General features: G+C 47.7%; 2 protein-coding genes, 4 long non-coding RNA genes and 1 pseudogene across 11 annotated transcripts; 3 read left to right on the top strand and 4 right to left on the bottom strand.

The window, feature by feature from the left end:
• Positions 1 to 4595: 4595 nt before the first annotated feature.
• On the bottom strand, positions 4596 to 5190 carry LOC118662036 (annotated as a pseudogene).
• A 16306-nt stretch (positions 5191 to 21496) lies between these two features.
• On the bottom strand, positions 21497 to 67547 carry NAB1 (NGFI-A binding protein 1). 6 transcript variants are annotated; one of them, XM_036319133.1, is made up of 8 exons: positions 67280 to 67547; positions 57519 to 58353; positions 45072 to 45205; positions 41057 to 41108; positions 32115 to 32204; positions 28394 to 28556; positions 25468 to 25584; positions 21497 to 21685 (listed from the first exon to the last, which is right to left on the bottom strand). In XM_036319133.1, the coding sequence occupies exons 2-8, from the start codon at positions 58332 to 58334 to the stop codon at positions 21549 to 21551; spliced, it is 1509 nt and encodes a 502-aa protein (XP_036175026.1). In that variant the 5' UTR covers positions 58335 to 58353; positions 67280 to 67547; the 3' UTR covers positions 21497 to 21548. The 6 variants fall into 6 exon arrangements, with proteins under 6 accessions (XP_036175026.1, XP_036175027.1, XP_036175032.1 ...); XM_036319134.1 differs by having other exon boundaries at positions 28394 to 28553; positions 67280 to 67546; XM_036319139.1 differs by having other exon boundaries at positions 21609 to 23948; positions 67280 to 67546.
• A 3616-nt stretch (positions 67548 to 71163) lies between these two features.
• On the top strand, positions 71164 to 82179 carry LOC118661606. Its single transcript, XR_004969380.1, has 3 exons — positions 71164 to 71658; positions 79140 to 79231; positions 81779 to 82179. It is a non-coding gene; the product is annotated as an uncharacterized LOC118661606 (long non-coding RNA).
• Positions 82180 to 94210: 12031 nt separating this feature from the next.
• LOC118661610 lies at positions 94211 to 98589 on the bottom strand. The gene is made up of 3 exons (XR_004969383.1): positions 97990 to 98589; positions 96548 to 96823; positions 94211 to 95123 (listed from the first exon to the last, which is right to left on the bottom strand). It is a non-coding gene; the product is annotated as an uncharacterized LOC118661610 (long non-coding RNA).
• Positions 98590 to 99369: 780 nt separating this feature from the next.
• On the top strand, positions 99370 to 120988 carry LOC118661609. The gene is made up of 4 exons (XR_004969382.1): positions 99370 to 99492; positions 108135 to 108209; positions 116879 to 117031; positions 119577 to 120988. It is a non-coding gene; the product is annotated as an uncharacterized LOC118661609 (long non-coding RNA).
• LOC118661608 lies at positions 101961 to 119119 on the bottom strand. Its single transcript, XR_004969381.1, has 4 exons — positions 118680 to 119119; positions 116086 to 116168; positions 113647 to 113830; positions 101961 to 102196 (listed from the first exon to the last, which is right to left on the bottom strand). It is a non-coding gene; the product is annotated as an uncharacterized LOC118661608 (long non-coding RNA).
• Positions 120989 to 125596: 4608 nt separating the features above from the next.
• NEMP2 (nuclear envelope integral membrane protein 2) lies at positions 125597 to 141041 on the top strand. The gene is made up of 8 exons (XM_036319815.1): positions 125597 to 125698; positions 131007 to 131122; positions 132655 to 132877; positions 133004 to 133076; positions 134068 to 134161; positions 135057 to 135171; positions 136884 to 137097; positions 140861 to 141041. The coding sequence occupies exons 1-8, from the start codon at positions 125602 to 125604 to the stop codon at positions 141039 to 141041; spliced, it is 1113 nt and encodes a 370-aa protein (XP_036175708.1). The 5' UTR covers positions 125597 to 125601.
• The last annotated feature ends 1937 nt before the right edge of the window (positions 141042 to 142978 follow it).

Genomic DNA, 142978 nt, shown 5'->3' with positions numbered 1-142978 from the left:
GGCACATGCCTGGTCGGGGCTTGTGCAAGAGGCAACCAATCGATGTGTCTCTCTCACATCAATATTTCTCTCTGCCTTTCCCTCTCTCTTCAACTCTAAAAATGGAAAAATATCCTCAGCTGAAGAAACTATCCTTGCCCCACCCAAATAGTCACCTTATCTATCTATATAAAATCCTAATATGCAAATAGACTGAATGGCAGAACAACCAAGCAACCAAGCAACTGAGCAACTGGTCACTATGATGTGCGCTGACCACCAGGGGGTGCGCACAGAACATGGCGGATGTCGGCAGCAGGTGGCAGAGTGCAGAACATGGCAGGCATCGGCTGTGGCAGGATGGTGGAGCAGATGAATGGGCACGCCAGACCAAGGCACGGCACTGGTTGCTGTCATCGGGGCGAGCCTCTGGTGGTTACTGAAAATTCTTTGCTCCCACGCGCCGTGGTCCTGCCGGGTACTTGCACCTGCTACTGGTGCCAGCCCTGCTCACACCTGCTGCTGGCACCAGAGCCGCTGCTTGCACCTGCTGCCAGCACCCAGCACAGGCCCTGATCACTCGGTGCGAGCGGTGGCTGACAGCCCCAATCACCCCTCAGGGCTTCTCCACCTCCCCCTGCTCCTCAGGGGTGATCTGGGCAGCAGCCACCACTCGTACCTGCTGACAGTGCCGGCCCCACTCACACCACTGGTGGTGCTGGACCCAATTGCTCTGCACTGTCAGTGGGTGCGAGCGGGGCCAGCGTCGTCAGCGTGTGGGAGTGGCGGTGGCAGGAGTGGGGCTGCTGGCAGATAGGGGACCGGGGGCCATGGCAGGAGGGGTCAGGTGGGGATGCGAAGGATGGGCCAAGACCCGCCCCTCTGCCCACCACAGCCTCACGGCCCACAGTTCCTTTCAAGGTGCATGAATTCGTGCACTGGGCCCCTAGTTTATATATAAGAGGCTAAGCTACCAAATGACTGAAAGACCAGAATGACCGGTCGCTATGATGCTCACTGACCACCAAGGGGCAGATGCTGAATGTAGGGGCTGCCCCCTGGTGGTCAGTGCACTCCCACAGTGGGAATGCTGCTCAGCTGACCTACCCATCCCAGCAGCCCACCAGCCTGGTGGCAGTCATTCACTTCCTCAGTAGTCCTGCAGGTCCAATCTCCGGAGAACAGGCCAGGCACAAATGGACCAGCACTGCCAGCATGATCCTGACAGTGCTGCTGGCCTCCTGGAAGTCAGCCTCGGGCACCATGGCCACTTCCCCTCCCTAGACACTCCGCAAGGAAGAAACAATATAAAAGCAGCTGCCAGGTGGCTCCCAACAACCAGTGAGAATGTCAGCGGGATGGATACAGATCCCAGGCCTCCAAGGGTGTTCCACCGCCCTCCCGGAGGGCCGATCGCATCCCGCACCCCCCACTTGGGACCCCATCTGTGCACGAATTCGTACATCAGGCCTCTAGTCTATATATATAAAAGCCTAAGTGACTGAACGACTGGTCGCTATGACGCGCACTGACCACCAGGGGATAGACACTCAATGCACAGGATCGGGCTCCCTGCTGTCTGGATCGGGCCTGCAGGGATCAGGCTGAAACCAGCTAGCCGACATCCCCCAAGAGGTCCGTCCCGGATTGCGAGAGGGCACAGGCCAGGCCAAGGGACCCCACTGGTGCATGAATCCATGCACCAGGCCTTTAGTGCTTATATAACTTTCTGTGCCTCCTAAATGTACCCTTGGAGTAGAAACATACCTGGACAGTCTGGCTCACCCAGTGGCTGGGTCAGGTGATTACAGTTGGATTAACCTGGCAAACTCAGGGATCTAAGCCCATAGTTAAGGAGCTCAAGGATGGATAGGCCCATAGTGAGGAAACCCCTCTCCCTCCCTCCTGTCTTTCACCACCCAACCCACATAAGCACACATACTACATAAAATGCAAAAAAAAAAAAGTCCTTAACTCATAGGTCCACCATGAAAATTACCATTGGCCTTTGGGAATTTTTAATCCTTTTAAAGAAGTCTTTGGTCATGTAGGTATCCAGTAGTAACTGCTGGCTTTCTGAGGTGGTGTCAGATAGATTAGGACTGATAGAAATACAGAGAGGGTATATAATATGCACATTTGACGTGTGCAAACTTAGCTACACATGAGAGAGGAAAAGAAAGAACAATCTACACAGTGAGAATGGTTCTGCTCTCCATTCTGTTCCACGTACCTCGGCACTGGGGTGATCGTGACACTGGAAATGGCTTTCATGCCATCGTTAAACGGAGATCCTCACCTTCGCGCTCTGGAGATGGCTGCAGAGCTCTAACCATCAGGTCTGCATACTCTTCAGCCAGGAACAAGGGAAAAAAGCTTCTCCAAACTGACTTTGCCCTTGTCCCCAAAAAAGTGCCCTCTTGTATGCTCCTCCCGACCACTCTGCTGACTTCTCATTGCTTAGAACTGGATCACATCACCCTAGTTATATGGGAAATCAAGGGGGTTTGATGTTTTTCTTAAAAAGCTGGGAACATTGCTACCCCAATAAAATCAATGTTCTGGCAGTGATAATGAGTAAAAAGCAGTCTCTACTGTCACCACTTTTGTTTATTCTCACAGCTAAGTCATCCCTATATCTGCTTTTGACTCATGAGTAATAACAAGAAAAGAACTATGCATTTTCTCTCTCACTTTCATAATATATAAAAATCAATAGAATGAACGTAATAAACAGTAGCAGCAGCTAAATACGTAAAGCATAGTTCATCTATAGAATGGAATATTATGTAGCCATAAAAATTTGAAAATTAGATTTAATGACGTATAAAATATTCATCTTATATTAAGTGAAAAATGAGCTTCCAAATATTATCTTATTTTCAAAAAATGTTATAAATGTATAGTATGTGTGTTAAATGTGCTTTATACACACACACAGACACACAGGAAACAAGTGGCTGGAAATGTACACCATGATGCACTGGAGTGATTGTTCAAGAGTCTGCCAGGCTTTCCCCACTTCCTTGCTGCCTACCCTGCAGCCATGTGAGAATGGAGTGGTGTACAAGGCAAAGGCTTATGTCGTGAGAACCCCAGTAGACATAGGATACACCAGCACAGTTGAGAAGAAAGCAATTTATTATATGCCCTTTCTGCCCCATTTATTTTGACCTTCGTTGAAATGAAATTTCCCCAGGTAAATGTGCATTTTTCTTTAAACCCAAACTGTCCCCTCTTAGTAGAGGGCTGGTGATCGGATTTGACACATTATACTCAGAGCCAGAGTGTGAACTGCAGCCATCGTTCTACCTCTGTGTGTGGGGTGTGGGGTGTGTGTGAAGTGGCAATTGGTGATGCTCAGCTTGCCTTGGGAGTCATTGTGGTATCTATACGTTTCAATGAGTTTCCATACAGTGGTTTCCAGGAAGCCTTGTTTGCCGAAGTGGGAAGAGAGTCCACTCGTAAACACAAAGGTTTCAACTCATGTTAATCTTAATGCAATCACATGACCGTTATGTGGGGAAAGTGTTCCAGAATACTAGCCCCAAATTCACTGCACAACAGCCATGTTCTGTCTCTGGGTTCTCTCTCCTTAATAATTCAAATCCAAAGGTCTCATTATTGAATCCAAGGTTTTATAAATGTTCTTTTGAAATATGCTTTCTTTCTGAGCCTCACTGTCATCAAGTTTATGCCTGATGCTAAAATGCATTTGACTGTATTTCTGGAAACCTTTCTATAGTTATTTTTATGCACGCCTCCTCCCTTTACATATTTCCTGTGCCCCTGTTTTTTCTGCTCGGATTGCCTAAGAGTCTGTAGTGACAGCAGAAGTGAGCTTAGACCTTTACATAGTCACTGCTATTGAGACGTTGCTCTATCAGTTTGGATTTGTCATTACTGGGGGTGGGGGTGGGGGGTGGGGGGAGATGTTTGCCTCCACATGCCTTCAGTGCAGCACAGACTCTGAAAAGTGTTCCTAATCATAGAGCCTATCAGAAGGTGTGGTTTGAACAAACCCCAGAGCAACAACAACAAGAACAGAAATCCTCAGGGCCTGTCTGAATACACTGCCTGCTTTAATGAAAATAAGACTGATTCCCTTCAGACAGCCTCTGGCTACACAGAGGCAGCCACGCCACCAGCACCTGCACTGTCCATTAAAGTCACCTTTCCTTTGAGAAAGTCAACCTTTTTGCTCTCTGGCCACACAAAGAAGTTAGTGTTTCCCAGCTTCGCTCATGGCACAACTTTGACTCAAGGAAGGGCAGTCACAAGGGAAAGCTAAGCACATCATCCTGGGGTGGGACCCAGGGCTCTCTGCATGGGAGCGCACACACCTCAGTGTGAGCGGATTCACTGGGGCATGGCATGAAAATATCAGAATGTTCTGTATCTGTTTTTTATCTCATCCTTTGAATATTACTATTTATGTGTGTGATCTGTCATGTACAGAAAATGTCAGTATAATGTACATGTATATACCATATAAACAAGTACGTATCAAGTTGAAGTTACATAATCCAGAATATTTAGAGACCACTGGTCTGGATTACAGTTTATAAATTATGGATGGTTTTTACCTCATAAGGAATAAAAACTCCTTTTTTTTTTTTCACTGAAAACATTTTATTGGCCTTTTGGATAGAAATGGGAATTTATTTGCCAGGGAGGATGATGCCATCATACTTCTGCTGGAACCAGTGCACGGCCTCCTCTGCTGATTCTGTGTTTGGCCCCAATGCAGCCTGTCCTGCGTTTCTTGTCTGCGATGCGGAAACCTGGCCTACCAGCACCACATAGAAGTCCAGGCCGTAGATACCAGTGCTTGGGTCATATTTGATCCCCAGATCGATGTGTTCCTGGATCCCAAAACCAAAGTTTCCAGTATCTGAGAAGTTATTTTTTCGTAATTCATACTCTGGCACTTTTAGACCTTTCTCCAAGATTTCTTCTGCCTTGGCTCCACGGACTGTGCAGTGGACAGCAATCTTTTCATTTCTCCTGATGCCAGAGGACCTGACGGTGTATCTGGCTTTGGAGAAGACCGGGGTCTGGCCCGTGAGCTGCTCCAGGACCTTGGCTCCCACGTCAGTTGGTCCCCGCTCTCCCCCACACAGATGCTGAGGCAGAGCTTGCGGATGCGCAGCTCCCGCATGGGGTTCTCCTTTTCCCCTTGATCCGCCATGATGAGAGACAGGAAGAGAGCAGGAATAAAAACTCTTGCTCAAGAATTTCCTCTTGCTCTTGTCTAGCCAAATCATAATAAGGGGAAGCTTTGTTATTACTTTCAGAGGCACACATCACAGGGGGTAGGAGACATAGTAATCTGTTTTTGCTGTAGACGAGCAGTGGACAAGACGAATTTTACCTTGAGAAGGCAGACTGGAAAGGTTTTAGGGAAGAGGCTTCTCAAAAGAAGACTGGCATTGAAAAATGGTGAAAGAATTTTGATGAGAGAAGATGGGTAAAGGGCCCTTTGCGAGCTCTGGAAATGGATGCTCTTCACAGATGTTCTACATCAAGTCCAGGGGCCAGACCCTCCTGCCCACACAGACCAGGCATTGTGAGCTCCCTCCAGCTGGAGCAATCCTAAGAGAAGGAAGGAATCGAGCCCTGCGTAGGCAGCCTCCCAGGAAGCGGGCCAATGTGTGTTTCAGTCCTGCGATTGGCATGCCCAAGCACCCACCTCAGGGGCATGATGAACTGAGTGCTGTTAGTTGTATAAAAGGCACCATTGCTTCTTTGCTATTGGGATCCAACCACTTTGAAGATGTTGGAATGATAGCAGAAATTTGATTTCCAGAGGACCTAAATTCAAGCATTGAGGGTGTATCCTATATAATTAAAGGCTAATATGCAAATTGTCCCCTCGACTGGGAATTCAACGGGGAGTTTGACCAGGGGGCGGGGCTGGCTGGCCAACTGCCCTCGGCCCCTCCCTCGGCTGGCCCCACCACCGATAGGTGCCCCCCCACCCCAACCAGGGGCAGGGCTGCTGGCCAAATGCCTGCAGCCACTCCCCTTGACCAGCCTGGCCCGACCCCACCCGTGCATGAATTTGTGCACCGGGCCTCTAGTAGGTATATAAGACAAGCTATGAGGGTATATAGGATATATAGGACAGGATATTTCTAAAATATCTTGGCACCTAAAGGCCCTCAGAACAGCCCTAACTCTTCTCAAGAAGACCATATGGCGAACTTTATTGATCAGCCACTCACCCTGACTAAACCCTATTACCAACCCCACCAGGCACTTAGAGAAATTCTGCATTGAAATGCTTTGTCCAGGAGCAAGGAATCTGACCGAGTAGCAGACAAAAGCATCCTGTCCATTAAATACAAGTGTCCAGTTTCCAAATTAGTCCACTCAATGGTTTTCAGACATTCTTTTGCTTGACGTCTTTCAAATCTCTCTACAATTATTAGGTCTTCTGATCTCATGGAAACTTTGGCAGGCCAAGTTACAGTTCTTATAACTGAGGAAATTGGGGCTTCGGGGTTACGGGATGAGCCAGAGTTCTACTGCCAGTAAGTAGCAGATGGGGGCCTGAGTGCTGATGAGCCTGATTTCCGGGATTCTTTCCACTTCCCCACATGTCTCCTCTGCATCACTGTCAGATCCCTCTCTTAGAAGACAGAACCAAAGCCTGAGATTGGAAAAGTTTCAGTCTTAAAAAATTAACATTGAAACATTCCATTTTGTTTTATTTGGGGCCAAAGTTCCAGAATCACTAGCAAATTAGAGACTAAATAGACACAAACGTAATGAGCCAGGAGATGGTGAAGGTCTGCCAGGACCCATTCCTGCTTTGGGAATTCACATTTCCTGCTGATTGAGAGAGATGCTGTTGGTTTTGGAAATGCCGTGAGGAAGCACAATTGTGGGAGTTTTTCATCTCAAGTTTCTGGAAAGTATAGTCTGAAGGCAGAAGAGACTAGAGGACGCCCAGCCATGCATAGAGGCCTTTGCTGTGCCTGGTCAGGGTTGGACCCTTCCTCTTGAACACCGACAAGCATAGACCTGCTCACTGACGGCAGCCTCTTCCTCCGGGCAAGCATGTGGCTAAGGGAGAAGACTCGTTTCTCTCGCTCTCGTGGGCTTCACCGGTCAGAAAGCCCTACTTTGATGGTCGGTGAGTTACCAGAGCCCGGAGACCCAAAACGTTAGGAAGTGTCCTTTCACCAGGGAATTTCCAGTGAGGTCAGCACATCTGCTGTCTCCTCATCGATAAGCCCACAGAAACTCAGAAGTGCAAGGTTCGTGTTTGCATCTGTGAGATGTGAGTGAGCAGATGCTTGTCAGCATTTCCACTCCCAGCCTCTCAGGTCCCCTCGGTCTCCAGCCCTTTGTAAGTCAACCATGAACACTCACCACAAGGAGCAATTTGAGGCCATTTCTTTAAAGGCTGAGAACATGTATTTTTTCAAATGATAGAGTTCAGACCAGCGTGACCTTTCCCAGTGAGCAGCAGAGAAGGGGTGTGGCTCTGAGATACACGACACAATAAAGGGTTCTGTTTCCAAGACTGAAATTGGGTAGGGATGGTGTCCCTTACACACCATCTTTTTGAGTTTCACCCAGAAGATACAGAAAATTATGGGGATTCTGTAGAGCCCAGAACATTTTTCCCCTGAGGGCCTGGAACGGGGTAGAAGCAGGTAGCAGGCACAACAGTCCTGGATTTTAGTTGTCAGAGACTCCCCGATTTCTGTCACACGGCCTTTGCGGATGATCAACGTTGGCTTTCTCAGTGTGACTCATTACTATCTGTGTTTCTACACTATCTTCTTTTTTGGGAGAAGGCAAAAGTTCAAGCTATAATGATTACATGTGGCAGTGAACCCTTTTGAACAGTTTCTTAGACATAGTTGGGATCTTGGCGTTTTTTTTTTAACAGAACAGCAATCTGTAACAGGGGTTAATGTGGCAAGAAGTCACAGCCTCCACAAGGCCGGCTGTTCAAAGGTGAAAAGGTAACTGCAGTGCTCTGGTGTGCTTTGTCTGCATAACCTTATTCAGGTGACTTGTGGTGGGAGTTGTTACCTGGACCTCATGCACCAGGAAGGTGTCTAGGAGAGGATGCATAGAACGGGGGGAAGCTTCTCAAGGTTTCTGCAGACACCAAAGATGCCTCTCGTGCTGGTGGGGCTTTCAGAGTCCTCCAGCTAAGCTGCTTGCCAGCATCCTGAAAGCCAAGTAGACCATCCGTTTCCTATGGTGACACATATGTGAGCTGGATCAGTTGCATGCAGACCAGTGAACTGGATCTGCATGTTTTCATTGCACCAATTTCTGGGGTGTTAGGGTCACAAACAAACACTGTCCACACAGCACAAAACCGAAATGCTTAATTGCAAAAATAGAGGCTTTGATGGTAAGCCCCTGGCCGTGCATTTGTGAAAGCTGAGTGAAATAGCAACTTTTAATGAGGCAACCAGCTTTGCTATAATAATACTAGAGCATTTCACAAACTCATTCATTTCAAGAAAGGCCAAGTAATTACGAGAATTAGAGGTGCTTAGGGTTGTGGGGAATCTGCTTGGCCTCAGGTGTTGGGACATTCTTTGAACTCCAGTGATCTTCACCACCTGCTCGTTCAGCCAACCTCCTCTGTGACCCCATTCCTTTTCTCATCATCTGGAAGTGCTCACCGCAGAACTCCCAGCTTCCAAGTCTACTGTTGGAAAACAACCTCCAAACAGTTCCTCTCTCTCCACAGCTGCTGCGGCTTTTTATTTGTATTTTTTTAACCATTTGGCTCATAACCTTCCGTGATATCTGCAGCCTCACTGGCACACCTTACCTTTCCTTTTGCATCCCATGCTGGCGTGCCTGTAGTCTCCCTCCTAGTGTGTCTTTGGGGACTTCGTCCATGCTGTCATTCAACTACTAAACAAATATTGACATGCCCTGCTGTGAGCGTCGCTTCTTGGCCCCTCTGTCTGGAAGGTCAGCCTCCTCTCAGCCACCTGTCTCCTGATCGTCCCCTCCATTTCACTCTTCTCCTTCCATTATGCTAAGTCATGTGCCCATAACAGTCTGTGCGTATCTGCATCAGTGAATTATTCTGTAATTTCTCAGCCTTCCCCACTGGATTAGTGTGCTCTACCTAGTCTGCTCGCCTTTGGAGGAGTACAGGTAGTGTTTAGAGTTAGACAATCTATCTCTACTGCTTAGTACCTGTTAAGCTATTAATGTAGATTGTAAAGCACTTGGCGTAATTCTCTCTATGCAGTAAATGCAAAATAAATACATGTTGAATAAATAAATGTCACAGGAACACCCTTAGAAGACTTCCTAAATGGAAAATATTTATCCTTTAAGCACTTGTAGTGACAAGGAGCTCCTTCCATTGTTGAGTAACTCTAATTATAGTTTAACGCTAACTATATGGTGCGACTCCCACTAGTTTTATTGACATAAATTACACGCCGCCCCCCTCAATGCCCTCTGCTATGCTGGGGAATCTTGGGGATCTCTCGGGGTCCCCTGTCATGTGTATCAGAGGCCAGTCCCTCGAGTATACGGTTGTTGTGGGAGGGTCACTCCTGGGCAAAGCTCATTTCACTAGAGCTGCTGCCCCCACCACTGCGGCCTTAGGACAGGAATCATACCCCCCTCTGTACTGCTTTGCCGGATTGTGGTTGAGGACTTTTTCCCACAATCCCTCAGGGCACTAGGAGTCAAAATTTGTGAGACGTTGATCAAATCTTAGTGAAAGCAGAGGGACAGTGAATGGGAAAGAGCACAGCATGAGTCAGTGCCTGGGACAGGCTCCCTCCCCTGCAGCAGGAAGCCTGCTATTCCTGGCAGCTCACAGCCCCAGGGCACCTCGGGGCCTAAGGGTGCCCCCTTCCTGGGAGATCTATGAAGTCGGACTCCAGGTCCCAGAATGCTCATTTCCTGCCCCAGCACTGACCTCTGCTGAGGACAGCAGGCAGGGAGCCTTCCCGTTCTTCAGGGGAAACCCCACCCGCATAATCACAGTGATTCATGACCAGTGCATTCCCCCAAAGCTCCATCATTCAGTCTTGCCTCTTGCTACTTGGTTGTTAATGAAAACAGTAGCTACCGCATCTGGTTTATCAAACAAGCCCAGTTCAGAGAAGGGTCAACTACGGAGTGCTTTTCTTTTCCTACAGTCACTGCCCGCAACTCTGCAGTGTGCATAGTCTCCCTGTGTGTCCTCTGACAACATCTTGGGCAGATCTCTAAAGTCACCGTCACGCTGGGGGGTAAAAAAAACCTAATCCAGTCTAGTCTAATTTAAAACTTCAATCGTGCCCAGCCAGCGTGGCTTAGAGGCTGAGCATCGACCTGTGAACCAGGAGGTCATGGTTTGATTCTGGTCAGGGCACTTGCCCGGGTTGTGGGCTCAATCCCCAATGTGGGGTGTACAGGAGGCAGCCAGTCAATGATTCTCTCTCATCATTGATGTTTCAATCTCTCTCTGCCTCTCCTTTAAAATAGATAAATAATCAATCTTCAGTCTTACTGTAATACACGGAGTATGTCCCCCATCCGAGGCCTGGCCGGTTCCCCCACGGAGGGGCTTGGGGTGCCTCGGGGCTTCCCTGCTCCATGGGCACCCTCCTTTCCTACCTGCTAGCTTCCTCTCTGTGTAGAGCTAGGATCGACAGACAGGAGAGACAGACCTGTTACGCACCTGGGGTGGTAAAGGCCCCGTGGCCAGTGCTGGCTGGCTGTTGGCTCCCTCTTTGTGGCAGGCATCCAAGTCTGGCTCCCTCATTTGGTCAATTTCCCAAAGCCCCCATGGGGGCCTCCCACATCACCACTTCCACCATCTGCTCCTACTCTTGATGATTCACGTCAGAATTCCTGTTCCTGGCAGCAAGTTCTCTTGGGTGGGATACCGGTGAGAGCCTGAGGCTTGGCCGCCTTCCACCATGTCCCTCTGATCCCAGGGAGAAAAATCACGTGGCCATGACCCAACACTAACTGCTGGGATGGAAGCTGCACTCTCCTACTTCTCTTTGCTCTGCTTCCTCCTCCTGCTTGTCCTCCCCTATCAGATGGGGCAGAGGGAGCCGGCCTCTCTGTGGGATCAGGAAACACCCAATTCCTGAGAGAGCAGCGGCAGGAAAAGCATCCTTCGCAATGCGGGACCCCAAGGGGACAGGCGACTCCCCGGGATTCTTCCCTCCTGGCTCTTGTCTGCTTCTAGGGACTGGGAGCCGGTGACAGAGATGAAGGTTGGGGAGGCAGAGCCAGTTCAAGCCACTTCTTGATAAGTCCCGAGAGGGTTGTCTGATCCCTGCTCATGTATCATTTATTGTTTGGTCCTTGACACTTTGTCCTCCGCATTGGATTCCCAGAAAACTTCCCTAGAACGTTGTGTTGTCGTTACCCAATACCAGACATTGTATTCGCACCGTCATATATATGATCTCATGTGAGCCTTAAAGCCCTATATATTATTACCTATATTTTATTGGTGAGGGAAGGAGGGTAGAGGGGTAGATTAATTAAAAACACACACCTCATAGTCACAGAAAAAAAATTCTTTTGAAGAGACCCAACCCATCCACCCAGGTACTTCCGGATCCTTGGTTTTTGTTTCTGTTCTATTTTGGTTCCATACCTTCACCCTTGGTCTCCCCACAGACTGGCATCCCAGTTTCAGGTTTAACATCTCAGAAGCCTCTTCAGAACAAGTTCTCTGGTAGTGCCATCTGGCCTCCACTATCCCAGCCACAGGGAAGAAGACATACTTTGCCCTGAGCACAGCCACAGCCTGTGGGACCTGCCAGCCTTCGCCCATTTCTCACCTCCTAGGGAAGGGACACTGCACAGGTGTGACCAGTAGGGAAGGGACACTGCACAGGTGTGACCAGTAGGGAAGGGACACTGCACAGGTGTGACCAGTAGGGAAGGGACACTGCACAGTGTGATCAGTAGGGAAGGGACACTGCACAGGTGTGACCAGTAGGGAAGGGACACTGCACAGGTGTGACCAGTAGGGAAGGGACACTGCACAGGTGTGACCAGTAGGGAAGGGACACCCACAAACACTCCCAGTTCTTTCTCAGTCTATTCCAGCGAGACCCCTTGACATGGCTGATGAACGCAAGACAGATTCTTGTCCCTCTGGAAGGCTGGATCCAATCGAGTTTGGAAAAAAAAATTTGCACTAGACCAACATTTATTCCCATCTGGTGATTCTCTAACCTTTTCTTATCAGTTTTTGCAACGACAGAACAAAGTTATTTGGGGCAAGGGTTTGTCGTTTACAGCTCAGTTCCTTCAGTTTGAACCAGCACTGCTATTTATAGTTATCTAATCTCATTGGCTTAATTTCTGTATCTGAAAGGATCTGCACTAATTGCAGGCGATTATCAGGAGGGAAGTGCGCGCTCATGCCCCTCAGGAGATCTGTTTGTGGGCCGATGGTTCTAAAAAGCCCACTTTTTACCCAGTGGGTAGAAAATCAATTTTATGGATCTTCAAACATGCATAGTAACCATCATGAATAATACAGTTAAATATTAAAGTGGTAGTAGCACATTTTACATTTTTCTAGCTAAACACAGTTACCTGTGTTTCTACTGTATATTCCCAAGGGTATTTCTTTTTTTTTTTTTTTTAAATATATTTTATTGATTTTTTACAGAGAGGAAGGGAGAGAGATAGAGAGTTAGAAACATCGATGGGAGAGAAACATCGATCAGGTGCCTCCTGCACACCTCCCATTGGGGATGTGCCTGCAACCCAGGTACATGCCCTTGACCGGAATCGAACCCAGGACCCTTGAGTCCGCAGGCCGACGCTCTATCCACTGAGCCACACCGGTTTCGGCTCCAAGGGTATTTCTAGTGTTACACAATGCCAAGCGGGGCTTCGACCCTCTGCATAGGTTACTGGGAGTAATCAAGAGTGGCCAGTGGCACAGCTGGGAGACGCAGGCCTTGGCCACAGGAAGACCTTGTGAGGCGTGAGGAATGATAGGACTGGGTTCACTGGGACGCAGATGGAATGAAAAAGCATGGTCTGTCCACGCACAGCTCACCCTCCTCTCAGGGGCTTGATCTGTATCTGTCTAATCCAGCCTCTCGTTGGAATAGAGTTCTATTTCTTTATCAAAAGTTAGATGAGGGTACTCTTCTCAAAACGGTAAAGCATTTTTTTTCTTTTTTAAAATATATTTTTATTGATTTCAGAGAGGAAGGGAGAGGAAGAGAGAGAAACATCAGTGATGAGAGGGAATCATTGATTGGCTGCCTTCTGCACGCCCCCTACTGGGGATCGAGCTTGCAACCTGGGCATGTGCCCTGACCGGGAATCGAACCCGGGACCCTTGAGTCTGCAGACCGATGCTCTATCCACTGAGCCAAACCAGCTAGGTCGGGAAACCATTTCTGTTGCTTATAGAATACAGTTAGAAATTACTAGCTGCATTCCTTACCCACAATATTCCCCCCATGATGTCATTTTCTCTAAAACTGGGGCCGGGGTTCCTTTTGAGATTTGAGCAGGTGATCTCAACATCCTACACTCTGTCAGTAGAAAAGGTTCTTCCGATTCTTCCATCAGTATGTGTACCACAGCCCAGGTGGTGACATTCCCTCATGGGATTCTGGTACCCCGTCTGCAGACAGACAGGCATGAAATGGGCATCTTGTGCGAGCCTTGGAGAGAATGAAGTTAATTTTGAAAGCTACTTTTACTAAGTTAAAAACAGCACATTACAAAGAATAAGGCTAATTAGCCTAATTTCTTTTACTGAAGTTTTTAAAAATAAGTTAATTACCTTGTACTTTATTTAGCTCAGGAATTATCGGCTACTAGAATTTTAATTTTTGTACCTCTTTACTTCTGATTCCTATGTTCTTTGAGTTTGGGCAGATCCTATCCTCCCAAACTGTACATATTCCTTTTAGACACTCTTTTGGGGGCAGAAGCAAAGAATAGATGTATCAAGTTTACTTTCATGGAATTAAAGTCATCAAAGTTCATCATTTCTGTGAGATGAGGGAGAATATGTTTAGGCTGAACTACAGCTGCTAGGTAGGGTGTTCTAATCATACCTCAAAGGCACCCTTAACACAGCACGAAGGAAACAGATACATTTTAGAGGTTAAAACATACTTCAAATCTTTTAAAAATATATTCATTGGTAAATTCTTATTGTTTTCTTTTAAACACTCTTTTCATTCTTGATTTTTGCTACCTATTTTTGAAGCCATAAAAACTGTAAATTAGCAATGATCAAGTAAATGTAGTGTTTGAAAACAAAGTTATAAACAGCCAGATGTTTATCATGGTGGTCGGCGGCATGGGTTAAGAATCATCAGTATTTTCTAACTGAAATGTGTAGAGAAACAAAGAAAAGAAAAGAAAAACCCCACAAATGTTTTGTTTTACACAGATCTGCTCTGCTGTGGTCCGTTATGGATTCTACTCCAGCCTTTGGAGACACAGATGTGAGAGGGATGGGAGGAGGCACTGAAGGTTTCTAGGGGCATTGAATTCTGCTTTCCTAGTGAGTGTGGGTGTGCCAACCAGCTCTCAGCAAATCTGACTAACCTTCTGTGATGAACAGGGATGTGGTATTTAGCAAGGAACAGGCACTCCTATGATCTGAATATGAGATGCAGATCCATTACTAATTTCATACTCTTTCTGTTTACTTTTATCAGCAAATTGCATTTAAAAAGCGCATGAACTATTCTTCCCAATTAATGTGTTTGGTAGCACTCTCTTAAAGGTTAACAATGACCTCCTTAGTGTCACAGCCCAACAGCCAGCTCCCATCCTACTGGACTCTTACTGACATTCTGACGACCTCTACTCAGTGCTTTCAGGATCTCTCTCTCTCTCCCCCCCCTCTAATTTTCCTTTCTCGGTATCTTTGGCAGCACTTGTCATTGTGCCTGGTCCATGAGTTAATATTTCCCAGGAGGTCGTCTTTAACTGTCTTCTATTTTTTACCCTTCTCATTCACTCCCATGGCTTCAACTACAAGTTATGAGGCACCCATAATTCGAAAATCTGTGACCCCGCTTGACCTGAGCTCCCGGCTTTCCTAAGCTCCAGACTTTTGTTTCAAGTAAATCCTGCCCAGCCCCCCTGAGATAACCTCAACAAGCCAGCAGAGCGCGTGGTCCCCACTCCGCGTGGAGCACAGCCTCCAGGATGGCTGCTAAGGTACCATGTCCCGCATGCACGCCCGTGAGAGAGCAGAGGCGGGGTCTGGGGGCGGCACAGGTGGTAGCTCCTTCTCTGGCTGTTGGCATTTGTTCGGAAAATCATGCTGTTTTATATCACAAATGCCCCAAGGGCAGGAATCAGCCCTTAATTTGTCCTTATGATCACCTAGTTTTTAGGTGAGCCTAAACATGTTAGTGATGATCATTTTTGTTGTATCAGAAAACCCTTGATTAAAAACATGTTTTAACGAAACAACACATGATTTCTCTATCTTAAAAAAGGCCCGCAATTTAAGAACCAGATAAAGTACACTAATTACATTTGTTTTTGAATGTATCTGCAGCGATCAGTGCTGCTGCTGCTTCTTCCTCAACCTTCCACAATCGTCTCACACAGCCCTCACAATGGCCCACACAAAGGAGCTGGCAGCAACCTGTATTTTTAAATGTACAGTCTGGTTTTTCCTTCCACAGTCAGGACAGAAACCAAAGCTGAGACCATTATCACCTGCAAACTGATTCCTTCTCTGGGTTCCTATATCAGTGCTGTTTTTCTCTTGCCTAAAATGAGAAAAATAAAGCCAAATTTGCTGGTTTGTGAAAAGGATTAATTAGGTCGCAACTGTAACAGTGAAGATAGCCTTGAGAGCTTTAAGGACAGGTGCTTTTCCTAGAAATTTTCTACTCAGTTCGGGCAAGGAGAACAGACTAGATTGTAAAATTAGGCTTTTCCCTCTGTAATTAATAAATAATTTGTGGGTAAAATTTGAAGATGTAAATGAAGGTAAATGACCCATGGTTTGAAATCGAGCTAATTTGTTTCCTTCACTGAATCCCTTCTTCCTCTAAACACACACAAAACTCACCTCGCCCTTTATTCATGGATTATCAATTTATTTACAACTAACTTTGCTGGTGGAGTCTCCTCTAGGGAGATGATTTCAAATTCGCAAGAACCCCAATTCCAGCTTAGACCTCCTACACTGTCACTGGTTCAGTCTTCCTTGCCGGGCAGCTCTGCTCACACCAGCCAGCCCCCAAACCGAACTTTTCTGGAACAGCATTGTTGAATACCAAGCTCGCTCCTCCCTACGTTCTCTTTCGGGAAGTGGTGCTAGTATTCCCTCCTTTTCCCACAGGTCACAGCACGGGCGATGTTTACCTCATTGGTCAGTCTGTTCCTTTCCCACGAGCCAGACACGTACTTTACCTGTTACCAACTCCTGCCGCTTCATCCTCAACGATCGCTGTCTAGACAGTGTCCCTTGAGGACAGGGGCGATATCTTTGTATCTCCAGTTCGTTGTGCCTGGATATTTTTAAGCAGGTGGTTTAGCAAATGTTTGATGAATGAATGAATGAATGAATGGCCTTCATTCTTGTTCCCCGGGTCCTTATTCTCACAGCTCAAGTTCAGGTTGACCACCTGAAGACTGGGCACTGCAACAGTCGCTTCTCACTTTTAAATCTTCCCGTTGCTTCTTCCTCCTTCAGAGCCAGAATCAAGCCCTTCCGGAGCTGCTGAGAACCCCTTATGTTAAGGATCCAACTTGTATTACTTGGTCCTCACATTCCAAACATTTTTGGACTGTTTCACTCCTCTCCTCAAATGCTTCTAATTGCTCCCCAAATTAAATGAGAACTTTGCATTTCAAAGGATTTCATCTAGTGGGCATTCTCTTTTCTGGATGTTTCATCTCCAATTCATTGACCTGAATTCTCTGCTCTAGTCCATTAAACTTCCCAGTGGTACCTACATGTGACCTTGCTGTTCTCTTGCCGGGGCCTTTCCCACACGCTCATCCCCAAGCAGCGCTGATCCTTGCACTGCCCTGCGTACAGACCTGCCTGACAGTGGCGTGGCACTCACTTCCTTGAGGGAGCGTGGGCTGGAATCTAGACACACTAACAACTAACCGGCTGGTCAAGGCTCACAGAGAGCCTCTGGTGTCTGTGGGAATCTAGTTAGGCTTTGTCTGCTGTTAACGTGTCCACTGTGTTCGAGTGGAAAATGTTCACACAGCGCAGGCCACTCGTTCAAAGGAACTTTTATAGGATGGGGTGCACATGGGCCTTGGCATCAAACAAGTGGACTGGCCCATCACTACCTATTAGCGGTGTGATGACTCACTGCCCAGCCGGAGACCTGTCTTCTCCTCTGCAAAACGGGGGAGAATTACCCCCTGGAGGAGGGGGAGAATTACCCTCTGGAGGGGGGGAGGATTACCCTCTGGAGGGGGGAGAATTACCCCCTGGAGGGGGAGAATTACCCCCTGGAGGGGGGAGGATTACCCCCTGGAGAGGGGAGGATTACCCCCTGGAGGGGGAGAATTACCCTCTGGAGGGGGGGAGGATTACTCCCTGGAGGGGGGAGAATTACCCTCTGGAGGGGGGAGAATTACCCCCTGGAGTTGCAGAGGAGGAAGTGTCAGCAGTTGGGTCAGGCAAGGAAGGAGAGGGTGGATGGTTAGCCCCACTACATTCATTCCCAGAGTAAGAGGATAAGCCTCCATTTGAGGTCATTTGCTTTACAAAGAACTAGTTCTCACCTTTTTAACAAGGGAGCATAGAAGAAAGGGACTTATTTCTCCTACAAACTATCATTCTTAAAATCTTGGGAAGTGAGATCCTTATTTCTTCTCACTTTTAAATATGTTTTTTCTTATCTTTGAATAAATTAGGTAACCACAAAATTATTTCACTTTGAAATGCTAATTTAAAAAAAACTTGCTTTTTAAGTACCCGAGTTAAGTGCTATCTGTCTATCCATTATGTGAGCTGTCTTATCTTCTCATCAGTACAAGTCAGAAAGATGTGGTCTAATTTGAGAGTTAGCCATTGCATGCAAGAGAAAGTCACACCATCACTATATGGGCATGTTCTTTCTGATAGGAAAACGGCTGAATTCAGAAAGGAAAAGGATATCCAATCCAATTTAACTGTTGATGGAAAACATCCCTCCATTATGTTGTCAGGGACCTCAGGGTAGAAAGTGTGTACAGTTGGCCCTTGAACAAAATGGGGGTTAGGGCTGCTGACCCCCATAATCAGAAACCCACATAGAACTTTTGACTCCTCAGAAACTTAACTAATAATAGCCTACTGTTAACTGGAAATCTTATTGATAACATAGTCTATCAACATATTTTGTGTTGCATGCATTACATACTGAATTCTTACAATAAAGGCAGGGAGAAGAAAATGTTAAGAAAATCATAATACATTTAGTGTTTATTGAAAAAAAAATCAGTGTATAAGTGGACCCACATAGTTCAAACTAGTGTTGTTCAGGGTCAGTTGTATTTTTTGGAAACAACTAAATGAGGAGGAGATCCAGAGGGCCTCCAGGACAAGAATATGGTACCAAACAAATCACTTTGTCTTCTGGGAAGGATAATAGATAGCAGGGTATGGGCTGGACCACAGATGCTTGGTTTAACAGTTCACAGCCGAGGGCGGCAGGCAGTCTCAGAAAATTATAAATCGCCTCTGCTGAGCCAGTTACTGGTAAGATTCCACCCACGTATGTGCTACTTACATGCCTTCCTACAGACGACAGCCCGAGTGACCTGGCAGCAGGGGTGTCTGTGACAGTTAGGAGAGAGCGTGTGCTTGCTTAGCGCTGCGTGTGGGCGGTGAGCCTGGTACTTCACCGTCAATGTGTGAGGTGCAAACTTTCAATGCAAAGATGACTCACAAGGTTTCAGAATGTGTAAATACGAAGCGCAGTCTAACTTCTACCGTCACTGGTGCTCACCCACAGCAACACCAGCCTGGGTCGCTGCCAAATTGTTTGGACTACCAGGAAACTCACAAAACCTGTTGATGAGAGCAATTCGGGGGCAATTTTAACAGTTGTGTGCACACTACCATCTTGAAGCGGTGTTATATGTCCTTAACCTGCATTCTGCGACGTTGTTTGATGGCGGCATTCAATTCACTGTTTCCCCCAGATTGTGAAGTCAATTCTTTTAAGACGTAACACTGAAAAATTTATAGACAGCAATTGTATACTAAAAAAACTAGACAGAGGCACTTTCTCACTCAAGTGTCTTGAATCAGGCAATGAAACAAAAAAGGATCCTAACGAACATTTTATATGAAGGTTGAAGTAAAACCTGGATGAGGACTGTATGCGATTCATTTCCAGAGCTCCTTGTTGGAGAGTTTCCTTTGAGATGAACTGTAAAGGTGAAACCTTCGGCATTGCTGAGTGACCCCTTGGGAGGGCATTGTTTAGCTATCAGAGGAATAACCTGGGGAATGTGACCAAACAGACACAACCAGGAGACCCAGAATTCAACAGGATATTATTTTCATAATAAAAAACTTTGTGGCCCCTGAAACACAGGAAGAATATGAAAGAATAAAGGAGCTTAATCAACCAATTTTGTAAATGGAACAAATCATTATTCATTGTTCCCATAAAAGTGGTGGATAAAATCTGCTAAACTTATAGGTTTGTAAGTTGAACTTGAAGAATAAATTCTGACTTTTTTCTAAACAAAAAAATAAAACATCTTTGAGGTGTTTTTTATTTTTTTGTTTTCATAGGTCAGCAGAAACAGATGCCAGAAAAGAGGTTTTAAAGCTGCAACTGTTGCATATTCAAAATAATGAATTAAAAAATTCTTAGCCCTCCCATTCAGCTTTTGATTTCTGGGTAAAATAAGGGTCATACCACAGAGTCCTACATTTAACAGCAAGGTTTTTGAGATTAAACATATTTGCAATAAAAATAAATTTCTGGACATTAGATCATTCTTTTATTAATTTTGCAGGCCCACTTGAGAATTTCATTTACAAAGACACCCAAAGATAATAACAAATAAATAAACTTGGATTCCCTGAACCACCCACCACCCATGCACACAGCTGGACCATTAGGTGGTTTCTTTAGTTAAATAGCTGCCATATTTGGTCATATGCTTCAAACTGTTAACACAGAACATTTGTGCAATTCTAACTTCAGCTATTTACTAACGGCATTCATTTCCCATAAGAGATAGACCTCCTAGTTTCACTAGGTTAGTACCCGGGTTCATTTTCTCTTGAAGACAGTCATAAGCAAAATAGGCATTGTGTCAGGCATGCTTAAACATTTGAGCAGCCAACCAGCAAGCCATATGCTAGGAAATTCCATGCACGCTTATTTAGGTTTTAAATCTTTAGTACCATCCTATCCTATATAATAAAAGGCTAATATGCAAATTGTTCCCTTAACTGGGAGTTTGACCAGGGGGTGGGGCCGGCCAGCCAACCACCCATGGCCCCTCCCTCCGGCCAGATCGGCTCTGATCAGGGCTGGCCAGCAGGCCCCCACCCATGCACAAATTTGTGCACCAGGCCTCTAGTCAACTATAATTGTAAAGGTCTTCTAGGTGCTAGCATTCTAAAGCTTTTACCCAAGTGGTTTCACTAACTAAGGACAGGAAAAAGCCAATTTTTCTCCTGTCATGTGACAGGCTCAGTGAGACTATCAGAAGAACTACTATCCTGGTAAGAAGATCTAACCGGCATTCAGCTTCAAAATAAAACAGCAATGATTTTCCTCTAAGTGGCATCAAGGCGAAATGCACAACCACTCTGGCTTTACATCAGACCCCACAGCCTTCGGTTAACTGTTTCCATCCTGGTCCATCTATTGCAAGTCTCACTCACTAAACGTGCCCAGAAACATCGAATGCACTCACATGTCAGCTCCTTATCCATCCCAAGTCTACGCCACACACACATATTGGTAGTTTCATCTGAGTGGTGTTAGTTACAATCCTACCAGGTACGGAGTTGCCGAAGGGCAAGCATCATGTCTTAGGTTCCTCCGGTGGCCCCCCTCACCACAGCGCCTAGCACAGTGCTTGACACACTGCAGCTCTTCTTTAATCTATGAAGCATCAGTTAAAACTTCATTGCAAAGCTTTTGCTAATTTTCTACCACAGGTTAGCTCAATTTCATAGAGGCAGCCTGTAATACTGAAGCCAAGCCACAGTAACTTTCAACAGTAGTATATTATAAATGTTAAATCCTGATGGTCCTCTCATTTATTAAACATTTAGTTGGTTAAATACAGTATTGTTTTTTTATAGTTTTTTTAATGGCTTTGTAAACTTCTTGTGAGAACAAACCAAATTCTCTCTGCTAGGCCAGAGTCGACTGAGCACCTGTTGGCCACAATCTCTCTGGCAGTGACGGGCAGTGGAGAAGGACCTTTAGTCTTGACTGAAGACACAGCCCCTGGGCCCTGAGTCCCAAGCCCAGCCCAAGTACCCAGAGAGGGAGGCAGAGGAGCCAGTACGCCTGCTGGGGACAGTGCAGTGCAGAAAGTTCTATAAACACACACGTGTGAGGCACAAAACCTTTATTGCCACGGGATGCGGGGGCACTCACCCCGCCTCACCAACAGCTGAGAGTCACAGAAACGCAGACTTCACATGATAAAATACCACGCCGACGGAGGGAGAAACGGCCCCTTGGGCTGTATTGGCGGTAATACCGAGGTAACCAATTGACCTTGTTCAGTGAAAATACCTCTAACACAATGAAAAAACAACACAAACTGGTATAACATCCAATTCATATATACAATTCAAATAAAAATATATATTATTTGCTTCAATGTATAGCAAATTTAATACATTAGTGTTTATAAAATAAAAACTGTATTCTACTGAAATTTTTCTTGTGCTTCCCTCTTATCACTAAACTTGAAAAGACCAGAAAAGTCTAATACTTAAGGAAACTTATTTATGGATTTAAAGATGCAGTTTGTTTGGCCATGAAAGACGGATAAATATTAGTTGGAAGATTACAGCATCTTTAAAAATTGTTGCTTATTAAAATGTACAAACTTCAACTGTAAGACACAATTTTAAAAAAACCTACAGAATTTCTCAAAATAGATTAGAATACAGGAAACGTTTCATGAAACTACTGAGATACTAACCAGTTCTATGGCTAATATTAAAAATCGAATAACCTATTTAAATCATATTCATACTATTTCTACACACAGTGAACAAGAGAACCACAGTACTCAACCTCAAGCTAGCAACAGAGTTGCAAGGTCCAAAAAGCTGCTTCAGTGGGGAAATGCTCTGGTGCAGTTAAAACATGTAAGAGGGGAAGCTTTTGATCGATAGAAGCTGCTTTCTGGTGTTTCTGCGTAAAGCTAGTCTACAAATCAGAATGAAAAAGCAGTTGTATCTGCGACAGTGAACACAACTCCAGCACAGACGCTTCATCTAACATGGGGCTGAGGAGTTGCAGTAGAACAGGTTATGACTTAATACGCTTATGCAGTTGTGACCCAGAGCAGACTGAAACAAAAACCACACATATTCCAAGTCAGTACGCTCCTCTTAGCAACATCGTGTTCCGACGAATCTGGAGGAAGTAGGTAAAGCTGTCTAATATCTTCTCCTCTTAAACCAACAGAAAAAAATATAAATTTCTAATAGGATTTGTTTTCTTAGTATGAATTCCAATGTGAAATTCTCGTAAGTGTGCAAGTACATTATGAACATTGAAGCACAGCCCCCCACGTATATGCACACAGCCCATTAATTAAATAGGGGGAATTAAAACAGACTTTCAAGTGAAAATGAGTTTAAAAGAAAAAAAAAACCTGCATTCACAAATCTGAAAGTTGTACAAAAATGAAATTATAAAATAAATAATGAGTATATGTCAACTAAACCGCCACAGAAACATGCCTGCACGTGTGATGTAGTGACTGTCCCCTCCTGGGAAGGGCTGGGTGGGAAGACCCCCGGGGAGACTCTAGTTTCTCCGACTCCAGTGCGTAGAGAAGAGTTTCTGGACATAAAACGGTACTTCCTTTATTATGGTACAGCCTTTGTTAACAGTCACCATCCTTGTCACAGTTAGGGTTAACTTACTATGTCTCAATCTATCTCACACGTTCAGGAACAGCGATGTTTGAGTCCAGGCTTGTCCACATCGGTCCCCTTGTTTCAAGGTCTCTGTCCCAGCAACGGCTCCCTATGTCTGCCGTAGCTTAAGTAGCGACCATAGGATGCAATCTGGCAAGTAGGTTAAGAAAGATTGCCTTCTGTGCTTCTCATCTTTTTAACTTTACTCCAGTATTGGTTAATTGTGTACATGTGCCTGATTAAGTCAGCAAAAATGACACTTTACGACTATAAATGACACAGTTCCTACTAAACAAAATCAGTTTCATCAGATATTAAATCCACAATATTTTCCTTGGTTTAAACCGGGTATTTGCTAACTTCCATTTCTCCAAAGTCACTGCTACCCTGCCAATAACTACATTACTTAAACTTTCTGTATGACTGCAAAGATTCTAAATTCTGACATATAATATTTACGCTAAATACGCTTAAAGTAGACAATGAAATTTCAAGTAAAATAAACTGTATCCATATCTACTGGACCGAACAGGTCTCAACATCTACATTTCACTTCTATAAATTACACAAATACATTGTACATTCTTAAATAAATGCTTACAGTATTACTTTGTAAGCCTTTCCACATAAACCGACTCACACAGGAATGTGAATGGATCAATATTTCTATTACAACATTCTATTTTCTCTCTTGTGGCTTTGTCTTCCTGGCTTCCAGACCACTGTGTCAGTCCTTATGCTTTGGCTATGAAATCTGTTGGAGCTGAATGAGGCAACATTGGTTATTAAGGCTTATTTCTATGATGGAGCATTATCCTTAAAACTGATGCCATTTCCAGAGAACAGTGGGAAAATCACAGCTATCTTGAATCTTCAGGCTCTGTTTTGATGACGTTCTTCTCTAGAGTAAAAGCGGAGTGAGGGTAGTCTTTTAAAATCCCCAGGTTCTCTGCATAAAGAGCGAAACACCAAGTGTACGATACTTTACATCAGTGGATCACAAAACAAACGCAAACAAACTTGCAAAACAAGCCCCCAAAGTCCACAGCAAACAGTAGCAATTATTCATAATGCTGCAATTCCATATAAAGCTTTAATGTTAATGGGGAGTTGTGAAGAGGTTGGATTCTATATTTAAATTCCATCTCTGCCAATTACTAAGCTGTATCCATTTCAGGGCATTACATCTCTCTCTAAGGCCCTACTGTCCTCATCTATAAACTGGGGATAATATCTCTATTGGGTGATGTGAGAGTGAAGTCATCAAATGCACGTGAAGCATTTATCATACAGAACATACTGACTTTCCTTTAATGCTTGGCCCAATGTGGTAAGTGAAATATATAAAATAAAACCAGCCACTCATACACAACCAAGTTACTAGCCAAAATATTTACTATCAATGAAAAAAATGAAACAGAAAAACATCTTTTGTGTTTAAACATGGCACTATTTTTAAAAGTTTCTCTAACCATGAGACATTTAAGTGGGAGAAACAGGAGTAAAAGAATGAGAACTCATTCATAAGGAATAATTCCTTGGAGTTAAGTGTGTATAGTTATTTGAATCTCACAAAAACACTACAGAATGATGGAAAGGTAACCAATACTCACAGCTTATCTGAAATTAGGTGGTTCCATTTATGAACTTACCCTCCCTATACAGAAGTGGATTTTAAATTCAGCAAAGAAGAGTAATAAAAATAGTAGCTACCATTTGTTGAATTCCTATCAGCCAGGCAGTTCAGGTACACTGTCTTGTCTATCCTCATAACCACTCTATGAGGGGTAAGAATTTCTGTTTTACAGATGAAGCACCTGACTTCAAGTGACTCCTAATGTTACTTTAACTCAGAGACTGAATGATTCCTTTGCATGGTGTCGTTTCTAGCAATTTAACTCTGCCTAACTCACTTTACTTGGGCAAAAATATGTAAACATCTAACTATAATAAGGAACAGCGCATCCTTTTATGGAGTTCAGTTTACATCTGAACTACGAATGTCATCTCCACGACGTATCTGCATGGCAAGTTTAGCTTCTGATACACAGGGTTTTCTCAGCAGACAGCAAACATGGAGTCCATCCATTTCATATTGTGAAAGGCCACAAAAAAGACAGTTACATAACTCAAACCAGCCATTTATAATTTGGTATAAAATTTTATATTAAAGTCACCACTCATGTAATAGCTAATCAAAATCATCTCAACCTTCCTGAGTTCCCTGTCAACTCTTTGGAAGACCATGGTCTCAAGAAGACTGGCCATTATTATGGTCATCTCTCACTTCCAAGGGGAGAAAAACCTGACTAGTCACGTTGTTAGGAATGACCTTTTCAGGGGAGGGACAGTGGGAGGTGAAGAATAGAATGTAAAGATGCTTTATTCAGTGTTTCTCTCTGATGATCTCCCGTTCTCACCTGATGAGTGGGACTTGGCCTCACTGGGGTAAAGTCTACTCAGCTCCCCGTCCACCACAAAATGATGGGGCTGTCTGTTCTGTAGGTTAGGTATTCGGAGATTCAAGGGTCTTTCTCCTAATGGAAAGAAAAAAAAGCAGTGTGAGTAATATTAAAAACACACCATGGTTTTTCTTAAAAATAATTTCCACAAACCGCCTCAACACTCCTTCGGAAAGGAGTAAGGAAAAGTCCACAGGTACAGAAGAATCTAGTAACAGTCGGAGATATAGTTTGTGGAAGAATAGAGGAGGAAAATGGTAATTCTTGCTAGTCCCAAGGTTTACAATTCTGCCAGATATTTTTAAGAGCTAATCACGAACTAAACAAAAGTCTGAGATTCTGAGTAAGTGCTCACCTCTGGTATATAATACATCCCCTCTGTCAGGCATTTTCTTACTAGTGCGACCATTTGCCAAGGCCTATCGTGAACTACATAATAAATACTAGAGGGACAGAGATGGCTCAAGCCAACTGCTTATTATTAAAAACAATGACAGCAAAACTTCAAATCTGTGAAAAAACAGAATTATCACAGATATGGTGAAAATGCCTTATATACCAAAGCATACCCTATATAATAAAACCGTAATATGCAAATCGACCAAAGAGTGGAATGACCAGTCATTGTGACATGCAATGACCACCAGGGGGCAGACGCTCAAAGCAGGAGCTGTCCCCTGGTGGTCAGTGTGCTCCTACAGGGGGAGCACTGCTCAGCCAGAAGCTGGGTTCATGGCTGGTGAGCACAGTGATGGTGGCAGGAGCCTCTCCCGCCTCCACGGCAGTGCTAAGGACCCCTCAGAGGATTGTCCAACTGCCAGCTTAGGCCTGCTCCCCATGGGAGTCGGGCAGTCCCCCTTGGGGTCACAGGGAGCGGGCCTAAGCCAGCAGTCGGACATCCCCCGAGGGGTCCTGGACTGCAACAGGGTGCAGGCCAGGCTGAGAGGACCCCACCCCCCAGTGCATGAATGTCGTGCACCGGGCCTCTAGTCCTGTCATAAACCTAAATCTATCACACTTAACAAACTGCCACCCCCACTGATTTACCCTGGCATGACAAATTAGTCATCAAAATCTTTCACGAATGCTTTTGCTTCTTAACTCTGAAGTCTTCACTGTCAAGGATGACTGGAGAGGTTAAACAAGACCTCAACTAGAAAGTTTCCCTAACATTTAAAAGAGGAAGAGCGTTCTCCTCCACCACTCTGACCTGCTGACACAGTAGTATTTTATTCAACAGTTAGATGATGCTTCACATGGCTTTCCCACTTAGAAAGAAATCTTATCTTTTTGACAATAGTAACCATTCTCTAGAAAAGCATAATAGTAACATAAAAAAGAAGGTCCTCGCCCTAGCCAGTTTGGCTCAGTGGATAGAGCGCCGGCCTGAAAACCGAAGGGTCCCGGGTTTGATTCCGGTCAAGGGCACGTACCTCCGTTGCAGGCTCCTCCCCGGCCCAGACCCTGGTTGGGGCTCCTGCAGGAGGCAACAAATCGATGTGTTTCTCTCACATAGATATTTCTCTCTGTCTTTCCCTCTCTTTTCCACTCTCTCTGGAAAAATATGGAAAATGGAAAAATATCCTCACATGAGGATTAAAAAAAAAAAAGGCCCTAGAAAATTACTGTTTCTGCTCAAGCACTTATCGCCATTGAAAGTAGGGGCCCGATTCCCGCACTTGCTTCCTGTGATCTCCCTCCACTGGTGTGAGCTCCAAGCAACAGGCCCTCCTTGCTCGCTGCTGCAGCTTGGTGCCTAGGAGCGTGCCTGGCGCAGAGGAGGCACTGACACACATCTGTTGAATGAGTGGACGACAATGACCTATTTTCTTCATGTGCCCATAAGAAAAAAAATGAAGTGGTTTTTACAATGGTAAAAATACTCATAAACCACAGCTTTCTAAACTTAAAGCGTTTAAGAGGCCACTTCCCAACGGCCACACCACACAGAAGGTTCCAGAGGGCCTGCGGGAGTGTCAGGCTGAGAGTGGACAGAACATCTTCAGGTCTCTCCATTCTTAGCCCATGTCCTCAACGCTCTGTGCTGTCACACTTTAGGAAGCATTCAGCATATTCTCTTAGGAACCAAATGTCACACATTCCACAGACAAATCTGTTCTTAACCCATAAAAAATAGGAAGCTGTCATCTATTAAAAAGTGATAAAGATCTCCCAGGGAATCCACTTCTTTGAGAACAATGGTCAATACAGTCAGCCCTCTGTATCCAGGGGTTCCGCATCTGCGGACCAATGGCACATCGCAAATATTTGGGGGGGGGGGGGGAAGGTGATGCTGTTGCTGACATGTAGTATGTAGTTCGGCTTACATGGATGCATCTGTACTGGGCATGTGGAGCCTTTTTATCTTGTCATCATTCCCTAAACAGTAGAGTGTGACAACTATTTATATAGCATTTCCATTATGTTAGGTATTATAAGTAACCTAGAGATGATCTGAAGTAGACAGGAGGGAGGGTGCACATAGGTTATCTGCAAATACCACGCTGTTTTATCTAAGGGACTAGAGCATCCAGACTTGGGTATCTGCAGGGGGACCTGAAACCAATCCCCCTGTGGGTACCCTGAACACGGCACTATTTACATCTCCCATCCCACCACCCTTTACAAAATACAGATCCACTGTATGTGCAGCTGTTATTTAGGGATGATAAGGTTAAAAAAACCCACACAACTTTAAAAATTAAATTTGCAGAGTGAATTCCTTCCCTTTTTGAAAAAGGGACAATTTGTAATTGGACAATTAATTTTGGTAGAGAATCTGTAAGATAATCTCTTAAAAATATTCAGATTTAAAACCCAGCAAGGTTTTGTCTCTCTGAAGTGCACCAACAGCAGGGTCTGCAGGGGCGGGCGGTCTAGGCACCTTGTCCGTCCGAGCTGTCGGAGGCCAGGCCGTTGGGGCTGTGCTCCTCGGAGCTCTGCCTGTAGAGCCCCGCGGACAGCCGCCTCTCGGCCTGCTGCAGCCGCTCACAGCCCGCCTGGGTGCACAGGAACTCCATCTGCTTCGTCACTCCCTTCTCAGGCTGCTAGGAAGAAAGCAAAAATAAAATCAGTAACCACAACATTCCAGATTTTTTTAATGGTCTAAAGATGCCAATTTCAGACTCGCGCAGATATATTTAGAATTCATTAAAATTAGTTCACACTTCACGTGGCATACGCGTCCCATAAGTATGCAAAGGAGAAAATCTTGCTCAGTCCAACGAGAGAATTCCAGTTCAGCTCAACAGCAAAATAGCCTCAGTTCTGGCTTCTAAGGTGCCGAGTCCTTCGGAAGGTTTTTGAAAAAGGAACCTCAGTGCAGCAGCAGCATCTGCTGTAAGCTGCTTCTAACGGTGACATCTCGGCGTTTTTATTTAGGATCTGGCACTACACGGACTCTGGTATGACGACAGTGTTTGGGGAGAAAGTGTAACATGGTTGTCTAGAGAAAGAAGACACACTTCCCCTAAAATTAAACAACACAGATTATGCAGAAAACATCAGTGCCAGCTAGGGTCTTCACTTTCGTCACGGAACGAAATGGCAGTGTTTCCCAACCAATCATGAAAAGCCATGTTTTACTGATTTTTTTAAAAATATATTTCATTGATTTTTTTACAGAGAGGAAGAGAGAGAGAGATAGAGAGTTAGAAACATCGATGAGAGAGAAACATCGATCAGCTGCCTCCTGCACACCACCTACTGGGGATGTGCCCACAACCAAAGTACATGCCCTTGACTGGAATCAAACCTGGGACCCTTCAGTCTGCAGACCGATGCTCTATCCACTGAGCCAAACCGGTTAGGTCGAAAAGCCATGTTTTAAAAGACACAGTTAGCTGGCTAAAATATAAGTTTATCTCTGTGTGTTTTATAAGTTCCTTCTCTACGTACTGCTCTAAATTATATATACATATATATATATATATACTAGAGGCCCGGTGCACAAAAATTTGTGCACTCGGGCGGGGGGGGAGGGTCCCTCAGCCCGGCCTGTGCCCTCTCGCAGTCTGGGACCCCTCGGGAGATAACGACCTGCTGGCTTAGGCCTGCTCCTGGGTGGCAGAGGGCAGGCCCAATCCCTAGGTGCAGCCCCTGGTCAGACTCAGAGCAGGGCCGATTGGGGAGTTGGGGCGCCGCCCCGTCATGCACAGAGCAGGGCGGATCGGGAGGTTGCGATGCCACCCTCAGTCACACTCAGGGTAGGGCTGATTGGGGGGTTGGGGCACCGCCCCCTGTCATACTGAAGGCAGGGTCGATGGGGAGGTTGCGGCACCACCCCGTCACGCACAGAGCAGGGCCAATCAGGGGGTTGGGGCGCTGCCCTCTGTCACTCACAGAGCAGGGCCCATCAGGGGGGTTGGGGCTCCATACCCTGTCACGCACAGAGCAGGGCAGATCAAGGGGTTGAGGAGCTCCCCCCTGTCACTCACAGAGTAGGGCCGATAGGGGTGTTGGGGCACTGCCCCCTGTCACACACAGAGCAGGGTGGATCAGGGGGTTGGGGCGCCGCACCCTGTCACACTCAGGGCAGGGCCGATGGGGAGGTTATGGCTCTACCCCATCACACACAGAGCAGGGCCCGTGGGGTGGGGGTGGGGGGGTGCTGCACCCTGTCACACACAGAGCCGCAGGGTGATCAGGGGGTTGGGGAGCCTTCCCCTGTCAGGAACAGAGCAGGGCAGATAGGGAGGTTGTGGCCCCTCCCCCTGTCACACACAGAGCTGCAGGGCAATCAGGGGGTTTGGGTGCTGCCCCCTGTCATGCTGATCCCGGTGCTGGGAGGCCTCGCAGCTCCGCTGATCCTGGTGCTGGGAGGCATATTACCCTTTTACTATATAGGATAGAGGCCTGGTGCACGGGTTGGGGCCGGCTGGTTTGCCCTGAAGGGTGTCCTGGATCAGGGTGGCGGTCCCCACTGGGGTACCTGGCCAGTCTGGGTGAGGGGCTGAGGGCTGTTTTCAGGCTGGCGGGTGACTGAAGCTCCCAATCGCTCCTTTTTTTTTTTTTTTTTTTTTTTTTTTTTTAATTCAGCCAGTTTTAGCTCTGAGGCTTGGCTCCAGCTCTTAGGCCTCCGCTGCTGAAAGCAGGTATCTGGTTTGTTTGGGTTCTATAATCGAAACACTGTTTCAACTCCAGCTCTGAGATCCCGGCTGGCTGAAAGCAGGTTTCTGGGGTTTTGTTTAGCATCTATATTTGTAACAATGTTTCAAACTGCAAGCTCAGAGGCCGGCAGCGGCAGGCAGGGAACGTTGGAGTCCTCCGTCACTGAAGCAAGCAAGCCTCATGTTCGCTTCAAGCTGCCTGGCTGCCGGCCGCCATCTTGGCTGGCAGTTAATTTGCATATCGCCCTGATTAGCTAATGGGAAGGGTAGCGAACGTACGGCTAATTACCATGTTTCTCTTTTATTAGATAGGATATATATATATATGATATTCAGGACAGTGTATTGGTGACATTTTGCTAAAGAGTAATAGTCAAAATGTAGACATGAGCCAGGCCAGTGTTGCTCAGTGGTTGAGCATCAACCCATGAACCAGGAAGTCACGGTTCAATTCCCAATCAGGGCACATGCCCGGGTTTTGGGCTTGATCCCCAGTAGGGGGCCTGCAGGAGGCAGCTGATCAATGATTCTCTCTCATCATTGATGTCTCTCTCTCTCTCTCTCTCTCTCTCTCTCCCTCTCTCTCTCTCTCACTTCCTCTCTGAAATCAATAAAAAGATGTTAAAAATTATAGACATGAATCATTACCATTCTATATAAAAGAGTAATATAAGGAAACTGCTATATAAAATCATTTACAAACAATCCTGATTCACAACGGTAAAAATCAATAGGAAACATATTTATTCAATGAATAGGATACAAGTTTTTTACTATTTTTCTGAATGCTCATAAACCAGATCAAAAGAAATTGTAACTTCAATTCATTTGAATTAACTGATAAAATTTCAGTAAGAATTCTGAGTGGGAAATGTATTTTTCATCCTTTTAACATGAAAAACAAAACTTGGCACTACTAATCCACTAGGGAGAAGATCAGCAGGAATAAAACTTACAGTACTTTCCAAAAGGTGCTGTTTGCAGAAATGACTTTTTAAAATGTTAATTTCAGTGTACATAATGAAATAATAGCAAAAGTACCTGAAGCTGCGTATTAATTTAACACTTGTTATTACACATTAACTGAAATAATTAACAAAAGCTATAAAGTCGGCTATTAATATTTTATTGAAAACTAGTACTATTTTATCTCAGAATTGTATTTCACACAGACATAGTCAGCATGGCTGATTTACTGGTATCAAATTATTTCTTTTGGGTTTTCTTAGGGAGAGAATCTATTTTACTTCCTACAAAACTACAAAGAATAAATAAGTATCACCGTATCACGTTCTGCTCAAAAAGATTCTGCTCAAAAACCAAAGCAAACCAAGTTGTTATTGCTATCTTGTTGACACAGCTGTGATCAGATGACATTTTAAGAACCAGAAATTAATTCAGTCCTTGGATGCTTAAAACTGGAACCAGCTGAAACAGCCATTTACTTTTCAACCTACAGATATTCTTATGAGCTATGAACTGGTGGTTTTACGTTACCTGGGAACTGAGAGCAGCGAGTTCTTCGCTCTTAGCTTTAGCCTGCTGGAAGAGGGTTTGCACAGAGTCCTGGAAATCTGGAAACCCATCCTGTAGATCGAAGAATAAGTCCTTTTTTACTTAGAATTTCTAAATAAATAAACTTATGATCTAAAGCTCAGAAAATAAAGCAAAGACAACCATCTTAAGTAAGATTTCAATGTACAATGTTTCATTTCTGTCTTTTATGGTACAACTACCTTATTCTAGAGTTGTAACCTCAATAAAAACATAAATGAAAAAGATGAAAAGATTTATACATCCATACTATTTTACACTGGAAGGCAGAATTCATGATCAATGATAATAATGGTTATATAACATTTCATATAACTTTTCATCTAGTGATTTGCTTACTTAACCACTATCCCCATATTGGACATTTATATTATTTTCCTCATTTTTGGTTTGAAAAACACTGCAAAAATATTTCCATGGAAATAGCATTTCACATAGTTCAGAGATTCCCAGAAGTAGAATTACTGCAGAGAGATGAGCATTTTTATGTTTTCCACATACTTTCTACAAGGGCCTTTCACTGTTTTGCCATATCATCTATACTAATAAAAGCCTAGGTGGTCCTAGTGCCCTTGCGTGTGATCCCGCCACAAGATGGCTGCATGCACAGCGGAGATGGGGCCCAGTGGCCGCTCTGCGCGGTGAGGCCTGGGGCTCCCGCGGCTCCATGTGGCATGGAGGAGGTGGGTCACGGCAGGGGAGGGCAGTTGTGGGCAATCAGGCCAGCAGGGGAGCAGTTAGGCGTCAATCAGGCCAACAGGGGAGTGGTTAGGGGGCGATCAGGCTGGCAGGCAGAAACAGTTAGGGGCAATCAGGCAGGCAGGTAAGTGGTTAGGAGCCAGCAGTCCCAGATTGTGAGAGGGATGTCCGACTGCTGGTTTAGGCCCGATCCTACAGGGACCGGCAGTCAGACGTTCCCCGAGCGGTCCCAGATTGGAGAGGGTGCAGGCCAGGCTGAGGAACACGCCCCCCCCACCCCACCCCCCGCACAAATTTTGTGCACCAGGCCTCTAGTCTATAATAAAAGTGTAATATGCTAATTAGACCGGACAGCTGAACGACCTTCTGGACGAAGCCGGGACTGTGAGGGTAGAGGCAAGCTGCCGTGGCTGCTACTGATTGGCGGGCTGTGGTGGGTGGGCGGGGCCTCCCTCTGTGAGGGAAGCCTGGGTCCCGGGTGTTGGAGGGAAGCCGGTGCCAGCAGCCGGGGGAAGGAAGGCCTACTCTTGCACAAATTCCATGCATCGGGCCTCTAGTAAGCAATATCTGACAGTTCTGTCCAGCACTGGTTGGTGTTGCTTTCTCAGTTTTTGCCAATTTATTTTTGTTTTGATATTCAAAAATTTAAATTTTATATACTGTAGTTGCATATAATTGTGTTTTATTTTGTGATTTCTTCTGTTGCTATAAAGTTTAGAAAAGGATTCTGCTTTAGAGATTTGATAAGTATTCAAATCTACCCTCTAGTTTTTCTAAGCCGTGTGTGTGTGTGTGTGTGTGTGTGTGTGTGTGTGTATGTGTGTGTGTGTGTGTGTTTATTTAATCTCTAACCCACCAGGAATTTATTTTGTTAAATGTAATGTGGTAAAGATCCAAAGTAAACTTTCTTTAAGGTGTTACCCAATAGTCTCCATCTGAATTTCTGAGGGACTCTTCCACATCGCGTGTGATTTCCCTGGACCTTCACTGCCAGGCAGTGGAGCTTTGGATTAGAAAGACCTGGTCCATGTTCCAGGCCCACCACTTAGGTTCCTGAGCCCAGCAGCCGGGCCTTCTGATGGTGTCCCACAGCCTCTGGCAGTCAGTTCACTATGGTGGGAAAACTACAGGGTGGAGGAGCTGTCACTCATGACATGTAAAGGCGGTCCCAGGGACCCAAAAGGACCCAAGAGGAATGACTCAGAAGTAAAAGGGAGACCGTTCCCAAGAAGCTGGGCTCTTCGCATTATGTGTGGGGCAGGACTTTTGTTCTGTCTCTCCAGCTTTTTCCCAGGAAGCCAGAGGTACCATGCTACGAGCCATTTATCTTCATGTCCTATTCCTGGCTGCTGCCATTAATCACAGCGCGCCCTCAGTGGCGAGGCTCTGCGTCTGAGCACTGAGAAAACAGGAGTGCAGGGTGGGGTGCTGTTTGTGACCTCATTACCCTCACCCCCACCCCTCAACCTTCCCACTGAACACGAGCAAGCTGCCTTCATGTACTGCTGAGCCGTCTTTAACTGACTCACCCAGCAGATGTTCTCAGCCTCACACGTGCATTTTCCTTTTTTCTACTCACACTTTCTATATGAATAGCAGATTGTAAGGCTTCTGTTTTCTGATCCAGAGGGGAAGAATCGACATCAAATTAGACCAGCTTCCTCTTCAACAAGCTTCGTGACAGCGTAGGTGGGTTCTGATCCTCTCCCCCGCCCGCGGCTCCCTCCCCCGCCCACGGGAGCTGTGGCAGATGTTTCCTGAGGCTTTCTTCTTTAAGCCCCAATTCTCTGACTTTCTGGCCTCGATTAACAAACTTCACTTCTCTCATCCACTCATCTCTGATTGCTCTGCACTCCCAGCCCACACAGGATCAAGAATGCGGTACCTCCCAGCTCTCTGCCCCGTCTCCAGCAATTTCAGTGAAACAAGAAAACTCACAGCTGAGATCTGAACAGTAACAGCCCATGTAGTCAGCTACCACGCCAGTCGAGACCGGCTTTTACATCTTCTTCCCTCCTCCTGAAATACCACTTGTAACACTGGAGGCATGACAGGGTTCGTTCATGGAGTGCAACACGTTCTGTATGAAAAAGGTTAGCAACCGAGTCCACTTTTAACTAATGTTTCAAAAAAATGAGGTGGAGGCAAGAGTGCCAGGGCCTTGGCCTCTTGATGGTTCATCCTCTTTGCTAGTTGTCAAGTTGTCTTAAATCCTTTCTGTCACAGGTACAATATAAACAAAGCGAGCTAATTTTTTATTTAGTATTTATCTTCCCAACACAGTTTTTCCTCACTCAAAACAATTAGTGTGCCAAATGGTAATGCCTTATATTTATATTAAGTGTTTATAATTTAGGCTAAGTTTATATTATTTGTGTTGTAATTTACATTAAGTTTTCTCCTCAAACCCTATCACTGTTTCCCAGAGAAGCTTCCTTGGATAAGAAAATGGCAGCTGCCGCTCTTCTCTGTGCACTCTGCCCTCCATGGCGCACTAGTGGGAAGTGTAATTCCAGTACGTAGTGTTCTTCACACCGAAGGCGCTTTGTGAATGGCCACTGCTCTGAAGTTTAGGAGTCAGACCTAGACTGGAAGGCCTGGCTCTGCCACCAGGCAGCAATGTGGCAACTTGGGCAAGTTCCCGAGCCTTTCTGGGCCTCTCCTTGCTGTAAAGTGGAAATCACAAAGCCTCCTAGAGGGTAGACATGAAGGCTTGTGACAATGAATTTCAAATGCCTAGAGCAGTGATGGCGAACCTATGACGCGTGTCAGAGGTGACACGCGAACTCATTTTTTTGGTTGATGTTTCTTTGTTAAACGGCATTTAAATATATAAAATAAATATCAAAAATATAAATCTTTGTCTTACTATGGTTGCAAAGATCAAAAAATTTCTATATGTGACACGGCACCAGAGTTAAGTTAGGGTTTTTCAAAATGCTGACCCGCCGATCTCAGAAGGTTCACCATCACTGGCCTAGAGGGACAGGCACATAACAGATTCAGTAACAAAGTAGCTATGTTACCATGGCCCCAGAGCTAGATTTGGGGTCTCTGACCCATGTTCATGTCAGCTGAAAGAGGACTCGCACACAGGGCGGCCACCCCGGGTGGGCAGCTGTTCCGCAGCCTGGGCAGGAGAAGCATGGCCAGACCTCGCTCGCTGACAGAGGGAGGAGGAGGAGGAGGAGCCTCCCGTAGAGGCCTCACTCCAAGTCAGGGTTCCCCTCAGGTTCCCCATGAGCAGGCGTCTTCCTCGGCGTCTCCTCATGCCTTCTAGCAATTACACTTTCACACAACATGCACACCGATCACCACCACCACCAACAGTAACACCAAACAGCTAACTATCCTCAAGGGGAACCACTAGAACATAATGGGAAAAATCAGACAAGGATTTAAAACCTTCATCCCACTCAGCCCTTCACGAAGAGATCAGGAACAGAAAGCAGTCAGCAACAAGAAGGCATCTGACTGAGCCTGAACACGGCACTGGCGTAGTTCACTGGTGTATCGTAATGTGCTGGTAACGGCACGGAAGAAAATGTTTTTCTTTCCCTTACGTGTCTATTATGATGTCGTTTCTATTTTATCCACTGGCATTACATTTCTTTTTGTTCGCTGTAAAAATTATAATTTTAAAATGAAAATAAGTCAGCAACTTGGCATGTATGCTCATTCGTCATTGTCAAGGACTTTGGAAAAATAAAGATGAAAAGACAAAAAAATTCTCATTAATTTGGGCCCAATAATTAGGACTCTGTTGTATTTTACAACAAACTAAGCTTATCTTTTTATTACTTTTGTTAAATAGAGAATCAGGAAGCTAAGAATCCCAAAAGAAATATTCAAATGAAATAAGATGAACAAGTATGTTAAAAGAATTCTAAAATCTAGTTTTACTTACGAAGTCCTTTGTGTCAGTCATATATTCTGGACAAACTGGTCTCAATGTTCTCTAAACACTCACAGTATTTTCTTATCGCTCTGTTTTTGTAATGCCCCTCCACCTCCAACCCACATTCCTACACTCTGAAATCCTATCCTTCTTTTTCAACCCAGCTCAAATGATATCTCCTCAACAGAACTTTCCCTAATCTCTTCTCATGCCAGAAGTTCTCCCCCTCCTCAGCAGCCACACCAAAGGGAGACACAAACAAAGCACTAATACGTGGAAAAGTCTTAGGGGAGTAGTAGTGACCCTATACAGCCAATACTACTACCTCAGCCTCAGCTTCCCAAACCAAACGAACAGTTCTAGCACCTCTAATTTGACTTAGAGTACACAGAAAAATGTAGGCAACAACTTATGCCAACATTGTATATTTCAAAAAGAATCCTATATAATAAAAGCCTAATATGCTAAGGGTCTGGTCATCTGTTCAACCAATCAAAGCATAATCTATAATAATAAAAGCATAATATGCTAATTGGACCAGACAGCCGAACAACCTTCTGGACAAAGCTGGGGCTGCGAGGGCTGAGCCCCTTGCATGAATTTTGTGCATCGGGCCTCTAGTGTGCTAATGATATAAGGCCGCTCGACTGCTCACTATGATGTGCACTGACCACCGGGAGGCAAACAGTTGACCGGTCCTTGGCCTGGACCCTCTCACAATCCGGGACCCCTTGGGGGATATCGGAGAGCTGGTTTCGGCCCAATCCCACAGGCCAGACCGAGGGACCCACTGGTGCACAGATTCGTGCACCAGGCCTTTAGTTACACTATATGTGCGTGTAGGTATACACACATATATACAACACACACGCACAATGAAGAGATACTCATATCTACCGTACATGAGTACTTTTTAAAAAACTAAGTAAAAATAAAATTAAAAACAAACCAATAGCCCTAGTCAGTTTGGCTCAGTGGATAGAGCATCACCATGCCTGCAGACTGAAGGGTCCTCGATTCAATTCTGGTCAAGGGCACATGGCCGAGTTGGGGGCTCGATCCCCAGTTGGGGGCGTGCAGGAGGCAGCCAATCAATGATTCTCTCTCTTCATTGATGTTTTTCTCTCTCTTCCCTCTCCCTTCCTCTCTGAAATCAATAAAAATATATTTAATAATAAAAAGCAACAACAAAAAAGTAAACTACTGTCCTAAATTCAAAGCTAAGTCCATATTTATTTCTGGGAAACAAAATTAAGAGTTTAGTGTCTGTAAGAGCATTTAAAGAAGCTTGGGACTGGTTAGTCACATGTTTTATTTAGAAAAGGATAGGACTATTATTCACAGTAAAGGAAACACTGATTATCTTTATTCTAAAATATATTTTTATTGATTTCAGAGAGGAAGAGAGAGGGAGAGAAAGATAGAAAAATCAATGATGAGAGAGAATCACTGATCAGCTGCCTCCTACACACCCCATACTGGGGATGGAGCCCACAACCCGGGCATGTGCCCTGGCTGGAATCGAACCATAACCTCCTGGTTCATGGGTTGACACTCAACCACTAAGTCACGCTGGCTGGGCTGATTATCTTAATTCTAAATTCAGAACTATTCAAAGAGCTTTGTGATCTGCAGTAAATCAACCAACCAACCATACGGAACTCTAATTCCATCATCTCTAGTGGAATATTTCTAAAGGAATAAAAGGGCCACATCTAATGCTATAACCTAATACTCCAAGCTACTAAAGGAAGCTCAGCCCTGGCAGGTGTGGCTCAGGGGGTTGAGCATCGTCCCGTGCACCAAAGAGTGCCGGGGGGCTCCTGGTCAGGGCACAGGAGCACATCCTCAGCAGAGGCAGCAGATGGGTGTTGGTTTAGGCTAAAGATTTTAGAAGTCAAAGATGCTTATCCATAGCTACTCATCATTTCATCTAACAGATTTTATTAAATGCCTATCAAGTGTAAGTCACTCTTCTAAATTCAGTATTAAGATATGCTGGATAGACAGATAAAAGCTCTATTCACATTTAATGGTGCAGACTGATAATAAATTTAAAACAAATATATACTAGTTCCAGGTACTGGGGAGTGGAAGGAAAACAAACTAAGCAAACCATGAGAACGAGCCTAAATGATTTGGGGGTAAGGGTGTTCCTTTTAGAAAGGGAGGCAGTGGAGTCAGAGGAAACCAAGTGACTATCGTGAGATCTGGGTAGAGATAACTGATGCGGAGGCACAAGTGAGTCTGGCGTGTTCCAGGAACAGAAAATTGGTCCATGTGGATGGGACACAACAAGAGTTGTGGTAGCAGATGAGGTCAGAGATGCCACCCAGAGTCAGATCATGAAGGGTTTTAGATGCCTAAAGGAAAAGTGTAGATTTTATTCGCAGTATAGTAGACAGCCATTGGAGAGATGTAAGCAAAAAAGGGATTTATGGTTTTAAAGGGTAACTGTGGCTTTGGTATAAATGACGGGCTGTTCCAATACAAACAGATCTTACTTGATGATAGATATTTAGGGTAGTCAAACATAGCTTATTTGCTTTACCTTGAAATCCAATAATGGATGGCTCCGAGCACCGAGCCCTATCTCCTACCCAAGAAAACAAGGAAGGTGCCACCAGACTTCAAAATATCTCCTCTGCTACTGACTGGACCCTAAGAAAGTACAGCAGCCCCACCCTGTTCACAGGGAACACACATCCCAAGACCCCCAGCGGGTGCCTGAAACCAGATAGCACTGAATCCTGTACGTGCTGTGCTTTTCCTACACATACATACCTATTATAAAGTCTAATTTATAAATCAGGCACAGTAAGATATTAACAACAAGTACTATTTAAAAAGAACAAGTATAACAACACACTGTAATAACGGTTATGTGAATGTGGTCTCTTCCTCCTCCCTCCTTCCCTCCCTTCCCAGTAATTTGTATGTTTTTCAGCCTAAACCTAGTCCTCAATCTGTATGACCATCTCTTACTTGCAGTAAGTGGCTGGTGTCAGTCATTTCAGAAGATCCCTTACTGAAGTCTGCATGTTGGCTCAGCGCTTTCTGGTGCAACACACTGCCATCAATTGAAACACACTTTCTGCTCATGTCTTCCACCCACAAGTTTAATGTCTTTTCCATCATATCTAAGCACTTACCTCGCACTGTGGCCATAACGTTTGCAGCTTAAGGTACAACAGCAAAATTAACACAAATTCTTTTTTTCTACCCACAATTTCACAGGTAAAAAAATTGGTTCTTACTGTAGATCTTAGAAACATCAGCATATGATTTTTTTCTCTTTCCTATTAGGTTGAGAACTTTCACCTTTTCACTTAAGGGACGCCTTTTACTGCTTCTCTTTGGCGTATCTGAACTGCCAACATCACTGCTCTTGCACTCAGCATTCATTATTAAGTCAAATCAGGGCTCCTTGCACAGAAGCACCGCGATGCTGTCAGTCGCTCGATAACCGAGGCGGCCAAGGGACTCCTGGGCAGAGAGTATACACAGCCTGCGTACTCCGGACAAAGGCACGCTTCACCTCCCAGACGGGAAAGAGCGAGATCTCATCACGCTACTCAGAATGGTGCAGAATTTAAAACTTGTGAATTGTTTATTTCTGGAATTTCCCATTTAATATTTCTGGACTGCAGCTGACTGTGGGAAACTGAGACCACAGGTAACTGAAACCATGGAAAGTGAAACCATGGCTGCTGGCGGGGAACTACTGTATCAGTCCAAATTAAGGAACGCGTTCTGAAACCTGAGCTGAGAGCCCTGAGAGAAGCACATTGTTCTTGCTTAACTCCCACCTTCCCGCTGGCAGGTCTAAAATCAGAAGGACAGCCTCAAACATGTCCCCTAAAAGAGGCTTCAATTACACTGAAGTCTCTATAATTTGCACCTACTAAATTGTCATTTCCCTCAGATAGTTAATGTAAAGAAATTAAATCTTAGCTCCTTTAAAAATACTTAATAAGGTGACTTATGTTGTAAATAAGATTTAAAAATAGTTTAACCTGTAGAGTTTAAAATCTGTAAAAAACACCTATTTACAAATGAACCTTTGATAAACCGACTGGACATCAATCTTATTGTTGTTTCCTTCTAAGAACTTCCTTAGAATCCTAGTTCAAATGACCATAGATATATCAAAGCAAAAAAATTATATATTGCTTTTAAGATACTGCATTTCACATTTTTCACTAGTTTATGGGACCATCCTTTTTCTTACTTTAAACTACTAAAGCAAACATTATTAACATAAAAAAAGAAAATAACATAATCATACCTCCACTTTAATTCTCTTCGGGGACAATTCATCTCTTTCTCCACATTTTGACCTGAGGGGAATGGGAGAGAGAGACAAACTTGAGAAGGTAAGAAATTTTATTCTAGAGACATCTTAATCTATAAACTTCCACCGAAACATGTAACCCTGAAACCTGACACCAAAAGTAAGACATGCATAACGAACACTGAAGTGAGGAAAACTAGATTTTTCATTTTTAAATCAACACTGAAAGATGCAGATGCAATTATTATCCATTTTTAAAGATGTATACTATTTAGAATTCCCCACACAAAGTACTCAATAAGTATGTAATGATTATTACATAATGAAAAAGGAAAAAAAAATTGAGGATTGTATTTCATAATATCCCTTTATGGGTCAATAGAAACAATTTAGGACAAAATGACAACAATGGCCATTTAAGATGAATACCTGAAGCGACATGAGATTAAAATGCTTTTTATCTACCTACCGAGACAACAACACACTCCCCCTTCACCTAGAGATCCCTCTGCTGGGAACCTAGCCCACAGAGGTCCTACATATATGTGAACTGCTACTGCCGACTGAACTATGGCAAGCCATCAATTCTGCTACACTTTCATGTAAAACGGGTGGGGAACATCTGGCCCGCGAGCCATATGAGGTACGAGAAATCATTTGGTCTGGTCCTGCCAAGGCATTGGGGTGAGTTAATTAAATGTCTGGCCAAATTTAGCAGGCTAATTTTTAAGTTGATAATTCTGTATGGCCCGAAAATGATGTTATAAATATCCAAATGGCCCTTGGCAGAAAAAAGGTTCCCCACCCCTGATATAAAAGATGTTAGAGCAGGGGTCCTCAAACTTTTTAAACAGGGGGCCAGTTCACTGTCCCTCAGACCGTTGGAGGGCCGGACTATAGTTTAAAAAAAAACTATGAACAAATTCCTATGCACACAGCGGCGGCAAAAACACCCAGCGGGCTGGATAAATGTTTTCGGCGGGCCGCATGTGGCCCGCGGGCCGTAGTTTGAGAACCCCTGTGTTAGAGTGTCAAAAACGTGAACTTCAGAATAAATAAGATACGCATAATGTTATTTACTATGGTATTATTTATAATGAAAAAGACTAGAAACAACTCAGGTATCCATCAATAGGGTACTGGGTAAATGAATCATGATACATCAATGTAAAAAACAATGAGGAAGATGTATATGTACTAGTATGTATAGAGTGAGATCTCCAAGACTTCCTATATAATAAAAGCCTAATATGCTAAGGGTCCGGTCGTCCGTTCAACCAATCAAAGCGTAATATGCTAATAATATGCTAAGGTTGCTCAACCGCTCGCTGTGACGGGTACTGACCACCAGGGGGCAGATGCTCCAACCGGTAGATTAGCTTGCTGCTGGGGTCCGGCAGATTTGGATTGAGCGAGATGGGCCAGACATGCCCTGGAGCCCTGCCGCCGTCCCTCCCTGGCCGGCCTGATCGTGCACCTCAGCCTGGCCTGCACCCTTTCGCAATCCGGGACCCCTTGGGGGATGTCGGAGAGCCAGTTTCAGCCCAATCCTGCAGGCCAGAGAGAGGGACCCCACGGGCCTCTAGTGTTTAAATAAGAGCGAAACATATAATAATATAGACACATGCTACCTATTGTGTTTTTTTAAAAAGGTGAAAATGAGAAACTATATTTTTTTGCATGTACATAAACACTGCAAAGATACAAAAAACACTTAAAAAGCTATCTACATTGAGGAGAAAAACAAGGTAAATGAGACAGGAATGGGAGTGCAACTTTTTTGTATTACCTATTTACATAGTTTTGTGTTCTAAATTATATAGAAGTGTTATGTATTTTGAAATATATTTAACTTAAAAAAGAAATACAAATACTACAAAAAACAGCTAAAAATTGTTGAAAGTAGTTGCCTCTAGAGGCCATATTAAGAAGGGGAAAGAGAGACAGGGGTGAGCAGGAGAACTGCTGAGTTCCATTGTAAACCTTGTGCACTATATGACTTCTTAAATCATGGTCATGTATTACTTTGATTCAAGAAAATTATTTAAATAAAGCAATCAGAAGGAAAATTTTGTATAATACAGTAAAGAAAATTTAAAAAATCACTAAATCAGCTCTTGATTAGCTAACTCCAAAAAAAAAAAAAATCTTGTAAGTGACCCTATAATATTGCTGTATATTGTTACCCTGCTCATTTAGTCTGCATAATTTCAGTTGTTGTCACTTTGTAAATATGTGAGCTCCAGTGGCGAGAAGCGCTCTGAGTTAGGAAAAACAATGGCGATGACAACCAGGAGGGGCTTTTCAAACTTGGACGTGCACAGGATCGTCTGGATGCGTGTCATTTAAATTCCAAGGCTCCGTCCCCCGAGACTGTGATTTATTAGGGCCGGGCAGGGTGCAGAGGATGTGGCTCAGCCCAGGCTCCGTCACTGTCACGTGGGTGGCCACCTGCAAGCGCTCAGAGCCGCAGGGGCATGCACCAAGGATGGGCACTGGGAGCCAGGGACCATGTGGAACCGAGGGGGCAAAGTCGAGGGGCACTACAACCACAGACAGTGCTTGGAGTTCAAGTGAGGAGTGTTTACATTTGAGAACCATCATTGTTTTAACATTAGTTTTTTCCCCCTTCAAACACATGTTCCATATTCCACTTATATCTTCCAATTTCCCTTAAATACTGGTCAATGGATTCTTTTTACTTATTCAGCTAATCTCAAAACACCTCGCAAGAGGGACTAACCTGCTTCTTCCTCTGAGTTCAGTTGCATATAGTGAGTGGTGTACAGATCAGTCTATAATGCTGACTAACTAAACCCCATCATCACACTCACAGCCCAAGCATCTGCATGAGGGACTGTCTGAAACCCACCAGAACAATGTCATAGTGCCAGGGAACTGCTTTTTTAAAAGACAAACAGAATTAAACAAAACAACAAAAAACACTGGCAATATTTTTTGTTTTGTTTTGTTTTAATATTTTTATTGATTTCAGAGAGGAAGGGAGAGGGAGAGAGAGAGAGAAACATCAATGATGAGAGAAAATCACTGATCGGCTGCCTCCTGCAGCCCCACGCTGGGGATTGAGCCCGCAATCTAGGCATGTGCCCTGATGGGGAATCGAACCATGACCTTCTGGTTCACAGGTTGACACTCAACCACTGAGCCATGCCAGCCGGGCTGGCAATGCCAAGCAAGTGGTTAGGGGCAATCAGGCAGGCAGACAGAGTGGTTAGGGGTGATGAGGTAGGCAGGCAGGTGGTTAGGGGTGATCAGGTAGGCAGGCCAGCGGTTAAGGGTGATCAGGAAGGCAGATGGCCCCTCACTGGGCTAGCCCTGCCCCCAAGCAAGTGGTTAGGGGCAATCAGGCAGGCAAGTGGTTAGGGGCAATCAGGTAGGCGGACAAGTGGTTAGAGGAGACCAGGTAGGCAGACAGCCCCTCACTGGGCTAGCCCTGCCCCCAAGCAAGCGGTTAGGGGCGATGAGGTAGGCAGGCAGAGTGGTTAGGGGTGATCAGGTAGGCAGGCAAGGGGTTAGGGGCAATCAGGTAGGTAGGCCAGCAGTTAGGGGCGATCAGGTAGGCAGATGGCCCCTCGCAGGGCTGGCCCCGCCTCCCAGCAAAGAAAGAGGGAGGCCCAGGCCAGCCAAGCCATTGCACCCCAGCTTGTCACCTGCAGAGGGAGGCCTCCGGTGGCAGGGGAGGGGGCACAGCGCTGCACAGATGGCAAGCAGTGGGGCCAGCTGCCTACAGCCGGGGGAAGGAAAGCCCCGATAGGCCCTGATCTCAGGCCAGGCCTAGGGACCTACCCGAGGGTCCCGGATTGTGAGAGGGTGCAGGCTGGGCTGAGGAACCCTCCCCGAGTGCATGAATTTTTGTGCACCAGGCCTCTAGTTGAACTATAATCATACTGTTTTCAGAAATGCTCATTTATATACTATCAAATGGTTGGTATTTCAAGCTCTACTTCTCTCAAAAAATGCAAAAGTGCTGCCAATGAGTTAAACTTACTTGGTGGTTCTGTAAGTGTATTTATAGGTGACTTCTCGAGAAATCTGCCTCGCCAGCGCGAAAAGTTCATCCCTTCTTGTCAGGAGGGCATTATCCTTCACACAGAGCTGAGCAGCTGCTTCGTTAACAGTGAGCTGCGTATCAAAATAGGGTTTTTAAAACCAGAAACATCTGTATTTCAACTTATCGACATATAAAACATTTCACTTAAGAATAGACTATAAACATGTCATATCAGTATATAATGAAATCAGAATTTATAAAAAATCATGAAGGTCTTTATTCCTAATTAGTCCTAATGCCTAATTTCCAAAGAAAATCAAGTACCTAACATCTCTCAGAACTCAAAGTAATCAAAATAGTCACCGTAGGCTTATTTGTTTATACGCTTTATTTTTGTTCAGGTATGAGAGTTTATGGAAAATAAGCAAAATCAAAATAAAAAGTAAAAATATCTGCATCTCATTTTTCTTATGAAAAACCACGGGATTTCACTGTGTGATAAGATGATAATATTTCCCTAACTAAAAGTGAGTGAGTATACATGATCTAGAAGGTTTTTTTTCAATGCGAACTGACATAAAAATTCTTGGAGGAATAAAAATTAAATGATTTTAGTTAAATATTTACCAAATCATTTCGAATAGTTATCACAAATTAGGACTACAATGGAAAAGCAAGGTCTTAGAGTCGTTGAGACTCACCTAATTCTATTCTTTCACCCAAGAGTTAAACATTGCCAATACAGAGTTACTAGTGACCAAACACCCTATAGTAAAATTTAAAATAGCAAATGTTATCCAAAACTCAAAACCTGTAATAGTTTTATAAGCTAGAACATTTTTTCACTTAATTTGTCAATTTAAATAGGTGTAGGGAATTGCCAAGGGTTAATATTAGACTTATTTTAAAAGCAAGAAACATACTCATTCAAGGCATGATTGGGGGCAAGAAGAGAATAGGGTTTGGGGCAGACAGGTCTGGGATAGGTTCTGCTCCGTCACTCACCAGCTGTGGGATGCTGGACATGTAACAACTCAGAGCCTCAGTTTTCTCAGGGCCCCACGGGGATGTATCGCCACCGCAAGGGTGGTGATACAACAGGAGGTACTGAGAGACACACCCGGCACAAAGCTGTTCTTAGTGTTAGTTCGGGCGTTTACTCCCCAAACTGGCATCCCACTTTATTAACAACTGTTTTTCTTAAATTTTTAAAAAATACAGAGAAGCAAAAGAAGACAATAAATACAGCATGCAACCATCCAGAATGACTTAATATTTTAATGTATGGTTCCAATATTTCTCTGTGTACATATAAGCATATAAATGTGAATGCACTCTTGTAATCGTTGTTCACGTACGTATGCTGTATTTTTTACTTTTATCATGTATTAAGACAGAGACTTGGCTTGTTTACATCAGCATTTGGCATGGATTAGATGCTCAGTAAAGATTTGTAGCCCTGACCGGTTTGGCTCAGTGGATAGAGCGTCGGCCTGCGGACTGAAAGGTCCCAGGTTCGATTCTGGTCAAGGGCATGTACCTGGGTTGTGGGCACATCTCCAGTAGCAGGTGTGCAGTAGGCAGCTGATCGATGTTTCTCTCTCATCGATGTTTCTCTCTCTCCCTCTCCCTTCCTCTCTGTAAAAAATCAATAAAATATATTAAAAAAAAATTTGTAAAAAAAAACTTGGGGTAGTATAAATGTCCAGAATGAGGTTGATTTAAATACTAATTGATAACATTTCAGAAGTACCAGCTTATGCACAACCAAAGAAAATAACTTTTCAATATAAACCGAAAACAATGTTCTAGCATTCCTCCCATCATCCTACCAGAAACTAAGAAAAACAAACATAACATTCTTTGTTATTAAATTCAGGCTCCAATCAACCAAAAAGGTAGACTGAACTTTCTAGGCCCTCAGGGAGTTTTCTGGTAAAAAAACTGAGGCTAGAGAAATAACTATAACCCAGTCCAAGTTGTAGTAAGAAGAGGATCATCAAACTTCCCCTCAAAAATGTATTTTCTGTCAGTGTTTTATAGATTACATGCTCCTAGGACTAATAATTAAATCAACGACAATTCTACTTTTAAAAAACGATACAAATACTCCAAAACAGTAGTCGCAGACTGGATCACAATGCTAATTTTTTTAAATTCTAAGTTCCTAATTTTGTTGAAGTATGAAATAAGATCTTCTCCCTGATTGTTTTACTTACTCCTCCGCTTCCTCTTTTTGTGGATAAAAATACCAAAATTCCATTCATAACTTGATGTAAAAATTTTCTTAAACTTAGCTTCTATCATAACCAGACTTAAAAAATTCTCTTTGCTGGTAGTTAAAATTATAACCTTTAGCAATCAAATGATTGTGACTCTGGGTTCAATGTTGTTGGCATAAAATGCTAGGTGAATGCTGGGTGACAGGGAGGCTCAACTTTCGTCTCCAGCACAGGGACAGCTAGGTACCATGAACAGCTGGCCCCTCTCCCAGATAACTAAAATTTCTGAATAAAATAGAGGGAAGAACATGACCTTAAATACATCAATGGGCCAGTAAAACAGGTCAAAATGAATGAAGACAGTATCTCAAAGGAGTACATTAGGGACAGTTACTAAACCAGGTGAACTTGAGCTTCAACCTTCACAGCCTCGTGGGGCTGGTGAGAGTGGAGGGAGAGTGGTGAGAGGAAAAGTGAGTGTGGAGGGAACACCCAGGACCCATCCAAGGCGAGGAGCCTCAGACCTCTCCTCCAGAAGGCTGAGATCACTAAGCACTACACACCCACTGCAAGGCTGACTTGGAAATACACCTGCACCCCCAGGGACAGAGCAGGGAATTACTGTCTTGAACCTTGTTACTGAGTGGGAGAGAACAGAGATGCTCTCTTGAGGTTTCCTAACCCCAAATCAGCCCTCAGACTTCAGCCCTAATTGACACTACGGAGGCTGTGATTGTGTTTGCACAGGGTCCCAGAGTTGTAGTGTGCAGAGTACAGATGCCTGGTAAAATCAAAAGCAAATAACCTCTAGGAGAGTCCATTTTCTTCCCAGGCCTCAAAACATTCCCACACTTCCCAGAAAAATGAGTTCACAGACAGAAATCATAAAACACCCCAAAAATCCCCCAAAGCATCAAAAGTAAAAATCAGGAGAAACAACAGATAACAGGATCAGACCCTTAAAGACTTCATTTAAAGAAATAAAAGTTGAAAATGTGACTGAAGAGTACTATAGTAAACCAAACAAACAAAACAGGAAAACTGAGAAATGAGGAGAGAAGAAATTGGGGCAGAGGCAAACAGAAGAGTTCAAAAGCAGACGACAGTCAGATAACCATTAACTTCTAAACACAAAAATGAAAACCAAAAGCCAAGGAAATGGTATCTTCAATTACTAGGGAAAATAACTGACAATATAGAATACCCAGAATAAATGTCAATTAAGAATCAGGGCAGCCCTGGCCAGTGTGGCTCGGTTGGAGCGTCGTCCCTTCCCGGAGAGGTTGGGGGTTCAATTCCCAGTCAGGACACATACCTAAGTTGAGGATTTAGGAAAGCAATCAATCTATGTTGCTCTTTGACATTGATGTTTCTATCTTTCTCCCCTCTCCTCTCACTCTAAAGAATCAATAAGCATGTCCTGGGGTGAGGATTAAAAAAAAAAGAATCAGGGCAAAATAAAAATAATTTCTAGTGAGGTGGGGAAGGACATAGTTTGCCATCAGCAGACCTTTATTAAGGAAATTCTACATGATGCACTTCAGGCTAAAATTAACTTATTCCAGATGGTCAATCTGAGATATAAAGAGTTGGGAAGGGGAAGAGATACAAAACAATTCAATGGAAATAAATTCAATATATTAGTCACTAAATAAATGTAAATGAAGCAAATGTTCTAGTTAAAAGATAAAGAATATAAGACTGGATTTAAAAAAAAAATCCAACTATTGATATTTATAAGAGATGTCTCTAAAACATGGATTAGGAACGACTGAAAAGTAAAAGGATAGAAAAAAGATCTAACAGCAATTACTAACAAAAAGAAAGCACATGTATCTATATTAATATCAAGGAAAATAAATTTTTAAAGAAAAATGCATTATTAAAGATTAATAAGGTTACTGCATAATACAAAGAGAAATAATCACAGTAGGTGACTTTAACACACAACTCTCAGTTATTGTCAGAGCAAGTAAAAAAAAATAAGTAAGACTAGAAAGTTTGAATAACAGAGTTTAATAAGCTTGTTAAAACAGACAAACACAAAACACTCTATCACAACTGCAGAAATATATAAAAAACACTCACTACATATGGGCCATAACTGAAATCTCAACAAAAGTTAAAGGGTTGGCAGCATTCAAACCATGTTCTCTGACTACAATGTAATTCCGTTAGAAATCATTAGGAAAAATAGTAACCTCATATCACAATTTTGAATAATGCTAATACAATATATAGTAAGAATTTATAGCCTTAATTGCTTCCTTAGAAAAGAAGAAGAGCTGGACATTAATGAACTAAGCACACAACTTAAATTAGAAAAGAATAAAATAAACTGTGAAACAGAACACACACACACACACACACACACACACACACACACACACACACGGCACAACTAAGCCAAAAGCTGCTCCTTCAAAAAGATTGAGTCGGAAACCTTTTTTTTTTTTTTTTACAAAAGGTCATATAGAAAATATTTTGACTTTATAGGCCAAATAGTCTGTTACAATTACTGAACTCTGGCATCACCGCTCAAAAGCAGCCGCAGATATACACTAGAGGCCTGGTGCATGGATTCATGCACTGGTGGGGTCCCTCGGCGTGGCCTGCAGAGATAAGGCAGAAATTGGCAGTCCAACGCTGCCTGCCGCTCCTGCTCATCCTGGCCCCGCTGCGCCTGCTGGGGGCTCACGCCCAGTCAGTCCCGATCGGGAGAGGCTCGCGCCACCGCCATAGCGGCACTCGCCAGCTGTGAGCCCCGCCTCTGGTGCCCATTGGTCAGCTGAGTGGTGCTCTTGCTGTGGGAGTGCACTGACCACCAGGGGGCACCTCCTGCATTGAGCGTCTATCCCTTGGTGGTCAGTGCGTGTCATAGCAATGGTCGTTTGGTTGCTTAGGCTTTTATATATATAGGCTAGAACAGCCGTGGGCAAACTACGGCCTGCGGGCCGGATCCGGCCCATTTGAAATGAATAAAACTAAAAAAAAAAAGACCATACCCTTTTATGTAATGATGTTTACTTTGAATTTATATTAGTTCACACAAACACTCCATCCATGCTTTTGTTCCGGCCCTCCGGTCCAGTTTAAGAACCCATTGTGGCCCTCGAGTCAAAAAGTTTGCCCACCCCTGGGCTAGAGGCCCGGTGCATGAAATTCATGCTCTGGGTGGGGGGGGGGTGTCCCTCAGCCCAGCCTGCACCCTCTCCAATCTGGGACATCTCTCTCACAATCTGGGACTGCTGGCTCCCAACCACTCACCTGCCTGCCTACCTGATTGCCCCTAACCGCTTCTGCCTGCCAGCCTGATCACCCCCTAACTGCTCCCCTATCAGCCTGATCAACGCCTAACTGCTCCCCTGCTGGCCCGATTGCCCCCAACTGCCCTCTCCTGCCGTCCCAGTCGCCCCCAACTGCCCTCCCCTGTGGGCCTGGTCGCCCCCAACTGCCCTCCCCTGTGGGCCTGGTCACCCCCAACTTCCCCCCCCGCCAGCCTGGTCCCCCCCAACTGCCAACCTGGTTGCCCCTAACTGCACTCCCCTGCCTGCCTGGTCACCCCTAACTGCCCTCCCCTGCTGGCCTGATCACCCACAACTGCCCTCCCCTGCTAGCCCACATGGGGGTGGCCATCTTGTGCCCACATGGGGGTGGCTATCTTGTATGAGGGTGTGATGGTCAATTTGCATATCACCTCTTTATTATATAGGTTAGGTATGGCTATGTTCCAATAAAAGTTTATCTGCAAAATCAGGAGGTGGGCCAGATTTGGCCCACAGGCTCTAGTTTGCAGCTGCCTGGAAAGATTAATAAAATTGACAAATCTCTGGCATGATTGGTCAGAGGGAAAATACTTAAATGTACAAATAATATTAGGTCTTAAAAATTATAAGCAGCTTTATGCTAGTGAGTTTGAAAACTTAGATAAAATGAACATATTCTTAGAAAAATGTGACTCACTAAAAGTGACTTAAAAAGAGACTACCCTAAAAGTTCTGTACTCCATTTTTATAAACTATCAAAAGGAAATGGCTAACATTTCTTGTTTTGTTTTTTAATCCTCACTCAAAGAGTGAGGATATTTTTTCCTTTGATTTTTAGATAGAGTGGAAGGGAGCGGGGAGGGGTATAAGGGAGAGAGAGAGAAACATTGATGTGAAAGAAACACATGGACTGATTGTCTCCCACATGCTCCCTGACCAGGGGGCAGGGATCAAACCCCAAACCCAGGTACATGCCCTTGACCGGGAATCAAACCCACGACCCTCTGGTGCATGGGCTGACAACTCTAACCTCTGAGCCATGCCGGCCAGAGCTGTTTTTAAGAATTAGATGCTGATATCTATCCATTCTGAGCTAAGAGTTCAGAATAAAGCATAATATCTTACTAATAAATGTGGACCGGTCTGTGGGGTTCCCAGATTCAGCATTCTTCCTCTCTCAAAACTAAGATTATTGAACTGCTCTGGAACACTCAGCCTTGACTTCTCAACACTACAGTGGAAACGGACCTAAACTTGGCATCCTCATCCTTGTCTTAATAATGTGCTTAGCAACTCCAATTCCTGTAAAAGTCCCACTAGATCTACAACTTACCCATTGCTCCTATCTCCATGCCCCTCTCCCCCTTCCTATCTCTGAGTTCCAGAGCCCTTTGGCTGGAAGCTGCTATCTGCTGACAACTATTCTATCATGCCAAGTTGTCTACCGACTTATATTTCTGAATATTACAAGCTCCTGCATTCTCTGCTGCCTTGCTGTTCTCAGCCTACCGTTTGCTCCTCTTCCTCCACCTCTGACTTAAGATCGGACACACACTGATCATGTAGTTGACCACATACCCTCCTTACACGTTTCTGGATGGATGGAACACTGCCTGCCTGGACTTCTTTCTAGTACTGCTCCTGGGTTCATGCCATCCACCAATAATTAGTGTGGTTCTAAGCCTCAGTCCCTCACACTATCTTCATGGTCCGACTCCTATAAACCAGGTCATACCTAGCCAGTTCCTAAGACAGCACTGATTATTTAGCTCATAAAAAAAGTATTTATAACAATGACTCATTCCATAATTGTGAGAGTCGAAAAAAATCTTTTCACATGTAGATAACCTCCTCATTTTCATCCACTTGAAGGATGAAAAGAACATTGTCCATAGGGTTTATATTTAAAACCCTCTCAGAAATACTACCAACAGTGAATTAACAATAAATCATATGTTTCCTTATTTGGAAATTGAGGATAAACTAGTAATATTCATCTATCTTAGAAATTTAGAAAAACTCAAAAATTTTATCTTATTTTATTGTTAATCTTCACCCAAAGATATTTTTCCATTGATTTTTAGAGAGAGTGGAAGAGAGGAAGAGAGACAAAGAGAAACATTGATGTGAGAGAGACACATCAATTGGTTGCCTCCTGAATGTGCCCCTAACTCGGGCCGGAATCGAGCCTACACCTGAGATACGTGCCCTTGACCGGAATTGAACCTAGGACCCTTCAGTCCACAGGACGATGCTCTATCCACTGAGCAAAACTGGCTAGGGCAAAATCGTTCTTATTTTAAATAGTCAAGTGAAAAAAAAAGTGAAATTATCATAATATCTAAAAGGTACACTTTTAATTCCCTCAGGATTTCATAACTTCCACCAAGCTTTTGAATGGTTACTACTTTGAAAAAAAAAATCTGATTTATAAATGTCTATCCTGAACTATAATACTGGACCAGGCTCACATACTAGAGTTGCAAATAACCAGTAGTGTAAGTTTCAAAAACACAAGTCACATTTTCCAAAGCCCCCACCCCCACATCTCAGCCTACTAGCATTCATTTTAAGTGTCCCCTTATTTTGGGAAAGCCACCACGGTTTCATTACTTAAATACCATCTTTACCTCTTTATCCAAAGAAGCAAAGAGCCCCTTAGCAAAGCCAAATGTGAAATTATTCATTTTGGATATTTTCAAAATAGGTTATAGTGGGTTGTTTTTTAAAAATGTGAGGTTGATTTGGTTTATTAAAGTCATCTCCTTAACATACTTCTGCTCTGATAAAAAATACGGGTCTTTTAACGAAACTTTGCGTTTCATCTGCTATGTTTTAAAAACTATATGAAAACTGGATTAAAGCATGAAATAAAATTGCCAACAAGTTATGCTCTTTGTTTTCTAATACTGACAACCACAATAGCCTTTTAGTAGGTTCTTTTATTGGTTCACAGGTAGTGAAAGTGCCCAGGTGTGTCCGAATTATAACACTAAGTGTACTTTCTAGCTCTACTTACAAGTTCTCGAGAGTCAGTTATTGTATGGCAACAATAAGGCATAACATCTGCAAAAGGATAGGCCCAAAACAGATCAAGTCACAGGTTCACTGTGATTAAGTACTTTTTGCTAATCACTTCTCTGATCTTAAGCTCCCACATACACTCATATCTAACCTGGAGAGTATTATGCTAAGCAAAATAAGCCAGCCAAAGAAAGACAAGCATCACACGATCTTACTCATATGTGGAACCTAATGAATAAAATAGATCCAGAGACTTAGAAGCAGGGAACAGACGGAAGAATCTCAGAGGGGAGGCAGAGAGGGGAGTGGGTGGGAAGAGATCCACCAAAGAACTTATATTCACATATGCATAAACCACGGACATAGACAATAGTGTGGTGAAGGCCTGGGGAACAGTAGGGGTGGGGACAGGGGTTAATGGGTGAAAAAAGGGAGACATCTATAATACTTTCAACAATAAAGATAAATTTTAAAAAATAAAGTCACTTATTTTAAAAAAGATTAGATAGTACAATTGCTGCAAACATGATTAATATACAAAAATCAGCCAATGAGAGCAATTTTTTTTAAGTGGAAAAATTCATTTAATAATAGAGGCCTGGTGCATGAAATCCATGCACTGGAGGAGGGGAGGAGTCACTCAGCCCGGCCTGCATCCTCTCGCAGTCTGGGATCCCTCTTGCAGTCCAGGACCCCTTGCTCCTTACCGCCTGTCTGCTCGCTGCTCCTTACTGCTCTGCTCACTGTTCCTTAGTGCTGCTACCACCACTGCGCTCACCAGCCGTGAGCCCAGCTTCTGGCTGAGCAGCACTCCCCCTGTGGGAGCACACTGACCACGAGGGGGAAGCTCCTGCGTTGAGCGTCTGCCCCCTAGTTGTCAGTGCACATCATAGCGACCAGTCATTCTGCCATTTGGTCGATTTGCATATTAGGGTTTTATTATATAGGATATTTGTATATTCTACATAAACGAATTAAATTTTCATATATATAATATAGACATTAACATACATATATAATGCACAGTATATGACCTAAAAAGAAATATGCAAAACCTATGTGAATTAAAAACTTTAAAAATTACCAAGGAATATAAAAGATCTAAATAAGTAAATACATATACTATATGGGAGTGTTGTAAATATGTCATTTTTTCTTTACAAATTAATCTGTACTTTTAAGGCATCTATAATGTGACAAATGCATTAAAAAGTTTTATTTGGAAGGAGAAATGGATAAGATTACCTAAAAAAATACAAAGCTGAAATACAAGACTATTGAAGGGGCACTTGCCTTTCCAGACATCAAACTGTATTATTTAGCTAAGCTAATTAGAATAACTCTACACTGGTGAAGGGTTAGAGAATTAGACTGTGCACTCACACAAGACAATAGGTATTCTTACATAAAATTAAACTTCCACAGGGCAAATGGTCTGAAAGGTCAAAGGACAAATGAGAATCTGGGAGAACATTTACAAAGACAAAAATTTAATACCTTTTTAAAAAATATATATTTTATTGATTTTTTACAGAGAGGAAGGGAGAAGGATAGAGAGTTAAGAAACATCGATGGGAGAGAAACATCGATCAGCTGCCTCCTGCACACCTCCCACTGGGGATGTGCCCGCAACCAAGGCACATGCCCCCGACCAGAATCGAACCTGGGATCCTTGAGTCCGCAGGCCGACGCTCTATCCACTGAGCCAAACCGGTCAGGGCAAAAATTTAATATCTTTAAAATAAAAATGTTCTTACCAATCAATTTTTTACTGGTAAGACAAACAATCTCAATATTAGAACAAAAATATAAACATAAAATTGAATGTCTGTAAAACATATTAAAAGATATTATTTATCCTTACTAAGCAAAGTAAATTTGAGCAATGAAAAATTTTCCTCTACTAACTAGACTGGCAAAGATTAAAAAGGATAATAGTCAATAATATTGCAGTAACTATGTTAGGTGCCACGTGGGCACTGGAAATATTGGGGGGAACACTTTGTAACGTATACGATTGTCTAACCATGATGCTCCACACCTGAAACTAATCCTATATAATAAAAGCATAATATGCAACTCGGCCCAACGGCGGAACAACCAGTCGGTGGGGGAGCGGGGCCGGCAAGCAGGCATGCCAGGCCAGCCAAGGTGCGTGCCAGCGGGCAGAGGGAGGAAACAGCGATGTGGGGGGAGGTGGCAGCAACCAGGGTAGGTGGAGGGGCGATGGGGGGGACACGCCCACCGGTGCTGTCCCCTGATTGGCTGCCCGGTCGCCTCCCACAGAGGGAGGTCAGTGGCAGCGGCAGCGGCGGGGTGATGGGGGTGGGAGCTGTCCCCTGATTGCCCGCCCGATCGCCTCCCGTAGAGGGCCTAAGCTGTCAATAGGACATCCCCTGAGGGCTCCTGGACTGTGAGAGGGCGCAGGCTGGGCTGAGCAACGCCCCCTGAGTGCATGAATTTTCATGCACCAGGCCTCTAGTACAAAATAATATTGAATGCAAACTGTAATTGAAAACAATTTTTAAAATTTAAAATAGAATGATAAACACAATATTAGCAAAAGCGTAGAGAAATGGACACGTGCATATAATGATAGTGAAGATGTAAATTATTGCAGCTTTTAGAAGGTAATTTAGCAGTATCTACTAAAATATTAAATTTATATTTCCTTTGACCCCATAATTTTACATGTTGGCATATATTCTATAGAAAAACATGCAACCCATAAATAATGTAGCTCTGTGTGTACTGACTTAAAAAATATCTAATAGCATATTGTACTGTGTATGCATGTTAACTTTTAAAAAGAAAGGAATTTGGAGAACAGTGTGCAAAATATGATCTCATTTGTATATGTAAAGAAAGTATCTCAAAGTTTACAGAGTCAATCACTTGACATCCTTTGCAATAACTGAGTACTTTGCCTAAGTATAAATTCTTTTTTATTGTTACATACAAGTCTGGGGGAAAGATCTCATGTTTCTAACATGAAATTCTGCATCCAACGGAACATTTTTTTCAAACAGGGCTTATTTCTTTCTTGTAAAGGATAAATGGCTATAAAAAATTTAACTATAGAATATCTTTTTAAAGTTTTGAAAATGCATTTATTTTCCAAGCATTTGTTGGGTGTGTTAGGTTCTGAGGACATAAAATGAATGAGACATTATCTCAGCCTTCGCAAAACCCAAATAGACTGAGAGGGACAGACCAGTGTACAAATAAGTACCATAAAGAGTTGAAGTGACTGCGACAGCAGTGTCTGTGGGGATAAACATGGGAAGGAGAGGTCATTGGAACTGGAGGCAACCATATCAGAGTTAAGCTTATGCTTGAGCCAAATCCTAAGATGATGTGTTGGCCAGATGGACAAGAGAAAGGGAGTAAATGCAGATGAGATATGCGTTACACATAAGCGGAATATTTCTAGATAGAGTGCCAGGAAGATAAAACGAGGAATTTTAATGCCAAGTATCAAACCAAAACAATATAAGTCCAAATAAATGAAACCAAAGTTAAAATAATTCCTACAACATTCATCTAATTTTGCTTTCTATGCTAGTTGAAAACTGCTTTAAGTTCTGGTTATTTCTCCAATTTCTTTTTGTCTACAAAAATGTCTTTTAAATGAATGGTTACATTTAAATCCTATTTAATGAAAAAAACAAACTGCTTTGTAAATGCAAAGACTTGGTGCTTTCACTGTTTAAATTTTGACATTTTTCTGAGTTACCCTACACTAGCTCCGAAGCTCAACATGTTTGAGCTCAACATAAAAATACCAGCACAGGAAACATGGTCTCTTTCGCAAAGGCTGCATTTCGCGGAGACCTCCATGTTCTATCGCTGCTTTGGGGGAGGGGGCACCCCTGGGCGCTGTCCCCAAGCTCTTCTCTCAGCAGCACAAGCCCCAGGGACACGGCTCTTACCTCGTGAAGAGTCAGGTGCTTGCCGTCCTTCCTCTTGGAGTCGAACCTGCCGTAGATGGCGCTGTACTTGCGAATCTCCTCCTCTTTGTGGGGGTCCTCGTCGCTCATCTCGAAGATGTGGCCGATCATTTTGGCCAGCTTCTTGTTGCTTTTCAGCAGCTCTTTCACCTCGTTCGGGTCGCTTTTGGGCAGCGTGGAGGCCATGCGCTCCACACACTCGGCCACCGAGAGCGCGGCCGCGGCGTCCAGGGCCTCGCTGCTCTCCTTGGGGGACGCGGGGGAGCCCAGGTCTGCGGGGGAGAGGCTGTGCTCGCTCTCGGTGCCGTGGTGGCCCTGCCAGAGTCTGGACTCCCCGACACTGGGCAGCGCCAGGCTCCCCACGTCCGGCTTCCCCTGCCCGGGGCTCTGCACGCACGTGATGGCCGCGCACTTGGGGACTTTGACGTGCGGTTCCCGGGCGCCGCTGCTCCTGTCGTAGCTGGCACAGGGCACTCCTAGCCACGTGGGCGACCCCTCGGGCAGCTTGTAGATGGGTATGCTGCTCACGGGCAGGGAGGTGAGCGGCTGGTTGAAGAGGCCGGGGTTGGTGACCCAGTCCCGCAAAGCCTTCTGCAGCCTCCTCACATGCAGCGGCTTGCTGGCCATGCCCACGAGGGCCATGATTTCCAGGAATTCCTCCTCGCCAGCTTCGCACAGCTGCTGGACGTCATCGCCACCTTGCTGGATGAAGGCATCGAAGTAGGACAGCAGGTTGGCTTTCTGTAATATTCTGTACAGCTGCAGCTCCCCCAGCGTCCGGGGCAAGGCCGCGGCCATTACTGTGGAGGTGCTTAGCCTGCAAAGGGAAGAGGGAGACTCAGCACAAGGGCTCCGAACTCCCCACCCAGGACTGGCAGACACTCCCGGACTGAGCATGCGGGTGGGAGGTGCAACACAAGACGCATCAGCAGAGCACCGGACTGAAGGAACCATGCCCTGTCCAGAAGTCATCTCCTTCTACTTCCTGACAATCCCACTGACCAGTGTAACTGTTTCCGTTTAAAGAGAAAACTCGGAAGGCTCAGACTTGCCTGTGATCTCACTACCTGTTGAGCAGAAGTCTAGGGACTCCAGCCAAGGTTCGCAGGGCTCTGTAGCCCGGATTTTTGACAACCACTCACTCTACCGCTCCCATGGTGTGGACACAGAGGGGAGCGAGGGATACTCAGATTCAGGAGGAGGTAAGAAGCCTATTATTCCACCATTCGCTGAATATTTATTTTCTGCCAGATAATATGATAAACGCTGTACATTACATTATGTCTAACCTGCAAGATAGGTTTAGTTATTCCCATTTTATAAAGAAAAAACAGCCACATCAGTCTGGTAGGCAGAGGAAGAGAGAGCTTTCAGTATGAACTGCAGGTGAGAAGCTAGAAGATGGTATATTAGGAACAAGAAAAGAAGACAGGAAGACTTCAAACAAACAAATGACAAGACCTGGTGATCATTTAGGCCTAAGAGTTCATGGTTCCTGGAAGAAAGGGGAGAGTCGACTGTGACAGGCCTTGGGGACACAGACCAATCGGGACGATGGGATCTCCTTCAAACACATGCACTTCATGGCCAGCGCCGGGGTCTCAGTGTGGATAAGGTTAGAGATACAGGATGAAACCAGGGAGGGCAAGAGAGCCCAGGACAGAGCCACGGAAGAAACAGAAAGGGCAGAGCCAAGCAAGACAGGGAAGCCGCCTTTAAAGAGAAAGAACAAGACCCAGCAAAGCACTTCTTGACCTCTTAGCAGCCTTTACAAGTTATTCACAGTTGCCTGGAGACCTCCCACATACAAAGGTGTGGGCCAAGTACTTCCATTTAAGAGAAACAAACTTGTAATAACGCACCCTCTTAGGATTAAAAGGACCCTGCAGCCCTCTGTGGAGAAAATTACAGAAGGCGAAAAGAATGCAGAGGGAAATGGAAGCTCCACTCTCAAGTGAGAATTGTATGGAGCCCTCACTCACTGGGAGATGAGGCCAGCAGAGGAATGCCAGGCACATCCCTGAAGGCCAGACCAAATCCGGGACTTCCGCTCTGGGCCACCGGTCAGAATGCTCCCAGGATGCGCGTCTCGGCCACCCCATCCCAGGGGAGCGCCTCTCCCTGCCATGCTGAGGCTGACTCCTGGGAAGCCCCACTCCTGGAACCCCTGCTCATCCACAATCTGCTCCCATCAGCTAGCGACTCCTCAGCTTCTCAGGCTTTTCCCTGACGAGGGTACTGCCATGTGAACTGATGCCTTTCCGAGAGATTTCTCCGGCAAACCGCACTAGACGATCCCTGTTTAGTATCCCTCTGGGCACCACAGACTCCTCTGCGTTGTGATCATCCAGGCTCTTAAGCCCCGCCTTCACGTCCACGTCACCTCAGTCCACTGGACAAAGACACTCTTGCCTCCTCCAGTCCCCACGGGATGGTCTGCTGGTCCTCCCCTCCCATCACCCAGCTGGAAACTGGCCCACAAAAACGCAGCTCTCAGGAGGGACAGGCACGAGCTCAATTCTGTTTCCCACCGTCACACCAAACAGAAAGGCTTCTAGAAACGGCCTAAGGTGGAAGGAAAGGAACTTACTTTCCCGTCACACACCTGACGCAACAGCTCCACAGGCTATCAACTCAACAGCGTACAAATACGCCTACACACCTGTGTGCGCGCACCCCCCAAGTCCTTTTCATAAGAGGGCTGTAACTTCCCAAGGTCTCTATCGTCAATTACCTCATCCTATGTACTCCCCCAAGTTATGGAATAGAGGAAAGAGTATTTGAGAAAATCTAGAATACAGTTTTTGAATCTTTTTATGAGCAATAAGAAAAAATATGTTAGGCAAATAAAACTTAAAAAGAAACTTAAAAGGAGAACTAAAGACCCAAACTTAGGTTTTATTCTTCTGAGAAAAGGCCACGATTTTAGAATAAATTCATTTTCAACTGTTTATCCTTTCTCATCTTTACCCAGAAGTAAAGGAAACCCCCTAGTTCCCAGGAGAAAACTCCGGTCCTGGTGAGGAAGTAGTTATGATTATAAAGCTCTGTAAGGACTTATATGTCCAAAGTCAAGATACCAGCTGAAAGCGAAGGAGGCGAGCTCTGAGAGCCCCAGGCGGCCCACACTACCTGCTGGGAAAGGAGTTTTCTCCCGAAGCCACTGCAGTGGGAGAAGGCTTCAGTTCCTACCGAAGCGTGTTGTGATCATTTAAACACCCACCACTTCATATATTAGATTTAATGTACAATTTTTATATGATGAGATTTTCTGTTTTTACAAACTCTTCATGCTTCGACATGAAGGTCAAATACATCAAGAGAAAGCCTCTCCTGCATCTCTCCTCACACGCTCCGCACAGGGAGCCAGCAGTACAGCAGGGCCACTCAGCAGTGCGTGGCTCCTCCCGAGTGCCACTCAGCACAGCATTCATCACAGCGGGGAGGTTGGTTCCGTGTCTCCTTCCTCTTAAATGGCTCTCCGGGCGAGCCCACTGTCCTCTGTCTCCCCAGGACGGGCTCAGTCGCTGGCAGACTTAAGTAAGAGAGAACACACCGTGGGTTCAGAGGAGAGCGGTGCACAGCCGCGGCGTGGGAGGCTTTGGGAAAGGCCTTGAGGTGTGAGGGAGCAGGAGGCACATGTGAGGAATGTCAGCGGATCTGTTTGGTAGGAGCACAGGGGCATCGGGGAGCAGAGAGAGAGCTGGGGAGGAGGTGTGGGTCTGGGGCGCCTCTATGAGGAGACAGTGGCCCAGGCGAGCGAGGAGCCACACCTGTGCTTTAGGAAATGGAAGTTGGCGCTGCAGCGAGGAGGTGAGGCAGCTGTTGGGACAAGACGCTTGAGAACTAGAACCCGGTGCTTTGGAGGCAGAGAAAGAAAAAGGGTGATGCTGTGGCTTCAGGACATGCAGATGTGAGGAAGGAAGAGGAAACACAAAGATGCAATCCCACTCCTGTCAATTCAGGAAACTGGGAGAGTAGTGGTGCAAGTAAAGAAAGAAGAACATTGGAAAGAGCAAATCTGGGAGTCTGGAAGAAGGGAGGGAGGTAAGATAAACATACTTGCTTTTGGACGTATCCATTTTGAGATTTTGATAATCCCCAAGTAGTAGTTGAAATGCTGAATTATCAGAAAAATGATTTGAGCTAATGGTTCTCAAACTTTTCAGGTATGAAAATCACTTTAAATACACAGTGGCAAATATTCATTGATAGTTTTACTGTTAGTATTTGTTGAGAATGCATATGACTACTACTATGAATTTGGTTATACTTTTAATTAAGTGACTATATTTTAGTAAGTCATAACGTGCTTGCTTACTTTTCATTTGCAAACTGGACATGTGTGAGAGGCATCTCACTCCGCAGCCAGTGCTGGTGTGCACTTGGACTTGAGAGCACTTGCAATAACCTTGGCCCCTGGCCCGTGAACCACTCCTCCAGCTACAGTTAGCAATCTGGAGGGTAGTCTCCGAGAGGCGGTGACTGAAGCTTGGGAGTGGATGTGCTCATCGAGGGAGAATAGCAAAAGGCAGTAGAAAAGAGATTGAATTTAAAACTTTGGAATTAATGTTTTGCAAAGAACTGCAAAGGGAAGGTAGGGAAGACAACGTGTAAGTCTAGGTGAAAAGCATTTCAAGGGTTGGTGTCAAGCTGCAGAGAGAAGCCAGTAGTTATTCGTGAGTTTTGAGAGTGAGTTGTGGGGCCATACTGCAGGCTGAAGCCTGGAATAGACTGAGGCAGGAATGAAGGAATAGTTCTCTTCCCTGGTGAGCGGGAAAGGCCTCTGTCCTACCCTAATCCCCACATCCGGCGTGGAGGGAGGGTGTCAAGGAGGGTGTTCCCACAGCCCTATGGAGTGCTTCCTTGTGGTTCAAGGACTCAGCAGGAGTTGTTATAAGCTCCCTGAGGGCAGGAACTTGGTCTCATTCATCTTTTACCCCCTCTATTCCCCCCGCACAGTGTTCAATCACATCTCTGTTACATGAAACCCAATGTCTGAGTTAGAATCTGATCAGCAGCCGCCTTTCATATCCAAAAGGGATGCCTTCGGATCGGTGTCCCAGTGAATTCGCAATCTAGTAACAGCACCTCCTGCTACTTGACCAACTGCAGTCCTCTCTGTTCTCTCATCCTCATACTTCCTCTTTCTTTCTTTTTTAAAATATATTTTATTGATTTTTCACAGAGAGGAAGGGAGAGGGATAGAGAGCTAGAAACATCGATGAGAGAGAAACATCAATCAGCTGCCTCTGCACACCCCCTACTGGGGATGTGCCTGCAACCAAGGTACATGCTCTTGACCGGAATCGAACCTGGGACCCTTCAGTCCCCAGGCCGACGCTCTATCCATTGAGCCACACCGGTCAGGGCACTTCCTCTTTCTTATGGGGCTATGTGCTGAGTTCCCATAACACAGATATTTTCCCCAAGAGATCCAAGGATCCCCTCCCAAATGTAAGAACTACACCTGGTTCATGTTGTAATATACATCATATGATAGTCCAGCCCCAGTCGTATTTTAAGAAGCCAATTTTAGTCATGAGAGATCCTAGGTCTTTTTCTTTATGGTTCCTATAAATTAAAACACAGTATCAACTATCCCCAAACAACAAATATCTTATAAATGACCATTATATTCAAATGGTTTCATAATCACCACTCTTAACTTCTCCTCGTCATGATGTAGGAAACGTATATAGATATAGGTATTTCTTACATCTATAGGACACGCACACACACACATACGTACGTAGCGGGTATATACGCACACTTTTATGAAATCTGTGGCATTCCAGAGAGCCGCTCATCCAGGAGCAGAGAGGAACCTGGGCTATCTCCCAGTGAGATGTGGCTTACTCATGCAGAGACTCAATTCCTTCCTCCCGACGCTGCCTGGATTTTACTTTAAAATTATCTAAGTTAACAGCAACCTCTTACAGACTTACAAAACACGTGGAGAAACCTGGGGAGAGTTAGCTTATGAGTCATCTACAGGTTAAGGTGAATTAGTTCCACCGTTTGTTTTCCTCTTCACACCTAGATGCGATCCAGTGCACACCAGCGGAATGAGACAGGAGGGCAAGGGTGAGGAAGGGATGGGAGCGCTAGGGCACAGACTACACTGGAAGCCCCTGAAGTGCCACCTCGCTGGGAAGAGGGTGGCCTGGAGGCCTGGGAAAGGGCACCATGGGAACACTGGGAGGCGGCAACTGAAAAGGTTTATAAGAAGAATCTGGCTTGGGGAAGGATGAGCCTTAACCCTAGGAAATGGAGTCTTCTCACTTCTTTCTAGGCCCAGAGCTCAGCTAACATAATAAACGTAGCTCAGTTCCATCACGATTGAGGGGTTGGCCTGGCTATTAGACTCCTGTGTCTGTGTTTCAAGTACCAAATGATTTACCGAGGCACTGATTAGTAAGCATGCAGTGATAGATCTTAAATCAAGATATTTTTGGATTTTAATACTGTCATCGCTATGAATTAAACATTAGCTTCTAATAAAATTAATGGTAATTTGGGAAACTTAAAATATTTTTCTCTATTGATTCTTTTCTGAATTCTGAAATGACGCTGCAGAAAAAAACTCAGACCCCTTAAAGTTCTAATGAAAGTGTAAGTTTAAAATTATCAAAATGAGAAAGAAGTAAATCAGATTTATTTTGCAATTAAACCATAACTATATATTAACCTAACTGTAATACCAATAAGTAAATCAGTATCATACAATTCGGCTGGAAATTCTTCAAACAACCAACAGCCACGTCATTCATCACACAATATGTGCCCTCTGATCATGTAGTATACACACAGTATATCTACATTTTATCTTTTTCAGAAAGTTCTCTTTAAAAATTATAAAATTAACATACTATTTATATTCATGTGCAGCCTCCTAAATACAACATATTGAGAAATGACAAACTATCTGAAAGCTTAATGGTATGTTTAGCTGCGAGAATTCTGACAAGACGAGGATTACTGTTTCCCCCCAGCATCAACTTCTCTAATTTCCCACTTGCTCCATCATTAAGTTTAAGAGAGTATATTCTATTGTACTAGTTTTTGAACATGTCAGTTCAGAAAGGAAATTTGCATTTAATATAACTGTACAATTCTTCATTCTACTAAAAAGCATAAAAGTAGGCAAGATAAATCCAAAACAAAGAGGCTAGCAGACACGTGGTGCTTGAGTGGGTACTACTTATTCCTTAAACTATTTTAAAAACTCCACAATGAAATGTATGTACACAAGTTAATGATACATCAGCAAGATCTTAAGCTGTTCCAAACATACTATACAATGGTCATGTCCATGAAAATAAAACAGGTCATGTGTCTGTGGAATCCAGAATACAGCTTCACGTGTCAGGGTGTTTTTACAGAGCTCTCATTTCCAATAATGCCCATGAGTAGCACAAACAAAAACAACTGGATTTATTACAATGGAAGAGATGAGGCCTCAGTCTTAGGACAGCGTCTACGTCAACAGACACAAAAACCTGACATACTTCTATTCCCATTCAACCACCTTTTGCTTTAAATATTTAAAGTTTATGCAATAAATTCTTCAAAAGTTTCAAACCCCCATTTTGTAAGACATGTAATTTCTTATTTCAAAGGATCCACAGTGCACAGCCCCAGAATCCTTAATAACAAATCTTAAAGTGGTATTACAAGAAAATATCTGCCTGGCCTGCGTGGCTCAGTGGTTGAGTGCAGACCAATGGAACCATGAGGTCAAGTTAGATCCCAGTCAGGGCACATGCCCAGGCTGTGGGCTCATCAAGCTCATCAATGATTCTCTCTCATCATTGATGTTTCTATCTCTCTCTCCCTCCCTCTCTGAAATCAATAAAAATATTTTGTAAAAAAGAAAAAATATTTAACGCCTTAACTTATTCTCTAAACAAGGAGAATGAAGACCTATTAACTTTCCTATAGAACAGTGGGTGTTATTTACTAGTCACAAAAAGGAAATTTTAAAATTAATTTAGCCGAGATTACTCAATTTTATCAGTAATTCTGAAATAAGACAAGATGTAAAGTATTTATTAAACATAGCAAATTACTTACTAGACATATAAGCTGACTACATTTCCTTATATCAGCTATAGTATTCCTAAGGATTTTTGTCATTTTAATCAGAGACAGAATGAAATAAACTAAAATCTTACAATGCCTCAATGTTTTTATTACTCCTATTCTTATTGATATTCACATATAACAGGAAATCACCATAGCCAAGGAAAACATTTTTCTAATATCAAGATGGCAGGTTAACTTTTGTGCAAGATGCTAAAAATAAAATTAAAATAAGAAACCTTTCAATGGTTCCTTGAAATTTCTTTTCCCAGACCCAATTTTCCAATATCTTACACTCAAACAAGAATAAAGAAGGCTGCCCTTGTCAAACATCTGTAAGGACCCTTCCTTCTATGCAGGATTTACACCTGTAAGAACAACATAATTTTTAAAGCTTAACGAGAGGACAGTATTTAATGTCTTACTACCGAAAAACGAAAAACGGGGGGAAAAGGGTATCCTTGAACCCAAGGGCCACTGGACTGGCACTTAGGTTAGAAGCAGCTCATTTAAGTCCTCAGGAGGACATCAGCCGCCACCCGAAAGAAAGGAAATGCTGTGCGTCCTCTCTTCCAGTTTCTCCCAAACCCACCGTACGGTATGGCACGCCATCATTTGCTGCTTCCCGGGAGGAACTTCCAGAAAGTGAAAACCTGAGAAGGCAACTCACTGCGAGCACTTTCCTAACAACACAGCCTAGCGCTGCCTACGTGACTAATCCATTTTAAATTCCGCTCCTCTGTTCCTTTGCAATCTAATATTTCCTATTAAAACTGCCAAAATATTTTTAAACAAGACCTGAGCGTTTCCCTTGCAGCTTCTGATCTTTGCACTCCGTGAGTTTGCAAGTTTGCAGACACATCACTGGCAAACCGGCTGGTAGTGACAGGTGAACGCGGATGAGATTTTAAAATGACAGCTATCCCCAAATTGTGAATGCTTCCAAGACCTGCTGGTGTGAGAGAGTGCAGTCTATGCGCGTCAAGGAATCCTCCAGGCCCCCAGCTGCAGAGCACGGCCAGCGACCCCGGTCAGGGCGGATTCCTACCCCAGCACCTTCCGCCGACCTCCGCGGGCTTCCTGCGCGTCCTTTCTCCTCGCCGGCGCTGGGAGCCCCGGGGCTGCCGGCCAGAACCCTCTGACAGCACTCGCGGCGCTTCTACACGCGCCAGGCCACGCACCTCTGCGTCCCAGCCTCGTGTCCCACGTGTGTGTGCAGATTCCACACTCGTTCCCCCGCGCCCGGCGCCAAGTTCGCCAGCCACTTCCCAGCAAACCCGCCTTCCGCTTTCCAAGCGCGCGACGCTCGGGCGAGGATGCCCGGGACGAGGCCGGGCACTGGGAGCGCCGGACTCCCACCCGGGAAGCCAGCCAACCGGGACGCGGCCCGGGGAGGCCCCCACCCCGCGCCCCGCGCGCCCACCCCGCCGGGGGGCAGGGATCGGCACCCCGGCTTCCCCCGAGCGGAGCCTCCCGAGTCAGGCCCGCCGCCCGGCTCGTCCTCGTCCCGCGGCCCCCGCGGCCGCATTTCTCCGGGAATCGCCCACACCAGCCGGATGCCGCCCTCTCCCCGCGGCGGCGGCGCGGGGCCGGCTCCCTCGGCCCCCCCACCCCCGTGCCCGCGCGTCCCGCACCCGCGGACGCCGGTCGGTACGTACTCGGCCAGCGGTCCGGGCGCGCGCTCCCCCGAAGGCTGCTCAGCCCCGACTCCGTGCCGGCCCCCGGCTCTCCCTGCACAGACTGCGGCGGCGGCCGGGACGCCCCCGCTCCCATCGAGGGGGGAAGGGACGGCGGCGGGCGCGCGCTCAGCTCCCCGCCAGTCCGATCGCCCGCCTCCCGCCCGCAGCCCCGACGGCTCTCGCCCAGCCGCGCGGGCGGCAGCTCCTCCGCTTCGGGGCGCGCGGGCTGCGGCCGTGGCGCCTCCCCCGCCCGGCCCTCCCTCCTCCTCCCCCTCCTCCCTCCTTCCTCCCTCCCTTCCACCTCCTCCCGCTCCCTCCCCTCCGCCCCCGGCTCCCCGCGGCACTGCGCGCGGCGCCCGCCCTCCCCGCCGCCGCCCCCGCCGCCGCCCCCGCGCTGTCACGTCGGGAGATTCCGCTCTTGCCACCAGCGCCGCTCCGGCTGCCGCCCACGCGCGGCCGAGTGACGCAGAGCCCGGCGTGGGCCGCCGCGGGAGGGGGGTGGCGGCCGCGGGGCCGGGCACGGCCTCTCCCCGCCGCCCCCGCCGCGGCCCCGGAGGGCGGCCCATTCACACGGCAGCTGGAGGCTCCGCGTGGGCGGCGGGGGGCGGCTCCCGCGCTCGGGCTCCCGGCTCCGGCTCCGGCTCCGGGCGGGGGCGGCGGGGAGGGGACGCCGCCGCGGGCCTGCTCTCCAGCTGCCGAGGGAACCGGGAAGGTTTGCAATAAAAAGAAAAAGTCTTTTTTTTTAACGTGTGAGGTTCCCGATATAGTATTGCGAGGAGCACACCCCGCCAAGTCCGACTCCCCCCGAGACCGGCTTGAACGTAAAAATACAGAGCGCGCTGGGCCCGGGGATCCGAGCGCCGGTGCGCCCACGCCCTCGCCCCTGGAGGCGGGGGGGCCCGGGCGCCCCTATGGCCAGGGGCCCCGGGAAGGTGGCTGCGACCGCGTGGGTGAGGGCGGCAGGTGCAGGCGCTGGTGGAAAACCGGGGTTCACAGAGGACCTGCCTCGCCTATGGTGCCCCCTCCCCACCGCAACCCCGGCTCTGCGAGGGGGGCGGGGGGGATGGGAGCCGACCAACCCAAAGTGCAGCTTTGACAAGGGTCTTGCTTGCTGGTAACTTAATTCCAACCTCATCAACCCTCCTCAAAACCTGCCTGCTATTTGCTGGTTAACATTTTCCCTTTCCATGGTGTGGAAGCCCGGCCGCGGTAACAGTCCTGGGTGTTTGTTAAAGGAGGGTGCCCACGGCACGATGTAGAATTGTTGAGTTTAGCCTGCATGAACTTTTCTAACCAAAGAAAGTATTAAAACGCCTCCCAAAATACACTTAGACAACTGCCCGAAATCTATTCTTCCTTCCTGTGCAAAGATGGGAAAATGAAAGACCCCGTGTGTTGAGCGTTGTGTTCCTGAAGGGTGGAGAGCGCTTAGTGAAGGTGGAACCAGCCAAATGCGGGCAGAGTCCCTTTGGCGGCCACGCCCACATCCTGGTCGGCCTGCGAGCATGCCCACTGCCTGGGGACACAAGGCATTCTTTGCGATGGGAAATGCTTCACACCACATCCTGATGTTGGAGCAATGGGGGGTATGATAGCAGTGAAAGAAAGAGATCTTATTCCAGTACCGAAGCTTTCTTCTTTTCTTTCTGGGAAAATGTTGTAGGAGTAATGCCACAATGGAACATATAGGATGTCCCCCCAAAATGTATACACGCTTTCATAGCTGATAGCTGTTAAATGCAAATGAAGTGTATTTTAATAAGCACCGCCTTTATAATTACATTCAAAGTGTGTATACATTTTGGGGGGACAGCCTGTGTACATACTTAAGCCTTTCTCCAGTGTCCGTAAAAGGCTCTGTGCGAGGTAGTTGTGTTGATATTTCAAATGAGTAAGCATGTTTGCTTCGCCCAATTCTTCTCCTGCAGAAATCACCCCCGGAAGTTTGTCTCAGCCTAATTGTCCTGGTTTTGCATCTGTGCACCTTGTTCTGTTAAAGAGAACGTTGCTATAAAATACAGTTTCTGGGAAAGATAAAAGTTAAGTTGTCAGGCAATGAAGTCTGAAATGTCTTCTCTTCGGGTTATTCTCTGGATTCCTGATGTTGTGCAAACATTGCTGGCGATGAGCAGTTAGAGGGAAATAGCTTTCTTCCGCGAAGATGAACCATCAGTGATTCACAAGTCACAAAATGAGCAGCTGTAACTGGACTGAGCCTCCTGGGAGACTTGTCCCCAGCCTGGGGAGAAATAAGGTTCAATCCTGTTCGCGAGTTGTATGTGTCTTTCCACCACTGACCATGAGGCGAAGGGAAAGGTGTCAGGGCAGACACTGTTTCTTCTGCCTTGCAACTGGTTATTTCTGCAGGGAAACGCTGACATCTCTCCTTGTTTGTTTGTTTGTTTGTTTGTTTGTTTGTTTGTTTTCTAAGCATGTTTAGATGGTATGTTTTCCACATTAAGAATGGCATTTTTGCCCCTGGTTGGTGGGGTTCAGTGGTTAGAGCCTTGGCCCATGCATGCAAGGGTTGAAGGTTTGAAGGTTCCATTGCTAGGTTGCAGGTTTGATCCCTGGTTGTCCACCCCTCCCCCAATCAGGAAGATAAACAATCTATGTCTCCCTCCCTCCCTTTTAATCTCAAAAATCAATGAAAAAAATATCCTTGGGTGAGGATTAACACACAAAAAAAAAGAATGGCATTTTTGGCCCACTTTGTGGTGTCTTCAGTGTCCTTTGGTGCTGGGGCAGGTGTTGGGAGGAAGGAAAGTGAAGAAAAGATAAAATTTTTAGCTTGTAGGCATCCAATTCTGTATGTCTATATGACAACAATTCAACTGCTCAAAAAGAGGCATTCACCTGTATCTGAGACAACTCGGATTCTTATTATCTCCTTACCACTTTTGTCACCCATCCCACCCTTAAAAACACCATCTCCATCTCTCACGCACACACGGGCGCGCACACACACCCACACACACACACACACACAGCCTTCTCCCACTGCTAGGCCTCGTGGTTTGCAGAGAGAAAGCATTCCATCCTGTAAGAACAGTTATGGTGTCTATTCCATATTCTGTTCCATCCTGTAAGTGTATCTTATTCTTTTAAATTCAGAAAAACATATGTTTAACAGGATTAAAAGGAATAATATTGTTAAAAATACTTCAATTATTAGTGCTTTTGCAAAAATAAGGAATTATTTAGATTTAAAAAAACATTTCCACATTGTGGAACTAAAAAAGTTTTTTAGTAAAACTAATAATGTAGAAAGTTGGTAGTGGTTCTGACATCTGAGTGAAAATTTCACTGAGGGAACATTAATTTACTACTTTCAGAAAGACATATTACTTTAAAATGCTTCAGTGATTCAAAACAAAAGAACTCTTAATTGACTTAAAATGTTCTCAGGAGAGAGAAAGAATAGCATGGCTTATGACCTACAAGATCTAAGATACAGTACAATTCTGTTCTCTGTTCTGTTATTCCCTCAGAACAATGCTACACTTAACGGATTTTTCTGCTCTGTGTGGTGGAGGCCCTGCAATTAACTGAATTATATTCAGTATTCATATTTCCAGAAATATAATTTAAAATTCTCACATTTTGTGATTTGAAATTTAAAGCTTTGGATGTACGTTGTAGATTTAAAATATTCAAATGTAGATGGTTGAGTGTCGACCTATGAATCAGGAGGTCATGGTTTGATTCCTGGTCAGGACACATGTCTGGGGTGCAGGCTCGATCTCCCGTGTGGGGCGTGCAGGAGGCAGCCAATCAATGTTTCTCTCTCATCATTGGTGTTTCTATCTCCTTCTCCCTTCCTCCCTCTGGAATATAGATATTTAAAAGGGAGCAAGGCCAGAGGAAGAGAGCATGGAAAGAGGAGAGTCTTAGAATAAATGGGCAAGAGTTGGAAGAAAATGAGGAGAGATCAAAGGATGGAAAGAAGACAACTGCACTTGTGAGAAGCTGACTATAATGGACATGACTATTCAGGGAGAAGTAATAAACCAAAGAAAAAGGACCCAAGTACAGGACTGTCCTGAGGAGGGAAAAAGAAGAGGCAGAGAAGAATTACCTTCACATAAATGCCTCTGGGCCATGAAAGTGTGCTCTGGACCTGGGGCAGGTGGCAGTGCTGGGATGGAGTGGCTGGGACAGATGCACAGGAAGAACGGAGGAGAGCCGCAGTCGGCCAGCCTGTCCTCACCGCGGAGAGCCTGCGCGTATCCTTCAGGTAGACAGGAAGAAGTGGTGCATGCATCAGGTGCAGGTGTACAACAGGAAAAGGAAAGACAAGTAGAATGGGCTCAAAAAACACCAAGTGCTTTCACCATGCCAGCTAAGATATAAAGAAAGTGAGTATGTTAATAATGAGTTGAGCTAATTGTCACCACAAATTACTCAACGCTGACTGCCTTCTAAGCGACACTTTGAAAGGACAGTGTCTGTGTTGTACAATAAGAGATTTAAAACTATTGAAACAAAGGTAAATCAAACATGATTCTGTTCACATATAACTGCCAAGTAACATGTTTACAGTTTTAATTATATTTTTGAGCTTACCCAGATTTAGACATCATGACTCAGCTGGCCCAGGATTGGCAATAATATGTAGTAGTCAAAAATTTTAAGGATCTTTCAATCTATTGCTATATTTTTTACCTCCTACTCTAAGAACAGTCTCTATTAGTGAGAGTGAGAGTTCTTTCCAACTATAAAATATGTTCCTTAAATAAAAGTTCCCAGATTTCCCTGTTGTTAGGGGCTGTTATGCAAATTGCTGGTAACAACCTTTAGAAGGGCAGGTTGGTAAATTGAACCATGAGTTTCAAAATGTTCATGTGATTTGATCCAACAGATTCACTTCTAGAATATTATCCAAAGTTTACTAACATCTAAGAAGAGAATATTTATCACAACTTGATTTATAAATTGAAAAACCAAAACACTCAAAATTATGATTGTTGATTTATATTTCATCTTTTTGATGGGATATGTTCAATTAATATTTAATAGTGTTGGGAAATGCTCATGGTAAAATATTACTGGTCAAAACAGAGCAGAACATTCTGTAATCTCTCCACCTAAGCAAATATGGCAGGAAATTGACCAAATGCTACCAGTAGTTATCTCTGGCTGATGATACTATAGGTAATTTTTATTTTCTTTATGGTTTTCTAATTTTCAAAAATTTCAACCACAAACATGCATTAGTTTGAAAATCGGGAAATTTTTAAATGTTATTTTAAACAAAGATCTTACTTTAAAAGTGGTTTACAATGAAATGAAAATTAAGGCAAAATTGTACTATATTTACCTACTTGTTTGAAGAGGACAACAAAAATCAGGAACTCACCCAGCAATAAATTGAGCCCTCATAGGTAACAGTGTTGTAGAACCCGCGTGTACTGAGAGTCGACCACCTGTCAGACAGGTGCAGATAAAGTTTGCCTGAACTGCTTTAATGTGTCGTTGCGAATACAGTCATTTATTTTTCTGATTAATTGTTCAAGCAGGCATCCACTTCTATCTTCTTGCAGGTTCCCCGACTCCAGGGACTTGCCCATCCCAAGGCTTTGTCATTCAGAGTGGCTTTAGTTCCTTGGGCTCCCACATCCAAACAGTGACAGAACTGGTGTCAGGCCAGCCTCTGATGTCACTGTTTCTCACTGGTCCTGTGTTGCCACCAAACTGACCGCAGTGCTGGTCGGTGCTGCTGGAGACCCTTTTGTAGGCCACTGTGGTCTTTAGGGGAAGACAGAGGAGTCACTGTCTCCAAGACCGCACTTGCGGGTCTCAGCTCTCCTCATTTCACAAGCACAGCTGTCACCCAAGAGCGTGGGCTCCATGCTGGCCTTGCACACCCCCAGGTCACCTCCCAAGAGCGTGGGCTCCATGCTGGCTTTGCGCACCCCCAGGTCACCTCCCAAGAGCGTGGGCTCCATGCTGGCTTTGCGCACCTCCAGGTCACCTCCCAAGAGCGTGGGCTCCATGCTGTCCTTGCGCACCCCCAGGTCACCACCCAAGAGCGTGGGCTCCATGCTGGCCTTGCACACCCCCAGATCACCTCCCAAGAGCGTGGGCTCCATGCTGTCCTTGTGCACCCCCAGGTCACCTCCCAAGAGTGTGGGCTCCATGCTGGCCTTGCACACCCCCAGGTCACCTCCCAAGAGCGTGGGCTCCATGCTGGCCTTGTGCACCTCCAGACTCAAACCACCCCTCTCTGCCGCCCTGGGATTCAACCACCAGCAAGGGCTCTCTTTCAGAGCACGTTTGGTAGACGCTAATCTTGTTTTACAGTATCTTTTCTGGCCTATATCCATTTTGAGTCATTCCCATTCCTGTTCTTCCAACCTCTCCATTTGCCTCACAGTCGAGTTTCATTTGTGCCAGGACGGCTTGCCTTGCTGCGAAGGTCCCAGGGCAGGCTGCCCAGATGCTGCTGATCCACATCCTCTGAGCACCAGGGCAGCCACACAAGGCCTCTGTGTCCCGCTGCTGCCCTGCACTCCCACGCACATACTGTGGATGGGTAGGAGTCGAAGAACTGAACATGCCACCTTCCTTGTGTGCTAAGGTCAAGAAATAGGCAGGTTTCTTATAAGGTGGCATTTCTCAAGCAAGAATGAGCACTCATAAGCACATGGGCAATCTGAGGATAAGTAGAGGCAGGGAAGGATGTAAAGAAGTCAGAACAGTCTAGGCTCCCACACAGCTCAGTGGCCTGCTTCCTAGGGGTGCTATCTGAGAAAGAAGGGAGGACCAGGAGAGGCAGGTCCCCCAAGGCTGCCTGGAGCAGTCCGCACGCTCCTTTCTCTGCAGGGCCCCCGGGGATCTGGGCAGCGTCACCAGATCCCCACTGCCCTTTTATTTCCACCCCACTTCCTTCAGCTGCTGTCACCTCCCTTTCAGGCCCAGCGTTCTCCTAATGTCTGCGCTTGTTTCCCGACAAGGAAGGGCATGACCTGACCCAAACGGACCCGGACGTGTTCAGGTTGCACATGCCACTTCTCTGAAGATGTGCACGCTTGGGGATGATTTGTTTGTTCAACTATTAAGCACCTACTGAGGGACACAGACTAAGTCTATGTACTCAAGAGAATTTTAAAGGTAGACTCTCATCCTGATTTCTGGTCTGGAAAGGGGAATGGACTGTGAAAGAACAGCTGCTCCACGTCATAAGATGTTCCTGGTCACACAGTGCAGAGAGCGAGGGTTCTGCCTTGGCTGGGACACAGGTGAAAGTCATGAGGCTTATAAGAAAGTGGCAAGTGGGCCTGGCTGGTGTGGCTCAGTGGTTGATCATCGACCTACGAACCAGAAGGTCACAGTTTGATTCCTGGTTGGGCGGGGCACATGCCCTGGTTGCATGCTCAGTCCCCAGTGTGGGGGTGCAGGAGGCAGCCCATCAATGATTCTCTCTCATCATTGATGTTTCTCTCTCTCTCTCCCTTTCCCTTCCTCTCTGAAAAATAAAAGTATATTTTTTAAAGGAAGTGACAAGTGGACAGGTCTTGAGGGATGACCTTAATAGAAAGACTCAGGAACGAGGAACATCTCTAGCAAGTACAGGGCCAATGAAACAGCATGGGGTATGAATAATGAATTAGGGCAATATCTATATTATAAAAACTCCGTGACCCTAATGCCATAACAACCAAAGACAGGTCACCAGGAGGCTGCATGCGCGGTGAGGGGAGCGCAGGTGGGCAGGGACTTGACTCTGGGTCTCATGGCACAGCAGGACTTGGGGGAGTCCCACGGCACAGCGGGGTATGGGGTCCCAGGTCTCATGCAATTTCCCACAGGTCTGGGTCTCGTGCAATTTCACGCGCTGGGTCACTAGTTGTAAAATGACACAACTGGTTCCAAAGGACTTGAGAATGAAATGTGAAGGCCAGAGGTAGGAGGCGACGTTGCAAAGAACAAGTTAGGCAATGGCCTCATATGACACTCTAAGCAGCGTGGATTTCACCCTGTCACCGTGGTTCCCACCTCCAGAGAATGTAAGAATCAAGCAGGTAGTGTTAGACCTCAGAATAGTAAAGATGAGGGAGGAGGGAGGGAATTGGAAAGATTTCTGAAGTGCCGACAGGGCTCTCTTTCTTGTTCTTGGCATGGTTATATGGACGCTCACTTTGTAAGAACTTCCTGTACTGCATATTTATGTTTCCACTACTTTTTTTCATGTGTGTTATTCTTCTCATTGTTAAAAAAAAAAGTTTTTTAAAAAAATCAAGCTGGGTAATTTCTTGAAAACACAGATTCCAGACCCTCTCACAGTCATTAGGGTTGAGGGAGCCGGGTCTAGGATAAGGAATCTGCCTTTTAAACAATTATGTTAGAGGATCTGAAGCCACAGGGACCCCAGGACCACACTTTGAGAACACTGCTGGGGCTGGTGGGGAGTTACCCAGAAGGTTTAAGCGAGAAATTAAGAACAAAAGCTTTGCCTGTCCGTCTGCGCTGGATGAGGGAGCGGAAGCTGAGGATGGCCACCTTCTTAGGCCTGATCGCATCTGTGTGCCCTGGGTCCCCTCCCCTTTGTGCTCTTGAAGGAGTCGTGACAAGTAGGTGCCAATGATTTATAAGAACTAATGTATTGTTTGAGATGTGTTTTCATTTGGAGATTCCTTAAATAGGAAAAAAATCGACCTGAGCGCATTCATTTCTAATAGTTGAATTTAAGGTACAGAGCAAAGCCCTGGAGTAGATATTCTTGGGCAAGGAACAACTTTCTAGAATGTTTAAATGAGGGCATTCTCAGCCTGTGAGTAATGGCTGTTCAGCTCCTGACCCGCCATCATTATGCCATGTGCTCAGTGATGACAGATTTGCATAGATGTGGCTAAATTCTTTTTCTTGTGCCCTTTACCATCAGAGGGATATTTTTGTGACATAAAGCAACTAGCATGGTATTCTTCCAAACCCTCATCCCTAGGGGGCGCGGGGGATGACAAATTTTGTCGCAAAGTTGTTTTTTCTTCAGTGTTCACAGAGTTGGAAAGAGAAAGAGGAAACGACTTGGCGTTAAACAGGGAATGGGAAAGTCCAAAAATCTGACACAGTTAGCACAGACTTTTCCCTCATAATTGAAGGTACTGAGGAAATGCCATGAGGCTTTTTAGTTGCCATGGTTATTAACTTCTTTATAACCAGAGTGCATCCATTCATCAGATCAGCAAAACTTTCAAAGGCTGACAACACAGTGTCGGCTAGGATTAAGAACACAGGGACTCATGTACTTTTAAAAAAAAACCTCTTTATTATTGAGATTATTACAGATGTCCCTCTTTTCCCCCACATAGCTCTCTTCCACCCAGTTCCCACCCCGCCCAGGCCCTTGCCACCCTATTGTCTGTGTCCATAGGTAATGCATCCATGCATATAAGGTTATTGTCTAATCTCTTCCTGCACCCCTAAGACACCCCATTCTCTTTGAGAATCATCAGTCTGCTACATTTCCATGCCCCTGATTCTATTCTACTCACCAGTTTATTCTGTTCATCAGACTTTTTATTCGTTTGATTTTTAGATTCAATTGTTGATAGACACGGATTTGTTGCCACTTTGGTGTTCATATTTTTTATCTTTACCTTTTTCTTCTTCTTCCTCTTCTAAAAGAATACCCTTCAGCATTTCATATAATCCTGGTTTGGTGGTGATGAACTCCTTTAGCTATTTCTTATCTGTGAAGCTCTTTAACTGACCTTCAATTCTGAATGATAGCTTTGCTGGGTAAAGTAATCTCGGTTGTAGGTTCTTGCTATTCATCACGTTGAATGTTTCTTGCCACTCCCTTCTGGCCTGCATAGTTTCTGTTGAGAAATCAGCTGACAGTCCTATGGGTGCTCCCTTGTAGGTAACTAACTGTTTTTCTCTTGCTGCTTTTAAGATTCTCTCTTTGTCTTTAGCCCTTGGCATTTTAATTATAATTAGTCTTGGTGTGGTTCTCTTTGAGTTCCTCTTATTTGGAGTTCTCTGTGCTTCCTGGACTTGTAAGTCTATTTCTTTCACCAGGTAGGGGAAGTTTTCTGTCATTATTTTTTCAAATAGGTTTTCATTGTCTTGTTCTCTCTCTTCTTCTGGCACCCCCATAATTCAGATATTGATATGCTTGAAGTTGTCCCAGAGACTCCTTACACTATCTTCATATTTTTTGTTTCTTTTTTCTTTTTGCTCTTCTAGTTGGATCTTTTTTGCTTCCTCATATTTCAAATCATTGATTTGATTCTCAGGATCCTCTACTCTACTGTTGAATCCCTCTATATTCTTTATTTCAGTAAGTGTATGCTTACTTTCTGACTGGTCCTTTTCCTCTTTTTTTTTTTTTTTTTTTTTTGCATTCTCACTAAGATCCTTGAAAGTCTCACTAAATCCCTTGGAGGTTTCTACAAGATTCTTGAGTAACCTTATAATCGTGGTTTTGAACTCTATATCCAGTAGTTTGCTTTCCTCCATTTCTTTCATTTGTGACATGTTTCTTTGTCTCCACATTTTGGCTGCTTCCCTGTGTTTGTTTCTATGTATTGGATAGAACTGCTAAGTCTTCTTGAGTTGATAGAGTGGCCTTGTGTAGTAGGTGTCCTATAGGGCCCAATGGCTCAGCCTCCCCAGTCACCTGAGCTGGGAGCTCTAGGTGCACCCCTTTGTGGGCTGTGAGCACAGTCTTGTTGTAGTTGAGTCTTGATTGCTGTTGGTATCACTGGGAGGAATTGACCTCCAGGCCAATTGGCTGTGAGGACCAGCTGTGACTACAGTGGGAGAGCTGCTATGCAAGAGACACCCCTATTGAGCAGGACTTGCTTCAGTGGGGCTTTGGTGCTCACTGAGTCTGCCCCTTGAGTGTGTTGCTTGTGGATGTGTAGAGTTGTAATCTGGTATGGTCTCACACTGACCACTGGGTACACTGGCTCTTGGGTCTCCAGGGAGGTGCAAAGTCAGCCACTGCCTGGGGCCACCCAGCAGGAGCTACAGAGAGATCTGCAGATTCCTCCTCTTTGTATCAGATTTTGGAAGTGCCCAGACAAGGCCCAGCTGTGAAGCAAGGCAGGCTGGTGCTCGTGCTGGGTCTTCAGCCTTTTGATAGGTTTGGGGCTACCTGACCCAGCTGCAGCTTGTTTGACAGGTTTTTAGCCTGAGAAAGGACAGGCCATTCATATGCAAAAGCCATTGCCCACAGCTTGAGTGGGGTTGTAAATTGGGTGGGGCGGGGTCTCAGGGAATCACCAGGCGGAGCAAACAGAAATGGCTGCCAGTCAGCCCTGCCAGGAGGTCCCAGTATAGGAACAGTGACTGCTGGAAGAAAGCGCCCGCGAGTTCCTGCCCTGATGCCAGACAGTCCAGTTTCTCCTCGTATATGTCTGGGTCCCCCAGGCCTCACCTGGAGCGTTTGACCTGGTACAGAGCATATAGCCGCTGCCCAGTGGATATTTGGTGCATTGCTTTTTTTTTTTTTTTTTCCAGGAAGGGGTAGTTGGCAGGGTCAGGCGCAGCTAGGAGGGAGGCTCTGCATCATCCTGGGTCAGAAACAAACCTTCTACCGTGGATGTCACGTGATGACTCCTGGGTTCTCATTTGTAGTTCAGATTCTTGCGAGTTTGGACAATTGAACTTGACGAAAGGGTTACAGTTGTGCTTTGTTATCAGGAAACTTGTGAAGTCAATGTCTTAGGAAAGACTTTTCATTGCACATAAGAAAAATGAACTTCAGGCCAAGGGTGGAGTCAGCCCAGTCTCCTGAGGGACCAGAACCAAGAGCCGGGAAGCCTGTAGGGAGCCAGGAAGCATGCTCTTCTCTCTGTAGGCTTATTGTTTCCCCCTCTGTCTTTTGCAGATGTTTGCACTGCCTCAGGGCACACTGCCCCCAACACTGCTGATCCACAGCCCAGGACACAGCTTTCTGTGGGGAAATGAGGACAGACAGAGGTGAGCCTTTGTGTCTCGGTCCCAGACTTCTGTGAGAGACTCTGGTCAGCCGGCTCAGGCACGGGGATGCTCTTCACTCAGTATTTTATGTGATAACAGGCGGAGGTAACAGGCTTTACAGAACTGATGTTCTATTTTTCAAAGAAAAATGTGCATTATATACTTACAGGGTGGGGCAAAAGTAGGTTTACAGTTGTTCCTATGGAAAATAATACAGCCCTAGCCAGTTTAGATCAGTAGATAGAGTGTCAGCATCTGGACTGAAGGGCCCAGAGTTCGATTCTGGTCAAGGGCACATGCCCAGGTTTCAGGCTTGAGCCCCAGTGTGGGGCGTGCAGGAGGCAGCCGATCAATGAGTCTCTCTCATCATTGATGTTTCTCTCTCTCCTTCTTCCTTCCGCTCTGAAATCAATAAAAACATATTACAATAATAATAATAATACAAGAATAATACAAGGATAAACTGTGTTTCACGCATTCGCAACTGTAAACCTACTGTGCTCGCCCTGCATGTAGCCCACGCTGGTGGAACTCGTGGTCTGTTGGGCTTTGTGACAACATGGCTTGTACTCATGGCTGTTGGGCTCTGTGGTCTCAGAGGCGTTGGAGGTCTCCTTCCCCGAAGGGTGGGGCGTAGGGACAGACGGGCCTCCCGCATCGGCTCCGTCTCTCTGGGCACCTAGACCACTTCTCCTGAGTCCGCTGTAAGAGGAGACTGAATCTGCCCAGCATGCCTCGCAGCTGGACCTGCCGGGCCCAGCCTCTTCTCCAAGCCCTTCCAGTTAGCGAAGGGTCAAGAGCCTAACATGGAGTAAATAATGTGCAGGAATTCCGTGGTATCAGAGGAGCCAGACCGAAGTCAGGCAGTGACACTAGGACTTTAATGACAACCAGGAACACAAGGCGTTGCAGCTGCCCGGGAGCAGCTGGTGGGCTCCCGGGGAGGCCGTGGCGGCGGGTCCCAGCTGGGAGAGGAGCCAGGGCAGGTGGCAGTGACCCGTCCTGGCGGGCTGTTTCTTCTTCTTTTATTTGTATTGATTTCAGAGGAAGGGGAGGGAGAGAGAGAGAAACATCAGTGATGACAGAGAAGCATGGATGGGCTGCCTCCTGCAGGCCCCACACTGAGGATGGAGCCCGTAACTCGGGCCTGTGCCCTGACTGGGAATGGAACCGTGACCTCCTGGTTCATAGGTCGATGCTCAACCACTGAGCCACGCCGGCTGGGCCCCAGCAGTCTGTTTCATTCTGCTTAATAGGTTGTCACATGGATTGAAAAACGTACGTCTAAATCTATTTCGGGCTTTTAAATGTGTGAAGGAAACACGTAACTTTATTTTTTCATGTTTGTCGAGTTAAAGACAGAGACAGATGCCCTAAAAATGTATGCATTCCATAAGGAGTTCCTATTCTTTGGCTGTGCATCTTGGGAAGCAAAAATCAAGGACAAATAGGTCATTCCTCTAAGTTTCCCGTAGGACTTTGGCAATAAAAAGGCTGGAGTCAGCACTGGTAACTAATAGAGATGAGGGAGATAAACCCAGAGAAGATGTTCAAATTTTTTTTAAAAGAACTTTTGAAGGGAAAACAATGAAGTAAGCGTTGATGTAACATAAATATGATGTTAATTGTTAAATGTCAAAAGTACTGCAGATATAAATAACTGTTTAAAATAGAAACCATGTGAACACTTGTACAAATTCCCTCCCCAGAGGTGTTTGGAAATCTTCAAAGCCTAATATCCTTTTGTGAATGATCAGTCAGAGTACATTGGGAATGAAGGAAATCTGAAAAAAAATAAGAACACATTACCAATCCCAGATATATTCCTGGGAGGGGGTGTTAGGATACATTTAATTTCAACTCTAGTGAATCAAAGAGATATCAAAGAACATCTTATAAAACAAAATACTGTGGACATTATTTATTAAAAATATATTTTTGAGCCCGGCCTGTGTAGCTCAGTGGTTGAGGGTGGACCCATGAACCAAGAGGTCATGGCTCAATCCCCAGTGTGGGACATGGGAGAGGCAGCCGATCAGTGCTTCTCTCTCATCATTGATGTTTCTATCTCTCTTTCCTCCTCCCTTCCTCTCTCTGAAATCAATAAAAACATTTTGAACGCATCCTATTTTCCAAGCCTTGTGCCAGGCATGGGGGATATGCTGGTAAATAAGATGGATGCTGTCCCCACACATCTGTCCCTGCCCAAATAGCTACATGGGACCCAAGAGATTAGTCAAGACTTTTATTTTACAAATGAGGAAACTGAGGCCCAAAATGTCACATAAGGGAAACTGACTATGTTCTTGGCCTTTCCATTTTTGCAATCTAAAAGAGGCATCTCTTATCTTACAGATCCTTCAAAAATTCTCAAATTGTATCCCATATAACAAATGTAGCTATTAATTCATTTCAAAAATACTCTTTATATAGGTTTTCAATATTCCTATGCATTTCTGGAAATAAAACAGGAAGTCAAGTGAAAAAAATAGCAAGGTCCAATTTTCAATATCTAATCCAGTGGGGTTTTTTTTTTTTTTTTTTTAGAAAGTGTTTGCCATATGATTCCTGTTACCATCAAAAACAATCATACTGTGTGATACAGACCATCTGTTTAGGATATGGCAGACACACTTGGAAAATCCAGAATAATGAGATCTCAAATCCATCATTTGTTAGAGACGTTATTGGTCCAAGAAGATGCCCTTTGAGTCCTCTGTGCTGAGGCGTCATTAGAGGGATCAGCCAGGCCTCACACCTACCTGTGCTCGACATCTCACGCCATAACTGCGTGTCCCTTGGCTGGCTGACCTGGGGTTGGACTGTGCTGTTGGCACAGTGCTGGCCGCCCACAAGGGTGTGGTGACAATTGCTGAAGTAAATGCCATACAGCCTTCTGAGCAATTCAAAAGAGGGATGCTGGCCAGCTACCCAAAGCCGTGGCACACCCACAGGTACCGCTCCTTTTGTAATATACTCTTCATGTGGCAATAGAAAGGGCTTCCTCGGGGACATTTGAATGTCGCTGTGTGTTTCATTCCATCTGCTCTTCACTCTACCTTTTCTATTATTTTCAGAATATTAACCTGGCACTACACGGGGCCTATTAGCAACTTAATAATTATACATACGTCACCATGCTTGGAAAGAGAAGTATGTGGGTCTCTAGAGGTTTCCTGTCTGTTAATCTCTGACAAAAATGAATTTGGTTATGATTTCCTATCTGAATGGGAATCATTTGGCCATGGACTCAGATATGTTGGAAACACATGTTTGAGAATCTATTTGGCTAGATGACTTGAATTGAAGCCTCAAAATTTAAAAAAAAAAGAAAGAAAGAAAAGAAAAGCACAACTAAACACAAGCTCATGAATGCAAAGAGCCGGTGGCATTGGCGCTGTCAGGGGTGACGTGACCTAAACCATCACAGACTGGTTTCGGTACAGTTCTCTTTATTTCTCTTCCTCTTTTTCTTCCTTTCTTTTTTAAATAACTGGTTAATTGAGATGTAATTCACATACCAAAAGTTTACCTTTTCAACATGTGCAATTCAGTGTTTTTCATATATTCACAAAGCTGTACCTTAGTATACATTCCACAGCAAGTTCATGACCCCAGAAAGAAAGCCGTTAGCAGTCATTCCCCATTTCCCTCCCAGAGCCCCTGGCAACTACTGATCTTCTTCCTGTCTCTGTGGATTTGCCTGTTCTGGACCCTTTATGTAAATTGAATCATGCATATGTGTGCTTTATGTCTGACTTCTTTCACACAGCATACTTTCAAGGTTCATCCATCTCCATTAATATTCGTGTGTGTGTGTGTGTGTGTGTGTGTGTATTACATTTTGTTTATCCATTCATCTGTTGATGGACACTTGGGGTCTTTCTCCTTTGTAACTGTTATGAATAATGCAGCTATGAATATTCATGTGCAGATTTTGTGTGGAGTGTGTTTTCAAGTCTCTTGGATGGATATCGATGACGAGAATTGCTAGGTCAGATGGTACTCTATGTTTTACTTTTTGAGGAACCAAAACTGTCTTCTGAAGCAACTGTGTCATTTTCATTTCCACCAACAAAGAATAAGGGTTACATTCCTTTACCTCCTTGTCCACTTTGTCCACATTTTTTATGATAGGCCATCCTAGTGGGTGTGAAGTGGTAACTCATTGTTTTGATTTGCATTTTTTCTAATGATTAATGATGTTGAGCATCTTTCATGTGATTGTTGGTCATTGGTATATCTTCTTGAAAGAAATATTTATTCAAGTCCTTTGCTGATCTTTAAATGGATTATTTTTCTTTTTATTATTGAATTTTAAGAATTCGTTATATATTCCGATACAAGTCCCTTATCAGATATGTGATTTACAAATGTGTCCTATTCTACAGGCTGTCTTTCCACTTTTTTGAAGTGAAGCACAGAAGTTTTGAATTTTGATGTCTGTCTTCTTTTGTTTTTATTGCTTGTGCTTCTGGTGATATGTCTAAGAAACCATCGCCTAATCAAAGATTTATTCCTATGTTTTCTTCTAAGGGCTTTGTAATTTTTAACTCATATATTTAGATCTTTGATCCATTATTCTATATGATGCAAGGTCAGGACCCAACTTCATTCTTTTGCATGGAGATAGCTAGTTGTCCCCTTGAATTATATTGGCTGGCTCCCTTATAGAAATTCAATTGACCATAAAAGTGAGAGTTTGTTTCTGGACTTGTAATTCTATTTCATCGATCTGCATGTCTATCCTTATGCCACTACCACCACACTGTCTTAATTACTGTAGCTTTGTAGTAAGTTTTGAAATAGGGAAGTGTGAGACAATTTCTGCAAAAAAAAAAAAAAAAAAAAAAAAAAAAAAAAAAAAGCCAGCTGGGACTTTGATGTGTATTACATCCAATCTGTAGATAAATTTGGGGAATACCACCATTTTAACAATATTAAGTTTTCCAATTCATGAACCTGGGGTGTCTTTTCATTTTTTTAGGTCTTGTTTAATGTATTTCAATGATGTCTTAGAGTTTTCAGTGTAAAATCTTTTACTTATTTTGTTACATTTACTTCTATTTTACTCCTTTTGATGCTGCTATAAATGAAATTGTTTCTTAGCTTCAATTTCACATTTTTTATTACTAGCATAGAGAAATATATTGATATCTATATATTGATCTTGTATTCTGCAATCTTCAACATTATTTATCCTATTATTTTTAATGGATTCCTTAAGATTTTCTATATACTAGATCAAGTAAAGATAGCTTTGCTTTTTCCTTTTCAATCTGGATGCCTTCTATTTCTTTTTCTTGCCCAGTTGCTCTGTCTAGAGCCTACAGTACAATGTTGAATGGAGGTGACAAGAGTGAATGTTCCCTGTCTTTTTCCTAACTTTAAGGGGAAAGCATCTGGTATTTCTCCATCATGTATGATGTTGTGGGCTTTTGTAGATGACTTTTATCAGGTTGAGGGAGTCCCCTGTATCATTATCTTTGCATGCCATGGATGGGCAGGGCTGAATTATGAAATCTAATGCGATCTGAAAGCTCTTTTAGGACTTCATGTCCTTTTCAATATTGTAATAGGATGTGGAAACAATGCCCACTGGAGACAGGTTGTCTATTTTTTCCTCTGGGAAACGCTGCATGTGGCAGAAGCAACTTTTCTATCTCTCCCTGCCACCCCTCTCCCCCCAAGCATTCTTCCTTATCTCCCACCAATGAGAACAAACAAATGATTGTGGTAGATAAATCTAATAGCTTCTTTCCATACCGTCCTTATGGTTGCAGGACGCAGTACAGTTGCCCATAAATCCCAATAGCACGTATGTTAGGAACGTTAGATAAAAGCTGCAGAAAGTTAGTAAAGGTGTCAACTCCCGAAAACCCTCTCAGCAGCCTTCTTAGAAGAGAGTACTTCTCAGATCCCGCTAAGAGTGTAGCTCTCCCGGAAGCTGGGGAATGCGGACTGGTCTGCATCAAGGGGAAACTGCTGATGTGGTGGTGATGGTGGTGACGGTGAAGACGACAGTGACGCAGCACTATCAGCTGTCCAGCATAAGCACTGACAGGTGCTAGGTGGTACCTTTAAGAAGCTAAGGCCCAAGAGCCAATGCAGGACCGGCCAGCCAGGCAAAATAGGCCCAGCCGGGGGCGCGCAGTCCGGCACAATGAGCTGCATGGCTTCGGTGACTGTTCTCTAGGTCTCTGGTTCCTGTGGCCAGTGCCCATCTACCACTTGTAGCTCCTAGCCCTTTGCCGCTAGCTCTGTGCAACGCCGAGGGACCAGGAGGTACCGACCGTGGCTGCCACATGGATCTCCCCTTTGTGGCAAAGGAGAAACACCACCCGTCTCCTGGTTCCCGGCCCTGCCCCTGCACACACGCAGCTTTGATTCTCCTCCGCCTTGCGTTATTTGTGTACGACAATCAGTCAGAAAAGCAGCCATCACATTGAAAGGGTCGTTAAGGTCCACCTCATTGCTTTCAGAGCCAAGGGACACACGGGTTGCTATGAGTCTTAGCAAGAGCAGTTTTGCTCTTTGGATGGAGAACCAGCATTGCCACCTTTACTAGAAGAGATTATTTCAATTCCTCCAAGTCCCAACCTTTTAGGCAAGAATTATACGGACCAAGAGAACTTTAAAGGAACAAAGAATCCTCTGCTTTTAAGCGAAACTCTAACCTAGTCACAGAGCAAGTTATAAGTTAGGTAATTGGGTGTTATCGCCTTTCTCTACAGGTGACATCATTTATCCCTGTCTAATACCTTCTGCTTGGAGGAAGAGGGGGAAGGAAGGACGGTGGGGAAAAGAGGGATGGGTACATGAAAAAGCACAACAGTGCTATCCATTCTGGGGGGCTCCTTGGGGAGTGTGGGCGTTTCTCATGAACTGCCATTGAGTGCCGTGAGAGACACATTTGTAGTGCTCCGTGCTGGCCTGCAGAGCCCAAGAGCTTTTAGAGACTGATGGTGGTGACGATGGAACTGCCCTCGCTGGTTTGGCTCAGTGGATAGAGTGTCAGGCTGCGGACTGAAGGGTCCGGGTTCGATTCCAGTGAAGGGCACATGCCCAGGTTGTGGGCTCGATCCCCAGTAGGGGGCATGCAGGAGGCATCCAATCAATAATTCTTTCTCATCATTGATGTTTCTCTCTCTCTTTCTCTCCCATCCTCTCTGAAATCAATAAAAATATATTTTAAAACAAACAAAAGAACTAAGGGATGGCCTGGGACACGTGGCCACAGGTGGAGGATTGGTGGACAAAAGGAGATGAGACTGGATACGTAATCTGGGCCACACTGAGTACACAATGAGACGAAGCAGTGGACAGGCAGGATGCCTCTGCCAGCACCTCGATGCATTATCCTCTGATACGCTGTGAGCAAGGAGAGAGCCGCTCATGCCTTGGGCTTCCGGCCGGCTCTGGATCTGGGCTTCCGGCCCTGTTCGCTGACAAGACAGCATCTCTCAGAGGCGGGCCTCCCTTAGGACCCCAGGAGGGCACTGTTCCGCTCAGCTACTTGGTAATACAATTTAAGTCTCAATTTTCAGACAGTTTAAAGAAAGGACAGTAGCTAATTTCATAGTAAAAGCCTGAAAGACAGAAACAATTAAGATGATCAAGAAATTCTAAAAACCATTTCCGAGATTGAATCAGAGAAATGTAGGCTAAGAACTTAATGGTGATCATAGTGATGAGGCTAAAGAAGACTGAACTGCCACCAGAGACTTCATTCGATCCCCCCACCCGCCCCGCCCCCGCACCCCTACCCCATGGCTGTCCGGAGAGAAACGAAGCCGGAGCTTAGGGGAAACATCAAAACTTGTTTTTGAAAAATGTGTCATCTTATTCTTTTCCAGAGAATTTGTATCTGGGGGTTTATTCTGGGTAAATTTCCCCACAGAAACATTATGTTCTTTTAGTCTGAGAATGTAGCAGGGACAGATAGGGTCAGAGAAAGCAGTGGAAGTGGCACTCTGCAACTAGACAGGGGCACATGGGGGTTCTGTGCAGACGGAATGGTTTAACGCAGTGCGTAGTCCTCATCTCTCCGACGGGGGAGTTTAGTTTGGGGCGCGCGGAGGTGGGATGCTGTGGAGTGGGAGCCGGATAAGTTCTGAAATCTTCAAAACCGAAGGACTAGGAAGGGATGCCAGAATATAAAATCCGTCTTTTGTTCTCTCCTCTGGATTTCCCTAAACCTTTTCCAAATAGAGACTACTTTCTGAGGAGTACTCTCAGAGAAAGAGAAGGTTCCTGAAAAGGTGACAAAGGCCCTGGGTGGTGGACTTCAATTTACTCGTAAATGGAAGTGGAGTGGGTTAACGGTAGGCTCAGATGTTTACAAATGTCTGTAAATCCCATACTTAAATACTCCACAAATGTAGGAAAAATGTCACAAAACTTAATTATAGGCGTTGTCCCAGTGGGCCAGGGTTGTGGGTTTGATCCCCAGTCAGGGCACATGCAGGAGTCGACCAGTGAATGCATAGATGGGTGGAACAATGAGTCGATGCTTCTCTGTCTTGCTTGCTCTCTCTCAAGTCCATACATTTAAAAAAAAAAATTAAAAAAGAATAATTCTTTAAAAATTAGTTATGGTCCACAGTTAAGATTATTAAGAAGAAATTTTTACCAGAAGTCTCAGAATTTAGGATGGGGAACTTAGCATGTGGGTTCTGTACCCGTGAGAGCCAAGGCAAGCTGTGGGAGGCGTGCAAAAGAGGCCGCCCTGCTGGGAGTTTGGGGTGTGAGCAGCTCTCCGTGCTGTGTAAACCACAGTTTAAGGAGCCCCATATTTATGTCAGAGTTTACTGTTCTCGTCAAATACAACTTGAAATAGGATTTAATTTTCACACTTAAGTTTTAACATTTTATTATATACTGAATTATTGTACTACATAAAATTAGACATAAATAGTACCTTTGTGTTTTTCTTCTCCTTTTGCCCTTTCGTCAACATCTATAACTAAGGTCAGGTTAATGACGTCCCTGACGCCGAGTACGAGGTAATCAGCATCCTTGTTCTTCCTTTATCCTCAGGTGCAGGCTTATCTGGCCCAGTGTCGGCCCCTGGGGACCTGAGCCCGTGCTCCCGGCCTGGTTGTCTGTGCCTGAGTGTTTTACCCTCACCCCACCCGCCAGGGAGGAGGCTGTTTGCCTGAAGTGCCTGGGGAGGCAGGGTGGGCTTGCCATCTGTGGAGAAACGATTGTCAAGAAGCAGAGCCTGTCCAGGTCCCAGCAGGAGGTGTCAGGGCGAGATGCACACCACGGCCAGCTTTTCTAACTGACCCCTTCTAGTCGCCCTCAAAGGGTTGGAATCATCGGACGGTTAGGATTGGTCTTCAGGTGACCCTGTCTGTGCCCCTTTCCCCCCCCCGCCCCCCCACGTCCCAGGAAGGAAAAGGGGAAGGGAGCGGAAGGCGGAGGGGGCGCCTGTGTCTGGGCAGAAGGACCCTCGGCATCTGCCTGTTCACACCCTCCCTCCTGTGGCAGGGAAAACAGTCGAGTGGAGGGCACGGATCCCAAACTGTCACCAGCTGATGGATTTACAAGTAAAAATGCTTAACCTGAGGTCCTTTCCTAGCTTGGTAAGAGGGAGGAATGACAAGAAGGAGATTTGAACACGGAGAGTCCTTGGCTCGCAGCGGCATGACCCCCGTCCGCACGTGATCTCCTCGTGTGTGACTGTGCCCAAGGCTCCCTTCTCCTCAGGACACGGTCACAGTGGGTGACAGCCCCACCCCTCCAGTGTGACCTCATCTCAACTACACACATCTGCAATGGCCCTACTTCCAAATAAGGTCCTATTCTGAGATGCTGGGGCTTAGGACTCAAGATATGAGTTTTGGGGTGTGTGGGGGGGGGGCACAATCCAACCCCATCAATGCCTTGTACCTCCTCCCTCCGTCCTGAGCAGCTGTCACAGGAAGGCACTAGGGCTGTGGTTACCCAGCAGGAATTCTGCTGTCAGCGCCAGGGAACGCGCTACTGTCTATTGGCTCCATGGTCGCGGGCACCCATTCCTGTGACAGAGAAAATTCCTGTTCCGGCAGCACCAGGACTCACGTGGACGGCCCCTCGCTTACACCCATCTCAAGAGCCTCCTTTCCTTCGCCAACACCTAGTAGTTAGTTTTTAACCCATTTCCTAGGAAAGAGTAGTCAAGAAACAAGAATTAGAAGCCACATAAAAAAAAAAGGAATGCGAAGGGCAAGAGAGGATGTTTTTAAATAGTGCTGTTTGTTAGTGATGGTAAATGTATTGTTTCCCGTGGCGTGCAGAGCTGAGGTTGGAAACCTTCCGCAGGTAACTTTATAAGGCTCAGGTGCCTGGACCAGTCCCAGCAGCCAGGGGGCGCGTGCCCTGGGAGAGCGTGAGGCCACCTGCGCCTGCGGACTCTCACTGGTGCTGGAATGGGCGTGGGTCTGACTCCTGCCAAAGACAGTTCTCCCCAGGCTGGAGAGAGGGCACATGACCGGGGTCGGGGGTGGAGGAGCTTCAAGGATGGGGGTGAGCTTTGGAGACAGCGTGCCTAAGGGACCCTGAAAATAGGCCCCACGTGCCATCGTTGTCACGCTTGCTGTGGGCCGCAGACACCTACTCTTGGAGCTTCCAGCCTCGTCCCTGAGGCATGAGGAGCTGCGGGCACCTGGCTTGTATCAGCGGGTGGTTCACAGGCTGCTACACAGCCAGGGAAGCAGCACAGGTTAGATGCCCTGCCAATGACAGGGAAGCCAAAGGCAAGCAGACTCAAAGCTGGCATTTCTCAGAATGTTCAAATGCATCAGCAGTATTTATGCTGTTCCTACTTACTGTGATTTGACAGATGACTAACATGTCAGTAGCAAATATGGGAAAATATGGTGGATAATTTATAGGCCAGAAAGGATACGTGTTTTTTTCCAGAACTCACCTGAAATTACAGACGTTTCAAGAGTTTTACCTGTGACATTTTTCTGGGCCTGCCATCTCTCCAGGCGAAAATGAAGGTTGGGCCTAAGAGCTTCTGATTTGGGGTGGGTTTTGTTTGTTTGTTTTTGGTCTTCTTGATGACAAGTAGTAAAGCCATAGGAAACAGAATTCTCAGTACATATTTCAATCCTCCAGCGCTAGGTGTTGAGCTTCATAAAACCCCAGCCTACCTGTTGTAGATTTCTTCTCTCCCATTTCTTGATTTCTATCCTGCATTTATAGATGGAAACCAATAACTTTGTGTTAGTTAATCTTCACTGATATCAAAATGATGGGGAAAACATTCATTGCAGCACGATTTTAAAAGAAACACTTTACTATGAAAATAAAATCTGCTTACACTTGGCACAAACCCATGCCCACAGTGAGTGTTCAGTAAATGATGGTTGAAACAAGTTGTAGAAGGCGGGGACATGGGGCGCTACCACCAAAACACAAGCAACCAACCTCCCCATGTGTCGTGTTTTTCCATGTCGGGGAGCAAAATCAAGTCAAGTGAACATGTGGGTAAGGTGTGTCCTTAAGCTTCAGAGGAAGGTGTATGACTTCCTAGTCATTCTTAAGGCATGAGGTTTGGCCATCAGATTACTCAGTAGTCACTGTTGTATGCAAAGTATGATTCTGCCAGTAGCAGAATATTTTCAGCCTGTGTGGCAATGTGGTAAAACAGATCTAGGAAGCTATGCCTCAACTACATTTAGATGTAAAATAGTTGCTTTCTAGCTAGTAGACAACGTGGGTTCTTAAATTTGACAACCACAGTAAGAGAAAAATAAGTATCCTGCTAAACTGGATTTCAGCAGCGTATCAAAGTAGTTTGCAAGGTTTGGGGGAAGAAGGCAAAACATCAGTCGATGCTGTGCCAAGGGGAAAGCTGGCCGTGCCACAAGTTAAGAAACAGTGGATGAATCCATAGCATTCTTCAAGGCAAACCTTGAATCCATTAAGACATTCTGCAGAAGAGCAGTTATAACTTCCAGTTTAAAATAATATTTATAAGATTGGCTTGCTTGGCATCAAAATCAGTTTCCTAAAAGTGCGTGCAGGCCTCTTTGGGTAGCTTCCATAAAGAGAAGAACTTCGAGAATACGTTTCTGGATCCTGAGAAAGCCGTTACCTCCCTCTCCCTGAGGCTTCCCTTCCTCCGTCCCTGAAGGCCCTCGTCACAGCCTAAAGCAGTGACTGTCCAACCCCGGAGGATGCTTGTTCCCAGGAGTCACGGGCAATATTTAGAAATATAATTGTTATCACAGCTGCCAGGAACGGGTGGCCTGGGGAGAAACGGGGTGCTGTTGGCTACCAGATATTGAATACTTGTCAATATCAAAGTTTCTGCTGAGAACAGGGATGCTGGTGAGCATCCTACAATGCACAGCACAGCCTCATAATAAGAATTATCTGGCCCCAAATATCAACAGTTGAGAGAATGAGAAACACGGGCCTGGAGGGGTAAATGGGGCGGGTGTGTCCATGTGTGCAGGGCTGGCACACAAGTAGAATACGGCCAGGCTTGAGGCCTACAAGGCCTCTGAATCCCACGTAAGCTGGTACCTTACAGATCAGCAGCTCCAGGAAAGAAGTTCAACATCCAAACTGGATGTGAGGAAAGCTCAGAAGGGATTTTTTAAAACTCTTTGCTCTACCCCAGCTCCTCAAGTAAAAGTTCCACAGCGAGCATGTGGCAAACAATCGGAGGGATCGTTTGTTATGTCCTGAGGTTTTAGAATTGTGGCTGTGCCTTGGCCTAGGATTCTTCACTACTGTGTGGATCACTTCCATGAGCTGCTTCTTTTGTCCGAAAAGTTTTGACTGTATATTTTAACAATGGCTATACGTGGGCATTATTTATTTATTTTTTTCTGGGGACTATATCTCTGTTTCTTTAGATCTTTATTGTTGAGAATATTACAGATGTCTCCCTCCCCCCTCCTCCCCATTAAACCCCTTCCACCCAGTTCCCACCCCACCCCAGGCCTTCACCAACCTATTGTCTGTGTCTATAGGTAATGCATATCTATAATCTATAATAATAAAAGCATAATATGCTAATTAGACTGGATGTCCTTCTGGACGACCTTCCAGATGAAGCCAGGGCTGCGAGGGAAGCCTGGGTCCCGGGTGCCAGAGGGGCTGGTAGCCGGGGGAAGGAAGGCCTACTCTTGCATGGATTTCGTACATCAGGCCTCTAGTATGCATATAAATTCTTTGGTTAATTTCTTCCAGCCCCACCCTTTCCCTCTGAGATTCGTCAGTCTGTTCCTGTTTCCATGCCTCTGGTTCTATTTTATTTATCAGTTTATTTTGTTCATTCCTTGTTCATTTATTTTGATCTTTAGATTCAATTGTCAATAAATATGTATTCATTGACATTGGCATTGTATTGTTCACATTTTTCTCCTTCTCCTTCACCTCCTCCTCCTTCTTCTTCCCCTTCTCCTTCTCCTTCTTAAAGAATACTCTGCAACATTTCATGTAATTCTGGTTTGGTGGTGATGGGCTCTGTTAAATTTTTCTTGTCTGTGAAGCTCTTTATCTGACCTTCAATTCTAAATTACAGCTTTGCTGGGTAGAGTAATCTTGGTTGTAGGCTCTTGCTATTCATGTTTCTTGCCACTCCCTTCTGGCCTGCATAGTTTCTGTTGAGAAATCAGCTGACAGTCATATGGGCACTCCCTTATAGGTAACTGTTTTTCTCTTGCTGCTTTTTTTTCTCTCTTTGTCTTTTGCCCTTGGCATTTTAATTATGATGTGTCTTGGTGTGGTCCTCTTTGGATTCCTCTTATTTGGAGTTCTCTGTGCTTCCTGGACTTGTAAGTCTATTTCTTTCATAGGAGAAGTTTATTATTTTTATTTTTATTTTTTAAATCCTCACCTGAGGATGTTTTATTTTATAATTTATTTCAGAGAGGGGGAGAGAGATAGAAACTTCAATAATGAGAGAGAATCATTGATCGGCTGCCTCCTGCATGCCCCACACTGGGGATCGAGCCTGCAACCTGGACATGTGCCCTTGCCTAGAATCGAACCTGGGACCCTCCAGTCTGCAGGCTGACGCTCTAGCCACTGAGCCACACCAGCTAGGGCGGTAGGGGAACACTTTTGTCATTAGTTCTTCAAATAAGTTTTCAATATCTTGCTCGCTCTCTCTCTCTCTTCTCCTTCTGGCACCCCCATAATTCAAATGGTGATATGCTTGAAGTTGTCCCAGAGGCTCCTTACACTATCTTCCTATTTGGGGATTTTTTTTTTTTTTTCTCTTCTGATTGGGTGTTTTTTGGTTCCTCATATTCCAAATCATTGATTTGATTCTCAGAATCCTCTACTCTATTGTTGAATCCCTGTAAACTATTTTCACTTCATTTAGTGTATATTTCCTCCTAACTGGTCCTTTTTCATGTCTTTGAAATTCTAAGATCCTTGAAAGTCTCACTAAGTCCCTTGAAGCTCTCATTAAGAACCTTGAGTTGTTTGTAGGTAAGTAATGGAGTCTTTATTTAGCATTCACAAGATTTAGGGGACTTCAGCCTAGTTTTATTTTCACATACCTGTGATCACTTACGGCAAGTACCTCCTCTCTTGAAAAACCATACGCACACTTACTTCTCTTTGTCCACCTCGCCCCTACCTCTCTGGCCACAGCTGGAAAGGTGTGTTCTTTGCCAGTCTCTCTGAGGCAGGTCACCACCTCCTTTTATGAATGGTAACCTGCCACAGTAAGCCCACTTGAAGCGGGTTTGGCTCAACTAAAACTTCAACCAGCACCCGAGGCTTTCAAAGTACACCTCCTAGGTCAGCGATGGCGAACCTTTTGAGCTCGGCGTGCCAGCATTTTGAAAAACCCTAACTTAACTCTGGTGCCGTGTTACATAGAGAAATTTTTTGATATTTGCAACCATAGTAAAACAAAGACTTATATTTTTGATATTTATTTTATATATTTAAATGCCATTTAACAAAGAAAAATCAACCAAAAAAATGAGTTCGCGTGTCACCTCTGACATGCGTGTCATAGGTTCGCCATCATTGTCCTAGGTACTGGGGGTTCCAGTCATGTTGGTAGATACCACACAAGAAATTTTAAGCAGATAAGGCCCTATTTAGCAAAACTACCTACCAACATCCTTCAAACAAAAGGCAGGGGGAAAATAGCAACAGCCCACATAATTAATCTGTACAGAATCACACAAGATGTTTTTAAACAGTGATGATCACAGAGGGCTGGCGCTGGATGGGGCCCCGGGTGCTGCTCAGGTGGTGCATGGCGTAGCGGTGCTGGCTTCCTTCCTGTTCTCTCTCTTGCTTTGTTTGGTGATGAAGAGATGAAGGCTCGGGGAGAGGAAGGAGCTTGGACAAACGGATACAGGGGAGCCGAGCAGAGTCAGAACTGGAAAAGCAATGGCCGTCTTCTCCCATATGCATTAAAGGCTGAAACCCAGACTGTGATCGTTATGTGGACATGGTTCCCACTTTTCCCCGTGTTTTCTTCTCCTCCCCTTATTGTTTAACCCAACTTTCCTAGTTCATTTCACAGACTATTTTGGAAATTAGAAAGCGTATTTTTAATGCAAATAATACCTTTTAAAAAAAGGTGGTAAACACCCACAGCATCTTCATGCTTAATGACTTGATGCCAACTGTCTGTATTCATGGCTATTTTTGGATCTATAAATGTCATTTGTCTATTCATATACATTTGTATTCCTGATTTCCAAATCGAGTTGTTTTCCCTCACCTCCCACAAAACAGTGCTCCTGACATTTTGGTAGCGTGGCCATAACTGCACGGTCCCATCAGGGGAGTTAGTGGTATGTACAAGTTTTTGGTGAAGGTGGCTAAGTAGTTTTCTTCCAGGGCTGCCATCTTTCGCAAGAAAATGGAAAGACAAGCAGGCAGTGCTTTTCTTCAGAAGAGAGAGCTATATCTAAAAAAAAAAAAAAAATAGGAAGCATCTCAGGCTTGAGGCACTCTTCTAGAGGATTCTTTCCTGCGCTGCTGTGCAGAGAGCCCTAGCATGGGACATAAGCCCGGCTTCCTTTAAATGTGTTTATGTAAACCTTATTCTTTATTTACTGTAATCACCACCTGAAATACGTAAGTAAAGCACACAATTTATCTTAATTTTTCCTCTTTTTATTTTTTTATTTTCATTGGTTTCAGAGAGGAAGAGAAGGGGAGAGGGAGATAGAAACATCAGTGATGAGAGAGAATCATCGATCGGCTGCCCCCTGCATGTCCCACACTAGGGATCGAGCCGGCAACCCAGGCATGTGCCCTGACTAAGACTCGAACTGTGACCTCCTGGTTCATGGTCGATGCTCAAACACTGAGCCACGCCGGTTGAACTCAATTTTCTTTTCTAATCCTAGGCAGGGATTAGTCATTTCCTCCTCTGCATTTCCCTGTAACATCTTGTATACATGTCCAATGTAGAGTAATGATTGGTTTACAGGCCTAGTCATGGTTGCCCACCCTCCGGACTTACAGCTCTTCATGGGCAGACATGGGAGCATCCGTGTGCTCTGTGTCTAGTCCAACACCTGCAGAGAGTGGGCACTCCAGAGCTGTCTGCTGAATCGCCACAAACTCCCTCACAGCAATAACGTGTCATAGTCCAGTGGCCATGGCCAGGACTAGGCCTGTCAGTGAACCATCTCAGTCTCCAGGCCCCCAAGCCTCATGGAGCTTCCATGAGCAGCAGCTACTGTGTGTTCGGGAAGATATGTGAAGCGCTGCGAGTCGGAACGGCCACACCCTGACTGATACGAAGACCTTCCGAGGCTGTGCGTTATGGTAACCCTCAGAAACCCTCCTCACTACGTGAGAAAACAACTCTTGCACTGCCTGCGTCGGAATGCTTGAAAGGTTCCGAAAGGCCATACATACACGTGCGCACACATGCCATGTACACACACGCACACAGGCACACACACAGGCACACACACGCACACAGGCACACAGGCACACACACAGGCACACACAGGCACACAGGCACACAGGCACACACACAGGCGCACACGCACACACGCACTGTGAGCCAGCATTGCCCCTGCAGTATCAGGAGCCTCCTGACCTGGAATCGCACCGCGTGGGGCTGAAGCACAGCGGTGAGTGTAAGAGGCACTTTCCCAACAAACCCTTTGAACATGTTCATCGCGCTCAGCAGCAGCATCAGATCCGATCAGGCAGCCCTGCCAGAGCTGCCTCCACTCTTCTCTGTAATTGGGCTCTTTGTTGGCACACTGTGTCACCCCCGAGGAGAGGTCATTAGAGGCACGCTCTCCTGGCGGGAATCACACCCCCGGCCCTACACGCGTGAGGGCAACTGGCAAAGGAAGCAGTTCTTACCCTCATGGCGATGCAGAGGGAACGCGCAGTGCCTGGATCCCACTCGTTTCCATTGTTCGTCACCGTGTTCTTGGCACAGTCTTGCTGAGTCCATGAGCGTCTGTGAGAGTTATCACCCCCCCGTCCGCCGCCGCCTCTGTGGAGCTCTGTGCGGTGGGGGTTGTCTTACAGGCCAGGCTGTTGTCCAAGGCGGGGACGGTGTCGAGAACTGTGGAGAGTCTGGCATTGTCCTCTACATGCAGGTAAATGAGTTAACCTGCCACGGCGGTATGTGTTCTGGTAGAAGAAACGAGAACATTAACATCAGCGACAAAAGAGTTTATTGCTCACAGAGGTAGTAGATGAATCGGCCAGGCTGGCCTGGGGAGGCCCTGGGGAAAGAGGTAAAAGCGTCCTGCCTGGGAATGGACAGGGGAGGGTCAGACATTTCCCGATAAAACTCTCCCTTCCTCCCCCTCGCATCCTCGCACTCCCCAGGGATCAGTGAGAGGAAAGGACCCTCCTGGAAGGGGTGCACTCATCGACCAGGAGGAAGAGAGGGGGCTGGATGGGAGGCAGAGCCAGGTGCCGGGGAGGCCACTTCAGCACTCAGCCTGCTGTCCGTGGCGGCAGGAGCAGGGAAGGCCCGTCAGATGCCCGACTGCCCGCTGGTTGCGGAGAAGCTGGTGACAAAGGCCACCACTGCAGCTGCACCCGACCCCGACACCAGGCACTCGACATGGGGCTGTGTCGAGGCCACCGTGCTGAGGCCAGAGTTGGCTGGTCAGATGGGAGCAAACACCATCCCCTGGAACCGTATCCAGGCAGCGAGGCCCGGTGGACAGCCCTGCGAGGGGTCAGAGGTCAAGTGTCGCCCTGTGATGCGTTCCTCCCTCACTGCGAGACAGAGGGGTCCGTTTGGGGCAGGAGTCTGAGCCTGCAGGAACATGGGGGCCCTCGCGCCGCGCCGTCTGCGATGGCGCAGACGTTTCTGTGCAAGTGTGGGGACAGTCTCACGGCGTGGGCCGCCTCCAGCATGTGCTGAGTGCTGCTCCCGGGGCACCTGCTTCCCTGGGCATCGCTGACACTGTTCTGTGGGGACGCCCAGGCTGCTGGACGCCCAGGGTGCCCTGCCAGGGTGCCGGGCAAGGGCCTGGTGAGGAGGAGGGGCGGCTGGGGGCCTCCCTGGGACTGCAGTCAGCTGTGCCCTGTGCACCGACTCATGCACCCGGCCCAAGGCTGCCTCTGCCCCAGCAAGGGAGCACCCAGGCCTCCCCCAGGGACCTGCTCCTTCCTCACTGCACCGCCCCCTCCCCCCCAGGCCCACGGCGCCCTGGACTGCGGAGGCCCTCCAGTCCCAGTGCTGAAACTCCAGGGCACCAAGCAATCCTGTGACAGTTTAAAGATAAATAAAAGATGGCGTTACTTTATACAGTGGGTAGTAAACATATGGAACTCGTTACCCTCAAGATGTTGCATGGTCCACAAATATAAATAGGGTAAAGCAGCTTCGGATACATGCACGCTTGCTGCGCTCGGGGGAGCTGCTCCGGCATCGTTAGGCACACACAGGCAGCGTCTCCCAGTGCCTCCAGGGACAACGCCACGCTCGTCCTCAGAATGTCTTGGTGCCAGTGCCACCGCCTGCACAGGCACGTCGCCGGCCGCCAGGTTTCTGGGGGAGATGAGCACCCACAATACCAGCGTGTTCCGGTAACTGAGGGCCGACTGCTGCGCAGGTCCATCCATCAGCAGGCCGCGTAGAAACCTTTCTCCATGGTGTATGCCCTCCGCTGGGACCTTAACCTGAGTTGGCCACATTGTGAAACTTGTCCTGGGCTGTAAGGCGGCCCCGGGCACCGGCCGACACGCGGCACTAAGCACAGCCTGGCCCCAGGGAGCTGCGGGTCGCTCTTTTCATTCTCAGTGTCGGGACTGCTCTCCTCCCCGGGCCTTCAGCTTCTGCTTCCACTGATGGGAGTGGCCTTGCAGGACCACCCCCCTCCCTCCCGATGTGTGCTCCCTACTCCGACTTCAGAGGGAGGCGCCCCACTTCCTCCCTCCCATGTCACCCTCTCCGCTGTGACACAGGCCTCTCTTCACTGAGGGGCAGCCCAGGCTGTGCGTTCCGCAGGCTCCTCTGACGCTGGGTAAACGCGGGAGAGAAGTGCAGCGTGTGCTGCTGCTGGCTCTGGGTTCCCACAAGCGCACCCCGCACCAGGTAGGCCCCGACAGACAGCCGGTTGGGGTCAGAGCCCAAAGAGAAAAGATGAGAGTCCCTCTGGGGAAGGCGTGTTCTAAGCAGGGAGGGACCAGCAGGTGAGAGGGACTAGAACAGACTTGGTCCACTTGACAGTGTAGTCTGGGGTTCCCAGGAAGTCCCTGCCATTCACACACCCTCAGGAGACCCCAATCCAGCCCACACAGATCTCCCATCCCCTCCTGCTCACCCCTGAAAAGAGCCAAGTCGTTTTTTAGATGTCCCTCAAAGCGCCCCCCCCCCCCACTTTTATACTTTTCATTATGTGACTCCATAGATGCACAGGATTGATCTCACCTCCCTGCTGCAGTGAGCGTCCAGGAGAACAGATGGGCACCCAGACTCCCTCCCGCTCTCCTCCACAGCCTGCTCCCAGGGCCTCAGGACAGGCGTGGTCCACGCCTCTTAGGAACATGGAGTCTCAGACCTCGCTCAGACCTGCCGGAGCAGAGCCTGCCTTTTACCAGGTCCCCGGGGCGTTAAAATGCACAGTCACGTTTGAGAAGCCTTATCAAGGGTGCCCGGAAAGCTAAGGTAGCTCTGCAGACTCCTGTACATGCCTCAAACATGCACCCAGCGTGCACCGGAACCGGGCCAACAAGCACCTGGAAGTTGTATCGCTGAAGAGAAGACGTCCGCTTGCTCTCGGCACCACGCCACGCTGCACCGGATCGCTCGCAGAAAGCCGGCTATTCAGGAAGGACTGGTGAGCTCCAGCCTGTTTCTATTAACTACTTCTCCCTGCTCCATCGCATGGCCCTCTTCTCCGTGTCCACTGGTGTCGGGGTTCCTGTGGAAGACTTGAGCCCCAAGTTCTCTCTGCATGTATGTACTAGGCATACAACCTGTCCATTAACAGTGCTAATTACACAAGACGGTCTTTGTTAGTTGACCACTATAACACCTTATGTGTTTAAGGTACTTTAATATTTGAAATAATTCTGTATTGCTTAAAGCACCGTGCAGTCCTAGAATCGTGACATCTTAGAGTTTTTGCATAACTCTTCAGGGAATTCCCCCTAAACACCCAACAACTGGCCCTCTTCCTTCTGCTTGAGTACTCCTAAAGACATGACACATGCCTACCTCCTCCTACATCAATCTCTTCTAGGTTTGAACAATTCTAAGTCGTAGAAGTTCTTTCTCGTGCTGGTTTAGACTTGGTCACCCATTGGTCTCTATCATGATTGTTCATTGCAGTTGTGAATTCTAGACCGATTTTCCTTAGCTGGTTCGTATAGTTCTTTTTGTTACGAGGAAAATTGGGAGCAGAGGCACAGAAATGTCATAGTAGGTTCCAAAGGCCCCCAGAAAGCTCGCAGAGAAACCAAGACTAGAAAGTATTTCCTTCTACGTAACTTACAGTCTGTTCACCGGACTGTCTGCCAAGAAACCCTGCTCTGTGACCAGCGCTGTGATAACACGCAAGGAAAACATCGGTTCCTGGGAAAGACCGTGGAGAGGGTGCGGTGAACACCCAGAAGCTGTCCCTCCCTTCGTGGGTCAGACATCTGGCCAGCAGCCCGGTGGGAGCTGCCGCCAGAATCCACCATGGGGATCTGAGCCGTTCCCACACGGAGACTGGCCTCTGGCAGCTGACAGTTTTCCTTTGTGCGAAGGGTGTTCCTGGCTCTCCATCAATTCCTCCCGCTCTGCACTCCTTTCCCGCCACCCCCGCACTCCACGCCCTGCTGCACACACCCTCCCACTCCCGCATCAACACAGCCCCTCCCTGGGGTGCATTCTGCACACACAGGCCCCCACACTTCCTCTGCCCACGCCCACAGGGCGCTGCGAGGCACCCCTCCTTCCCCCACCAGCCTCCTCACAGCCCTCAGTGCCCTATCTCTGCCCAGTTTCCTCCCCTCCTCACTATCTCTGCTTCATTGTGTGGTTTCCCTCCTGGCGCCTCGCTGGCCCGCCCCCCTCTGCGCCCTTTGCCTGGCCGGGAGCCTGGCACCGGCTCCTGTCCTGTACATTGGAATCCGAGCCGTCACCAGCCGGAAGGTAGTCAGCCTGCGTGTGCCTGCCTGTTCCTCACCCACAGCGAGGCCACCGCGGAGGGTGGGAAGGAGCTGGCAGTCAGTCCTATTTCTGGAAACGATAGAAACTCCTGTTCCCCAACCCCCCCCCCCCCTTTATTCCCAGGGGAACCAACAGAGGCGGCCTGAGGGTAGACACCGTCTTTCCTCCTTCCCTCTCACTCTGTTGCAGATTTCCCATCCCTTCTTCAGAGGCCCTGGCAGTGTGCTTGATGGAATCGCTCACATCCTGTCTAGATGACAGGTTACGCAGGGCTAGGGGATCCCACAGAGGACAGACAGGACAATGAAAGAGGGAGCCCAGCCCGTTTGGCTCAGTGGTTGCGGGTCAACCTATGAACCTGGTGGTCACAGTTCGATTCCCAGTCAGGGCACAGGCCCGGGTTGTGGGCTCCATCCCCAGTAGGGGAGGTGCAGGAGGCAGCCGATCCAAGATTCTCTCTCTTCACCGATGTTTCTCCCCCTCCCTCTCTCCCTTCTTCTCTGACATCAATAATATATATATATATATATATATATATATATATATATATATATATATATATATATATACTGAGTGGCCAGATTATTATGACCACCTGACATTTCTGACGTTTGTAGGCAAATTAGCTATAATTTTGCGCTGAAGTTGCTAGAGGGCCAGACCATTATAAACGTCTGAATAGCACAACATACCTAAGTATGTGGCTGATCAAGTTCATCTTATCATGTTGATGGCGTATCCCAATGGAGATGGCTTCTTCCAACAAGACAATGCACCATGCCACAGTGCTCGTATTGTGCAGGAGTGGTTTCAAGAACATGAGGGAGACTTTACTTTGCTTAGGTGGCCCCCACCATCACCAGATCTCAATCCAATTGAGCATTTGTGGGACGAAGTTAAAAGAGCCATCAGGCAGCTGGTTCCACAACCATCAAATCTCACAGAACTGGACAGCGCTATTCATCAGGCATGGTGTCAGATTCCTCGCATCACCTTTCAACATCTCGTGGAGTCAGTGCCAAGAAGAATCGCCGCAGTATCGAAGGCAAAAGGTGGCCCAACGAAGTACTGATGGGGTGGTCATAATAATCTGGCCACTCAGTGTATACACACACGCACATATATATGAGGGGAATAAGATTGATTATGTTTAACCAGAACTTTAGCTATTTTAAATATATGCTACTCCCCTGGAATCTACATACAGAAGCCATGTTGAAAAAAATGGGCAGTCCATGAAATAGAGAAGAGGATCAGTTCGTGTCCATGCTCTGCGATGGCACCGATGGCTTCCGTGGGAGTTGGAGGTGGTCTTCTTGGGCAAACGACTTGCCACCGTTGCCTGGGTTTCTCCTTTTTCTTTGGTGATGCAGATGGTAGTTTAGCTGAATAAATGTTAAGAACAATGGGGTGTATTTTTTTCTTTCCGTACTAAGAACACAAGAATGTTTCATAACAGCTGCTGTTTACATGAACTAAATATTAAGCAGAGCCTGCCACATTGCATTGGACATGAAATAAGCAAGATAGAAATTGTTTTTGTTCATTGACAATTTACCATCTGAAAAAGATTATATCGACGGGACAAAAGGATAGATGAATAAATAGCCAGAAACTCTGATCACTTCCTTTTCACATTAAAATGGAAAAAAATTGGTCTGGCATGGCTCAGTGGTTGAGCGTTGACCTATGAAACATGGTTCGATTCCTACCCATGTTGTGGGCTCGCTCCCCAGTAGGGGGCGTGCAGGAGGCAATCGATCAATGATTCGCTCTCATCATTGATATTTCTATTTCTTCCTCTCCCTTCCTTTCTGAAATCAATAAAAATATATATTTTTAAAAATGGAAAAATTTAGTGAGTCCCTGCTTTCCAAGGAATAGAGCCCTAGGTATAAATCTGTGCCCCGTACTCCTTTTCAACCCTTGTCTTCCATTTTCCCACCAGGGTAGGGGTCTACACACTGGACTCTTTGATGCGCACACCCAGCCTGTGCTTCCCCACCACCTCCAGGCAAGGGGCCGCCATCTCTCCAGGGTATTTCTCTCGGTGCCTGACCCGCTGAGCTAGGCTGACTTTTGTAGTTGCTGAATAAGCATTTGCTGAAGGGACGCCGTCTGAGGACAGGGCAGTCCTAATTGGGGCAGAATGAGAATCTGCAGAGCCCAGAGGGTAAAGAGAAGGAGTGTCCTGGGCTCTGCCTGCCAAGTGCCTGCTTTTTATATATTTTTTGCACATTGTATTATTTTCATTCTATATTCATAAATGCATACCACTGTAGGTTTACATTAATATAAACTCACATTTAAGTCCATTATATAAATGTGTGTTTCAACTCGGGTTTTTTTTTTAATCTTTATTGTTGAGAATATTACATGGGTCCTCCTTTTCCCCCTCCCCGTGAACCTCTTCCAGCCGCTCCCGTCCTCCCCCGCCCCCAGGGCCTGCTTTCCATAAAGCCGTTGCCCTCTAAGCACGCCTGCCCCTCCACACTGTGCGTCCGTTGCCATAGCGCCCAGCAGTGTTAATGTATATTATGGCCCGAGGATGTGCTTATTCAGCCTCACGTGGCAGGCTTCACAGAACTTCGGGTTGGGTTTTACCAGAACTTAACAGGGTGCTGTCACCACACATATCCAAAACACACAGCAAACAAGTCGGCACAGCATGAGTCGAGGCCAGAGCCAGACCCCCCCATAGGTTAGTTAACTCCCCCCATCCAGTACGCTGTAGAAATACTGTGTTCAGGGGTGTATAAGCATTCACGTTTCATTCATTTTTTCCTCGTAGGGAGCCATCCATCTGTCCCTCCCACATCTCTCATCCTCTTAATGCTTGGCTGCCTTGTGTTGTTTCCTGTGTTATTTTATATCAGATTTACTAGCATCAGGACTCCCTTCCATCAGCAAGCCTAGGAAGTCTGTGCTAGTGCTAGAAATCATTATTTCCAACCATTTGGTTCAGATAACAAGAGTTCCACGGGAATAAATACAACCTGATTAAACAAGTTGTCAATAAGTTTTCATGGCCATGAGCATTATAAAAAAACTAGGGGCCCAGTGCACAAATTTGTGCATCTTGAAAGGAACTGTGGGCTGTGAGGCTGTGGTGGGCACAGTGGCAGGTCTCGTCCCATCCTCCACACCCCCACCCACTGCGGCCCCCAGTCCCCTGTCTGCTGGCAGCCCCGCTCCCACTGCTGCTCCCACATGCTGACAGCACCAGCCCCACTCGCACCCACTGACAGTGCAGGCCGATTGGGGCTGGTGCCAGCAGCGGGGCGCAAGAGGGGTTGGCGCCATCAGTGGGTGTGAGCGGTGGCGGCTGCCCTGATCACCCCTCAGGAGCAGGGGGAGGTGGAGAAGCCCTCAGGGGTGATCGGGGCCAGCAGCCACCGCTTGCACCCACTGATGGTGCTGAGTGATTGGGACCGGCGCTGGCCACCGGCAGCAGGTACAAGCACCGGCAGTAGGTGTGTGTGACCATGGTGCGTGGGAGCAAAGAATTTTCAGTAACCACCAGAGGCTCGCCCCGATGACAGTGACCGGTGCCCCACCTTGGTCTGGTGCCCCCACTCACCTGCTCCACCATCCCGCCATGGCCGAGACCCACCATGTTCCCTGCGCGCCCCTTGGTGGTCAGCGCACATCATAGCGACTGGTTGTTGGGTTCCACCGTTTGGTCTATTTGCATATTAGGGCTTTATATATATATAGATAAATCAGAAACTCTTCACCGTAATTGTGAGTACAAGTTCCTAAAATTCACAGGTGATCTTGAATATTCTTTTTAACCACTAATTTCAATTTCTGCCTTTCTTTTAACCAACACTTTTTGAAAATCAGATTCATGTAAGAGCAATTTTAATTCAATCTCATCTGACCACTTCATAGAATGAGTGAGAGACACCAACCAGCTGTGAAAAGGCTGATAAGAGAACAATGAAAGAGAAGAAAGGCTTTTGAATGCTTCTCAAACTGGATAGTCAGGTCAGGAACAGATGAGAGCTCAAAAAAATTTAACTGTTTTTTTTTTTAAAAAAACCTTTAGTAATTCTAAGTTTAGTAATTTTTTAAAGTTTAGAAAAAAGAAATTATTGTATTACACCGGTCATGGCACCTACCCAAGTTGCTGGTCAATCCCCAGTGGGTCCCCAGTTGTGGCACGTGTGGGAGGCAACGGATCCATGTTTCACTCTCACATCAATATTTCTCTCTCTCTCTCTCTCTCTCTCTCTCTCTCTCTCTCTCTCTCTCTCTCTCTTCCCTCTCCCTTCCTCTTTCTCTGAAATCAAGAAAAAGAAAAAGCATGTCCTCAGGTGAGGATTAAAAAATAAAAATAAATAATGACAGTTTGGCAGGGTGGGGACTGGGCTGGAGTGGGAGAGGAGGAAATGTTTGCTGGGGATGGTGGGAGGCTGACATTCTGGAGCCACTGTAAAGAGACAGAGTCCAGAAAGGAGCTGTCTAGAGCTGGGGGTGGAGCGGGGGTGAATGGTGGCGAGGTTGGGGTGACAGCTAAGGGGTATGGAATTTTCGTTTTCGAGGGAATGAAAATATTCGAAAATCAATTGGCGTGATGGATACACAACTCTGAATGTACTAAAAGCCATTGAGTTGTAACTTTAAATGGTTGAATTGTATGGTATGTGAATTCTATCTTCGTAAAATTGTTAAAAGAGAGACAGAGGCAGTAACATTGGGTTTGAGAAGTTACTCAATCTCATCTAACTCATTCTATTCTGACTCATTCGACTCCAATTTTGAAACCATGTTTTCCCTTTCATAAGCATATAAATCTTACCTGTTCTCAGGTAGATTCAAGCCAAGACCAGTGTAAAGGTACTTGAGTTCATGAGGTTACTTCTGGGAACAAGCAGGGGCTTGAGTAGCAAGCACCTGTGCTTTGACCCAATTTGTGTTTATCTTGCAATAAGTTTGAGAAAATAAAGATCTTGTTGCAGGAATAAATGTGAAGTTCATAAAGAAAATTCATGCAGTGATGTAAATAATCTATAATAATAAAAGCATAATATGCTAATTAGACCGGACGACCTTCCGGACGAAGCCGGGGCTGTGAGGGAAGCCCAGGTCCTGGGTGCTGGAGGGAAGCCAGGGTCCCAGGTGCCATAGGGAAGCCGGGGCCAGCAGCCAGGGGAAGGAAGGCCTACTCTTGCACGAATTTCGTGCATTGGGCCACTAGTAAAAAATAATGCCATAAACTTTCAAAGACGAGGGGAAAAAATAAAGAAGGGAAGAATCACAGCAGGTGTGGATCCCAGCTCTGCAACTTTCTAGCTGGATGTTAAGTAAAACACTAACCCTTCTGGGCTTTGTTTTTCTCCTCTGTAAGACGGAGGCTTCCTGATATGCAAGGTTGTTCTGAAGATTAGAGGTAATGTATACAAATGCCTGGCACATAGAGGACCCTGAATTAACCCTAGTAATTATTATCATACAGGGCATGTTATTTTATCTGTCCTGGAAATGCCTGCAGCAGTCAGGGTCGGCAAGGTTATGCTGAGGTAACAAAGAATACCACAGTCTCAGTGGCTTAAAAAAATGCCAACCCCAATATTTATTTTTTACTCCATTTTCCTACTCCTCATAGGTCAGCTTAGGGCCCCGCTTGTGCCTTCCTTATTCTAGGACTCATTTAGAGAGCTTGGATGGTCCAGAACACTTCAGATCACAGGGCAGAGGGAATAAAGAATGTGGCAAATCCCACACGGATTCTTAAAATGTGTGCCTGACATGGACACGTTGCACTGCCTCCACGCTCCAGCTGAAGCTAGTTACATGGCCACGTCTGTCTTCACGGGAGCAGGAATTACATTTTCTAACATGTGCATAGGAGATAATAAAAGAGATTATTTGTCAACAGCCCTAGTGATTGCTACGTAACTCCTGAGGGAAATATTTTTTATTTTAAAACAAGACATCTGTGGCCCAGGGCGAATAAGTACTTGCCTCCTATATAGGTAGGAAATGGCAAAATAAGAGATTCAAACCCAAGTCTGTGTTGTCTCCTGATCATTCCAGTGAGACCTGGAAACTGAAACTGTTCTACCCACAAAGCCATGTGAATATGTCTCCCTCTCCACAGTTATAGAAAAAAATTGCATATTTTCTTTGGGAACAAACTGGTACTGCCTTCTCAGAAACCAATTTAGAATAAAAACATTAAGAATCATAAACTGTTCACACACCCTTTGACCCAAGAAATCTAGTTCTGGGAATTTATCCGAAGGGAATCATCCCAAGAAGATGAAAAACTTACACTCATGAAAGGATCTATTGTGACACTGTTTATGATAGTGTAGAACTGGAAAGAATCTCCATTTTTGACAAAAGGGAGAGTTAAAGAATGTATTGATTATATACTCAATGAGTTATTATAGTTATCCTTGATGATAAAAGGCTAATATGTAAAATATCCCCTCGACCGGGAGTTTAACCAGGAGTTTGACCAGGGGGCAGGGCCAGCTGGCGAACTGCCCACGGCCACTACCCCCGGTCAGCCCGGCCAGCCTGGCCCAATTGGCCTTGATCAGGGCAGGCCGGCCGGACACCGCCTGTGCACGAATTCATGCACTGGGCTTCTAGTCTATATATAAAAGAGTAATATGCTAAGTGTCCCTCCTACCATCTGACCGGACGCTATGACATGCACTGACCACCAGGGGGAAGACACTCAATGCAGGAGTTGTAGAGCTGCAGTGACTTGGCAGTGGTGGTTCTCGGGTGATGCACCCCAAAACCAGAGAGGAGGGAGCCTGATTCTTCGTGGGGCCATGTGATTCCACCTTCAGTCATGGGTTATGTTGTTGCTGGGGCACTGTTGTTCCTGAAGCTGATTTACTGCACACGTGCATCTGTGTTCCACACCCTGTATGACAGCAAAATTGCAGAGTGCCCTCTCACACTCCGGGTCCCCTTGGGGGATGTTGGAGAGCAGGTTTTGGCCCAATCCCTGCAGGCCAGGCTGAGGAACCCCACCTGCTGGAGGGACCCCGCTCACTCCGCAGACGCCGGGGAGGGACCGTGGGAGGTTGGCTCCAGGGCATGTCCAGCCCGTCTTGCCCAGTCCCGCCCCGCCGGCCACCTTCTAATTAATTTCCTTTCATTGTGCACGAATCCATGCACCGGGTCACTGGTAACTTTATAATTAGGAAGACTATGTAGTAACATGAAAACAGCCTTTTGCTATAATGTTAAGTAAAAAGCACAATGCAACTGTTCTCACTATAAAGCAGCTGTGTGATCAATTTGTGTGACGAAGGCTAACACACCCCATATTTGTTCTGCCCTTTTTCCTTTTAGTGATCGAGCCCGTGTCCAGGTTAAGCGGCAGGGACAGCGAGCATGGACCACACTTCCCAGCCTTCCTGAATCCAGGTATTGTCATGTGACCAGGTTCATATATCTTAAACTTAAGTGAAAGATATATGAACAGCTAACACTTGTTGAGCACTTAGTATTTCCACACACGATTCTAAGTGTATTTACATGTATTACCCGTGTTCACTCATTTACTCCTCTCAAGTCCTGTTAGCTACACTGCCTTAATCATGAATCATCAAATCTAACAAAACATATAATCAAGACTTCAAATAATGAATTTGCTCATTGGTCTTCCTTAATGCTTCTGTCAGCCTTTTTAGCCGTGTAGATAAAATAACTAGTTGACAGATTGATTTTGTTTGAAATGAATTACACGGCAGTTACTAAAACAGATTGTAAAGACTGCTGTTCACAGAGCAATTCATTCTTCTCTCAATCAGTGCAACTCCCATTCTAAGCTGGACATACTGCCACCTAGCCACAAGACCACAGCATGGAACCACCTATGCAGCTACATGGGCTGTGACTAAGTTCCTCACAGTGAGACCTAAATGGGAATAGGATGGTGACTTCTGGGCCATCTCCCTAGAGAAGAAGGGCTCACCCTTCTCCTGCTCCTCCATCCTGCTCTCTGGGGAGTGGGTGTGCTGGCTTGCATTCCCTGAGCTGAGACTCACGCCTTAGCAGTGTAAAGAGCAGCAGCTGAAAGCTGTGGCATCGTCCGTGAGAAGCCACTGCTAGCCTCGGGCTAGCTCTCTCCAGACTTCTTTTCACAGGAAAGAGTAATGACCTGTTTAAACTACTATCTTGAGGTCTCTGTTAAGTTACTAGTAGCTGAACTTAATCCAAACTCATATGTAAATAAATCTAAGCTCACGTACTTCCCATTCAGACGTGTGGGACATCAAAATGTCACATAAAGACTTTAATTTAACTTCTCTTGTAAATGTCATAAGGAAGTAACTGAAGAAGACTTTACTTCAATGGCTATCGATTCTTATAATGGGTTTGTAGGCATCTGTTTAAGGCAGTGTTTCCCAGCCTTTCTTATGACGGAGCACAAGAAAAACAATCGTTGTACAGTACCCTGCAAACTGTGGCCCTTGGTCAGAGGCTGCGGATCCGGGCTGTTTGCCTGTTCCAAGAAATGGGGGGCTCAATGCCTCAGTCCCCCCCCCCCCTAACCTGTTCACCGCAGCCCAGCTCTAAGGGCATTCCACAACTGGTGGGCTGCTTCCGGTTACTAGCAGATAAAATTCGAATCCAGAACCCACTCAATAATCATTACGGCTTGAGAAAGGCCAAGTGAGCAAACTGTGCCTTGTACTTCATTGTTGAAAAAATGCACTCATTGAATGGTTAGTCGGATTACATGTTTCTTATTTCGCATAGAGTATTTTTTAGATGACTTCGTTATTCACATGTACACTGAGCATGCTTTTCGTACCCAAGGTGTAATGAAAGGGTCTTGTGAATCAGGGACAGAGAGGGTTTCAAACAATGAGACGTTACCACTGAAAACTAGTGCCTGGCTTTATTTGTAAGAGGGAAAAGGGAACTTTTATTGATCATTTTCAATCTACCAGAAGCTTCCAAAGTGTGTTTTTTCATGACCTCTTTATTTTAAAGATTAGGGACCTACAAGCAGCAGGACTAACATTCAAAGGCCTTCCTATGTGTCTACATGCCTGGATTTATTCCTTCGAATTCATCTACAAAACCCAGAGGTTTCATAGTGCGTGTGCCATCGACTCCACTCCTGCTCCCACAGAGACAACCACTGTCGAGCTTTGCCCTTTAGCTTTCGGGTGGTTCCCCCATGTCTCAGAAATAACATGCCTACGTTGTCGTTTTCCTTTCTAGAGTTGTTCACATTTCATTTAAGTTTAGAGGCCAAAATATATCTCTTCAAAGCCGTAAAGAGAAGGAGCAGCCCCGTTCCCTGCACAGCCTAGGAGCGCGAGCTCATTGCCATTCCCCAGAGCAACATGCTCGACGAGGCGGGCTATGCCTTCTGGTCTTTATCGCCACACTTCTACCTGCTATGTCGTGATTTTTCAAGGTTCTACATTGTATCTAGAAAGATACGGATTTAGTCTCTCATGTGCTCCTCTTCTTCTCCCCGTATAGTTCTACCACGTTTTTCTCTGATCACTATTCAGTGTTTGCATAATTAAGTAAATATCATTTAAGGCTGAGGCTTGTAATGTACTATGATTACGTTGAGTTTCTTGGTACATAATTGCTTTCCCTGGCATTGATAATTTTCTTATTTTATTTGTATGCTCACTTTGCTATTGACCTGTCAAAAATTAATTACCCATTCTTTTCCAGAAATGTAAATCTCTCGGCACATCCTGCCAGGCCCAAGGTCACACGTCCTGGGACGGCCACAGCCAGGGAGAGGGGATGTATTAGTCTGCTAGGGCTGCCACAGCAAAATACCCCGACTGGGCGACTTAAACAACAGACACTTATTTTCTTTTCTCACAATTCTGCGTGCTGGACGTCCAGGACCAGGCTGCCAGCAGTTGGTTTTCTAGTGGGGCCTCTCTCCTTGGCTTGCAGATGGCCACCTTCTGGCTGTGACCTCACGTGGCCTTTTCTCTGTGGATGCACGCCGCTGGCGTTTCTTCCTTTTCTTATAAGGACACCCACCACAGCGGATCACTGCTCTACCCTGCGGGCCTCATGTTAACTTCGTCACCTCTTTGAAGGCCTCAGTCCCAAATCAAGGCTAAAGGGGCTAAAAGCCTGGCCATCCTGGCCTGTCGTGGGACAATTCTGAAGAGCCACCCAGCTTCAGTGTTCCCTGTGGACTTGGCTGAAAAGGTCCCTGGGCCTTGAATCACAGTCCCACTTCTTCCTTCTATGAGTGCTGGTCCCAAGGGCATGCCCCGTAAACATTCTGAGCTCAACTCTGCCTCAGGGTCTGCTTCCTGGGGAACCCAGCCCGTGACAGTGTTGGTTCTGACTCACTAAACTGATTCCATAGCCCCCTGATCATAACTGATTTCATGCCCCACAGTTTGAAAGACACGGGCCTCGAGGTTCGTTGGCTGGTTAACGAACAGCGCTTTGGTTGTGTGGCAGGGGAGGGAGCACAGGCCTCCAACCATTACCTTGTAGACTCCCAGCTCCTCGAGCTGTTCACACCCCAGGCCTTGTCCATGGCTTCTATGAGGCCCAGTTTCTCGGATGCTCCGGCCTTTCCCACTGTGTATCTCCAGGAAATCATCGTCCCACTGCCCGTCCTTCTGGGGCGTAGCCTGGCTGCTGACTTTCTGTGCCTGGGGGCACAAGACCAGCTGGCTATCCCGTCTATAAGCTTTCAATTTATCTCATGCTTTGCAACCCACCCCCTCACCCCGCCTTTGTCTTATTTCCAGTACCCCCCATTGTTCTATTCTTTTTCCATCAGATATTTGTTGCTACCTCTCAGCCATCGTAACCCCTGTCTTGGCCTCTCCTGGGAGGAGCTATATACCTATGCTCATTCCACCATCTTTAGCTAGAGGCCAGCAACTAGAAATGTCATGGCCATCCTAGCACCACTGTCACTGCGGAATGGACAGGAAGTGCTCTAAGAGGAAATGTGATTGACGAGAGAAAGTGGCAAATGCATAGGCGAGCAGAGCCAGCATGACGGAAATTCGACGAAAAGAGTATTTCTCTTCAACATAAAGAGTAAGATGCTGGTGATAAAAACAATACGATGGGCCCTCGGGTCAGTGCTGACGACAGAAATGACCCGGATAGGAAGCAGTTTCCCAGTCGTGGACTCAGCGCCCTCCACGGGAGGCCTGGCGCTCCTCCTCCCGGAGATGAACGAGGAGGAGAGGAGGTCCCAGCCTCCCTGCGGCTCTCACCTCGGTTATAAAACAGAGGAAGCCACAGGAACACACACACACACACACACACACACACACACACACACACACACACACACACAGAGCCGTGCGCTCCTTACCGCCCAGCGCTCTGCTCCTGTTTCCCCGGGAAGCTCTGCTCCTGTTTCCCGGGAAGCCCTGCTCCTGTTTCCCGGGAAGCCCTGCTCCTGTTTCCCGGGAAGCTCTGCTCCTGTTTCCCGGGAAGCTCTGCTCCTGTTTCCCCGGGAAGCTCTGCTCCTGTTTCCCCGGGAAGCTCTGCTCCTGTTTCCCGGGAAGCTCTGCTCCTGTTTCCCCGGGAAGCTCTGCTCCTGTTTCCTCGGGAAGCTCTGCTCCTGTTTCCCCGGGAAGCTCTGCTCCTGTTTCCCGGGAAGCCCTGCTCCTGTTTCCCCGGGAAGCTCTGCTCCTGTTTCCCGGGAAGCCCTGCTCCTGTTTCCCCGGGAAGCCCTGCTCCTGTCTCCCCGGGAAGCCCTGCTCCTCTTTCCCCGGGAAGCCCTGCTCCTGTTTCCCCAGGAAGCCCTGCTCCTGTTTCCCGGGAAGCCCTGCTCCTGTTTCCCCGGGAAGCCCTGCTCCTGTTTCCCGGGAAGCCCTGCTCCTGTTTCCCCGGGAAGCTCTGCTCCTGTTTCCCCGGGAAGCTCTGCTCCTGTTTCCTCGGGAAGCTCTGCTCCTGTTTCCCGGGAAGCCCTGCTCCTGTTTCCCCGGGAAGCTCTGCTCCTGTTTCCCCGGGAAGCTCTGCTCCTGTTTCCTTGGGAAGCGTGGATTCATGTTGCCGAGCAGACTCCGCTCCCATGACGTGGCACATAGTCTGAGCTCCTTGAAAAGGTCAGAGCAGTTGCCACGAATGGGAAGGGACTCCAGCAATACCTTTCGAATGCTTCACACTTGAAGCATTGAGAAGGTTCCGGAATTGCTCTCTAGTGCTGCAATGTTGACATGGCAGCATCAAGGTGAGGGTGCTGGGGGAAGAAGACCTTTCTGGTGGCCTTAAAGCACACACACCAGCAGCAGAGGCTGGCCTCCCCACTCCACCTGGGCCTCCCCACCTTGCCCGGGGCCTCCCCACCTCACCTGGGCCTCCCCACCTCACCCGGGGCCTCCCCACCTCACCTGGGCCTCCCCACCTCGCCTGTGCCTCCCCACCTCGCCTGGGCCTCCCCACCTCGCCTGGGCCTTCCCACCTCGCCTGGGCCTCCCCACCTCGCCTGGGCCTTCCCACCTCACCTGGGCCTCCCCACCTCGCCTGGGCCTTCCCACCTCACCTGGGCCTTCCCCCTCACCTGGGCCTTCCCCCTCACCTGGGCCTCCCCACCTCGCCTGGGCCTTCCCACCTTACCTGGGCCTCCCCACCTCACCTGGGCCTTCCCACCTCACCTGGGCCTTCCCCCTCACCTGGGCCTTCCCACCTCACCTGGGCCTTCCCCCTCACCTGGGCCTTCCCCCTCACCTGGGCCTTCCCACCTCACCTGGGCCTTCCCCCTCACCTGGGCCTCCCCACCTCGCCTGGGGCCTTCCCACCTCACCTGGGCCTCCCCACCTCGCCCGGGGCCTCCCCACTTTGCCCCGGGCCTTCCCACAGCGGGGAGCCTGGCAGGGTTTGCCCTTACCCCTGAGTCGGCTCTGGAGTTGCTCCCTCTTAATTCACAGCCAGTGGCTCTTGGCAGGCAGCCTGCTGGTTCCAGACGCTGTCACTCACATCACCGACCCAGTGAGCCATGGTCTCGGTGCCCACAGACACTCCGCCATGTGAGTTTTTTCCGTTTGGACAAAAGGTAAGGGCATCTGTTTTCCCTGAAAAAAGTTGCAACACTCAGAAAAGTGCACACACACGTTGGTACAGTTTTCGAAAATAGAAAATCCACTTACTGTGTATGGGGGAGTTTTGAAAACATAATCTAATAATAAAAGATCTGCTTATCAGCTGCTCATTTGGGCTAGAGCTTGTTAATGAAACACACACCCCACAATGGTCATTGGAACAATTATTTCTTCCCTCCCTAAGCCACTATTGTTCTTCGGCTGCGAAGCAGTGGGAGTGTGAATATGTCTGTCTGTGTGGAGGAGGGCAGATGAGTGAGTGGATTTGTGGGAGGACAAAGCGGAGAGTGGAGAGTGGGCGCCAGGTCACGGAGTGTGCGCGTGGGAGGAGGCTGGGCCGTGAGTCAGCCGGAGTGGGAGGCAGGTATGTGTGGGTGACGAGTGGGCCCGAGGAGAAAACAGTACAGAGCCACTTTGCAAATGTGAAGGTTTTAAGAAGATAGCCACAGAACCATACAAAAGAGCATCAGAAAATAATTCATTAGCGCCTCTAATTTTAAAAAGCAAAGGTTTCCGATAATGCCATCTTACAGAGAGCTGTTTTGAACTTTTAAAACTATGCTTTTTAAGAATTACTTTTCAATAAAAAAAAAAAAAGAATGACTTTTGTGTCATGGAGGCTGGTAATTGGTGGTGACCCTGCCACTGTCGCTGATGAAGACAGTGTGTGTGTAGTTTGAAGGATGGTCTCTGAGTCGCCGCCATGAACAAGATTGGCCACGGCCGGCAGGGAGCTGAGCTGAGGACTCCTGGTTGAGGTGCATTAATGTCCCAGGGAGAACGGGGCCTTTCCTTTCCCTGCTGCCAAAAGCATCGTGTTCTTCCTTTTGTAACTATAAATGCGATTTTTAAAAGCTGAACCTGATGCAGAGGCTCACTTAACATCAGGGTAAAATGGGGCCCCAGATCATGATGAACAACCACGGGTACCAACGGATGAACTGCGACGCAGAGGCAAGGGGGGAGGAGCCCACGGATGGGTGAATGAGTGACCCCGCCATCGGGGCCAGGGACCTCCCTGCACTCAGGGGTCCTCCCCGCTGACCCCCCAGGTGTGTGTGGGCAGTGCAGCCACTGGGACACAATCCTGCCAGCTCCGCTTCCTGGGCTGAGTTCTGGGTGGGAGGAGCCCAAATACCAGTTTCCCTGCTCCCGGCTGGCGTTAAGCACTGAAATACTGTATTTGTGTGGGCACACTATTATTAGTTCAGTATTTTCGAAAATCAGAAATCTGAATCACTCCTGTGAAAGGCATGCAGAGAACGCGTACACCGCATAAGTATTTCCCGTGGGCCAGGGTGGGGCGCGTTAAGAAGCATTTTAATGTGATTGACCGGAAGAGGCGCCTGCCCCCCCCCTTTGCTCTGGGTGGGGATTCTCTCTGCTTCCGTCATCCTCTTGCAGCCGCCCTTCTCTCCTCCACAATTCATTTCAAGCAGCGCCTTCACCAGTCACCCAAGACGCGGGAGCAGGGAATCCCTGCCTTGAGCCTCCACCCTCTCGGATAGAAAGCGCCTGAGGGCAAAGTGGACGCATAATGAATGTGTTGAAGCCTGAACCCCAGGACCTCAAAATGTGCCTCTCTTTAGAGGCAGGGCCTTTAAAGGAGCAATGAAGTGAAAATGAGGTGTATGGGTGTGCCTTCGTCAGCCGGATTGGTGTTACAAGAAGAGATTAGGGCGGTCGCACACAGAGGGAGACCAGGTGAGGACACGGAAGAAGTGGGCCGTCTGCCAGCCCAGGAGAGGCCTCCGAGGAAACAGCCGCTACAACAGCGGTTCTCAACCTTCCTAAGGCCGAGACCCTTTAACACAGCTCCCCATGTTGTGGTGACCCCCAATTTCATTGTGACAAATTGAACATAATGAAAGCACAGTGATTAATCACAAAAAACAATATGTAATTATATATGTGTTTTCCGATGGTCTTAGGCGACCCCGGGGAAAGGGTCGTTCGACCCCCAAAGGGGCTGCAACCTACAGGTTGAGAACCGCTGCTCTACAACCTTCAGGACATCAACTCCTGCATAAGCCCCCCGGTCTGCGGCCCTTTGTGACGGCAGCCCTAGCAAACGAATACTCACGGGCTTCAGGGTCCTGCCTGGCTGTCTTCTCCTGGGCCTTATTCCACTCACTCGGGCATCCTTTCATTCCCATCCTCTGGCTTCAATCAGGACCCAGATCTTGCCCACATCCCCTCCCTACGCTCCAACTCGCCCACCCACGTACCTCTGAGATGTCTTGCATGTGCTTTCACATCACTTCCGTGCAGAATTCATCATTTTTCTTTCTCAGCTCATATTTTTGTTTTCCTGTTTTTAGGAAATAGAATGGATAATCACTCACGCCAGATGCCCCCAAACCACTTTCATGGGCAGCTGGAAACCACTGCCTTGCTTCAAACCCTAATCATCCTGACCTGTCTGCTGTCTCTCTCCCACCACCCTTCCTCCATGCTGCCACCAAAGCAATATTTTAAAAATATATTTCTTTATTGATTTCAGAGAGGAAGGGAGAGGGAGAGAGAGAGCTAGAAACATCAATGATGACAGAGAATCATTGATCGGCTGCCTCCTGCACACCCCCTACTCAGGATAGAGCCCACAACCGGGGCATATACCCTGACTGGGAATCGAACCCTGACCTCCTGGGTCATAGGTTGGTGCTCAACCACTGAGCCACTCCGGCTGGGCCAAAACAATTTTTTTAAAAAATTTTAAATGCAGCCCTAGCTGGTTTGACTCAGTGGATAGAGCTGTGGCCTGTGGACTGAAGGGTCCTGGATTCGAATTTGATCAAGGGCACTTGCCGAGGTTTCGGTTCAATCTCCAGTAGGGGGCTTGCAGGAGGCAGCCGATCAATGAGTTTCACTCATCATTGATGTTTCTATCTCTCTCACCCTCTCCCTTCCTCTCTGAAATCAATAAAAATATATTTTTTTAAAATTTTCTTTAAAAAAAAATGTTTTAAGTGCAATCCCTCAGGGGTTGTGCAACCAATTTAGTGGATTGCATTTTCCCAGATGAACTAGACCAGCGTGGGAAATAAAGGCTTCAGTCTCCATTGGCGTCGATGGCTGAAGCCAAGAAGTCAAGAGAAGGCGGAGACTCAGAAGGGCAGCGCTGGAGGACTTGGGAGAGAGCAGCGCGAGGAGCAGCTTACTGTGGGTGTTGCTGTAAGAACGTCTTCCTAACTCATTAGGCTGTGCATTTATTTTGTATTGTCTTCTAAACTGTTTACGTTACAATAGGTATGATTAAAAGTAACAAAAAATATTTCACATAAGTGGTAGCTATCGCAGCAAAGGGAGAATGTCAGCAAGGTTCTCTCATGCGTGTTATTCAAGATTGATGAAGCACTTAAAGGAGCATTTCCAGATCAGTAGACCGAGCAAAGCGAAAGAGGAAAACGGGAAAAGGAGGTGAGGGACCGGGTGGGATGGGAGGCAGGAAGAGGAACCTCTTAACCCTAAAACAAATCCAACAAATACTATGTGAGCCGTTTAGGTGAGCCGTTTTTTTAAAATATAAAGTAGGCTTAGATTTTACACAGAGGAATAAATCTCTATAAAGCCCCAGTCATTGGGAGGGTCTGGCCTTTGAAACTCAGAACCTGAACATTTCCTGGACCTGTTCTAGCCAGACTTTCATTATTGCTGAGACAAGTTCAGAGCCTTAAATGTTTAGATGGATTATTTTAAACATCATTGTTAGGCGATGATGTTTAAGTGAAAATAGAAACGGGAAAAAAAGGCGGGGGAGGGGGGGGACAGACCAGCCTATTTGAACCTGCATTTCCAGGGACACGCCCGCATGTGGTCAGGGCAGGCAGATTCTAACCTGCAAAACGCATGCCTGACAGGGAGCCGCCTTCCGCCCGCTCCTGCTTGCTCCGGTCTCAATGGCTTCCCTTGCCCATCATTCCAAGGGGCAAGTGACCTGGTTCGCACTCACAGGAGGCCGCCCCGATTAGTCACTGCCATTCTGCTCTGCCCTCCCTTTCCTCTAGGATTCCCATCATCCCCGCCTCCCGCTGTAAGGCCCTCCTTTGTCTGCCGCTCCTCCTCGTTCATGATTAGAATAGAACGTATGCTATTTAGGGAACCGAATCCTCTAGGATAAAGGTGCGTTATAGATCTACTAAACAAGATCTATAGAAGGCAGAATACATATTTGATATAGAAGCAGCTCCCATGTTGAGTCCATGTGTAAATTTTGAAAAAGAAAACACACTTAACAAAGTTTAGAATGACAAATAAAACTCATTTATCGCCCTAACCAGTTTGGCTCAGTGGATGGAGTGTCAGTCTGTGGACTGAAAGGTCCCAGGTTCTATTCTGGTCAAGGGCATGTACCTTGGTTGCAGGCACATCCCCAGTAGGAGGTGTGCAGGAGGCAGCTGGTCGATGTTTCTCTCTCATCGATGTTTCTAGCTCTCTATCCCTCTCCCGTCCTCTCTGTAAAAATGCAATAAAATACATTTAAAAAACAACTCACTTTTCAAGGCAGCATAAAACTTCAGATTACCATTTTCAGACCTATGACAGCTCTGTGAGCAGTCCAGCATATCACAGCGCCCTGGCCAGTGTGGCTCAGTGAGTGTTGCCCCAAGCAGAGAGCTTGCTGGTTTGATTTCTGGTCAGGGCACCTGCCTGGGTTGTGGGCTCAATCCCCAGTAGGGGACGTGCAGGAGGCAGCCAATCCATGTTTCTCTCCCTCTCCTTTTCTCTCTCTAAAATCAATTAAAGAATACATAATATACTTTATATATACATATATATAGACACACACATAGACCAATAGATAGATAGATAATATACATACGTCACTTAGTGTTTTCTTCCTGTCTATTTCTATTCCAGTTTTTTCTTCTATGAAACTTCCCTCTCACTGTAGAGGCTGACACCCACTCCGCCCCAGTTCTCCAGGGCCAGCGCTAGTCACTTGCCAATGGGAGCAGCAAGAGAGTTAGTCTGCTGAGGGGGTGACGGCGAGCGTCTCAGAATGGCTTTCCGTCCCTGTTCAAGGGGCGATGGAAGGGGAGCCACTGCCCGCCTTTGGTCACAGTGGTGTGAGGACACAGCCTCAGAGCAGTGGCCGGAGGGGACGCTCACAGACAAAAGCCAACAAGCCCAGCGTGGTGGAGTAGAGAGCTGAGACTGCGCAGGCCTCCGCGGCTGGCAGCCGGCCCGGCTTCCTTCCCCCTGACGCCAGAAGCGTCTTCCTCGTTTAGGACACTTTTAGCTGGAAATTCTGTTACTTGTCGTGGGAAACATCCCAACACATGCTCTGATGACTCAGGCAGACTTCTGGGCCTGTCCTGTGGGCAGGGCTCTAATCACAGCAAACACATGTCAGGGGGGAGGGGAAGAGGGAGTTACTGAAATGAACTAAGTCACAACTATTTTTCATCTAAGGCTTTGCTTAATATAAGCAAAAATATATCTAATTTCAGGCAGAAAGACTTTAGAGGCAAAATATGATTAACAACATTAGCAAAAATTAAAAGTATATTAGTTGAATTATTTACACTTTCCACACCTCATACATAATCTCTGTTCAAACATGACTAATCTAGAAATTATGATTTTTGTTGTTAAAACAGTTCAGAACAGATAGACTTGTGTCAGTTTTCTTCATTCAAATAGAATACTGTTTTTATTATAAATAAAACCTTATAAATTTCCCAACAGTTGCTTATACTTTCTTTCCATTCCCAAGATCAATAATAACCTCCTGGAAAGCGAAGGGAGTCAAACCTCTGCACAACACTCCAAGCATTCTTGGATGCAGCCAGATACCGAACAGAATGGACGGCATGCTGGAAACAGAAGTCACTGAGATCTGACAGAGCGAGAGAGCGAGAGGTGGGGGCAGGAGGGGGGCATACCAGCAGAGGAACAAAGTAGGAGACTTATCTTTATCCTCCATCTCCCAGGCCCACATGCCCCCTTTTAGAAAATACTTGAGTTCTTTCCAAAAATACATGAAAGGAAATAGACTGAAGAGTTTTCTGGATGGACTGTGGCACTGGGGCCATTCTGAAGTACGTGATCAGGAACTGAAAGCAAGAGGTGGAAACCCCTGTTTTAGCTGAATGGAAGGGCTCCTGATTCACACACAAATCTTTTCCATTGCCCGTAAATGACTAAAACACACACATTAAAAAAAAAAAACAATTAAAGAATTTCATAAAAAGGTTATCTGCAGTTTATAGCTTTCCCTGAAAGAAAAGAAAACACTTTCAAATATAATTATCTTACTATAAACTGTTTTAATAAAACTTAATCCCATGTGTGGGGGGGGAGAGGGGAGCCAGCTTACGGTAGATGGTTGAGAATAACCGATTGAGAAACCATGTTTCCTGAGGGTGTGTTGGCTGCAAAGGAGACAGTGGCAGAAGCTCCTTAGGGACAGAGCGATGTGGAATTGGAGGGGGTCCAGGCAGGAGACAGACGAGGGCCCCAACGCCGGGAAAAAGCATTTACAGTGGGAATTGTATAAAGGAAGAAATGATGGCATGTAGCGCCTGGAATCTTTATGGCATTGGCAGGTATCATTGCAGCAACAGACCAAATCTTTATGAAAGAACCAAAAGTAGTAGAACTTAGACTATTTTAAGGCATTTAATTAAATGCTCTCCCTACCTAGAAACCAAGTGAGAGCTCCTAAAGAACTTCTGACACGAGCTAAACTTTACTTCTGATTCATAACGACTGGTTGTAATCCCATGGCAGTCACGGAAGAGTAATTGGTTATGAAGAGCAAGAACTCTAGAAATAAAAAATGCAGAGGCTGAAAATGGGTTTGTAATCCTTTTCACACCAGGTGGAAATGGTTAAATGGAAATAAAGCACTTAGGTCATTAAAATAATAAAAAGGAAGCTCTTTATTATACATCGGTCTTATTTTCAATAAAAACATGTCATATTACAGCCATATGAATTACTTTAAAATGCACACTCAGTATTTTAGTTGGGATTACAACCTTGTCTAAAACGCTACTTACTGTCAAGCATAAAACTTGTGAAACTCAAAGTTTTTGAGTCACTTGGGTAAATTTAAGGCACATTGTGGGCTGCCGCCCAGAGGGACTGAGCCGGTCTCTGGAGGGTATGCCTTGGAGTCTGCGTGTCCGATGCTGTACGTGTACTTATTACCCACACTGCCGGCATTCTGGGGAGAATGCGGACTCCACTAGCTAGAGCTCAGGTCCCCCAAGCATCAGAGCTTCATTCTGCCTTGGACATGGACCTGGGGTGTTTACCAGAAGCCCACAGCAACATCTGTAGGCACAGTGGGCAACTGCTTCAAAAGAAATGAATGTTGTCCTTTTCCCTCACCCCTTTTGGTGTGAAATGTATGGGCTGGTATTCACATCCAGTTACAATTGTCTTATGTCAGTTTAATGGTGAGCCCAACTACAGCGTTCTCACCCTACTGACACCTGGTGGGCAAACTCTTTTTTTGTTTTCTAGTGGAACCATGGAGAGCAAGTCTGCATAATGTCCTAGACCAGTGGTCGGCAAACTGTGGCTGGCGAGCCACATGCAGCTCTTTGGCCCCGTGAATGTGGCCACGAAGTTTCAATCGCACTGTACGTGCCCGCCCGCACGTGGTATTTTGTGGAAGAGCCACACTCAAGGGGCTGCGGTTTGCCGACCACTGTGACCCTAGGAGGCTTCCAACAACAGTTTTGCAGGTGCCCTGTGTACATGGGGTTTGGTTGAGTTTAGTTAGTTTAGTTCATGTCCTAGAAAGAGACAGACAGATGCTGGTGTCCCCTAAGGACAGTAGACTGCAATCATCGGCGTGTTAATCCCATCTGCTTCTCCAGAGAAGGCAGCAATGTTCCATGAGGATGTCAAAGGACCAACACGTCTCCCTAAATCTGGCCGCACTCCTGATTCTGTCTTCCGTGTTTTTCCTTCTGGCTGGTGTCTTCGTCACCACAAGAAGCTTAGGCAGGGTGCTCACCTGTTCACACCTTTAACACACAGTACTGGCCAAGTACTCTAACGCTCTTTGTACAGTTGTGATTTTATTTTATTTTACTAGAGGCCCGGTGCACGATGGGGCCAGAGGGGGCGGGGAGGGCGGCTGCGGGGAGGGGCCTTGGGTGGTTGGCCCGCCCCACTTCCTGGTCGAACTCTGGGTTAAACTCCTGGTGGAGGGGACAATTTGCATATTAGCTTTTTATTATATAGGGTTTCTTTCTTTATTTATTTTTGTATTCTCCAAAAAAATAGAGTAAAAAATAAAAACTCGTTGTACAGTTGTGCCCTGACTTTGAAATAAGACGCTGCTGCCGAAACCGGTTTGGCTCAGTGGATAGAGCGTCGGCTTGCGGACTGAAGGGTCCCAGGTTCGATTCCGGTCAAGGGCATGTACCTTGGTTGCGGGCACATCCCCAGTGGGGAGTGTGCAGGAGGCAGCTGGTCGATGTTTCTCTCTCATCGATGTTTCTAACTCTCTATCTCTCTCCTTTCCTCTCTGTAAAAACTCAATAAAATATATTTAAAAAAAAAAAAAAGAAATAAGACGCTGCTAAAGAGTAAGTGTAGTGTCTTCTAAACTATGTACTATTGTGGTGCTAACACATTTTATTTGGGAAAAATAAAAATAATGATCAGGCTTACGTTTGGGTGGAGTATGTGCACAAGTCAAATGTCTCATCCAGAATTCTTCAGTGCCAAGGAAGGTAGATTATTACGGAAACACCACAGCCTCAGCAGGTGAAAACGAACTCTTGCATCTAAACACTGGGTAGGAAAAGTTCCACGTCAGCCGCCTATGGCTGTATAACAAATTACTCCTAATCTTCGCAATGAGAACAATACGCACCTACTGTCTTACATGTTTTGAGCGTCAGGAATGTAGGGGCAGCTTAACGAGGGGGTTCTGGCTCAGGGCCTCTCCAAGGTCGTAATCACAATGGCAGCCAGTGCGGAACCGCCTGGGAGTTCTATTGGGAAGATCTGCTTACTCCCAGAGGTCTCTCCACAGGGCTTGTCATAACATGGTAGCTGGCTTCCCCCAGTACCAGTGACAGAGAGAGAGAGAGAGAGAGAGAGAGAGAGAGAGAGAGAGAGAGAGAGAGAGAGAGAGAGAGAGCCCAAGCTAGAAGCCACAGTCTTTTTATAACCTAACCTTGGAAGTGGCATCTCATCACTTCTGCCATCACTGTGGGTTGGAAACAAGTCCCTATTTCCAGCCCACACGGAAAGGGAGGGGTGGATGACAGAAGGGCCTGAGCACCAGGAAACAGAGGGGATCACGGAGGCCATCCTGGAGGCCGCCTGCTACAGACTTCTTGACCGCAGACATTTTTAAGTGTTGAGTCTGTTGTTCATCACTGTGAGTATCTAATGGGGGAAGACAGTCAGCTGCATTTCCCAGCTGTGTGATCTGGGATTTCCTCGTTCTGCCAACTGACCTCCGGGCCAAGGACTTGCTGCGCACGACAGTCCCTAGGCAGCCAGGGAGTCGGTGTGGAATGCAGAGCCCCAGGCTCCACCTTAGACCCACTGGACTCATGGGAAGATTCTTTGTTGCAGAGTCTGCTTTATCTGGTATCAATATAGCCACTCAACTTTCTTGTTTTTGTTTGCTTTTTCTTGTTTTTGTTTTTTTGGGGTTTTTTTTTGGGGGGGGGGCGTGCGGGGAGGAAGGAGAGAGAGAAACGGATTTGTTGCTCCACTTCATTCATGTTTTCATTGGTTTCTTCCTTTCTGTGCCCTGACCGGGCCTGAACCCGAAACCGTGGCGTATCCGGATGGTGCCCTCAGCCAACTGAGCCACCCGGCCAGGGCCCCACTCACCTTTCTTTTGATTGGTATTTGGAATATGTTTTTCTTCCTTTTCTTTGTAATCCATATAAGTATATCTTTACACTTAAGGTGTATTTCTAATAAATAGTATATAAATAAGTTTTTCCAATATGACAATGTTTGCCTTTTAATTCGGGTTTTGAGACTTTTCTATTTAATGTAATTATTGATATGATTGGATTAAAACCTGCCATCTTTTGTTCTCTATTTGTTCATTCTTTCTCCCTATATTCTTGCCTTCTTTTAGATTTTTTATTGTTTTATTTCCACTTTCCATAGCACTGTTGCCAGTGAATGTCATAGCTTCTTTTGGCGAGGAGCGGGTTTTTGGTGTTTGTTATGGGGTGCGACCACATTAGTTACAGAGAAACAGAATTTCCGGAGGATGAGGCCCAGAAACCAGGATTTTAAAAAGATGCCCAGGTGATTCTAATGTGCAGCCAAGGTTGAGAACCACTGCAATAGAACATCCAGCACTTTCCAGGTGTGTCCTCTCAGGATTGTGGTCTCCACTGATTGGCCGGCACCAGGGCACGGGGTCATTATCCAACGCAGCTGGTCCTGGGGGCAGCTGGGCTGGTTTTGCTGCTTTTCTGGGCCTGGAGCTAAAACACAACTGAGGCCGAGATGTCGTCTCCAGGGGGAATAGATCAGGGGGTCCAGACCTCAGGCCCAGGGATCTGCAAGGGGAGGAAAGGTCACCCTGGGGGCGAGGTCCGCCCCTCCAACCGACTGTCCATTGCTAGGCCCGTGGGCTGTCCACCCTGATGACCTGTACCTGCCCATGGTCCTTGCTCTGCTCACGGCTAACTGCTGCCACAAAACCTTCCTGTGAAGCCAGGGAAAGGCGAGTCCCACTCAGAGTTTTAGGGAAAGTGAGACTGTCGTAGAGGATGCTTACTGTCACACTGGGGTCTCTGAGATACGTCAGCAGACGACCAGGATTAGGAAAAAGGAACTGACCTTTATTCTAGTAAATGTTTAATATGAACATTGAATCCCATTAAAGGGTCTCCAGGGCCTCGGGAGTGTCTGTTTTGTTAAGTACAAAATTATTCAAGGCTGCGAGTTCTATACTAATTATCAATATTACTATTGATCTATACTACTTTTCCAGTTTTACTGAGATATAATTGACATGTGTTAGTTTTAGGTGTACAGCATAATGGTTTGATATGTCTATATTTCAAAATGGTCATCAAAATAAGTTAATATCCATCACCGCACGTAATTACCCAAATTTCTTTCTTATGAGAATTTTTGAGACCTACTCTTAGCAACTTTCCAATATAAGGTGCAGTATTGTTCACTTCAGTCACCATGCTGTACCTCACATCAGAAGAACTCGTTGATCTTATAACCTTCCATCACCTTCACCCATTTCGCCCCCTCACCCCGTCTCTGTCCCTCCCCTCGGGGAGCCACCAATCTGTTTTGGTTTATTTTGGTGTGTTTTTTTTCTGTTTTGTTTCAACTCAAGGTCATCCTAAGGGGCGTGTTGCATCGGTGAGCGGACTCTTCCAGCCCCTGGATCCTGAAACGCGATGTTCTTGAGCTCAGACCTACAATTCGGTTTAAGCAACCACCTGGCCCACTTGTGATTGCGTGTCACAAAGAGGAAAAGGAAAACCAAAAGGGAAAATAAAGAAACTGACTTTTACTCCTAAAACGGGAAGTTGCTGAAGGGCCTGCCCCCGGGGCGCCCTCCTTGCAGGCGCGGAGGACGGGGCTGAGTCACCGGAGGGAAGATCTTCATCGACAGCCCGCCCCGCGCCCGGCGCCCGGGGAGGAGGACCCGGAACCCCGCGGCCCGGAGGCTGGTCCTCCCCCGGGAGGCGGGGCCTCGCCTTCCCCGCGGGGGTCCCCGCCCGCCCTCCCCGTCCAGCCCCCGCGCGGCCTGGGCTGCGGGCGGCGGGATGCGGCGGCGCGCGGGCCCGTGGTGGCTGCTGCTCTGGGCGCCGCTGGCCGCGGGCTTGGGGCGCGCGAAGGAGGCGCGCGGGGCGCCGCTGGCAGGTAACCGCGGGCGCCGGGGCCGCGGGGGCGCTCCCTTCCGGGGCGGCCCGGCCCGGGGCCCCCACTCTCCACCCTCCACCCCGCCTGGGCTTCCCGTCTCTGCCGGACGGCGCTGCAGCCATGGAGGCGGGAGCCGCGGTCTCGGCCTCGCGTGGGCATCTGGCCGCAGCGCCCGCCCTGACCGGCTCCAGGACCGTGAGCGGGTCCGGTACCGGCGCCGTGAACTCGCAAAAACAGCCCCGCACGGAACGTGGCTGCCCCGGAGCGCGTGCGCCAGGCCCGGCTCGCAGAGGACGGACATGGGGGCGGCTGCGGGCGTCGGTGGGGGACCCGTGCGGTGAGCTCAGGGTCCTGGCCTGGGAGTCGGGGTTCCAGCTCCAGGACCGCCACTCACTTCTGGTCCCTTTTCTCCCATAAAATCCCGTGAAAGGTTTCCTGGAATCGCCGCCCACTTCTCTCCATCGCATTGGCCACCTCTGGCCGCAAGGGGGGCAACCAAGTGTGGACTTTAGCTGGGGCCGCCTCCCCCCACAAACCAGGGCTCCTTGTCTAGGGATGGGGCCCATGGTCAGAGTCCGTCACCACTGCCAACTGGGGAGTCTTGGGGCACGGCCTCGGGAGCTGTTTTACACCCGTTTCCACCGAACAGACATTTGTTTTGTCTTTACCGTGTTGGGCAGTGTTTTAACGGCTCTATCTTACTTGGTGCCCACAGTAGTCCTGCGGCGGGGGAGGGGGAGGTAACATTTATGAGCCCATTTTACAGGTGAGAAAATGAAGGCCTGGGAAGAGATGTGACCAGTGTATACTGATGAGGAAGTAAATCACAGCACTGCCAAGGGGGTTCTGAGCAGGGCAACAGCCCTGGACCCACACCCCCAGCGGGCCGGCCCAGCCATTAACCAGGCACCACCTGTAGAGGTCCGGCACACGGCCTTTCTGGACTCTGGCTTTCTCATCGGGAGAAGGAAGGTGTTCTGTGGCTGGGTGGTTTCCCATGTTGCCCTCACCTTCTTATCTGTTCAGTGACCCCAGTGTTTTCCAGATTCTGAGTCCCCAGACCCGGTGCTAACAGCTCACTTCCGTGTGGTGTTCACCGAGGCATGCCCAGCCGCCAGCTTCTGTCCGCCTGGGACTCGCAGGTGCCCCCTGAGCTGATCAGAGGCTGGCCCCCAGCTCAGAAGAATGGCGGCCTGTGAGCCTTACAGCGCCGCTCGCTGCTCGCCGCTCGCCGCTCCAGGCAGGCCGGGCCTGTGTCTGCCAGCGACGCTGCCACTGCCGAGGCCGGGACCACAGTGTCTAGGCCAGTGATGGCGAACCTATGACACGCGGGTCAGAGGTGACACGTGAACTCATTTTTTTGGTTGATTTTTCTTTGTTAAAAGGCATTTAAATATATAAAATAAATATCAAAAATATAAGTCTTTGTTTTACTATGGTCGCAAAGATCAAAAAATTTCTCTATGTGACACGGCACCAGAGTTAAGTTAGGGTTTTTCAAAATGCTGACACGCCGAGCTCAAGAGGTTCGCCATCACTGGTCTAAGCTGTTGCTGCTCTGAAAGCGCTGGTTTTAATGAGGCCCTGAGACCAAACGGCTGGAACTTCCTTTCATAAACTAGATTAGAGGCCGTTTCCTGTTCTAAATTCCATCTCTAACACACACATCTGGGAATGGAGGAAATCGGCGGAGGCCAGCGTCTGTCACCCTGTCCGAAGTCAGGTCAGGGGCAGGTCTGGCCGAGAGGAGGAGAAACGCACAGAGGAGTTTCTAAGAGCCACTAAGAACCACTAGTGGTTTGCAAGCAGTGGGTGAGGCTCCCAGGAACCTCGCGTGACCAGGGGAGAAGTTCAGGCCTCTGGACTGCATTCCCAGGCGTGGGCGTTAGCAGGATTCAGATTTATCTGTGGGAGAAGAAAAATCGGTGCTTGAGATGAAAATCGTACTTGAATCCATGCTAGCATGTGCTAATTTCAGTTTCAGTTTTATTATGCATGTTCTTGGAGACATAAAATATCAAGACTTAGATTCAAGTCATGTTAAAAAACAAAACAAAAAACTAGGGTTAGTAGAACCGAGAAGTTACCCTTGTAATGAATGGTGCTCCGTGCTAACTCCTGTGACAACGTGAATTTACAGTGTACTACCCAGAAACACCCTTTTTCCATGCCAGCTTTCAGGAGTTCAGGTTCAATGGGTTTTGCTTTTTGTTTTTCCTATTCTTCTGCCTCCCTTTCGCTGTCCCCAAAGAGGAGCCGTTGTGGCCGAATGGAGGGAACGAGAGTGTAGTCGGGTTTTATTGTTCTGGTATAGTCTCACCTGCAGGTACTTGCTTCTCAGATGAGGACCATGAGAGGTGACGTTCAGGGGGAACACGGCAGAAGTGTTTTTATGTTGGAGGTTGTTTGAGATCTGCTAAGACCTGAGGAGCATTTGATCTGTAGGATACTCTCTAAGTAGGTTTCAGGACCACCTGCCCCTTTCTCAAGTCCCGACTGAATATTTTTATCTTATGAATGATTAGACTCTAACTTAAACATGTCCTTGTACACGTAGGAAAAGTAATACATGACAAAAGGACTACGACGGCGTGATTTTAAAGTTACTAGTTAAAGCAGGTGATACGCCGCTGTCCCTGTTTATAGACGAATTCAGTATTTATAAATTGGGTGGCATTCAGAAGGAGCTAAGGGGTCTCATTGGTTAAGGTCATCCTGGCTCGAATCCTTGAGTGATGTAAAGAATTGTGCTGTGTCTTGGCAGTTAGGGCACAAATATTACTGAGTCAGTTCAGGTTTGTTGAAAGGATGAGAGAGCCTGCCAGGGACTGGGGAGTTCAGGAGGGCGACGCTCATTCACGGCTTCCAGGGGTGGGCAAACTTTTTGACTCGAGGGCCACAATGGGTTCTTAAACTGGACCGGAGGGCCGGAACAAAAGCATGGATGGAGTGTTTGTGTGAACTAATATAAATTCAAAGTAAACATCATTACATAAAAGGGTACGGTCTTTTTTTTTTAGTTTTATTCATTTCAAACGGGCCGGATCGGGGCGTAGTGCCCACGGCTGGCTTAGACGCTGCCTTGCTGGGGCAGCCGAGTGAGGACGGCATTCCGGGCTGGTCCCCAGATCCTCCAGGTGCTGGGAGATGAGCCGGAGCTGGGATAGCCCATGCTTCCAGTCGTTTCCCAGATCGGACTCAGGTCTGAGGGAGCAAACACCTCGTTGGGGGCGCCCTCCCGGTGCAGACAGACTACACCCCAGTGGGAGCAGCGGCTCTCGCTGGCAGCTGTCCCTCCCGGTGAAGGGTTCTTGCTGCATGTTCAGGCCCCGGAAACTCCTCTGTGCCTCCTGGATGCCCTGGGCGGGGGTTTGGCTGACATTGCTGGGGGCCAGCAGGTCCGTCCTAGTGGGACGAACCCGTGGAGGCTGGGGCCGCATCCATGGGAGACACCTGCCGGGGCAGGAGGCTCACAGCCTGCGCTTGGGCTGGAACCAGCGGTGGAGGTCAGTGAGCTGTGGGGCTGGCTGCACTTCCCACGCCCACCCTCAGGTGGCGATAGAGGAAGTAGAAACAGCGATGCCATTTCCAGGAGATCACCGAAGGGAGGAGAGGAGAGGCCGGGGAAGGACATAACCTGAGGAACAGTCTGAAGCCAGTTTTCAACCTTGCCATCTCCCGCACTAACCTAATTACTAACATCCCGCGGCACACAAACAAAAGCCAGGTGTGCGTTGCTGCATGCGCACGAGCTGGTGATTGGTGGCCGTTGCTATTTCTCTACCTGACAGTCTGCGGGGAAGAGGCCGGTGCCCCGGCTAGCCGTCAGGTGGGGTGTGTGTCAAACACCCCGGCGGCACACGGCTGACACGGCTGATCTGGCAGAAGGCCTGGCTCTCTCGGGAGGCCCTAGGCCAGCACGACACCAGCTTGATTGTCACAGTCACCGCCTCCTGCCTCATCCAGCCAGCCGGTGTCTGGAGGTCCACAGGAGCTCCCTGGAGCCAGGCGTGCGGCTTCTTGTGGCTGCGAGTTTCTCACTTCCTCGATGTGTAGGAATTCCCTCGCGGGTCGATGGAAACATTCACCGTAGGAGGGGGGATAGTGCGGGCAGCCAGAGGACACCATGCAGCGTTGACACCTGGTCTGTGATGTCCCAGGTGTTGTATGAGTTCCACATCAGGTGCATCTCAAAAGCAGAGGCTACTCTGGAGATCTCCTGGGGAGACGCCGTCTGCAACGTGCTTTTCAGGGGGTTTCTATCGTATCCGTAGTCACCTCCGCTCGCACTGTCCCCGCCCCCGTCTGGTTGAAGATGGGCTGACATGCAGAGCAAGTCCCTGTCCTGGGAGTGCCCTCGCACCCAGTACACACATGTGCCAAACACGAGGAAGCAGCAAGTGGGAAAAGGGGAGGCGCCTGCGGACAGGAGGGTGGGTGGGGCTGGAGCAGCCCAGCGGGGGAGGCGGGAGAGAAGGTCCGGGAAGGGGCGGTGGGTTTGCTGTGGTTCCCTGGGAAGCCTGTAGAGGGTTTTACGTAGGTCAGTCGTGCGCTCCGATGGATGTTTTTGTGCAGATTAGGGAACAGGTTGAGGGGAAATGGTGGGGGCAGTTCTGGAAGCAGGAGGCCAGCCAGAAGGCCTCACAGGGTTCCAAGTGGAGAGGAGACCAGGGAAGCATGTACTCCGAAGTTCAAACAGCTCACAGCACCTGAGTGGCATCGTCTCGCTCTTACCGAGTTAGAAATATCAAATGATTTAGGAGACCGTCTTAGGACCAAGTGGAAAAAACCCGGCCCTCTGTGGGAAGATAGCCTTTGTTTGCCAAGCTCAGGCCCCAGAGGACCCCTGCTGGCCTCTCGCTGAGGTGGTGGGATGTCCTGTGTGTCCCCTACGCGCCATCCTGTGAAGGGCTGACACGGCTGATGTCCCTCAGCCCCGGTGCTCTGCACACACTTGCCACCCCCACCCCCTGACTTCTCTCTCATTACCTCCAACTTCATTCTCCGGTTCTTCGATCACATCGCCGCTCTCCTGGGAGGCGGCCCTCAGTCCTTCCTCTGTCTCGGGTGGAGGGAGTGCCTGTTCCCTGTGCTCGTAGCGTGTCCTTCAAATGTCGTAAAAGTCCTGCACTGGAACTGTTGGTCTGTCTCCCGCTGGGCTGCCTATAATTGCCAGAGAGAAGAATTTTTTGGTCATAGAGTATAAAAACAGCTACCCCATGTCCCCGTGAATAAAAAAGAAAAAAAAAAAGGTAAGATTCTGGGCAATTAAATATTTAGAAAATATGTTTTCTTTTACACTTCTCAGTTCCAGGGTGCAGAGCTTTGAAGGAAATGGATTTAATTAAAAATTCGGAGTCAGACTGTTACTGCTACCATCAAAAAACCCAGATCGAGTGGAAATACATATGGTCAACGGTGCAGGTAAGAGGGTACCTTTAAATCTTATCTTACCACGGGGAATTTGTTTATTTTTCTTTGATTTTGAATCAAGCTCCTTAAAAAGGATCGTGGCTTTATTTTTTAAGATGAAAAAAATATGTATTTTATTCATTTTTTAAAATGTGTCGTTATTGTTGACAGTATCCCAGATGCCCCTGCCCGGCCCGTTGCTGTGGATGTGTTTGATTTTATTGTGATACTCTCGGCGCCCCCGACTGGGCAGTGTGACCACCGTGTGCTCCGCAGCAGGGCTGGTGGCACGGATGCAGGAACAGAATAGGTGGGGGCGGGCTTTGCCGGCGGCCGTGAAAACAAAGGCGGTGCCTGCGAGGGCGTGATTCCTCATGACGCGCCTTGGGATTCCTCAGGACAAGCAGGGGCTGAGTCCTTCGGGGTGAGGAGCAGGGTGGAGATGCCCGCTGCATGGGGGGGTCCAAGGCTTGCCGGGTGCAGTGCCGACGAGCATGCTGGGAAGGCAGGAGGTGGTCAGCCAGGCGGTGCATGGAATGCGGCCTGTGTGAGGGCCTTCCGTTTGGGGCTGACAAGGTCCAGGGTGTGGCCATGGGGGTGATTTGTGGAGGTGGGTGGGGGACACGACCATCAGAGGAGCTCAGAGAACGGGAGGCCAGCATATAGGGGTGCAGTGAATGCACTGGTGAATCCCCGAGATGCGTGGCTGCAGGTGGCACTGGAGAGAGCACAGCCGTGGGCCCGGGGCGAAGTCCACGAGGAGGGGGAGGCAGGCAGTGGGTGATACCACCCGATGCCCGAGGCTCGGAGCTGGTGGCCACGCCCCAGTCCCGGGCAGGGAGGAGAAACAGGGACAGACAAGGCAGCAGCCAGGCTGTCATTCAGTAATGCGTGGCTGTAGCTGGTGCTGTGCTATGAGCCGTGGGTAGGCCCTGAGGCCGGGCTCTGCCCTCAGGAGGTGGTGGTGGGAGACGCTGGGGCTACGTCTGAGCTGACCCAGAGGGAGCACTTCTCAGTCACGGAGAAAGTGGCAGAGATAACCCCTCTTCTCGTGGGTTTATAACAGTTGGCCACCTGTTCCTCTATCTCATCTTTGCTTACGTCTCTGTTGGCCCCAAGAACCCGCTAGAACAGTGGTTCTCAACCTTGCCTGCACATTAGAATCACCTGGGAATCTTGTTAAAATCCTGATTTCTGGGCCTTATCCTCTGGAAATTCTGTTTCTTTGTTACTAATGTTGTGGCCCCACCCCATAACAAAGAAACAGGATTTCCGGAGGATGAGGCCCAGAAATCAGGATTTTAACAAGATTCCCAGGTGATTCTAATGTGCAGCCAAGGTTGGGAACTACTGTGCTAGAAGAAGAAGTTGGATCAACCACCACTCAGGGAACAAACACCCACTTTCCGGGCGGGGGTGCGCCCGTGGCCTCCACACGGCACCGCGTGCGTCTGCGTGTCCCTCACTCAGCCGGCCGGGGTTCTAGGACGCGTTCGAGGAGCTTTACCTCCTGTGCTAACGGGGCTGTGCGTTCTCGTTGGCAGGTGAGGCTCACCAGTGCAGACCTGCTCAGTGTCGCGTATATCACAGAGAGACACAACTGCCAGGACCCAGAGACCGTCCTTTCTCTGATCAAGTGTGCGATCCACGCGTTCTGGACCCCGAGCGAGTCGCATGAAATATCCGTGAGCATCCGCCCACACGGCGAGACGGTGTGCTTCTCTGTGAAGCCGGCCGGGAGGCACACGGTGCAGGTGACTCGCAGGGGTGAGTCCGCTCTGGTTCACTGGGCTTCTCGGCCCGGCTCCTGAGAGGCGTGTCGGTAGACTGGCGTTTCCCTGCGCACTGCCACCGCCTTGACACCAGCCTGTTCCCGTGTCTCCTTTGCTCCAGTTGTGGATTTCGGGCTCGTCCTCCTGTTCGTGGCCGGCACTGTCCTCTTCCGCCTGGCGGCGCGCTTGAGCCAGTAAGTACCCGTGGCGCCCTTCTTAACGTGGGGACCGAAGGGCGGGGACCGTGCTGGCACCTGCGAAGGAGGTCCACACGGGTTGGAGGGGAGCTCCGTTTCAGGTTTTGCAAACAGGTCTGAAGCTCAAGCTTGCAAAGCCTTTAAAGCCAGGAATGGTCGTTTGTGTAGCGATGACAGGTGAACGTCACACCGTGCGTGCTTCCAGGGGCGGAATGTGGCATCGCCTGCTCACAGACATCAGTGTGTTCGCGTGTGAGCTCTGTGCTACTGTCCCCACCGTGTAGATGGGGAAGGAGATCTGCCGTCACCTGACTGGCCCCCCCGGGGCTGGGGCGGGGGCGGGTTTGCTGGTGCAGATGCCTGGTCCCCTCTCAGAGGCCGCCTCCCCGACGTGCAGCTCGGATGCCCAAGGAGGGATTGCACAAACCTCTGATCAACCTGCCATTCTGGTTTTTTGTTTCTGACAACTTTACTCATGAGGAAGGAGTGTCCTTCCAGATGTTTTCACTGTTCAGTGCGCTGTTCTGCACACGGCGTATGTCTGAGCCTTTCCTTGTGGCATAACCAAGTGTTATGTGGCCCATCCGTGTGCAGCTGGCCGCTGCCGACACAGCCCGAGGCGGGAAGCGTGGCTCTGCGGAGCTGCCTGCAGCCGAGTCGTCCCGGCAGAGGCTGATGCGGACAGCGCTTTCTGGGCGCTGCAGATGCCCCCGCGGCTCAGGCACGCACCCCCCCACCCGCCCGCTGCCTGACGGGCCGCAGTTCTTGCCGGGTCCGATCTGAGCAGAAGATAGGGCAGACATTGTGTTTTGAGTTCGTGGCAAGCTGTTCACCCTACATTTCAGGCAGAGATTCCGTTTTTTAAGAGCATGGGACGTAATCAAAGCCGCCGCCTGAGTTTTTCTTCTTCCGTCGTCAAGTTGAACGTGTTTTCCACGCGAACAGTGTGGCTGGGCATTCACATGCCTCCGTCTGCTTGTTGTGACAGGAGCCCCGCTTTCTATTACTCCCTGGGGACGGCGCTCGGCGTCCTGATGGCACCGGTCTTCCTGCTGCTGCTGGTGAGAAGGTGCATTCGTAAGGTGGGTGAGCCGGTGGGGGAGCCGGTGGGGGAGCCGGTGGGGGAGCCGGTGGGGAGCCGGTGGGGGAGCCGGTGGGGGAGCCGGTGGGGAGCCGGTGGGGGAGCCGGTGGGTGCCGTGAGCGCAGCGTGCAGCTCGGGGTCCTTGTGGGCAGGAAGCTTGGTCAGACGGATCCGCGCTGATTATGGTGACTCCTCATGCAAGCTGTATTTCTACGTTGCACAGACTGGCTTTAAAACGTACCTTTTCTAGAGAGTTCCTGTTTATTTGATTGCCGTCTGTAGGTTTCCGTAGTACGTCTTGCTGATACTTTTCTGGAGACCCTGTCATTCTCTAGGTAACGTGTTCATTCTCAAGGGGATGTGTTTTCCTTGTGAGTGACAGGGACGATTTATGCTAAGAGAGTCTCTCTGACCTCGGCCTCGCTGAGGAGTCTCACGCGGCCGAGCCATCGGGCTGTGAATAGCAGCGTCGCTGCCTCTGCGGATTGCTGCGTTGTCATCCGTTCCCCAGAACAGAACGAGGAGACGCAAATATTAGTTCACGACGATAATGTTGCCGTCCCTCTGCTGAAAGGGTGCAGCCCAGCATCACCTGGAGATAAATTGTTCCCTGCACAGCGCTGCTCCAGCGACAGCGGGCGTGCCGGCCCGGGCGCCCTGCCCAAGTGCAGGCTGCGGCTCAGGTCCTGCACCTGCGAGTCTGCATCCCGGCGGCTCCCAGGGCGCCAGGGCTGCCGGGCCGGGGCCGGGGCCGCACCTGTAATCAGACCCGAGGGCCGCGTTGACGGCCACGCGTTTGTGTAGAGCAGTGTCTGGTACGGGGGGCTGTGTGCTTACTTCTGCGGTTACGAGCGCGCGTGACCCGAACGCTGTGCGTTTGTTTTTCCACACGCAGTGCAGCAGCTTTGGGGCTGTGATGGTTGCTTGTTGGCTTGCTTCAGTGTATGTGGTGTGCCAGTGGATGGAGAACCTGCCATGGCTGTGGGGTGAGCACAGGATGTATGTCGTAGGTAGGTAACGTTTTAAGATCCGTTCTATTATCGGGAAAGCTGCAAAGTGCCACTGGAGGCCTTCTCTTGGCAGATGTTCCCGGCATCTAGGTTTCCCTTGGAGCTAAGCAGCGCTGTTTAAAATCGTATTTTATTTGTTCCCATAGTTGGTGATTTCAGTTCATTATTCGAACTCATCTTAGACCATATGACCTCCTTCTTCGTTGTCTATCCTCATGTTCAAAAGAGCAAAAACAATTTGCCCCTTTTGGCTACAGATGCTCTGACCACATCTAACTCGTGATGAAAAAGTTTCTATAAAATGTGGCTCTTTCGATCTTTGTCTTGATGTATTCAGCGCGAAAGGTGAGACGTCCTACATGTACGTGACGAATGAAACCCTGACTTTCCAGAAACGGAGGCATGGGGAGCCCCCTGTTCTCCTTGTTACCAAAACAGCACCCACTTTTCCTCCTGGTTTCATCGGGAGGTGGTGGGGGATCAGAGAACTGGCTTCCTCCTGACGCCTGACCCCGGATTTCGCACACAAGTTTATGCCCCCAAGTCAGAAGCAATACATGTTTTGTTTCATGTTACGATTTTATGTGTTTAGTTCATGGTTCTTATGCTAACGTGTTTTTTAAAGTAAATCACCCATATGATGGTATGGTCCCCTAAATACTTCACTAAGCGCTTCTAAAAACCAAGAGCATTTTCCTCTATAGTCAAGTATCAAGTCTAAAAAGAAATTAAAAATCCAAAGCATCTGTCACCCAGGCCACGCTGACGTTCCCTCCACGGCCTCGGTGGTGGGTTCGAGTAAGCTGCGCTGTAGTCGGGAATCACGCTTTGTACCCGTTCTGCCCTGTTCCCATCACAGGGCACACTGACGAGACCACGCTTTGGATTTCTCCGGTTCCCGCTCTGTGGTGTAAGTCAGCTGTGTTCCTCTCTCGCCCGCATGTCCTTTAAACGGGACCTTCGGCCTTGGGGCTCGCTCAGACGCAAACGCACGCGGCTGGACCCGCCCGAGACGCAGACCCTCTCGCGGTCCCTCGGCGTTGGCTGGGCCCGGGCCTGGTTGCCAGGGCGCAGCCGGTCCCTTCACTGTACAGTTCACTTTCTTTCTGTGGCCGGAACGTGAAAACAAAAAGTGGGGTTTGTAGCTGTGACCGGTGCTGAGGCTTCCCCCTGACCGAGGCCGCCCGAGGACGGTTGTCCTTCTAGGACTCTGGACTGAAAACTAGACACATGTTCCAATAGCTGACGATCATTCGCCCTCACTTACACCAAGGGTGGTTATTCACTTACTCATAACCGGTCAGCCCGTATCACATGAAGGAACAACAAGCCTTAGGTGCCTTTTTCAATTTTACTTCATTGGAAAAGAAAACAGAAGTGAAGGTTTTTCTGGTATGTTCTTAGCTCTCAGTCCAGGCTATGTCCATTTTTTTTTTTAATGTTTTTATTGATTTTAGAGAGGAAGGGAGAGGGAGAGAGAAAGAGAAACCTCAATGATGAGAGAGAATCATGGATCGGCTGCCTCCTGCACGCCCCCCACTGGGGATGGAGGCTGCAACCCGGGCCTGTGCTCTGACCGGGAATCAAACCGTGACCTCCTGGCTCATAGGTCGATGCTCAGCCACTGAGCCATGCCGGCCAGACCTCTGCAGGTTTTTACCATAAATTTTCAAGTTCTGAGTGATACTAGTTACATTCTTCTGCTCTTACAGGCTACGTCTTGACAGTTGGGTGTCTCAGCTTTGCTGCCTGTTACAGACGCGGGCCCCTGGTCAAGGAGAGGAGCCAGCGCCTCCTGGCATGGACGCTGCGGCTCCTGGCCCTGGCCCTGACCTGCGGCGGCGCCCCCATGCCCCAGGTCGCGTGGACCACCGTCGGCCTCATGCTGCTGCCCTGGGGTCTGCACTACCCACTGAGAGCCCTCAGGTATGTGCCGGATGCATCTTCTTTTTTCCTTGTAATTTGACACGAGCTCTGGTTGTGTTGATGGTTTGGGGGATATTTGGACATATCGTGTTTGATCGCATAATGGACCGCATTTCACCTGGAGCGTTCCCTCTGAGGGGAGGGGAGGCAGCGAGCCTGAGGGTGCATCTCGTTGCTGTTCTGAGGCTCACACCCACGCGGGTGATGGCGCTCCCCGGCTCCCTGACTTGTGACAGAGCGCCCTGGGCTCGGGGCTGCCTAGAGTTTCTACTTCATTCTGTCCTTCCTTCCATTGGAGCCAAACACGGCTGCAAAGGTATTTGCGGTGCTGATGAGATAAGAGTTAGGGCTCGGAAATGAATCATTGGGGTGGAAGATGCGATGACATTCAGGGCTTTCTTTTCTCGGGTTCAAGGCGAGGCTTCGGCCTCGTGGAAGCCCAGAGGATGGGGGACCGCGGAGGGGACGCTCTGTGAGGCCGCCTGGTCGGTCGCCGCGTCGGGCTGAGCGCCTGCCTGCATGTCGTGCACAGATGAGGGGCTCCTGTCCCTGCACTGTGCTTGCTGGCACCGAGGCGTACGCTGTCACGCACACTGTCACGCACGAGGTGCGAACGTAGGCCTGCCCAGCACCAGGCATCGGGAGCTCAGGGGCACTTCTGGAGGAGCGAGCACTGGGCCACGTCTTAATGAGTCAGAGGCCAGGTGACTAAGTGTAGGGAGGCTCTCCCACGGAGAGAAAGCCCTGATGGGCATCGTCGTGAGGCAGGCGAGTGAGGCAGCGTGGACAGTGTGAGCGGGGCGGGCATGGACGGCGTGAGGGGGCGGGCAGGACAGTGTGAGCGGGGCGGGCAGGACAGTGTGAGCGGGGCGGGCAGGACAGTGTGAGCGGGGCGGGCAGGACAGTGTGAGCGGGGCGGGCGTGGACAGTGTGAGCGGGGCGGGCATGGACGGCGTGAGGGGGCGGGCAGGACAGTGTGAGCGGGGCGGGCATGGACGGCGTGAGGGGGCGGGCAGGACAGTGTGAGCGGGGCGGGCGTGGACAGAGTGAGCGGGGCGGGCATGGATGGCGTGAGGGGGCGGGCAGGACAGTGTGAGCGGGGCGGGCATGGACGGCGTGAGGGGGCGGGCAGGACAGTGTGAGCGGGGCGGGCATGGACGGCGTGAGGGGGCGGGCAGGACAGTGTGAGCGGGGCGGGGCGTGGACAGTGTGAGCGGGGCGGGCATGGATGGCGTGAGGGGGCGGGCAGGACAGTGTGAGCGGGGCGGGCATGGACGGCGTGAGGGGGCGGGCAGGACAGTGTGAGCGGGGCGGGCATGGACGGCGTGAGGGGGCGGGCAGGACAGTGTGAGCGGGGCGGGCATGGACGGCGTGAGGCAGCGTAGGCCATGCAGTGAGTCTAGGCTGATCAGGCACAGGGCGGGCAGAAGCCAGTGCAGCTGAGGGGTGCTCCCTGGCGATGCCCAAGGAGCTCTGTACCCGGCGCTCGGGCCTGCAGGCAGTGCGTGGGTGCCGAGCGGGGCCGAGGCCGTGGGGCCGGGAGGATGTGGGAGTGTCACGGGGGTTGCACTGCAGCTCACCAGGCGCAGTGGCCTCAGCCCGAGCTGGTGCTGCCTGTGGGAGTTTGGGTCCTGCTTTGCCAGGTCTCCTGCTTTTCTAAAAAAGCCAGGAATGTGGATGAGGATGTGATTCTTGTGATTTTTAAATGTTGCCAACTGATCTGAAAATTAAAATATTCAAAAAGCAAAAATCAAAGCCGAGACCAAGGACACCCCCAGGCCGCGGATGTGGCCCATCGTGTCTGGCAAAGGGTGGGTCCGGGGCAGGGGCAGGGGCAGGGGCAGGGGCAGAGGCCGGGGCCCAGTCCTCAGACGTCGCAGTGGTCCAGGCCAGAGGTGGGAGGTGAGGAGCACCTGGTGTGAGGCCTGGAAGAGGAGCTAATGAATATTCATGAGGCGAGCGAGGCTGTCAGGAAGGAGACTGGGAGCTGGTGGTTTATGGATCTGTGACTGCATGTGGGGTGATGTCACGGGCTCAGATGGGCCCGGGCCAGGACAGAGTCCGGTGCAGAGGGTGTGGGTGAGGCTGAGCAGGCAGGGCGGGTGGGAGGGGCTGAGGCTGGCTGACGGCTCTGCTGGGGTCGGAGCCCAACAGTGACCGGGATCCCAGAGGCCCTCGGTGGGAGGAGGCTGACCACTCCCCTCGTCCAGGCCCTGCTCATGGCCAGGCCGGCATCCTGCGGGCCAGGGTGGACCTCCTCCTCCTCCCCTTCCACCGCCCGCCTGCGCAGTGGCCTGTCAGCCTCAATGCGCGTTGTTACCGTGAGCGCCGTCACCGTGCACAGGTCCGCCTCCCGCCTCCCGCCTCCTGCCTCCCGCCACGCCGCTGGTGGGCGATGGCCTGAAGGGCGAGGGGAAGACGGGAGCGTATTTATAGGCTAAGGAACGGGCCAGAGAAACAGCACCCTGGTGCCAGCGTGCTTTCCGGCTCTCAGAGCGCTGTGTGAGTTTGTTTCTATAACGTCGGCAGCTGTCTTTGTTTCTGTACTTACCGAACACACTATGGGCGCTCGCTGCGCTGAGCCCTTGATGCGAGTGTCGCCTGCAGCCTGTGCGGTGACAGGTGAGGTGGGTGCTAGGTGCCTCCGGGGTCTCACGTGAGCAGCTCGGGCTCGGCACGGCACGGGGGCGGAATTGCCCGGTCCCCACGGTGGGCGGGCCTCGGAGCCGGGCTGTGCCGGTCGTCCCCACAGAGGCCGGCGGGCGCTCAGAGGAGACGGTTTGGACGGTCCCTGAGCTAGCACATCAGCCCCCAGGATCTTTACAAGGAAAAGCCTTTCAGGTCCGGATCCCCCAGAAAAATGCACTCGGGACCCCCCGCTGGTGATTCCATGCTCACTCCCATGAGAGAGTCTCCCTTAGATTAACATGTGAACGGCCCGCAAACATTTCAGCGCTCATTTATAAATAATCGGTTAAGACCTTGTTCATTGTCATTAGCATTTGTATGAGAGGCTTCCCTTTGGGACTCCCTGGTAGGAAAGCACTTCGGGTCCTGAGCACACGGCAGAGCGAGAGCTGGTGTAACTCACCGACACACACGCCCTGGGCACCGACACACATGCGCGCGCGCGCGCACACACACACACGGCCCTGGGCACTGACACATACGCGCTCACACACACACACACACACGCGCGCGCGCCCTGGGCACTGACACACACGCGCTCACACACACACACACACACACACACACATGCGCCCTGGGCACTGACACATGCGCGCGCGCGCCCTGGGCACGTCCCCCCTCCAGGGGCGGCCACTCCGCAGCGGGGGCCGCAGGGCCTCCTGCTTTCGGTCTGGACGGGGAGCAGCGAGTCTCCATAGCCGCCCCGAGGCCCACCTCTCGGTGCCGAGAGAAGCAGCCCGTCCTGCACCAGGAAGCCAGGCCTGCGCCGTCCCCTGGGCGGTTCAGTCACCGGGAAGGAAGACGCACTGACATCTCTCCCGGACTGGCCCTCAGAAGCCACATTAGGGCCTGAGGTCCATTAGGATGGCCTGAGGAGGGGCGTGTGCCAGCAGGCCCGCGCTGCGTGTTCTAATCCACATTCACGAGAGCAGCATGAAAGCGTGGTCCCTGCTTAGCATGTACAGCGTGGTACACAGGAGGGGAGGAACCATGACCATGGCTGTTCAGAGTCTTGGGAGTTGAGCTGAATGACCCGCCGCGGCCAGGAACCTAGCAGCCGACTGCCGTGTCGTAGGAACGCGAGGAAGTGGCTGAGGTCCCGAAGGCTGGCGGTCAAGTACCTGACTGAGGAGCAGTACCGGGAGCAAGCTGCCGCCGAGACCACCCGGGCCCTGGAGGAGCTGCGCCAGGCCTGCCGCCGGCCCGACTTCCCGTCCTGGCTGGTCATGTCCAGGCTCCACGCGCCGAAAAAGTAAGCCCCGCTCGGCCCCGGGCCCGGGTTCGAGTCGCTGCGAGGGTCCGTGATGGCTGGTGCAGGCCCCGCGTTAGAAGCATCCGCGCCCAGCAGGCGAGCGAGGCTGCCAGAGCCGCTCCCCTGGGGCCCTGGCCCAGGCCCAGGCAGAACTGCGAGTGTCAGAGCAACAGCTCGGCTCCTACCGGGAAGGGGCTCCTACCGGGAAGGGGCCCATAAGGGAAGGCGGGAGGCAACGCCCAGAGGAGCCAGAGGGTGGGATGGCTGCGGCCCTGCTTCTGCTGGTGTGGGCAGTGATGCTGGAGGCCTCTCTGCCCGCATCCTCCGCTCTGCTCCCCTCCTGCAGGCTTCAGTCAGACCCCCTGCCCCCAGGGAAAGGTGGAGGGCTTCCGTCAGACCCCCTGCCCCCAGGGAAAGGTGGGGGGCTTCAGTCAGACCCCCTGCCCCCAGGGAAAGGTGGGGGGCTTCAGTCAGACCCCCTGCCCCCAGGGAAAGGTGGGGGGCTTCAGTCAGACCCCCTGCCCCCAGGGAAAGGTGGGGGGCTTCCGTCAGACCCCGTGCCCCCAGGGAAAGGTCGGAGGGGAAGTGTCGACAGTAAAATAAGGAACAGATCCAGGCTCAGGGGAGAGGAGAGCGTTAGGGAGCAGAGTGGATCTCGGCAGCGCTGGGCTGGCGTCTGCCCCCGCCCTCCCTGAAGGTCCCTCGGCTTTCACCTCCCGTGTAAACGCCACTCTCATTGCCGCCGCCCGCACTTCTCTAAGGGGACACGGAGCAAGGGAGCTGTTTTCTTCCCAGCAAACCTTTCCGTGGTCACATGAACTTTCTTTACAACAAACACAAAATACTTAATAGGTTTGCAGACTTCGTCCTTGGAGGAAGCCACTTGTCGCCCGAAGAAATGCGTCTTCACCAAGAGTACAGCCTGAGGGGCGCCTTCCTGGAGGAGCAGCCCTTTAACCTGGGGCAGGCGCAGCGGCCGAGGCCTGAGTGTCCTGCCCCTGCCGCCTGCCCTCTGCCCCCACCCCCTGCCCCTGCCCTGGCCCTGCCCCCGCCCTCTGCCCCTGCCCCTGCCCCCACCCCTGCCCCCGACCTTGCCCTTACCCTGCCCCCGCTCCCCTGCCCTGCCCCTGCCCTGTCCCCACCCTCCGCCCTTGCACCCGCCCCTGCATGTCACTCAGGACCAAGATGTGTGTAGTAGCAGAGGGGATGGTGGCAGAAGACGTGGCCGTGGGAAGACCCAGGCGCACGGGAGAGGACGGTCCCTCGCGGCCAGCCTGCTGTTTATCCTGCTGCACCCGCGTCCTGGGCCTGCCATCGCCACTTCCCTCGAGTGAAGATCTCCACTCGGAACAGGGGGACTGTGTTGGCCTCCAGGGGCCAGCGAGCCCGGGTCAGTGCCTGTCGGCCCCAGGGCACCGCGTGCTCTCTGCCCCAGAGCCTGTCTCCCCAGATGGTGCCGGCGCAGGTGCTGGGAGGCCGACCCGTGTGCCCAGCGCGTCCGAGTGCTGATCAGTGCTGCTCAGGACAGGGATTCTCAGGTCAACTCAGATGGACACCGCATGCAGCAGGACTGCCCAGGGCCTTTAAGGGCGCCAGTGCCCACGTGTCTCAGGAGAGATTGCGTCGCGGTTTCCAATTTCATTTGCCCACAGACCCGTGTTCCAGGAGACGAGGATTCCTTGGCTCACGTGTGAAGAACGTGCTACTGATGGAGGCGCTGGGGTCTGGGACGCGCAGCAACTTGTCCCAGCCCACACTCAGCGGCCGCGCGGGGTGGCGCTTCAGCCCTGGCATGGCCCACAGCCCGGCGAGGAGGCCTTCCCCAGCCCTGGCCTCACTGGACTGGTGACTTTTTTATATTTAGTAACAGCCCTCTAGCTATTTGGTAGCTGATGAAGAGAAACATTTCCTACGCTTCTATTTTAGAGTTTTGGTAAGGCT

Source organism: Myotis myotis, unplaced genomic scaffold (assembly GCF_014108235.1).
Source record: "Myotis myotis isolate mMyoMyo1 unplaced genomic scaffold, mMyoMyo1.p scaffold_m19_p_8, whole genome shotgun sequence".
NCBI lineage: Eukaryota > Metazoa > Chordata > Mammalia > Chiroptera > Vespertilionidae > Myotis > Myotis myotis.
This window is presented reverse-complemented; position numbering and strand designations above follow the sequence as displayed.

Coding starts and splice junctions, on each gene's coding strand:
- NEMP2 (XM_036319815.1), top strand. CDS start 125,602: ATGCGGCGGCGCGCGGGCCCGTGGTGGCTGCTGCTCTGGGCGCCGCTG. Junction 131,123..132,654: donor ACATATGGTCAACGGTGCAG/GTAAGAGGGTAC, acceptor TCTCGTTGGCAG/GTGAGGCTCACCAGTGCAGA. Junction 134,162..135,056: donor TGAGAAGGTGCATTCGTAAG/GTGGGTGAGCCG, acceptor TTCCACACGCAG/TGCAGCAGCTTTGGGGCTGT.
- NAB1 (XM_036319133.1), bottom strand. CDS start 58,334: ATGGCCGCGGCCTTGCCCCGGACGCTGGGGGAGCTGCAGCTGTACAGA. Junction 45,206..57,518: donor AGCACCTGACTCTTCACGAG/GTAAGAGCCGTG, acceptor TTTGATACGCAG/CTCACTGTTAACGAAGCAGC. Junction 28,557..32,114: donor TCGCTGCTCTCAGTTCCCAG/GTAACGTAAAAC, acceptor CTTTCTTCCTAG/CAGCCTGAGAAGGGAGTGAC.